This window comes from Ceratotherium simum, chromosome 9, assembly GCF_057802395.1.
Source record: "Ceratotherium simum simum isolate JZ-2026a chromosome 9, ASM5780239v1, whole genome shotgun sequence".
Classification (NCBI taxonomy): domain Eukaryota; kingdom Metazoa; phylum Chordata; class Mammalia; order Perissodactyla; family Rhinocerotidae; genus Ceratotherium; species Ceratotherium simum.
This window is the reverse complement of record NC_141908.1, coordinates 54934359-55078537: the sequence shown is the minus strand read 5'-3', so window position 1 is coordinate 55078537 and position 144179 is coordinate 54934359. Positions and strand designations below refer to the sequence as shown.

Sequence of the window (144179 nt, the reverse complement as noted above, 5' to 3'; positions counted from 1 at the left end):
TGAGCTGAGACTGAATACTGTCTGTATTTCTTTTTGATCTCTCTCTATCACTCCCACTGTCTAGAATACTGAACCTCTTTTGGTCTCTCTAGTGTCAAGAAGAATGCCTGGAACATGATAAATATTTATTGAAGGAATGATAACATTTTGGGGTATCAGGTTATACAATATTTATTTATTTATTTATGCCATATTATCTTTAGTTAAGTACAAAGACTCTTCCAATCATGCCACCTAGAGATCGTTCCACCCACTGCTCTGTTTGGCCGCCAGTCTCTTGTTTCTCTTCAGCAATGGTGAGGTGGATATCTTTTCTTCAGGGAAGAGAAATCCATGTTTTGTTGCATTTTCAAATAACAAAAATGTTGCAGAACCAGGTGGCAAAGCTGTTGCCGTTGGCATCTTTCACGTGAACCACATCAAAAGAACCCAGGTTGTCTCTCTCTGTTGGTGATTACACCCATTCCTCCCAGGTTAGCATCACCGGTCACCATACACAGGTTATCAGTGTCAGACTTGATAGAGCTGGTGATCTTTCCAGTCTCCAAATCAATCTGAATGGTGTTGTTCACCTTGATGAGGGAATCAGGGTAGCAGATGGTGTGAGCGTCTTGGGTCACCAGATGAGGAATTCCTTTTGTGCTCACAAAGATCTTTCTCACTTTGCACAACTTTTACTTGGCCTCCTTAGGTGTAATGCAATGAACAGCAAAGCCACCCTTGGTGTCATAGATCAGACGGAAATTCTCTACAGTCTTGTCAATGCTGAGGACATCCATAAAACCAGCAGCGTAGGTTATATCAGTTGGGACCTTGCCATTACTCCTAATGAACCACTGCGTGTAGACCTTCTTTACTTCATCTCCTGTTAGGGTGTGCTTAAGTCTGTTCGTTAGGAAAATGATGAGGAGGAGACATTCTCTCAGCTCGTGGGGACTGGTAGACGGAAAAGAGCAAACACACTGGGCAGTTTATCAAGCATCCAATGCTTTGGAGCTGCTACGTGCTTCAGATGCTTCTTGGGACCAACAGCCATGGCTGCACTAGGCATGAAAAGAGTACTACTTTCTTTCAATGCACTGATAAAATAGTTAGGTTATACAGTGTTTAGAGCTGGATGAAAACTTTAAAGATTTCTCTGTGCCTCAAGCCTCCATTTCAATGGTTCTCAACCTTGACTTTATATTGGAAAATACTGTGGAGTTTTAAAAAGTCCTGAGGACCGAGGCTTAGCCACAAAGATTCCGATGTAACGGGCCTGGGGTGCAGCCTGGGCATCAAGATTTTAAGTATCATATCTTAGGTTGCTGATTCCAGTGTGCAACTAAAGTATTCCCTTTTTGTGGATGAGGAAACTGACTTCCAGAGAAGGATGCATGGTGGGTGGAAATGAACAAAGAATTCAGGTCGTCTGATATCTGTTATAGCACACTATTCATAGTATATGAGCAGTACTATTCATTTTTGCCTCAAACAGAGACATTCCTCTCCACTGGGGCACCGAGGAGCAGCCCCCAGTTCACAGGCACAGGGAAGCCTGCTCACTTTCCAATTTTAGGACAAAAGAGTAGAAAGCAGCTTTCATAATTCTGCTTCTCAACTATCACCAAATAGTAATATTTTTGTGTGGAAAAATGTATCACTTTCCTCATTGTCATTTTAGTAAGGGGAATAATCTTACTTTTTATGACATTCCATTTCCCCCATGGGACTTAATAAAAATAACTTCATTTTGAATGAAAATAAAATGCAGTCTGTAAACTTCTTAATTTATGACTGAATTGGCCTTTGTCTGGAAAGGATGTTTACCAGCAACCGAGGAGACAATTCTTAAGGCAAATTGTTGTTGCCTCTGCCCTGGGTGAGGGAGACCAGTGTTGTACACCATCCAAATACTTCTCCAAACCTCCTAAAACTGGACTGAGTGGTATTTTTACCAATACCACTCTGCTAGTTCCACCTTAGGAACCATCAGACCAACCCCCTTACAGAATGGAGGAGGAGCGGGTTCTGGTTACCTATTGCTGTATGACAAATTATCCAGAAACCTGGCAGCTTAAAACAGCAACTATTTTATTACGTCTGTGATTTTGAGGAGCAGGGCAGGGCTCAGATGGGTAATTCCTCAGTTCCAAGTGACATTGCTCAAGGTTGCTCAGAGGTAAGCCGCTGGAGGTTAGGCTCTTCTGGAGGGCCTAAGACAGCTTCACCTACCTGTCTGGCTCCTGCGGGGATGGTTGGAAGGTCAGGATTAGCTGGATCTGTCAACCAGAGCACCTATGTGTGGCCTCTCCAGTGATGGTCTCAAGGTATCAGGACTGGGACTCCTTCCCCTCCCCTCCTCCCTCCTCTCCCTCCCTCTCCTCCTCCTCCCCCACTTCCACCTCCTCCTCCTCCTTTTCTTTGTTAATATACGATAGAGTTTGCAATTTTTTTCTTGTGGTAAAATATACATAACATAAAATTTACCATTTTAAAGTTTCAGTTCAGTGGCATTAAGTACATTCACAATGTAGTATAATCACCTGTCTGTTTCCAAAATGTTTTCATTGCCCCAAACAGAAACCCTACACCCATTAAGCAATAGCTCCCCATTCTCCCTTCCCCTCAGCCCCTGATAACCTCAAATCTACTTTCTGCCCCTATGAATTTGCCTATTCTAGATACATCATATAAGTGGAATCATACAATAGCCATCCTTTCGTGTCTGGCTTAGTTCACTTAGCATACTACCTTCAAGGTTCATCCACGTTGTAGCGTGTGTCACAACCTCACTCCTTTTTATGCCTGAATAATATTCCTTTGTATACATCACATTTTGTTTATGTGTTCATCTGTTGATGGACACTTGGGTTGTTTTCACCTTTTGGCTATTATGAATAATGCTGCTACAAACATGAGTGCATAAATATCTGTTCAAGACCCTGCTTTCAATTCCTTTGGATATATACCTAGAAGTGGAATTGCTGGATCCTATAGTAATTCTACATTTGGCTTTTTGAGGAACCACCAAACTGTTTTCCATAGTGGTTGCACCAATTTTACATTCCTACCAGCAATGCATGGGCAATCCAATTTCTACACATCTTCACCAATATATTTTATTTTCTGTTTTCTTGATCAGAATTATTCTAATGGGTATGAAATGATAGCTCATTGTGGTTTGGATATGCATTTTCCTAATGACTAGCGATGCTGAGCATCTTTTGATGTTTTTATTGGCCATTTATATATCTTCTTTGGAGAAATGTTTATTCAAATCCTTTGCCCATTTCTAAATTGAATTATTTTGTTGTTGTTAAGTTGTATATTTGGACTTTTTATAAGATGGTGTTCAGAGAGAGAGTTCCAAGAGACCCAGGTGAAAGTTGCAAGAGTTCTTGTGACTGGGCTTCAGAAGTCCCAGGACCTCACTTCTGCTGTATTTTATAGGTCATGCAGGTCACTGAGGTCAGCCCAGATCCTAGGGGAGGGGTAGCAAAAAATTTGTGGCCACCTTTAATTTATCAGAGTACAATATTAAAATTAACTAAAGCAATTCAATTGTTTGAATAACAGTAATAATAATAATGAATGCTGCTACAACTTTGGATTAATACAGTTTCTTTTCTCCTGAGGTCTTGAAGGGCTTTCAGCCATAAAAGCCTTCACCATGGCATTTTTACACATTTTAGAGATTTTTAATTATGATATAGAGATGAGCACAGTTACTCGAGTTTTAAAATCACTTAGCTAATCTGCTTTATAATGACAGAGTGAGGCAGGAGGCCTGGGTTTCAGTCTGGGCTCTGCCATTAACTGGTTGACTGGCTTCTCTTGGGGGCTGAGCTAGATGTCCTCTAACTTCTCTTCCTACTTGGACACAGGCTTGTTTTAAAAAGGAAGATGAATTGATCAAGAATTAGGATGTAGAAAATGTCTAAGCACAGGATGATTTGCTGCCTAGAGATATTCCCATGTGTCATTTATTCACTGGGACAGAGAAATAAGTTCAGCTTAATGGCAATTATTATAATAGGGTTAAAAAATAGCATCAGTAAACACACACACACACAGTTATGATGAGAGCTGAAGGAGGGCTGAAGAAATGTCTTGCAGCATTGAGGCAGAAGGGCAAGAAGATAAGAAACAGAGCAATTCATAGGTCAGCCAGGTACAAGGAAACAAGGAATATGGTTTTCTGGATCAAAGTCTTAGCCTAAGAGTGGTGTATAGCAACAAGATTTGCAAACAGTGGCCAAATCCATAAAACAAAACATGCAGCAATAGGGTAGTGGTGGGGTGAGGAGAGAGGGCACCGAACATCCACAATGTATGTCTTTCATGTGCCAAGCACAGTGTTCGTTGTTTGCATACTGAGCTCATTTGATTTTCCTAGGCAACCACAAAAGTAAGTATTACTTGCCCCTCCCTCCTGTTTTACAAATGAGGAAAATGATGCTCAGCATTCTGTGCATCGTCCCACAGCTAAAGGCCTAGGAGATACAAAAGCTCATGTTTTTCCTACATCAACCTGCTTTCAACAAGCCAAGAAGCCATATTTACACAACAGTGTTTGGAAAGGATTCTTATTAGACATTAGTCCTCCCAACCTTAGAACATCATCGTCGTCAGTGTTTTGGTCCTCTTTGAAAATGAAGAGAATATATCCTCTCAAGCTTGGTTTGGAGGATCATTCACTAGCTGTTTCTGACTACTTGCAAAATTCTCCACTACTATCTGATTTCTTCATGTAGAGAAAAATGACCCTTAATAGAAGAGATAATTTTAGTAATTTAAGTAAGTTAGTTCTTTAAAAAGTATGCAAGTTCTGGATGGACCTCAAAGACATCTGTACTGAGTCTTGAGCAGGTGAGAGTTTCCTGTTCCTCCCCTACCCACAGAGGACCCCTGTCTTGTATCCCTGCAGGATCCCAGGCCCAATAGGTTTTCATAGCTCTCCCCCAGGGCAAGGGGCTTTTGTTTCTACCCTTTCCCCAGAAGCAGTGGATCTTTGCCTGGGTCCCTGCAGGGGAGGCTTTGCTACCCTCCTCCTGCCCCTTTTCCTCTGTATGAGGGAAGGTTTGGGGAAGTGGGCTGTGTTTCCTACCTCTCGCTCAATGGGAGCGGATCACTACCTGCATGCCTGAACTCCCAAAGGGGACTCTCTCCTATCTCTTGCTCTTCCCCAATCTTGCTTGTGATCACCTGGTGGATGAGAGCTTGGGAATAAGTCCAGGTTCCTTGTAGAAGTCTGGGGTTCCCATTCATTCTAAACTGATACACTGGTCCACATTCAGCCTTTAATAATTTGTTAAAAGTTTAGCTGTTTTTCATGAAATCAACAATACAAAATGTGTTGTTCATTGCAGTGTGTTCATTGCAGCATTATTCACAATAGCCAAGATGTGGAAGCAATTCAAGCGCCCATCAACTGATGAATGGATAAAGATGTGGTATTTACATACAATGGAATACTACTCAGCCATAAAAAAGACAAAATCATGCCATTTGCAACAACATGGATGGACCTTGAGGGTATTATGTTAAGTGAAATAAGCGGGACAGAGAAAGACAAACACCATATGATTTCACTCATATGTAGAAGATAAACAAACACATGGATAAGGAGAACAGATTAGTAGTTACCAGAGGGGAAAAGGGTGGGAGGGAGGGCAAAAAGTGTAAAGGGGCACCTATGTATGGTGGCAGATAAAAACTAAGACTATGGGAGGTGAGCAAGATGCAGTCTATACAGAAACTAATATATAATAATGTGCACCTGAAATTACACAATGTTATAAACAAACATGACCTCAATAAAATAATTTTAAAAAAAAGTTTAGCTGTTTTCTTCTCACCTACCTTAATGGTGGCCATCCCTCTCTTCCATGCTGTGCCAAAGGCAAAAAGTCATATGTTCACTTTTTTCCTTGGAGGGTTTTGTTACTCTTTGGAATTTAGTTGCCTTGTGTATTCAGATCTCTAATGGATTTAAGAAAAATTATGATTTTTGTAGATTATCAGGCTTTTTCTTATTCTTAGGATGGGAGCAACGTTCTCTTGAAGCTTTCTAGATCTTAAGCAGAAGTGGAAGTCTAGCGGATATTTTAAAAACCCTTTGTATTATGGAAATTTTCAAATATTCAAAGACGTTGAGAAAAGAGTAAGTACTCACTATCCAGCTTCTGCGAGAATTTATCATTGACATTCTTCCATATCAGTCCATGCAGATCCACTTTACTCTTTTTAGCAGCAGGAGAGTATTATATAGCATTGAAATACTTCATTTTATATAATCGTTCCTATACTGATGGCTATTTGCATCATCTCCAACCAATAATAATATTGCATCAAAAATTTTTTGTATATATTTCTTTGTATTTTCGTGTGAGTTTTTTTATTTGGGATGGGTTCCTAAAAGTGGATTCAATGGGTCAAAGGTTATGCATATTTTACATTTTGATAGATAATGTCAAATTGGCATTCAAAAAATCTGTACCAATTATATTCCCAGCAAATATTGTATGAGTGACACCAAACATCTTAACCTAACTTAAAAATCTGAGGCTTCTTACTCTAAAGAAAATGATGAAGAAATTATTTCCAGTTTCATTGTATTTCATTGAAATACATTCTCACTGTAAAAGTCTATTTGCCATTTCAAAAAAGCATTTCGTGGAAGGAAGTAATCATTGGTCTTTAGTTCTTTTAGTCTAGTATTTACAGCTGAAGCTATTTGCTATTTAAATACAATTCACTAAAATTTAGTGCTTAACCACATGAATAGCACTTCTGGTTTCTGTTAGTTCCCTATCCTTGTACATCAGTGACTTTAGTAATGGCTCTGATGATTTATGTCATAAGCAAAGAATGTGCTTGACTTTGGCATTAAAAGAAAAGTGGCTAAATGACATTCTATAGCTTCCAGTTTAAAAAAAAAAGAAAAACATCGAACACAGATTTGCTTAAATTCTCATACTTCTGATTATTTTAAATTCTAGCATCTCATGTGTAAATTTTTCTTCATTCAATAAATATTTATATTTAGTTCCTACAATATGTGTATTCTGCTATGTACTGAGAGGATTAGAAAAATTAGACATGATTCCTTTTTCTAAGAATTTCCATACATAAATACATATATATTTAGAGGAATCTGTCCATCTAGTCATCCATCCATCCACTTATTCATTCAATAAACATTTGTCTCTCGTGTCTACTCTGTTGTAGTAATGCAGTGGGAACTCAAAGTTGAATAAAAGATGGTCCCTGTCCTCAAGAAAAAACAATCTAGGAGAAATAACACACGTTCATGTCCTACTGGGGATTAGAGAAAGCTTTCCAAGAGAGGTGGCATGATAGATATTTGAAGTGTATGTAGAATTTCAGTACATGGTGTAAGAGGAAGTTTATTCCAGGTTGAAGAAATATGAAATATACTGGGCAAAGGCACGCAGGTGCAAAAGTGCATTGGAGAACAGGTTGGAGGGGGTAGGTTACAATAGATGCTGAAATTGAAATTGGAAAGAAGTTGGCTAGGATCAGTAAGGAGAAAGGGTATCATTATGGGTAAGAATGGTTAGAGAAGACTCTGTGGAGAAGGAGGAAGTACTTACACAGGACTTCAAAGGATGGGTAGAATTCGATAGGCAGTTTGCAGGTGGAAAAAATACCAGAGGCAGAGAGAACAGTATGAGCATAGCTTTGGAGTAGACCTGGAGCCTAGTGTTCTTAGGGGACCAAGGAATGAACCTATGTTGGAAACAAGAAGTATCTAACATTGTATCACATTCTTTCCTGCTTCAGGATTTTCACATAGGCTATTTCCTTTTCCAAGAATCCTCTTTGCCTGTAACAGAATGCTTTCGGTAGTCGTTAGCAAAACCCCAGTTGGACAGCCCAGGGGCTGGTTTAACTTTCAGTTCATAATACCATCAGGGCTCTGTTTCACTGTGATTATCCAATTATCTTGGTTCTTCCTTCTCCTGTATGTTGGCTTTATTTTCAAGCTGACTTTTCTCCTGGTAGAGAGATGCCTGCTGCTAGCCTCCAGGATACATGTCCGTGTTCACATCCAGGAAGGGAAAACAGCTGTTTCCCTTCTACCTTCAAACAAATGCCCGGACTTTCTTTCTGATTAATCCAACTTGAGTCACATGTGCAGTATGAACCAATTACGTAGACTTGAAGTCTGTCGTGTACTGATTGGCTTATGTCAGACCATCTCTGAACCAATCACTATAACAAGGGGATTTGATTGGACCAATCAGTGGCCCAATCCTTGGGATGAGGGCGGGCTCTATAATAGCCCAAACCTGTGGCTAGTGTGCTGTGTGCGTAAGGGGTGTGCGGGGTGAGGGGTATGGAAGGAAGCGATCACAAGGTCTACTCCATGGCTCCACTAGATTGCTCAGCCAACTCATATGCTTTCTTTAGTTTTCACCTTAATTGTCAGGTTTGCAGAGAAGCTTTCCTTGATCTCCCAAACTGGCGTCTTCCTGTTTTAGCTCGTGGTACCCTATAATTTTTCTTTATAATGCTTATCACCTTTAAATTATACACTTATTTGTGTGATTATTTGTAAAAAATCTGGTTCCTCCACTAGACTCTAAGCTATATGAAAGCAGGGACCATGAATTTTTCTCAGCACAGATCGATAGCTGGCACATAATAAGCACACTATAAAAATGTGTGAAATGAATGAATGAATTAATCTCAGCTCCTATTCAGTAAGGGGAAATCTTATTTTGATCAGCTTCAAAATTGCTATCATACCAGAGGAGGGAGAACATTATAGTGAATATTAAGCTCAGAGCTATGTTACAATGTGACCCAAAACTGATAAGTACCATGTAAAACAGATAAGTTACTCCAGGAATTACATGGATTAAAAGACTCACCGTTATTGTAAATGACACTGTCAAATGCCAGTTTTGTGTAGAAAGTCTTGTCATTTGTAATAATATTCATTCCCACTTTCTTTTACTATCAAGGTTATATCTCATAGCAGAGCAAATTTTAAATGCACTTACACAGACCAGGACTATCTTGCTTTTCTTGTAATAAATTATCTGCATCAGAAATGCACAATCATGGAACCAAGGCTATAAAGAGGTTTTTATAGGGGCTAAAGAAATGATTATAAGCCAGTAGAACTGCTGTCATTCGAAATATACATTTTGACTCCTGGCTGTTTCCAAATTTATTTTCATATTAATTTTGGTACAGTTTTCAATTAGAGGGATTTAGGAAAAATGAAGTTTCAACACTTGGAAATATTCACGTTGTGAAATGTAGGTCTTCTCTATCCCATCAAACCTCAGCATTCTGGTTAAAGATGTTTGGAAAATCCACCAATAGAGCATTAATTATATTTGGTCAAATTATTTGGGCGACCTTAATGTAGTTATTTTCTATGCTTTCTGTGGGAAAAAGTCTCATTGTTGGATTGGTCCTGAATAAACACTGAAGTGTTTTAGTGACTACACTAACTAATTAATTTTATCACTTTTTTGTGTGCGTGGGGAAGATCAGCCCTGAGTTACCATCAGATGTCAATCTTCCTCTTTTTTTGCTTTAGAAGATTGGCCCTGGGCTAACATCTGTGCCCATCTTCCTCTACTTTATATGGGACGCCACCACAGCATGGCTTGACAAGCAGCGCATTGGTGAACACCCAGGATCCGAACCTGCAAACCCGGGCTGCCGAAGCGGAGTGAGTGCACTTAACCGCTACGCCACCAGGCTGGCCCCGATTTTATCACTTTTTGAATTTTAATTTTTTTATTTTTTGGTGAGGAAGACTAGCCCTGAGCTAACATCTGTGCTTACCTTCCTCTGTTTTTGTATATGGGACGTCGCCGCAGAATGGCTTGATGAGCAGCGTGTAGGTCCTCTCCCGGGATCGCAGAAGCAGAGCATGCAAACTTCACCACCACACCACCAGGCTGGCCCCCTTTGATCACTTTTTATAATAAACTTATTTTTGCATTCTTGTGCAGAAACAACCAAAGTATCATATGTTTAGATGTCTATCAGAATATGTGAAGAAATTTATATATAATTTGATTTCATCTTACAGTCTTTTATCCGTTCTTAGGTTATTCTGGATTTACAGAGCCTAAAATTTTCAATTCAGTAGTAGTAATATGGAAATTAAAGATTTAGCTAATATTTGTTCCATAGGGAATCTAAACCCAGCATTTGGTAGGGTGCATGTGGGCTACTCTATTTAGTATAACAACTTTATATTGTTAGGCAGTCTTGGAGTAAGCACTCATTTGAGAAAATAAATCATCCATCCATCCTTTCTCTTCCTGCCCCTGACTCATTGTTTGTCCTTATTGATTATTTCCTATATTATATATACTATGATTAAAATTTATAAGAATCTTATATCAAGAAATAAAGACAATATGTACAATTAAAGAAATAAAAATCCCAGGCCATTACTTGAAAACAAGGTATATTTTTTAGATTGCGCAAGACACAGCTAAAGTAGTGAGATAAATTTTTGTGTAGCTTAAGGATCTGTTGGCATTTTTTTTTGTGGGTCATATTTACATCTCAGTCTTATTTTGCTCTCCTCATGAAAACATTTTAGACATTTTTGAAATCATTACACCCTTCACAAAACCAAAACAAGAAATTGGCTTTTCTTGAAAATGTTTCATTTTTTGGGAAGCTCCTGGCTGTTTCCCAAATCTCAGTTAGGTTTTGAATATCCCATTAAGAAAATCAGCTTAGCCTGGTGAGATGAAAATCGACATTAGGACATCTGCGTCCCAGTCCTATTTCTGTGGTAATTGTGGATAACTTCCCAAGATTTCTGTGCCTCAGTTTCTCCATCCATTAAATGCTTTGCAGTAGATGCTCAGTGTTTGTTGAATGAATGAATGAAATAATAACCAACACTTACTGAGTGCTCACCATGTGCTAGGCACTTCATGCGTTATCACATTGAAGCCCTGTGAAGTAGATGCTGTTATTTACTCTATCTTATAGGGCAGAAAGTTAAGCTTAATTAACTTGCCCAAAGACATACAGCTAGCAAGTGTGAAATTTGAACCCAGGCCATCTAAATCCAGTGCCTGTGTTTTTAAACACGCTATGTCTGTCTTTCCCCTGGCTCCAGAAGGAGAAAGTCAGCTAAAGGCAACTAACAACACTCCAGCTCTCCTTTGCCTGGTGAACTCGTGTCTGTACTTTGTCGTGTTACACCATGTGAAGAAACACTTTGGCGGGGCTGGAATCTCTCACTATGTGGTGTCAGTAATTTTGGGTGCAGGAAAACTTCTTTCCTTTCTGTGCCTTGCAGATCGCATAACTAAGGTCCTTCTAAACCAGAGAGACAAAGTAATTGACCTCAAAATGTGTACTGCCCTTTGACTCCTTTGGGGGTAAGTGAGGGGTATAGAGCTAAGTATTACTGCCATCTCTTTTAGAAATCTAAATATAACACTCTCAAAAAGAAATTTGAATCCTGGTAGAACAAATGGCCAATGGATGCTTCAAACCCAGATGGCAGTGGTTAGAGGCTTGGAGGAGGAGGCCCCACTATGGTTTATCAAAGCCACAGAGTATCCTAATTAATATTTAGAAAGTGTATACATGGATGTTGAGGTTGAGTTTATATGACTCTGAAAACCTTCATTTCATTGTGAAAACAGTCAGTGCCACATAGTGACCTGGCTATGTGGAGTCTGAGATGAGATTCTGTGTTCTTCTTTATGGTTTAGAAACACATCCCATATTTTGGAATCATATTGAAATCTGATTTATGTAGTGAACACATTCTGGGGCTTACACGGAATATTTTATAAAGCTGAAGTTAAGCGAGAGTGACTCCAGTTACATCGTGGTGTCAAGGGTGTGCTGAGGCACAGCTAACCCTGTGTGTCTTGAACAAAATTGGAGCCGCAGCTGCATGTGTGAAAGATCAAGGGGAGCTCACAACCTATTAGGACAGGCGTGAGAAACAGATATCACAACTGAACAAGTTTATATCTTCCCTAATCTGTTTCTAAAATATCTTTTAAAAAATACAGTTTGGCTGAGCGAAAGAACAGAGAAGATACCTCAAAGAACAAGGAGGAGAAGATAGGCACAGAGTGGAGGAGAGAGGGTTTTCTCAACCAGAATCACGTATCTAAAAGAGATTAATGCTTCATAAACTCTCAAAAGTACTTATCACAACACAGAAGATATTTTTAGTACCCCCCTCTGAAAAAAAAAAGCCAAACTATTAAGACTGTGATACAAGCCAGTAGGCAGCAAAATACTCTGTTAATTTTGGAAGGCTACCATATGTCATCGTAACACGGCAGAATGCTGTTTTAATGGCTCTCTTAACACACCCTGCGGCGTTTGAGTGTTGGATGACACAGTATCTTTCTGGTTTAATTGTGCATTTCCTTGCTTCCTTTGGTTTCTGTCTGTCAAAACAGAAATATTCTAATGTTGATGCATACAAATAAAAAAATTAATAGTTAATGAAACAATTTAGTGGGCTTGAAACATTTTTAAAATTCGAAGCAAAGCATACATAAAATTAATTTTTAAAATTTTTTATAGGAACCTCTAAAAACAGTTTTCTGTGTTAATAATTTGCACTCCAATTTATATTCAGGGAGAGAGATTTTAAGGTGGTTATTCAAACGATGTACAATGCATGATATTAAAATAGATGTAAAAAACAGAGGTAACTAGGTCTGAAGAAATTAGTTAAATTATGTAAAAAAACCAGTACATGGTATTAAATTAACTTATAAAACTGAGTACCATAAATGTTCAATGTACATTTATGATATCTCAGCACAATTACTTGTATTTACTAAAAATATTTTTCCTTGCACAAAATATCTGAATAGCTGCACTTCAATCATTTGAAATACATTTATAAGATTGTGTATATAGAATCAAAATCTATCAAGAAAAAATCTGAATGTTTGATTATATGTATTAGGAAAAACCCCCCAAAATGATGAAATTGCTTAGATACTTTAAGGCGGTATTAATATTAACCACTCAAGAATGAGGACGAACAGAGGTCGTACTCACAATGCCGTATTGACAAGGATCGTCCTTCCTTCTTTTCTCTCCACAGGTTTCTCTCTTATTTCCCCGCTACACTTAGGGGAAACTCATCTTTTTAAAGAGTTTAATGATAATGAAATATTATAATTAACTTAATATTCTGGGTGACAAAAATTGCTACACATATGAAACTTTTAGTTCTGGGTCATACATTTTAAGGAAATAGACTATAATAAGATGACTTCAACATCAAGACTAAGGCAAACATAATTGTACAACTTTGTGCTTCAGAAGGCGCTTGCATCTTGCAGAGTCACAGGACTGTCTATAGGAACGTAAATTATTCCTGTCTGTGACTACAAAGAATTCTGGTTATTTGGGTCTGGCTAGATACGAGCTTATGGTATTTGCTTTAACTCTCCTTTTGACTTCATATAAATAGCGAGTTCGGTGAAATTGTTTTCAGAACTTTTCTTAAGGGTCTTTTTTATGGTATAATAGTCTCTTCTTAGGCTAGATACTTTCTTCAAACCTAAAAATCACAAAAGACTTGCAGTAATTTATGTCCTATTTGTTCATTTACTTCTGATTTAATATACTACATTATTAACAAATATTATAATATTAAATATAAAAATACATACTACATATATTAAGTCAGAAGTAAAAGTTTATCTATCTGTTATCTATCCATCTATCTATCTATATCTATCTATTTATGTTGGTATCAGGGAAATCAATGTAAAGTTACATTTATCATGTCCATGACTGAATAGTGCCTCCAATTTAATAACTGAGCTTTTAATTGGGAAATCAGTGAGAGGAGCATATCCTTTTAAACTTTTCAATTTTTGAAACTGTGTACATGTATTATTGTTTCCAAAAAAATGAAAACAAAGAAATTGACATTTTATTAGGCTAGAATGGGGGCAAGAACATTCTGTTTGCCACAGGCAAAATGGCTTATTTTAAAAAGTATCTTGCAAAGTCAGAATTATAATTTTACTCAATTCTCTCTCATTGCTTTTTTCTGCTAATACTATTTGACTTTCAGCTACTATAGTATGACTTTGTCTAAAAAAAAATTAAAGTAATAAAAATCATCTCTCTTACAAGAATATTATGACTAGGATTAGAGAGTCCCGAAAAGGTTCTTTAATGTTTTGGAAAAACATGTACTATGTTTAAAAAAAGCGTTATTATGTTGAGTTTAGGAAAATGCCATTAGAGATCAGTTCACAGTGGATCTTTTGAGGGAGGTGGCTTTTCCCATATTGGACTATGGAGAAAACAGGTGCAGGGCTGCAGGGGAGTTTATTTTCCCAGCTGACCTAATAAAACCACATATATCCACTTATCTTTTATTCATGGGAAGACACAGGACATGTGTGTTATTGTTGATTTTAACCCAGGATAGTTTAGGACAAAATGGAGAACCCAATAATTTGGTGTTTCAGTGGAATTATGGAGGCAAAATAATATTAAATACCTGATTTTTGTGCCAGAAGTTGAAATTTGGAAACTGGTGACATGTCATCAATTTTTTGAATTGGCCACCGTGCAGCCTAAGTATTGGCAGTCACATAATTCTTTGGTTATGTCTCCAAATTTATTAGTGGTTTTTAATAAAAATATTTTATTGATTTCACCAGTGAGATGACTTTGTAAGATAACTTCCCTTATCCTCCTAGAGAGTCTTGCTTGCTTCCAAACATTTAGCTGAGTATATATCACAGCAATAGCTCATTTTTATTGAGTGCTTACCATGTGCAAAACATTTTACATGAGTTATCCCATTTAATCCTTACAAAAATCCTTATAGGGTAAGCATTATTATTATTTGTACTTTACCAATAATGAAACTGAAACTCAGAGAAGTTAAAAAAGTTGTCCAAGAACTTGTTTGTAAACGTCAGAAGTGGGATTAATTCAAGTCTATCTGACTCGAAAACCTGAGCTCCTTCTCCTATGCCATCATCAGACTCTAGGCCTTAAGTTCATAACCAATTAGTTAGACAATATTTCATTTAAAACACATACATTTATTAAATATTAAACATCTTTACATGTTTTGACAAATTTTCCTTAATTCATTGCATTAACTAAAGGGCCATCTATTTCTTCTGAGGGTTAGTTTTGTTCCTGTACATTATTAATCCAGTGTTATTATTGATAGTTCTCTTAATATTTTTACAGATTGGATTCTCTTCTGCACAGTGATGTTCCAGATCTTTAAAATGACTTACATAATAAAGTATTTCACATTTCCAGTTTCTTGCTGATTTTTCTGGAAGTCACTGTCTTTACATCATCACAGAAGATTCTCAATTTTATTCGTATACCTTTCTGTGGCAAAAACTGAATGCGAAGAAATGCTTCTGTCTGTAAGATACCACTCATTTAAAAGGAATTAAAATCTGAGTTTGTGTGCACAATAAAATGACCAGAAACACACAGAAATTGCTTCTGATGAAGGAAGTAAATAAAGACAATAAAACACCAGCTAAGGTTTATGGCCATCATAATTGACTCTGTTTTACCTGCCCTGGGCACTTCCCCTCATAATTTCTACTGTATTACTTTTTACTTATTCAGTTGTTGCTTTGTCACTGTTCTACAGGTTCATGCATTCCTCTTTTGTCATCTCAACTACTTTATAATTTCACCGGAACAGGACCCCATCTTCTAGGTTTTTGATCCTGAAGATCAAAAGAGGATCTTGAAGATCTCAGTATTATCAGTAAATCAGCGCTCAATAAATACGTACTGAAAAAATACTGAAATAATCATTTCTGTGTGAAGGGAAGAATTCACACCATTAACTAAGAAATATGCTTTATTTTTGAGTCAAAGTAACAAGATGGAATTAAATTCCTTTTTCTAATTCTAAAATCAGTGTACATTAAAATGTGTGCTTCCTCAAGAGCTAACACCAAAGGTTAAGCTATCAACAAACTCAGTTTTTCATGGAAAAATCATGAGGAAGAAAAATGTTTATTAAATTTTATAAAGGCTAAGTCTTAGGCTGTGAGTGGTGAATATCTTACTGGTCTCAGTTGTAAGTTTTTAAAAATGGAAATGGAAAGAGCATAGAAATCTTATTGTCTTTTGGCACAAGAGCATCACGCTCTTCCTGAGAAGCTGCTAGAGTTTTGGTTTGTGGGCATGTTACTCAGGCTACTAGTCCTTCATTAGCAACCCAAGAATATTGGTTTTATTATGTAGTTTGTCTTTCTGTACTAGATTTGTGATTATTTGCCAACTATTATAGACTCACATTATTTGGGTCTAGACAATGTGGATTAAACCTTTTTCCATGAGAGGAAACTAAGGCATAGAAAGAGTGAGTGGCTTGCCCAGAGTGTTTTCTACTTAACTCTGATCTTTTCCCTTCTTGAGTCTGGTTGTGGGGTACAAGAAAAACACCAGGTGCAGCTAGCAATAAAACTTACCTCTGAAGACTCCAGGAAAGATGCACGGGTTCCATTGGTACATGTTTGATTTATAATTTAGACATATGTTTTTTTGTTTTGTTTTGGACAATGTTTGAAGGAAGGTCTTCTGAAAAGGGCTTAGGATATTCTTGACTCCTATAGTTGCTCACTTCCCACACCACCAAAGTACTTGCTGAATTTCCTGAAGCTGGGACAGCAATTAGACCCATAAAAATGAAGTTCATTAATGAAAACTAATTGAAAATTAATTCACCACGACTCCAGGGAAGAGCTTGCATTTAAAATGTTGTGTTGTTAGCGAGCAAGTCTCTAATCATCAGAGCATGGCAAAATACTTCAGAGTGACACATAGGTTAATGAGGTGGTGAAGCATTGGAAGAAGGAAATCTTGTAAGATTAAAATAGCCTCCACACTTAAAACGGCTGCCTTGCCCCTCCCTTCTGACTCCCTTTCTGCCTCATCCCACCTTCTTGTTTCATTGTCAGTAGACAGAGCAGACACCAAGGTGTTATCCCTTCCCCCAACAAATCTTTCCTAGAGAAGAAATTCCACAATAATCTCCAAGTTTTGATTACTAAATGTAAATTTTGCAAATGCCAATCTACCTACTCTAAACCTTAAGGAATCCACTTTTTCATTTTTTAAATGTGTTATGGAAATTTTCGAACATATGCAAAAGAGAGAATGCTGTAATAAAATCTCCCCACCTGAGTTACACAGTCATCTACCAGGAACCTATTTTAAACCATATTTTAGTAAATTTGAAAGAGAAAATATTTAGACTTATAGTATTTTCTTTCTCACAAAATAGATATTATGTCATAACAGGCTTGCTTTTCTTTTCTCTTGCTCATTCATCTAAAAAATATTTATTAAAGGTATTGTACATACAAGATGGAACTAAGAGCAATGGGACATTTATTCTTCTAAAATTCCACCTAGGTGTCTTCTGAGAGATCATCTAGGATCTCCTTGAAGCATCTTTACATGCAGATAGTTTCTCATTTTATGTTTATTTTTCTTTTTCTCTGTTAGGTCTCAGCTATCATTAACATTTTACGGCATCTTTTGGTGATTCCAGCTGGGATTGTTCTCCATGAAAACATCCATTTTCATTTTGTTCTTAACACAATTCATAGTTGTTCTGGTATTGAAAACATTGGTAAACTGGTATGTGAAAGAATCTGATGAATCACTGCTTTTCCTCTTTATAGTATTATTTTATTACTTTTGAAAATTAGAAGTTAAGGGTAGAATTTTGAAGATAAATTCTTTTTCTCCATTTAGTTGTTACCAGAGTCAATTTGTATTTCCATTATTGTCAGTCCTTTTAGCAAATCTCATCTCTCAACTTGACCAAAATTTATTATTCAAATATTCTAGCTTCAATCTCAATCCAAGGAAGAGAATAAATACAGTCTCTTTGTTATATCTTTTAGAAAGTTTTTAAGAAAGCTACTCAAAACTATCAAACTGTTCTGGAAATCTTTAGTACAGTCTTTCAAGGTATAGAGCTTAGACACACTTTCACGATAGAGCAAGGCTCTCTTAAAATCCCTTCTTTCTTCACATACTCCTGTGTATATGAGTTTAATTCTCCCAACCAGTCATTTCAGAACAATTCTGCTTTAGTATCTTCTTCTCAAAATTTCTTTTTTTAAAAAAGATATTTCCTCCCATATCACATTATTCTGACTTTTTCAACTAAATTGCTTAGACAAATATATATTTATGGTATTGCTGTACTGTTATAATATTTTGAAGAAATTTTAAAACAGAAAAAAAAAAAACCTGACAGAGTAAAGCGTTTAACAGCCTATGAGAACGCCTTGCACTGCTCCAGGTGGAGTAAGAGATGGATGTTGAGTTCTGACTGTGATTTTGTTTCTTATTTATTTAATTGCTAAGAAAAATTCTATGTAATTCAATTTTTAACAGAAGATTTGATGTAATACTAGCCACAACCTTATTAGTACTAGAGCCAATTTCAAAGGGAAAATGGAGACATGAAAAAGAAACATAAATTATCTCAATTTTGAATATATCTATTAAATTTATCTGATATGCTTGGTCAGATATTTTCCTCCTTTGAATGAATTTCTTCTGCATTTACGGTTATTAATTTGCATTTACAGCTATTGATTATGTAGTCTATTTTGGGTTCCTTCTTTGCCCTGCTCAGGGATGTACAAGTATACTATGCTTAGAAGAAACACAACGTGATGAGTTAACAGGGATCAAGGAACAAGAAAGAAAATAGAATGTTTAACTGAAGAGATCCATTACGAGAGAGGAGCCTAAGATTGGATGCAAGGAGCAGCACATAAAGTTGTCTTCCCCTTCACAGAAGTACGAGCTTATATGCAGCACGTGTACCAAATAAAATACATGTACACAACATTTCTTGAATTTCTGCACGAGTCTCTTTATTTTCTGAGAGTCTTACCCATTTTTTGTGCAGCAAGTTCCTTGGCAACTGTCAATGAGGGGAATTTTAGGACATGAGCAAAGTGTTTGAATGACAGTATCAAAGAAAATGTGGCTGTTTTCCTTTATTATTCACAGCCAGTCAATTAAATATCCCTAATTTTCCTTAGATAACTTACAATGGAACTTATAGTTGAGACTCGATCTTGTAAAAATTTTTTTAACTGTAAAAAAAAAACCAACAACAAGAAAAAGAATCCTTGGCTTAATTTGACTTTGAGCATTTCAAAGCTGGTATTTGCAAACTCAGAAAAAAGAGCTTTTCATTAATCTATGATTTTGGAAACAGCTACTCTAACCCACAACCGCCTACAAATACAAAAATCCTAATGGGACTATTTTCTTACTAAGCCTGTAACAGTTTACATTCACCTAATGGCCTGGGGTTATGAGCAAACTACTCAATTAGAGAATTTAGGCTGGCTGCCCACATATTTTAGAGCAAATTATCCCTTCACAAATGCAGAACCCCCTATATAAAACGCCTAACCAGTATTTCCTGTAAAAAAATACTATTCCCTAAATTCCCACCTTGAACCTACTAAGAATTTCTCTTTTTGCTAGGGCAAAGATTTTATGGAAATATTTGTTTTTATATCACATACCTTACTGTTGGTCTTCCTGTAGGCTTGTGTTTTGACCTTAAAGCAGCTAAGAAATTATAATCAAAACACTTCTAAATAGGACATTTCTTTTGTAAGTACTTTTGTTAAGTACTTAAGCTAAGAACCTTTAGTTGGAAGGTGTAGAGTCCTGCCAATTCTTTGATAACAGATCTTCTGCTTGGGGGGTTAAATGAATTTCATGGTTATCCTTAACACTTACTATTTCTTCTTAGGCCTCTTTCATTTAGAAGGGGGTCGGTGCTTCCAATCTATAAACACCCATTAAAAGTTCTCCACCCTTTTATACTTGGCTGCTGGTCTTAATTGTCTGCAGATGGGTGGATCACTGCATTTTTTATTTCAAAGGTAGAGATTTGCAAAATGTAAACGAGCCTAGTAAAAGTTCTAAATCAAGACTCTCAACCTCCATTAAAGGGATCCATGTGTAAATAGAGATAGAACTCAATCTGAAAGTGTCTTTTTGTAACAAACGTTTTCACCCATGTCTAAGTAAAAGTGTATATCATCACCAATGCGTTACACGTGTTCAACACAAACAGTGCATTGCCAGAGGGGTATTTAAAAATTTCATGCAGAAATTGAAACTAAGGAAAATATACGTTTGCAAAACATTATTTTTGCTTTTATAATAGTTGATAGATAAGAGATGCCACATATCCTACATTGTAAGTTTTCACCAGGTTGAAAAGAAACAAAAGCATCTTTTATATTTGACACAACAAAACAAAAAATTCAATACAATATCGACCTATAGTACTAACAAAGGTATTTTATTGCATTGAAAAATAAAATCTTAAAATGTGATAATTTTCAGTTCACCTACTAAATTATTATTTTCTTTCCTGGTAAAATTCCTTTTTAAAAAATGAACCTCAATACATAGTATTGCTGTGAACTGAAACCCGAGCTAGTTGTTCTTAGCACTGCGGTGTTCTGGCTTATCTTGCCTAAGGGACTGACAGTTTATCTCAGATTCTACAGTTTCTGCCATCCTTCTTTCACTAGCATTTCCCTTTAGTCTTGCTTTTCATTAGCCCACCCTGATGGCGGACCACTTCTAATCCATAAATTAAACAGAAAGAAAACACAAAAGTGTGCTTCTTTTATCTCTGGAAATCAAACCCTTCACAAACTCAATTTAGTTTGATTTCTCTAGGTCCAACATAAAATATTCCAAGTAGCACAAAACATTGCTAGAATCCTTGCACTTAAAAACCAGCCTTAGATACTCACTTTGCAATGACAGATGCAATGGACTATTTCATTCACTTTAGCTTTGAGCTCCATAATCTGTACCCAGTAGTTGAATCAAGGTTTGAACATCTGACAATTATATCTCCTTCATCCTTTCTCTAAATGCCATGCACAATTTTTTTAATTTTAGGGGAATAGTATTTTCCCCAAACTCCAGTTTTAATATACAGATTATAGTGACAGTATTTAAAAGATACTCCCGTCTTACAGGTTGCATTTTCTTCTTTTACTTAATTTTTCTGTGTGACAAAAAGGGAAGCAGAAGTTGGGTATCTAAATAGAAACAAAAAAACAATTTAAGTTATTCTCCTTTAGCTTCCAAAAATACATTTATAAGCTCCCAACCAAATTTTACTTTTAAAAGCCATTTTAATATTTGTTATCTTTTTCTGAGTAAAATAAGCTGATGCTTTTACATGTGGATCTTATTATGTGAAAAGCTGTCTAAGCCTGCTATTGAACATAATCATATGAATTACGAACTGTGACTTTATTTCTTTTATAATCTTTGTAGTTCTTGCCATTACTTTTACATGTCTATGTCTGGCATTATGTAGCTTTGAAACTATGCCAAAAATATTTATTGTCGTATATCTGGCATTCTTATACTACGTGGCTGAATTTGGTTTCCAAGCTGGGCAAAACTTATTAGCAGATACAGTTCTTGGCATTTGTTTGAAAAAAATCATATGTAATTTTAGTACCCCTCTGAAATACAACCTTTTGCTCTCTTTGAAACATGTATGGAGTTGAAATTCCAATGCTTGAGCTATCTCTTTTTCCAATTTTGAGTAATTCTTCAGTTATAAAGTACCTAAAAATGGAACAAAATAATAACAACAAAAGAAAACAAAAAATAAAAGAATAAATTTAACTGCAAATCGGCACATTTTGAAATATTCGTATGGATGGTCTGTGTAAAATATTTCCCCAGAATGCAAATCCCAGGAAGCTGGGACAGGGTCCCAATGCTACAGTGAGGTGCTACATGAACTAATAATAATGATAAAAAGCAAAATATGTATGAATAACTCTTTTACGAATCTCTTTGCAGCTTGACTAGTAAAATTCTTTCAAGATGTGTTATGAAGATATTCGGTTCCTGCACTTGCTGTTTATTTTTCTCAGGCATGGCATAATGCTCTCCATGTAGTGCATTCTCAATATATTTTTGTGTACGCAGATAATCTATTAGCATTCTTTAAGATGTTTTTAAGGTATTGTTAAGGTGTTAAGGGATATTTTCTAAAAGAAGGTAAAATCATGGCTCATACCAACATAAAATGAACACATATCAAATATTTTATTGAATGCATTAATTCATGAGGGAACCAGTAGAATGTTATAGACAATTTAAAAGAGAATTCAAAGAACCACATACATGTGGGGATTATGGATAGCTGACATACATTTGCAAATAGATGCAAAACTGATCTATGCATAGAGCAATAATCAGTTGCGTTCTACTGGATATAATTTATTTACATTTTTATGGACAAGAATCATTTGTATTATCCATTTTCTATAATTAAAAGAGTAATAAATAATAATACTTGCACCATGTACTTTAGATGGTAAAGATTCTTTTACTTGAAATTCAATATATATTATGCTATATTTGTATATTGATGAATTTGTTTTGGTCAACAATTTCTTTTGAGCACCTATTACATGTCAGGCACTGTATTTGATGCTGGGCATATAATGGTGATCAAAAGCAGCCCTCACAGATCTATGGTTTAGTGTGGAAGACAGACATTAATAAAATAATCAAATAAACACAAAAATGAATGTACACTTGTAACTGATCAGAGCCATAAAGGTCTCTGAGAGAAGTCTGCAGGGCTCTGAGATGGTAAAATTAGTAGAATGAGAATTTTAATGTAAGTTAATTTTACTTTCAGTAGCATCTATGTTTCCTGATTTTTGTATTTATCAAAGGTAATCCTTTAAATTAGAAACTTATTTTTAAAAAATTCTATCTTACTGAGTCAATTACTCATACAAAACCTAGTAATTCTGCAAGACACAAATGAGTCTAATATTTACATACTTCAATATTATTGTAAAAAATACTGCATAACATAAACTTGTGTTAGTTTATTATTTAGGATTATAGAAGAGAATCATAGATGGTTACAATTAGTAAAGTCAAAATTAAATCAGCTAATCTTTTGCCAGTTGCTCCTTCTGGAGTCTTCCCTCTGCTCCCCACCCCCACACTGCTTTCCTCAAGGTTCAGCAGCCAGTATCTTTGTTCAGAACAATTACATGCGATATATTTGGTCCACAGAAAGATGTCACTCTTCAGTGTTTTAGTTACTTTGGAATCCGTGATGTCCCGTATTCTGAAATGCTCTAACCCGCTTTGGGTTACTCAGTGCTGAGTATCGCTGAGCACTTTTGTTGCCTATTCCCTCCATTCACTTAACTGTATTCCCTTTATCTCCAAAGATCCAATTAGAAGATTATTTTTACGAAGTTTAATGTGATAATATAGAATAAGATACAGATACATTCACTTTTTGAACAGGTTGTAGATATCCACTTCACATAAGCTAAATTTATATACGGTATGTGAATGTGACCCTAGGAAAACAACAAAAATACACATTTTTGTTTGTTTTTTCCATAGTAGTGGTGATAGCTGTGAGCAGTCATTCATACTTGTCCAAATACTGCTTTTGATCTTATGTGTGAGGCCACTAAAAATGATCCAGCACCTTTAACCCTTTACCTTGTGTCTTAGATTAGGTCTCCTAGAAGTGGACCATCAGATGAAGGATTCATATTCAAGTGATTTATTAAGAAAGTACTCCTGGGGGAAACTAGTAAGGGGATGTGGAAAGCAGGACAGGGAAGCAAAGACAGCCAAGCCAGGATGAATCTCAGGCCATCTCCCATAGAGGGCAGCTTCAGCCTGTGCCTGCATGGGAACTCGGGAGTGTAAGTTATGTCTCAGAATTGTCCTGACCAGAGGGTAAGGGAGCTGGTCTTTCACACTTCTGTACCCATCAGTCCCCTTTGGAGGAGGTGGGGTTGGGGGAGGTAAATTCCTAGGCACTTTCCAGTGTTGGCAAAGTGAGATCCAGTGTCACTAGGGCATCTTCTGAAAACCAGTCCAGTGTTTGCTGTTGGAAGCAGAAACAAAGAGGCAAAAAGGCATCTGAAGAAATTGAGGAGAAACAATGAGAGTGTTTGCAACAGCCTACCTGGTCCCCAAAATCTGTTCTCCTCTTCCTCCTGGGCACACGTTTAGACTATGTTTCCCAGCCTCGCTTGTTGAGTCTGAGTGTAACTGTGTTCTCTTCAGTGGTACCTAGTGGAAGGGTTGTGTGCCACTTCTGGGCCTGCGATAGCTTCATCCATACTGTCTTCCACCTCCCTGCTGCCTGGAACTCAGGGTGACCCAACTTATACTATAAAGATAATGACAATGACCTAAGGTATGATGATGCAACATGATAGAAGGACGGGGGTCCCTGAATGACTTCATGGAGCAGAACTTCTTGATGATCCAGAGCAGTCACGTTGGACTGTTAGGTAAGAAACAAAACTTTTCCTCAAAACACTGAATTATTGTTGGGTCTCTATCACAGCAGCCTAGCTTTTTCCTAATTAATACAAGCTTCTTTATTCTTATCATAACATTATATTATATTATAGATCCATTTTTCATTGTTTATTCTTTATTTTTTCTATTAGAACATATACTATGTGAGAGCAGGAGATTTGCCTATCTTTTTCTTGCTGGCACAAAATACTCAATAAGTACTTATTTATTGAGTAAATAAAAGTGTAGTTACCTTGCCCTACAATAATTTAAATTTAAAAAATCACATTACAATGAAGAAACTTACTATAACGCTAAGTTAGGAGTGATATAGAACAAATGGAAAAAGTTTAATGAAAAGTAATGCAAATGATTAATGAGATAAAATATTGATACATTAAAAAGGGATAGAAGATAAATTACATAATCTTAAAAAAATAAGGCTGAAGGGCACCTTGGTAACTGTCTTCGTGTATTAGAAAGGCGATTATAAAGAGGTTGCTGACCAACTGTTTTCCACGTCTGCAGAGGAAAAACTAGCAGGAAAGAGCTTAAACTGACCTGACAGTAATAGTGATTAAACATTAGAAAAGGTTGCAGAGTAATATTGTAGAATCTCTGTCCCTGGTGAATTTTAAGGACAAACCATCTGTCTTAGACATTTCAGGCAAAGCCTTGCAGGAAGAGAGAGGTCTGGATTAAATGTCTCCTTGAGCTGGCTCCCTTTCAATTCCAGGAGTCTGTGCCACTGCACAGGGTATCAGGGGATCTGGCAGTGACATCTCTTACTCCAGTGACTAGCCGGACTGATTAATTGGCATCTCTTATCTGCAACTTGAGAGAGTTATTTCTCTGGGTGAGGCTGATGGGGTGGGGTGGGAAGTAGGGAGTAGAAAGACTGATTTCCCAAATTAATGATAGTAAAGAGTATATTTTGTACCTAGAACTCTAAGATACTGAGTAATTTCCATATGATCAATACAAACTAATGGAAAAGTCTTAAGATTTTTGATACATTTCAAGTGCTACGTTTTATTTAGTAGGATTAACTTCTGTAGCAACGATGGAAAGATGTCAACAATGTCAACAGTGAAATGACACAGAAGAGAGAAAAACATTACTGTTGATATTCATTTACAATATTTACTTACTTTGGTGGTGTAACACTAGCAACAATGTAAAAATGCTATTTATAGATACTGCATTAAAATTTATACTACATATTACCCATCAATAATTGTGTTAGAAGTTTCCTAGAGACAAGCTTTCATTAGAAGAGAGATTTTCTGTCTTAGAAGTTTGCTTTTTCATTACCGAATAATATTGCAGCTATTATTTTGAAGGAAAACGTTTTTATTATCGGTATATTTATATTGTTCGCATTTTGGCATGGAATGGTGAAAAACAATTAAAATCAAGGATTTATATATTGTGGGGATTTCCAGGTTGATTAATACATAATTTTAGTGAAACTTTTACGTGTTTGTCACAAGGCCAAAGATGAACTTTTGAATTCTTCCAGAAAAGGTGGAAAAACTCTGCTTTCATATTCTGAGATGTTGTAGTGTTTATTTATTTTAATAGTAGATGCTATATAGTTACAACTCAGTAGAGATTTTTTTTCATTGAGAGGGGAAAAAACCTAGTCAAATTTAGATGGAAATATTGACTGCTCTTTATGTAATGAATCTTGAAAGTAAATGTTGTTCTTAAATACATGAAGTAATGTTCAACCTCTCTTACAATTAGAAAAATACAAAACTACAATGAGATATCACTTTTTAAAACCTCTCATATTGTCAAAAATAAAAAAATGTGATCATACACTGTGTGGTCCAGGGTGAGGAGAGAGGCACCGTTCTGGTGGAGCTGTAATTTAGTACAGCCTCTGTGGTGGGTAACTTGGCAACATCTATCGAAATTATAGCTGCACATGTCCTTTAATGCAGCAATTCCACTTCTAGAAATTCTTTCTTACAGATGTATATTGACACACAAAGAAATGGCACATGTGCAAGGTTGTAGACTGCCGCGTTGTCATTGTAAAAGATCAGAAACAACCTAAATGTCCATTAATTGAAGATGAGTTGAAGAATGCTACATCCTTTCAATTGAATATAATGCAGCCACTAAAAAGACTGAGAAGTAATTCTTAAGATATATGCAGAATAGTGTATAGAATAAACTATTCCTTGTGGAAAAAAAGAGAGAGAGAGAGAAATATATCCATATTCACAAAATATATCTGAAAAGCTACCCAAGAACTGGCAACAGCGGCTGCTTCTAGGGAGGGAAACCATGAGTCCTGAGGAGAGAGTGGGAGAGAGACTTCATTTTCGCTGCATGCACTTTTGCAGCTTTTGAATTGTGTATCATATGCATGCATTACCCATTCAAAAAATAAACAAAATAATGAAAAAAGATAAATATTGTGAATAGTGGAACAACTCATTTATTCTTAGCTTTAAGATTTATTTACGTTTAATATAAAATTATCTTTAATTTCAAAATGTAGAATTAAGGCAATTCCAAAATTTTTTAGACTCTCCTCACACTTTCTATGTGGGTTATAATTAATATTTAAAATATGAAAACACAACTCAAAACAATTTTAAAATATTGCCCCATGTAAAGACCACCAATTATCATTCTTTTCTCCTTCACTCTGAGAGTATGAGGTCCTTGAAGCCAGGGACCCTGTACTCTTTCACTCAGAAGGGTAGAATGGGAAAAAACTACTTTTTTAAAAAAATTATTATTTAAATTATAAAAGTAATATGTGTCATGTATGTTTCAAATTTGGCAGTTATTTTCAAGTTGGCCTTAAGCAAGTACCAATTTATACTTCTACCAACAGTGTATGAGAATAACATTACAGAGCACATCTCAAGAAGAGTATTTGAAATGTTTTACCCCATCATCTCAGAGAAATAGTCATAAGTAAATTTGGCTAAATAATTTAGATGGAAAATAAGAACAACTTGCTGATATTTAGGTAGAATTTCTGAAGGAAGCATGAAGTCTCTGAAGTACTTTGAAATGAGCCATTTTGTAAAAAGTTGAGAGTGAAATTTAAATACCTTTGGTATAGGAAAAAATGGAGTAGATCATTCTAGAGCAAAGTTATCTCTGATAGAAATTATTGAAAGATTTCCAAAACAATCAGCTACTTTTCAAAGCACAAACAACATTTCTAAGATAAAGATAATTTGCTCATATTCATCTGTTGTGGAGAGTCAAACTTTAATGCTAAAGTTAAAATATTGGAGGTATTGAAAAATGGCATCTGTAAAAACAACTGAATATAAAGAGAATAATTTGAAGTTGCTATGATAATAATAAAGACAAATAATATTCCAAATTCTTCCATTAAGTTTTTTTTTTGCTTTCCTTTTTTTTTTTTTTGTGAGGAAGATCAGCCCTGAGCTAACATCCATGCTAATCCTCCTCTTTTTGCTGAGGAAGACCGGCTCTGAGCTAACATCTATTGCCAATCCTCCTCCTTCTTTCCCCAAAGCCCCAGTAGATAGTTGTATGTCATAGTTGCACATCCTTCTAGTTGCTGTATGTGGCACGGGCCTCAGCATGGCTGGAGAAGCAGTGCGTCGGTGCACGCCCAGGATCTGAACCCGGGCCGCCAGTAGCAGAGCTTGTGCACTTAACTGCCAAGCCATGGAGCTGGCCCCTTCCATCAAGTTTTGATCACCAGTACCAATGTGAGCCATATTGGAGGTTAAGGCAAAAGGAAAAATCAGTAACACTGATCCTGTCTTTATTTAAAATTTTGGTATTTTGTTCATCATAGATTTTTTTGCATTGACTTTTAAAAATATCGAATTAAAATATTATTTATATGTACTGAGTTTTTGACACTCCTCTATATTTTGGACCTGAGGCAAATGCCTGACTCACTTCATCCTAGTTCCAGTCCTGTTGATCACCCAAATAACAAAATTATTTTAGACAAAGAGAAATAAATAATTTAAAGCCTCTCTCAAGCACCATTTTCTCAATTTCCCAATATTCTATGGAGAGATATTAAGATGAGAAAAAACAGAATTGATGAAATGCTAAATTTTAAAAAATTCTCACAAGTCAGCAAGGCATATATTTTTATCCATATTTTATAGATGAAGAAATTGAGACTCAAAGAAGTTAATAACTTGCTTGTGACACGCAAACAGCATGTGACCCAGCCAAGACTGAAACTTAAATATGTCTTTTACCAAATCCCAAATTCTTTGTAGTACACTAGGTTCTTTCTCAGGAAATTATTGACATTTGAATAAAGCCCTGAAAGAAAAGTAGAGATTTGCCAGGAGCAGAGAAAGGGATAAGACATTTCCGGCAGTGGGGGAGATTGTGGATAAAGCCTGGGAGTCATGTCCAGAGACAGAGTTACCGTGAAGCTAAGGAAGTGGATGTATCCCGATTCCTTGGAAGAAACTGTTACAAAGCTTCTTGACAGAGACTCCAACCATGTGTCCACAAGATCATATATTTTTGAAAAAGTAAGATATTTTAACTCCAATCAGTGAAGATTGCTGGGTGTTTCCCCTCTGGCTTTCCCTCCACCACATTTCCTCTTGGGTTAGAGGGCTTTGCAATTGTTCAGGCATTTTGGGATCTAGCTTAGGGGTAGTTATTTGGAGATAATAATATTTTGGCTTTAGTGGGATATGTTTACACGGTTACAGCCACTCCTGTGGTTATTGCTAGCCTTCTCAGGATGAGAATAACTTCTAGGCATACTCCAATTTCCCATTCTGCAGACTCAACTTGGCATGGTGGTGTGAAAGTGCAAGGTTAGAGACTATCACAAAATGAGTGGTACCTGGGTATGGGAATAGGTTGTTAGTGGAGCAGAAACAAGGTTTGCAATGTATGGAGCCAGAAGCTAGTCTGTGGAAAATTCTTTCAATCATCAGACGAGTAAAATGTAAGTGGAGGATTGAGTTCTCATTAGCATCTAGTGAAATTAAAAGTTCTTTCTTATCAGAAATGTACTTGATAATGCAGCATATGCAATTATATGTGATTCACATGTTTTTTCTTTTGTGATGGGAATTGTGCAAAATAGAGTTTACCAGAATTCCTGTGTTTGTAGGGCACATACCTGTAGCAACACTAAAACAATGAGCATTCTGTGCATTTTCTGCATCCCAACATATCGCAAGGTATCTTAGACTAACTGTTGCATCTTCTCCTGACAAAGTCTGGTGGTTCAGGGGACTAGGCATGCAAAGTTGCCACTAACCCAGTGATACAGTCAAAGCAGACAAGTGTTCCAGTGACCAAACTCCTGCACATATTCATCAATAAACCAATGTATGTAATATGAGCAATTCGGTTACTCAATTTCCCAGCTCACCACAATATAGCAGCAACTTAAAAAATGCATTTGAACTGCTCCTTTGTATGTTTTAATTTCAGGTTTAAAAAAAAAACATTTTCAGAATTATTGATCATTCTAACATTCAAATATACCTGGAAGAAAGTATTCTTTTGGAAGCCAAAAATTTAAACTGAAGAATCACAAAAGCTTCAAAATATCAATAACTATCTTATTATATTGGAATGTACACTAAAACTGTCAAAATCATGAAGAAGGCATTTATGAGAGCCAAGGAAATATACACGATTAAAATGGCAAAAGAAGAGATAAAGATTATGAGAATTAGACCTTCCCAAAGAGGAAATGAAAAAGCAGAAGAAATAGAAAATAGTAAAGCAAAACACAATTCGTACAGTCAACAAAGGTTGGCAGCTTCATGTGGATGACCTCACTGACTTGAATAAGGACTGCGGTCTTTCAATATGGCTTGTTACAAAAAGTAACAATGTCATTCAATACTTTAATTAAAGACTTTTTTCCTTTAAAATTGTGATTCCAATAATATTTACAGAGAATCAAAAAGAATATAAAATGGGCAAAAGAGATGTTTCTCAAAAAAAATACTTTAGTCATACTCTTATGAGATTCCAGCTAGAATATTCCAAGGCAAAAATGGTCATAGATATTGTTTTGTTTGTAAATTATTTTCAACAAGACAGACATTACTTATACTGGATGGGTTTTCAGACTTAATGAATATATTGAAAGCCCTCAAAAGCTGTGACTATTCTATGGAGCACAAGACAACTATCTTTTCTTAGATTACACATAAATCCAAAAACAGCCAAGAAAGAACATTCCATTTTATTCCAAAGTGCTAAAAAGAGTAGTTGAGGTTACTGAATTTGTAAGGGAAACTTCAGAGGTCATGACGAAAATAATAATCATGATTCAAATAACAGAAATTTAATGGGAATCCTAGTAGTACTTGCTAAATTTAACTAATTTTTACATGAGAACTTGGAAAAATGCCCAAAATGAAAAAAAGTAACAATTTATGAAGAATGAATAGAAATAATGGGAAAATATATACATAATGGAAGGATTAACAAATAAACTGGACACCAAATACTGCTCCATTATTGTAGATTCTAAGCCAGATGTGTCTGACACTGATTAGTTGGTCATTATTGTGTTCTTCTGCTGTGATTGAAAACTCTATGTATAGTTTTAACATTTTTCACCAACTGAAAACCAGCCTGTGGCTTTACTCAACAATGTGAAAGAACTTTTGGACAATAGTAACTTGTGGTTGAAAACATTCTTGGAGTGTTGTCCAACAATGTGGCTGCTATGTGAGGAAAAGGGCTCCTGGCACTCTTTAAAGATATAAATCAGTGTGCAGGATGTACACCATGTGCAGCTCATGCCTTTCATCTGGTAAGAGAAAAAGCTGCCTCCACAGTTGTTAACCACGTTGGCATTTTATGACAGCTATTTTCCTTTCAGATTCCTCTCATAAATGGAGTATTTTACATATACCTATCAACTTGGATTTTTTTTTTTTAAGTCTAAGTGTAACATAATGGGTTATCCATTATAAAGCTGTGCAGGCCTTGCAACATGAATCAAGACATTTTATGAATTCTAAAATATATTTTTCAAAGATCTGGAAGAAAATCCCCAACACAAAAAAAGTATTTAAATGCCTATTCAAAAAGTTTGATAAAAATCAAATACACCATTTTAACTGCAATTCAGAAAGACACTTTGAAACATTTCTTTAAGACATTTAAGAAATTGTAATCATCTTATTTGAAGGGGATCATCTTTTGTCATCTTTAAATCTATTTATAAAGAATTGACAAAAAAAATTCAGATAAAAAACTTAATGGAATATGAAACAAAAGTGGAAAAAGATCAGCAATTAGATCTATAGAAATTATTCTGACATCAAGAAGCATTTGTAACAAAAAAGATTTCAAATAATAATCAAAAGCAGGAATTCACTCTTAGGAAGAGCTATATTTCAAATAAAAGTAATGAATAAGTTCTTGGAGGGCTTGATAATCCAATTAATGAGAGAAGAGAATCATATGAACACATTTGAAAAGGATTTAAGTTCTTGTTGATTTGACATAAAATGGTTGTTTGGAAAAAGTAATATAAAACTCATAATATGTCATTACAAGGACATCAAGGAAGACTAATAACTGTCATTGATTCAAAGAATATTTCAGATTAATTACTGCACAAGGAAACTTGAAAAGCCCTGACATCTCACAATTCAAATATGAAAAAAACTAACAACCTGATAGCACTTTTTCCATATTTGACAGCCATTCTAAAAATTTACATGATATTAACACAAAACTGAAATATTTTCCTAAATTGTCAAAAACGCAAAAAATTTTTAATCAACTAAAAGACTGAATTATCTTTATACTCTTTATAGAAAATGATATTACAAAATCATTGTCACATGAAGAGGCAATTAGAAAGTATGCAGGTTGGGGCTGGCCTGGTGGCGTAGTGGTTAAATTTGCGTGCTCTGCTTCGGCGGCCCAGGCTTTGTAGGTTCGGATCCCAGGTGCAGACCTACACACTGCTTATCAAGCCATGCTGTGGCAGGCGCCCCACACATAAAGTAGAGGAAGATAGGCGCAGATGTTAGCCCAAGGCCAATCTTCCTCAGCAAAAAGAGGAGCATTGGCAACAGATGTTGGCTCAGGGCTAATCTTCCTCACACAAAAAAAGTATCCAGGTTGAACTTCTGATGTGGCCCAGATGGAGTAAGCCCACTAAAGTGAATTTCTCTACTGATTACAACTAAAAACTCTAGACAAAACGAAAAAAACAACTATCTGAGGCCTTTGAAAAGTAAAGAAAAGCAGGCAGATTGGGGAAGGGAGTCAAAACCTGGAGAAACGAGCTGTATGGGGGTGAGTTTCCTATTTTTTTCCTCTTTTTGCTTATGGTCTTAAGCCAAGGGTGGGCCCCTCGCAGAACTGGGGCATCCAGACTGCAGATAGCTAAAACTCAGGGAAATTCTATCTTTCTGTCTTGAAGACCAGGAAAGGGGATCCTGTGGGCCAGGGAGTGTGGAGGTAATACTTTTTTCTTTTGCATCACTTTTTGTTCATCTGTGACTTACAGAGGACTGGTCTATAGTGGAGCTGAATCACTGAGTTTCCTGTGTTGCTTTCCAGAGGAGTTAAGAAAAGGGACCTGAGGGCCAGACAGGGTAGGAAGAATTCCTGTTTTCTTAATCTTTCTTTTTTTCCTCTCTGCCTTGCCCCACTGGTGGCCCCAATAGAGGGAACTGGGCAGCAGCGTGGGCATCTAGGAATCCAAGAGGAATCCCATCTTTCTGGCCAGAAGATCAGGAAAAAGGACTTTGTGGGCTGGAGAGTGTGGGGGACATCCTGGAAGGAGAGACTTGGAGAAGATAACCCCAAAATTCTGTAATAAACCAGCATAATGCCAGACTCACCACTGAGTTGCACATGTGTGGGTCATCTGTTTTTACTTACAACACTTCTGACACCAAATGCGTGGGATTTTCCTCACACCAACAAATTTTCCAACTCTCTGGACATCAACTGGGTGTCCTACAATTCAATTCAATTCTGACTCTCACTACCTGGAGTTAGTGTCAGACTCCACAGATTTAAGGGCTCACTCCCACAAGACTGCCCTCACTTCAGATGCCAGTCACAAGTATTAGGGCCCCAGGTTACCCACTGTTCTGTGTGACTTAGCTAAAAATCAAGGGTTCCCATAACCCCCTCTCCTTCAGGTTGAATAATTTGCTCAAACAGCTCATAGAACTAAGGAAAACAGTTTACTTACAATTACTAGTTTGTTATAAAGGATATAACTCAGGAGCAGCCAAATGGGAGAGATACATAGGGCAAGCTATGAGGGAGAGGGGGTGGGCCGGAGCTTCCATGCTCTCTTTAGGCACACTACCCTCTCAGTACCTGCTCACCAATTTGGAAGCTCTCCAAATCCTATAGTTTAGGGTTTTTTATGGAGGTTTCATTAGGTAGGCATGATTGATCAAATCACTGGCCATTGGGGATTAACTCAATCTCCAGCCTGTCTTCCCTCCCTGGAGGTTGGGGGATGGGGATTAAAGTTCTAAGCTTCTAATCAAGGTTTTCTTTCTGGTGACGAGCTCCCCTCCTGACACTTTCTAGGAGCCCCTTGGCCAAGAGTCATCTCATTAGCATGCCAAAGGCACTCTTAACATATAGGAGATTCCAAGAGTTTTAGGAGTTCTGTGCCAGGAGCAAAGGACAAAGACCAAATATATATTTTTTATTTTACCACAGTGGGACAGACCCAAAGTTACATAGCCAGGGCTTTGAGAATGGAACTACAAATCTCAAATCTCAGACTAACATTTAAGTGGTACATGAGACAAATACAAAACAGCTTAGCACATACATAAAGAAAGTCAATCAAAACAAAAAAACTCTGAACTAACATTGGAACCATCACCTACAGAAAGAGAGATGAAACTTGTGTTCTGAATCTAAATAGACTGATTGCATTCTACCTAGAGTTAGCCAAACTGTGAAATTTGAAAGTACATTTCTCCAGACTGCCAAGTCCACCTAAGACTTCTGACACCAACTGCAAGTTTAGGGGGGTTCTCAAAACCACAGTCAGGTTTGATAATTCACCAGGAGGACTCACAGAACTCACTGAGAGCTATTATACTCATGGTTACAGTTTATTACAGGAATCAAGATTTGAAAATCAATATCATTCAACACATCAACTCACTAAAGAAGGAAAAAACATATGATCATCTCAATTGATACAGAAAAAGCATTTGACAAAATTCAACATCCATTCATGATACATACTGCAAATTAAGAAGGGACTTCCTTAACCTGATAAAGAGATATATAAAATACTTACACCTAATATTATACTAAAAGTGAAAGATCGAATGTTTTCCCCTAAGATTGGGAACAAGGCAAGGATGTCTGCTTTCATTACTCCAGTACAGTATTGTACTGGAGGTACTAGATAATGCAAGAAGGCAAGAGGAACAAGTGAAAAAAAAAACCAATACAGATTGGAAAGGAAGAAATAAAACTCTCTCTGTTTAGACTATGTGATTTTCTACATAGAACATCCCAAGGAATTTATAAAAAGCTCCTAGCAGTAATAAATCATTTTAGAAAAGTCACAAGATAAAAGGTCAAAATATAAAAATAAGTTTTATTTCTACATATTACCAACAAATATTTGGAAATCAAATTTTAAAACACAGTATCATTTATAATAGTACCCAAAACATAAAATACTTAGATATAAATCTAACAAAAATATGCAGGATCTGTATGCTGAAAACTATAAAATAATGATGAAAGAAATCAAAGGTCTAAACAGATGGAGAGAAATACTGCATCCATGGATTGGAAGACTCAATATTGTTAATATACCAATTTTCCTCAAACTGATCTATATATTCAAAACAATCCCAATAAAAATCCCAGCAAGATTTTTTCTAGAAATTGACGTTTATTAAAAATTTCATATAGAACTAGGATAACCAAAACAATTTTTAAAAAGAACAAAATTGGAGGACTCACATCACCTCATTTACTTACTATAAAAGGTATGGTAGTCAAGATGGTGTGACAAACGGCAAAAATATAGAACATGGATCAATGGAAAAGAATAGTGAGCCCCACAAATAGACCCACAAATATACAATGAATTGATTCTTGACAAAAGCGCAAAGGCAATTCAATGGGAAAAGGATAATCTTTTCAACAGTTGGTGCTGAAACACTGTAACATCTACATGCAAAGAAAATTAAGAAAATGAACCTCAACTCATACCTCACAACTTATACACAATTAACTCACAGTGGATCATGGACCTAAAAGCAAAATCTTAAAGCATAAAACTTGTAAATGAAAATAATAGGAGAAAGTCTTTATGATCTTGGGTTAGATCACATCAAAGGCACAACCCATAAAAGGAAAAAAATGATAAATTCCCTTCATCAAAATTCAGAACTTTTGCCTTTGAAAGACAGATAAGAGAACGAGTAGAGAAGTCACAGACTGGGAGGAATATTGGAAAATCACGTATCTGAAAAGGAAATAACAACCAGAATTATTTATAAAGAATGCTCAAAACTCATCAATAAAAAGACAAACTGGCCGGCCCTGTGGCTTGGTGGTTAAGTGCGTGCGCTGCGATGCTGGCGGCCCGGGTTCGGATCCCGGGTGCGCATTGAGGCACCACTTCTCTGTCCAGCCTGAGGCCGAGTCCCACATGCAGCAACTAGAAGGGTGTGCAGCTGTGACATACAACTATCTACTGGGGCTTTGGGGGCAAAAAATCAATAAAAAATCTTTAAAAAAAAAAAAAAAAGACAAACAACACCATTTGAAAATAGGCAAATTTTTTGAACAGATAATTCCTTGAGTATGACCTATTTGTGGGGAGTAAAGAGAAATCTGTACAGCTGCTGTGTCCACAAAGGTAGCACTTGGAGATGGTTTGGGCCCTGAAAACACTACACAGAAAGTTGGTCTTCATCTTGTACGGAAATATTGAGTCTGATTTCAGTATTGCTATAGCATTGGGACTTTTCTAGAATACATGTATATATAAAGAAAACTAGTGCTTTTCCATATGTCTTCTAAAGCAAAGTTCCTTTTACACTATAGCTCAAAAATATCCTTAAACTTTTTAAGTGGTTCACAATTCAGCTGCATACAGATCTGTGTGGAGTTTTATTTATATATACATATGTTATAGATGGAATAATATGGCTTGAACAAGAGGTTTGGTTTAGTTTCTACTGTTTGGAAAAACTAGCTCTTAAGTTTTATAAGAAATGAGTTGTATAGTTAGGATTTCCAGTTGTCTAATTTCAGAGGTTTGTCAATTAAATCAATCCTACATTCTTTCTCATGTATGGGCTTATGTCTCACAGCAGCAAGTCTTTTCCTCTCTCTTTATCTTCAGTTTTCCCTCTTTCCTCATTTTTAGCACTTTCTTTGTCTTTCATTTCTCTCATCTCTTTTTCATTCTTCCTTCAAGCTCTTGCAATCTCTCTTTTTCAAATCCTTGGCATTTTCCAGTTCTCTCCCTCTCTCTTTTTTTTTGGTGAGGAAGATGCGCCCCGAGCCAACATCTGTGCCAATTTTCCTCTATTTTGTTTGTGGGTCACCACCTCAGCATGGCTGATGCGTGGTGTAGGTCCGAGCCTGGGATCCGAACCCATGAACCCGGGCTGCTGAAGTGGAGAATGCTGAACTTAACCACTATGCCACAGGGCTGGCCTCTCCAATTCTGTCTTTTTACATGACGTCTTTTTTATAGTCAGTTTTCCATTGGTGATCACTTTGTAAATCACCATGACTAAATGTTTTTCCCATTAGCCACTGCCTACACATGTTTTACTAACCTCCTCAGGGCAGAAAATTTATCTTCCATATTTTATGCTTTTTAAAACACCATGTACTCTCATGACTCCTATTAACAATAAATCTCAGTATGAATTAGCTAAAGCTACATCTTCCTTGTTTTATGTGTAAGCTTCACATGCATACGAGAGAAGACTCAAGTTTCACTAACTACCTGATTTGTAATGCCTATCGTTATTTTTTAGGTAGCATTAGAATGCCACCTTTTGGAATTACTGGGCACCAAGACAAGAATTTATTTTAACCTGCTTCTTTTACATATATATTTAACAGAACAAGCAAAGTTTTGTTTTTCTTTTCATTGTAAGAAGGAAATGTTCCTCACTTTTTCAATAACTAGACTGAGCTCACATGGAATTATCTACATGCCAGGATACCTAATTTTAAATCATGCCTTTCAGACACAAATGATCTCTGGAATTATGCATTATTTATGATAATAGGAATCTTTAATGTTAGCCTTGATGAATGTCAATATCAAAATACACTGATATTTTCAGAGTTATTGCCTCAGTTTTTGTTGGAACATGGGACCCGCACTTAGCGCACATTTGCTTCAGGAGAGTGTGACGGATGAGTCTAAATCTGAAGCGAGTAAACAGGTTGAGGAGTTGCACTCCTCCTTCTTCTGCACCCTGAGCTCTTGGTGTGGTGCTGTGCTTTCCCCAATTTGTTGCCCTCTCCTCCCAAGTACTGTCTATCTTGTCTACCAAACCCACCTCCAGGAGGGAGCTGAGAGTAGGTTCAAGTGCCATCTCCCTTAGACATACGTGCATTTTCAGTTTGGATTCTAAAAGGTAAAACAAGCTCAGCCACAGGATTTGAGTAGTGCCACCAGGTGTCATTTTACTTAGAGTAAAGGCTTACTTGATGAGCCACCAAAAATATTTTTGCTTAATAAGGAAGGTATTAGTTTTCTTTTGCTGCCATAACACGTTATCATAACTTAAGCATCTTGTGTGTGTGTGTGTGTGTGTGAGAGGAAGACTAGTCTTGAGCTAACATCTGTCGCCAGTCCTCCTCTTTTTGCTGAGGAAGACCGGCCCTGGGCTAACATCTGTGCCCATCTTCCTCTACTTTACATGGGACACCACCACAGCACGGCTTGACAAGCGGTGCGTTGGTGCGCTCCCGGTTTCAGAACCTAGGGCTGCTGCAGCGGAGCGCGCGCACTTAGCCACTGTGGCACCGGGCCAGCCCCATAACTTTAGCATCTTAAAACAACACTCATTTATTATCTCCCAGATAATCCAGGCACACTGTGGCTCAGCTGGTTCTCTGCTCTGGGTTTAACAGTGCTGAAATCAAGGCATCACCAGCCTGTGTACCTTTCTAGAGACTCCAAGGGAGAATCTGTTTCTAGATTCCTTCAGGTGTTGACAAAATTCAGTTCCGCGCAGTTGTAGGAGTGAGTTCTCCATTTGCTAGCTAGCTGTCAGCTAGGAGGCATTCTCAGTTTGTAGAGCCTGCCTACATTCCTTGGCTCATGGTTGCTTTTCTCCATTTTCAAAGTCAGCCACAATGGGTTGAGTCCTTCTTATGCTTTGAATCTCTCTGACCTCTTCCGCCTCACCTTCCCCCAGCTTCCCTCTTCTACCACATCTCTCTGACTGACTCCAGCTAGAGAAATTTCTCTTTGCAAGGGCTCATGTGGTTAGATTGAGCCCACCTAGATTATCCAGGATAATCTATGACTTTAATTATATCTGTAAATGTCCTTTACAGCAGCACCTGGACGAGTGTTTTACTGACTAACCAGGAGATGGGAATCTTGGAGGTATATAGTTAGAATTCTGCCTATTATAAGGTATAAGACCTATATGATGAAAATAATAAAATTTTTGGAGAACATATGAGGACACTTGAACAAATGTAGAGTCATACCATATTCCAGAAAGGGAAGGCTCATGTGGAAGGACATTATTCTCCCTGAAATTAATATATACAATTAAAGAAATTGTAATAAAAATCTAAATGAGTTTTTGGGGAGGTTTTTGGCAATTTTATTCCAAAGACAAGAATAATAAATGGGTAAAAATAACGACATTAGAGTAGGAAAAGGAAAATATATTCTCCAACTCATTTTATGACGCTAGCTAGTATAACTTTGATGCCAAACCCAAAGAAGGACATTACCAGAAAGAAAAATTACAGGTCAGTCTCATTCATGAGGTCCGCTAGATCCTAAATAAAATATCAGCACATTGAATCCAGAAATATATAAAAAGGAAAATAGGAACAAAATAGCAAGTTCCGAAACAAATCCACACCTATACGACTACTTGATTTATGACCAAGATAGCCCTGCAAGGTAAGGGTGGAGAGGATCACCTGTCAATATATGGTACTGGTTTAATTTTCTACATTGGGGGATGGAGGGATGTGAGGACTACAGATGCCTGCCTCCTTGTCTTCATACATAAAAAAGTTAATTTCAGGTCTGTTTAGAATTAAATTTGAAAAGCAAAACAATAACATTTTAGAAGACAATGTAAGAGACTATCTTAATCATTTTAGGATAGGAGAAGATCTCTTAAACAGGATACAGATACCACTAATCACAAAGGAAAAGAGTAATAAATTTGACTCCATTAAGAGTTCCTGGGGCTGGCCCGGTGGCGCAAGCAGTTAAGCGCGCGCATTCCGCTGCCTCGGCCCGGAGTTCGCCGGTTCGGATCCCGGGCGTGCACCGACGCACTGCTTGGCAAGCCATGCTGTGGCGGTGTCCCATATAAAGTGGAGGAAGATGGACACGGATGTTAGCCCAGCGCCAGTCTTCCTAAGCAAAAAAGAGGAGGATTGGCATGGATGTTAGCTCAGGGCTGGTCCTCCTCACACACACAAAAAATTCCTTTTCATCAAAAGAGATTATTAAGAGAGTGAAAAGGCAAGCCACGGAGAGTAAAAAATATTTGTAGCACATATAATCAACTGAAGACTTGTTTCCACATTATATAATCAATTAATACAAATCAATAAGAAAAAGACAAATGACCCAATATAAAAATGGGAAAACACCTAAACAATGAGATAATGAAACATATGAAAAGATGCTATTCTTCATTAAGAATCAGGGAAATGCAAACTAGTGCCACAATAAGTTGGCATTGCACATCCATTAGATTGGCAAAAATTAAAATGTGAGACAATTCAAGTGTTGGTGAGCATGTGGAGCAACAGGAACTTTTATGTGTTATTGTTGGTTATATATATTGGTACTATCGTTTTGAAAAATTTTGACATGATCTTGTAAATCTGAAGATAAACATGCCCTATGAACCAGAAATTCCATACCAAGGTAAAGACTCCATAGAAATCTATGTTTATGTGCTCCAAGATACACATGCACGCGCGCGCACACACACACACATGCATACATTCACAACAGCATAGTTTGTAATAGCCCAAAGAAAATAGCCTATATGTCCATCAATACTAGAATAGATAAGTAAATTCTGGTATATCCATGCAATATAGTAACCTACAGCAATGAAAATGAATAAACTACGGCCACATCCACATGAGTGAATCTTAAAGACATAACGTTGATCAAAAAAATTCAAGATGTGAGAAAACTTACTCTATGATTCCATTTATGCAGAGTTCAAAAACAAGCATAAGCTATATTGCTTAAGAACGAGTAATTAGGCAGCAAAACTATAAAGAAAAGCAAGAGAGTGAATATGTTAATAATCATGATAGTGGTTATCTCTAGGCACTTGGGGGTTATAAGGGAAGGAGCATATTGGGGCTTTTTGGAGTGTTGGTAATGTTCTACTTTTTGACCCAGTGAGGTTACATGAGTGTTTGATTTATAGTCTCTAAGTAGTACCCTTCTGTTTTATGAACTTTTCTGTGTGTTTATTTCCCATCACAAAAAAATAATTCTAATCTTCTCTTTTTCCCTCTTACTTTCGATTCTTCCTCTACTTAAAAGCATCTACAGTACCTCAGAGATACTTAGAGTTGTTACAACAAGACAACGAAAAGAACAAACAATTCAGTCTTTAAAAACAAAAACACTTCCAAAGTGGTTTTGAGAATAAAAAAAGCTTTGATGAGAGTGAAACATAGCATTTGACCCTATTTCCCTCCCAGCCCTGGCCAGATCAGCTAAAAACCTCTGAATTAGGAGGAATATACAGAGCAGAACACTGAAGAAGATTGAGGGGCCAGGGATGGAAGAATGAGTTTTGATGGGAGTGGTGGAAACAGAGCATCAGAGGGTGGACAGGGCAGGAGGCCTGGGCTAGGAGCCAGGAAAGCTGTGATCATAGCAGCCTGTGAGGGCTGCCTGCTGCCTACATAGGCATCATTCAGCCAAGGACACCAGCTTTCCTCTGACCTGCTTGGTGGAAAGCCTAGGACACCTCTGTCAAAAATAAAGGGTGAAGTCTTGGACCACCTGGTACTGTACCATCTTCCTCTCTTCATTCCTCCCATCCCTTTTTCCCCTAGAAATTTTAGTCTGTTGGGCCCAAGAGCCTATATTTTAATAAGCACCTTGGGTAACTCTCATGCAGGTGGCCTCTGGTGCTGGAGTACCATTGCCCAGGGAAACTCCCCGATAAGAAGAATCACCAGTGGCACTTGTTAAAAATTCAAATTTCTGGGCCCCATACCAGACATGTGGAATCAGAATCCCCAGGGAAGGGGCCTGAGGATTTGGTTTTTTAACAAAGGCCTGAAGTGACTCACAGGGAAGTCTGGGAAACTGCTCTAGAGACTTCCACTTGTTGTTTTCTGTTTTTCTGCTATGTATTTTTTTTTTTTTGAGGAAGACTAGCCCTGAGCTAACATTTATGCCCATCTTCCTCTACTTTATATAGGACGCTGCCACAGCATGGCTTGATAAGCAGTGTGTAGGTCTGCACCTGGGATCCTAACCTGCGAACCTTGGGTCGCAGAAGCAGAGTGCACGAACTTAACCGCTAAGCCACCAGCCCTCAATGTATTTTATTTTATTTTATTTTATTTTATTTATTTTTTGAGGAAGATCGGCCCTGAGCTAACATCTGCCAATCCTCCTCTTTTTTTGCTGAGGAAGACGGGCCGTGGGCTAACATCCATGCCTATCTTCCTCTACTTTATACGGGATGCTTCCACAGCATGGCTTGCCAAGCGGTGCGTCGGTGCGCGCCCGGGATCCGAACCGGCGAACCCCGTGCCGCTGCAGCAGAGCGTGCACACTTAACCACTTCCACCACCAGGCCGGCCCCTACCCCCTCAACGTATTTTAAAACAAAACATTTATTTATAATAAGATATTTGCACTTTGAAAAAAAATAAGTACCTTGTGGAAAAGAACAGATTACAAACTGTAACATATTTTTTTTTCTTCAGCCCAGACTTCTCAGTGCTGCAGATCCATAGATCTGTTCATGTGACATTTCTCCTTGAAGTCACAAAAACATCTTAAACACCATTTTCAAATTGAAAACACCATCTTCCTCCAAACCTGACTCTTTCACTGTTCTCCACTTCTCAGTGATAGCATTCCTATCCACGCATGGGGCCCACCAGAAATCCTATCACCTCTGACTCCTCCCTCTCCTTCAATCCCGGTTCTACCCCAACATATCTAAATTCATCACCAAGATCTCCCATTTTACTTCCCAAAATGTTCCATTTTCCCCACTTGTCTCCATCTCCTTCTTCTCAGCCCAATCCACTTGAACTACTACCAACACACATCACCATCCATAGATCCTAATTGGTCCAATGCTGACCCTGTTCATGCCCCACACTGCAGCTGGAATAATCTTCAAAACGCAGATCTGATTAGGTCAAATCCCCTCCCCACTTTGCTCTCAAGTAAAAGACGAAGGTTCTCCGTATGGCCAATGAGATCTCGCTTCATCTGGTCTCCAGCTTCATACTGTAGCACTCTCTCCCAGCATTCTGTGCTCTAGCCACAATGGCCTCCTTTCAGTCTCTCAGGCTTGCAATGTTCACTCCTGACAAATGGCCTTTACACATGATGTTCCCTCTGTTTCCTTTTCTCCTTTCTTCAGCTTCTTATCCTCAGATCTCCATTCCAGTGTGACTTCAAGGAAGCCTTTCTGATTCTTCTGACCAGATTAATGAATGACTATATACTGTAAGCTCTCATAGCAGCTATCTCTTTCAACTTTCATTGATTTCTCTAAATAAATGTGGCTCACTTATTTGTTGAGTTAGATCTGTTAGAATTCCTTGACTAGTTTGTTTCCTTTCTCATCTTCTCCGGTGTTCTTCCAATTTCACTTCCTTAGAATCTATCCCAGAACAATTTTAGGATTAGTAGGGAATAATTTTAATATGTGGACTTAGCTAAAGTACCACCTTCATTAGCTTTCCCACGTCCCCTCTGCCTGCTCTTGTCTTATCATTTTTCCAATCTCTTGAACATTTGCCTCTATCACAGCAGTTATTTACCCTATATTGTATTTTTTGTTTGTTTTCTTGAAAGTTTCTCTCACTAGTGTCAGTTGCCTTAGGGCAGCTGTTTTATTTATCTCTATATCTTCAGCACTTAACACAGGGTCTTGTCCTCAATAAATATTTGGAATGACCCCTGTGGCCTGTAGTCCAGCCGTATAGTACATATGTTGATTTCTTCGCTCGTTATGTCTTCCCTCACTGTGCCAGACAAACTCTTACCACTTGATGTAAAGGAGGTAGTGGTATAGTGTTACCTTCCACAAAACACATACTCTTTCTGCCTTCAGTTTCTTCTTTTGAAAAATGATACTTATCTTAAAAGGTTGTTGGGAGGATTAAAAGAGTCAATGATTCACCACTTCTCTCCCTCCCCTTGCCAGGCCAAATCTCTCCCCTTCTAGAGCAATTACGTAGGGAATTTTCTCTCAGGATTAGGTTTTTGGAATCTCTTGCACTTAGCTAGCTCTTCTCTGTCTCCGGGTTCCTGTTTTTTTCCCCCTATACAATAGACCTTGATGGCTTAATTAAAACTAGAGAACAAGTCATTAGCAAGTGGAATACACTTCTTCCCTGTTCTCTTAGGAGAAGAGATCTTCCTGAGGTGAAGAGATGTATTTGCATAACTGCACAGGCCTTTTTTTTTTTTTTTTAACTTTGAAATAGCAAAAGATGAAAAACAAAATGCTTAAATTTCCATATCAAAATAGGTGAAATCTCTCTTTTCATTTTCTTCTAGATTTATAAGGTGCCTGACCCAGAGTACACAAGAAATAATAAACTTTGGTTCCCTTTTCTTCATCCTTTCAAGTTTACAAAGCTGTAACTAAAGATATTAGCTGTTAGGACAAGCAACTCCACAGTGAATTATCTGGTAGCTTCCAGTATAGTAAATTGTTCTAACCAAGTAGATACTACTCAGTTTCTCTTCTTACTTTATCTGTTTGCATTGTCAAAGTTTAAATGCAGCATATTAAAAGGATTATACTCTTTAAAAATCATGCAAACTTTTTATTATTTAAAATGTGTATGTAACTAAAAAAAATTTTTAAATTCCATAAAAAATGTTTGCACACAAGGCTAAAACACGTCACAGGGGTAAAACATGACAAAAGCTTTTGCTGAAATTTCTCTTCTTTTCTCCAAGTTACCTCGTGGGGTTCAAGAATCATTTGTTATTTAGACTTGTCAGTCCCAGGTGACTAGAAAACGATCTTTAGCCAATATTTCGAATCTGAGGCAAATATAGTCTGAGTGGTTTATTCGTGGGCCCACGTATCAGGACCTGTGAAGGGGGTGTTTTTGAGGTGAGAGTTTTAAGGTAGAAAACTCAGCTTATGTTGTTATCCACAGGTTTGAAATCAACATCAACTTCAAACATTTGAAGTTTACCACACGCCGGCGAGGTAAGCGTCCAGGCATCCAATGACCCTTTTTGACGTCAGGAGTGATGAAAGCCTCAAGCACTCCTGGCTGGAGTCTACCCTGAATTTTCTCCACTGGCTTGTTTGGGAACTGGGTCTCTTCTAAGCTATGTCGTATTAACTTGCTCTGCTGCCGGGTGGATGACAGCTGCTCGGGGACTCTTCAGGACGGACTCCTTTCCAGACGCACCCACCTTCACCCTCAACCCCACTCTCCTCTCGCGGCAGTCTAGGACCACCAGGACCAATTTTGGGGTTTTCTTTCTCCAGCGAGACTTGGTACTGCAGGCTTGACAAGAAAAGATGGAGGGAGAGGAAGAGGAAGAAGTAACTGCATTGGTAAGAGTCATAATAAACGGCAGTACATCTCCAAGACGCGGCGACCAGCACCGTATTTGGCTGCGGAGGCCATACGGACGGGCGCCCTCGGGCCGACCTCCCCACTCCCCCGCCCCAACCGCGCGCCCGAGTCATAGTCACGTGACGGGGGAGCGGCGCGCGCCGGCCGCGGCGCGGATTGGCCGGCGGCGGGAGCGCGGGGTTTGATGGGAAGGAGTTGGCCCGGCCCGGAGCTCTGTCAGTGGCGGCGGCTGCCTGCTCCGGAGGCGGGCTGCGCGGTGGCCGCCCAAGCTGGCTGGGGTGGACGCCAGCGCCGGGCTTTGCCCGCTTCTTGAAGGTAGAGCGCTCACCAGGAGGGCAGTTGGGAGGGCTCGGCAGAGGGGAGGTGCGCTGAGCTTTGCCGTGGGAGATACGCTCCCGGTTCCCCCCGCTTGCCTCTCCCGGGCGCCCCGCCCCATGCCGAGTGGCCTAGGAGCTCCGCGGCGCCGGCTGGTCAGACCCCTGCCCGGCAGCGCGTTGCGCCAGTGTCGCCGCCTGGTCCCCTTGATTATCCTGCACCGTGGCAGGGGTGGCTCTGGAGTGCTGGAGACTCCTTTCTGCCCCCGCCCCGCCACGGGGAGGTGGTTCTCCAGCTCGGTTCACGAAGATGCCGGGGGGCGGGGAGGGTGGTGACTGGATGGATCTGAGCATCGGCTCTTTGGCCCGCCTATGCCTAGGCGAAGGGTCAGAAGGTCCTATGCTAAGCTATCGCTTTGAGTGTTCTACCCGTCTCTTCTTTCTCTGAGTTTGTGCGGAGGCGCCATGAGTTGGAAAGATCTGGAGGGACCGAAAACTGTCAGTGTCATGCTGCTCGGCCCAGGCGTGTGGGCGTGGATTTTGTGCTGCTTTACAGAAGCCTCTCGACAACCGTGGTCCTTGTTTGAGGGACGGTGGGCGGCCTAAGGGGGATGGGGGGAGAGGGAATGGTGAGGGCATAGGTGGCATAAACATGGCAGAAGGAGAAGAGCAAATCTAAACTACATCAATAGTTTTAATTCTTTAATATTGTGTATGGGGATTGAGAGAGAGTTGCGATTGGTGGACTAGTTTTGCTGATGGTGCCCTCACTGTGCTAAGTAAAACCCATGACTCACTGAGTTTTGCATGTTCCCGTTTTCCCAGTTGGCTTCTGCTCTGTGGTCCCTTAGTGTCAACTGTGTTTTCTCCTTTCTCTGTGGCTTGGGTGTCACCGTTGACAAAATTGACCGTATTCAACGGCGGTTTTTGTGGATGTGAGTAAGTTTGGTTTCAGGCATATGTTCACACTGGCAGGGAATGCTAATCTCTTGTCCTCAGCAGTCCCCATAGATCCATTTTAGGAGAAGCAAGTTGATTTTGAACACATTTTTTTAAAACAAGAGTGGTGCATTTAAAATTAGAATTTTAAGTTTCTCTGTCATCTACTGAGATCAACCCAATGCTATTAATAAACTTATATAGTGTTTCTATGTTATTAACTTGAAAGAGAATATAAGAAAAGGAAGAAGTTATATAGCTATCAAATAGGTATGGTTTCATATCGAAATCTTTCTAATCAAATAGTCATTTTTTTGGAAGTATTTAGTTCAGAATGAACATAGACTCACCATGAAGACCAGAACTTAACCATCATATAATAGAAGTGCTTTTAGAGGTGCTTCTTTATTGCTTTTTTTCAATAATTTTATTTTTGAGTAGTATGTGGTGGTTTGGGATATTTCAGAATTGCCTTTTCATTTAGGATATTTGAAAGTTAGAGTTCTACAACAGATCACTTTTAATCTTAAATTGAATGAGACAATATGTTAGAGAGGTACTGTTGATAGTGACTGAATAGTTTCTAGTTAAGTTTAGAACTTGAGAAACGTAAAACTGAACTTCCTTTGCTGTTAAAGGCCTACAAGATTATTTTAATGGAAGAATCTGCAAAGTATTTTGCTTTATTTTTTATACTAGGGAAAATGAGAGCAATACAATTTCAGTTAAATACAAACTAATTTTATTTTCCAATTTTAAAATTATGAAACAGGTCCTTTCTTCATAAGAAATTAGAAAGAAATGTGGTCCATATGAGAAGTATTGTCTGTACTACATGTGTTTTCTGATAATAGTAATAATAATGGCTACAATTTATTATGCACTTACTATTTGTTGGAAAATATACGAAGGGATATATAATTCCATTTAATTCATACAACAATTCTGTGAAGTGTAGATATTTTCACCACTTTACATATGTGGAAACTGAGGCTTAAAGAGTTTAATTTACCCAAGATCACATAGCTAGTATGTGGTTGAGCCATATTTTGGATCCAGACCTTTTTTACTTCATTATTTTAATATGCCATGAAGTGGGTGAAAATTTAAGAATGACATGCCCCATGATTTTAAATTCTGACACCCAGACCTGACAGTGAATAGCAGTTAATAGAAAACATTCAAATAATGTGGTGGGCATTGTTATTGAAAAACACATTAGATGCACCCAGCTCTTAAAGTCATGTGAGGTCCCACTGTGATATCAGAGTAGAAAGAGACTGTCTGTACATGTTCATGGAACAGTTCTTGGGGACAAGCCACTTGAGATTGAGCCATCTGTCCACTCAAGGGCAAGCAAATTGATTTACGCTTCAGAAAGAAATGGTAGGTATTTGGTTTCCATGTATCTTCCGTGTGTTGAAAGGAAGCAGAGATGAACTAGAAAATCGGCCACAGCAGTAAAAACAACAATTTGTATTGAGAAATTAGTATGTGTCAGGCACTATTGTAAATACTTCAGAATGTATTATGTCATTTAAGCCTTTCAACATTCAAGAGGTTCCTTAACTATCCCTCTTTTGCAGATGAAGATATTGAGTAACTGAGAAGTTAAGTAACTTATTTGCCCAAGGTTTCTTAGTAAGTAATGGGCCACAGCAATTGGAGTTAAGATGTTTAAGTCGCAAAGAGGGAAAAAGTGTTTGAAAATAGAAGACGTATGAAAATAAAGCTATAAAGAAATAGTTGATTTCTTTAATTTTGTTATGCTTTTATATTTGTTGGAAAGTACTGCCATTATATGTGTATTATGGTAAATCAGCTTCTTTAACAAATACCAGAATTTGAAAGGAAAATTGCTGGAACAATGAGGATTTTCTGGTTCTTTGATTATGATCCTGAGAGCATGGATATAGCATTTAATGACTATTACCCTAATGTTGTTTTGGAGGACAAATTTAAAAGCACAATCCTCTGCTTCAGGGATCTTAAAGGCTGAGCTGTAGTTTGTTTCGTTAACACCAAAACAATTCTCCAAGCAAATAATTGATGTCAAAGTTGGTATTAATTGCAGTATTATGCATATATTTCATATTACAATTATTTTAAAAGTGATGGGCAGTAAACCAGTAAAGGCACTGCTTGGAGACTTCTAGTATCAGTTCTGCTCCTAGCTGGAGCTACATGATTTTGGTAAATCATTTAGCTTCTCTTCCATGCAGGTTTAAGCATTCAAATTTAATCAGATGAAGGAAGTGGGCTATGTGATACTCTGTACTAACACTGTCTCTTGTGTTTATAACTCACTTTCCACCTCAGTAGCTGCATTTACCAGCCATTTGAGAATGTCGGGGTGCTTTCCTATATTTTATGTATAAATATTCCAATCTAATCTCTGTAAAGGAGACTTTATTTCTGATTTTGTGTTATTGGAAATAGGTGGTTGCTTTTTAAAAAATCAAAACGAAAATACTGTCTGGCTTTGCTGCTTACTATCGTTGAGACTTTAGCATATTACTTCACTTCCCTAGCCTCAGTTTCCTCATTTGTAAAATGGAGCGATAGTAGCATCTAAATGATAAAATTCATGTAAAGCATTTGTTTCAGGCCTGCTAGAGATTAAGTGCTTAGCAAGTGTTTACCTGATGTTATCATTATTTTCAAATATTAAAAATTCTGATTTGTGATGGCTACAAACTTAACTTGAAGGCATATAACTCTGTTACAACACAAAATGTGTAGGTCAATTGTGTATAAAACACTGTGCTAGACACCTTATATTAGTTCCAAAATAGTGGGATGATGTATATTTAGAAAATACCAAGTTAAGTGCTTCATCTGAATCTCCTTTCCCTGGTTACCTTTCTTGGTGATTATTTTTAGCATCTTAAGGAGGTTTTAAGATCCATTTAATGTCCTAATTCAGAAATTTGTACTTTGATTCAGTAGAGTTCCAAGATTTCTTACAACCGAATTTTAGAAATTTGAATACTGAGTTAATATTGAAGGATTAATATTTAGGTTGCATTTTAAATGTGGCTTATAACATTCATTATATTTATAAAGTTCAGAATTTTTCAGGACAGAATATAGGTATATCTGTCCCTAAAAGTTACTTTGTAAATGAAAGTATTTCATAATTAGGCTCTTTGTCACTTCTTTAACCAAGAAAGTCCAAGGTAGGTATGCCTTATACTAATTTCAACCTGTAAATAGAGCTGCAGAGTGAATGTACTTATGTGGCACTGGCATTATTTTGTGATTACATTTATGGTTTTAAAAATCGTAAGAATTATGGCCTAACTTTTTTTAGTGGAAATGAAGTAATTTTATACATTGGCAGTATATAACTATAACCTGGTAAAAATATATAACTTTGAAAGTGTAGTTTCACTATTTCAACTTAGAAGAATAAAAATTTATTTAATTATTGACTGGTAAATTGATTTAGAATATAATACTGCAGACATTTTCATACATACAGTAATATTACAATACATTTGAGAGTCATAGAAAAACAATAAAAGAAGGGACTATACAGCCAGCTCACATGAAGGTCAACTAACGTGAGGGACTTAGACACAATTTCAGAGCGAAATGTTTATTTGGGTGTTGAACAGTAGTGAATAGATCAGAAGTCTGAAAATAGAGCAGCTTTGGGCCATGTTTCTTCTGAGCTATTGGGCTAATCACTAAACATCTTTTCACTTAATTTTCTTATCTGTAAAATGGTAATAATGAAGGCTCACCTGTGGAAAGTGGTAGTATTAACTCTAATTTACAGAAAAGAAAATTAAGGCTCAGAAACATTAAATGATTTGCTCAAGGTCACAGGTAGCCTTGTAACCCTTATTTTCTTATTCAAAATCCAGTTGGCTTTCTATTATTACTTTTAATGTGATGTTATTCTGTACATTGTAAAACATTTCTTATTCCAAGTAACTAATTTAGCTGAATGATAGAAATGGTAGTATTTAAAAGCATGTAGAATGAAAGTAGTATAGTAAAACTTTGCTTAGAAGAACAACATAGGGGACCTACTTTAAAGAACAGAAAGCGCAAAGTGGTATGAATATACACTTCTAAATTGCCTTCCCAGTGAAAAAGCTTTTTCAGCTTTATTTTCACTTTTAAATATGTCCTGGCTTAGAAGAAAGGATTTTGTAAAAGGTGGATTCTATCCTAAGACTGTCTGAATTAAAATTCCACATAAAGGGAGTCTAAAAAAATTAATACTTTACAGTATTTTTAGGCAGTATTGCAACATCTAAATTTTATAGTGAGTTTGCTGTATGTTTAACGTACATTTTTTAAATACTCGCTTTATTTCTAGCTGTGAATTCCTTTGGACAATTGATGATATTTATCATTGTGCCCAATTTCTACAAATAAAAGATGGGTGGATTATTTTCTCGATGGAGGGTAAGTTACTTTTCTTTACAGCCAGTAATTAGTCTAATATAAAATTGTCACATTAAGCTATTTGTAAAAGTCTCCTTTGTGGTGTAGACTTGAGTTGTAATTTGATATTATCTCTGACTCTGTATATATATATTTTTCTTTCTTCTCTTATGAATTATTTGGACTTGAATAGCTTTACTTGCTATATAGATGTCTAATGTCTCTGTTTAACAGAATTATTTCTCTTTGACTTATGAAGTATTTTTATTTCTCTATGTATTTCTGTACAAATGATTATTTTTTTCTTGTTTTCTTCTCATACTGCCTAAATTTCAATATTATTTGAAAGATAGTTGAAATTAAGTATTCTATACAATACTTACATTTTTACAGGCTGTTATCTTTTTGCTTAAAGCTTGTCACAAATATTTACTGAAGTCACACTAAATATACTTTTAGGAATTGTAGGTTAAATAAAATTAAAAATGCAGTTTGATTTTATTGGTTAAGCCCTTAGAGGAAGTATCTCAAATTTAGAGCTAGAAAATATAAAATATGTTGATAAATGCCCTTCTCTAATGTAAGAGGAGATAATGTAGTTTAGGACAAACTACTTTGCTTATTTTTTGACTCCTTTTTACCATAATAATGGAGTCTAGCAATACTTCGTGCACAATTTAGTTTTTGGACTATTGCTGGAACTGCTGTGTTTTGGATTGGCATTACATTGACCCCTCCTCTTTATAACCTTATTACAATTCTGCTTAAGGATCAAATTTATCTATTCTTCTTTTGTCTTCAGTGTTAGGTTGAACCATATGAAATTGCCAGTATTCAACAGCTTTGACTTACATAAACAGCAATTTCATATGGTTCAACCTTACGTTAACAACTCGTGTGGGAACTACAATGAATTGATATTCATTACCTTCTTAGATTATTAAGTATATGATTGGTAAATATTTTCTCAAGTATGAGCCATTTGGCTTGTTTTTATTCTAGGTGGTATAAAAAATATCTTTGACAAACAATAATGAAGTATTCTAAGATGCCCTTTTAAAATCTGATCTTCAGAAAAGTATTTTAGGAATTCAGAAGGGAGGTAATCTATTGATTTTGACCTCCAGAGTTCTAAGTGAACTTTTAGCAGTAGCAAATCAGACCATCTTTAGTCTTGAATTTTTTAATATGTGAATTCTTTTGAGTAATACTATCTAAGAAAACTTTTCTTGAAGAAAAAATTTGTTTCTCTCTATAAAAGTATGTTCTGTTGGGGTTAAGAATGGTAAACCCGTTTATGATTACATAAATCAAAGTGTTTCTAAGTTTGCAGTAACAAGTTTTAATGTTCTCTCTGATTTCTCTTTCTATAACAGACGAAACCTTCCACTGTAGAAGTTCTGGAAAATATAGATAAGGTATGTTCCTTGGCTCTGGGGTGTTTTAATTTGTTTTAGGTGTTATGTAAATATTATCTTAGTATATATTATTGTATATATTATTTTGGAGTCCAGATTGCGTGTGGGAATTTAGAGATGATAAAGAGTAAACCTGAGAACTTTAATGTTACATCACCTTGAAAAAATCCAAAGTCTGTCAGTGACTTAAGAAGTCTGTGTCAAGTAACAGAGCCTGTTAGAATGAAATTAGATCTACAGCGTGGTGTAAATCAATGCTACGGATAGGATAAAGTAGATTATAAAGTAGTCTATGACAGTTTTTGTCAGTTTACAAACTTCACAGCTTTTTATACTTTCTATCATTATCAAAAGTGGTTATTCCTTGGGAATATTGAGAGTGATGAATAGATTGAAACAAACTAGTATGAGTCACTTTGAATTTTTATTAATTCTTTCTTTTTATAGCCAGATTTTTTTTAGGCCTTATACAGGAAGAATTATTACTTGTTTGATTTAACAAATACTATTTATTGATGCCAATTTTATGCGTCTGATGTTTGCTAATTTGACAGGTTAAAAATAGTATTTTAATTTTGCTTTTAAACAAGTGATTTGTCAGAATAGGCATTTTCATGTATTTATCTTCATTTTTTGTTTTCTTTTTCATATTCTGTTTTAAAATATTAAGATATTATATTTCATTGAATTTTATGAGTTTTTTCTATATAACCTTTCTATCATGTTAAATTTTTGTTAAGATTTCAATTTCCTTATGAAATTTGAGATAATCTAGAATAATTTTCTCTTAACAGGAAATTCAAGCTTTGGAAGAATTTAGGGAAAAAAATCAGAGATTACAAAAATTATGGGTTGGAAGATTAATTCTCTACTCCTCAATTCTCTATCTGTTTACATGTTTAATTGTATACTTGTGGTATCTTCCTGATGAACTTACAGCAAGACTTGCCATGACACTCCCATTTTTTGCTTTCCCTTTAATGTAAGTAAATTATTCTTTTTGTTGACCTTTCCTCTTTCTGACCAGATAGTTTTAATATATTCAGTCTCTTTTTTATTATGAAATAGTAATGTCTCAGACTGAATAAATTTGCATATTTTTTGCAGTTTGAAAAATATTTCTTTAAAAAAGTAGAACAGTTGTTTTAGACCTTTATTTGCAGTCCAAAATACCTGAGGAATATGGCCCAGTGATATTGGTAATAATGGCTCTATATGGCAATCTTTTGTGATTCTCTAATATATGGTCATGCTCCCTTAAGGGTATTGGGCATGGAGTGGGCATGTCAGATTGTGGGTAGTGGAAAGTGAGGGATGGTTTGTAAAACAAAGAGAGCAACTGCCCCAATGATTCTGAATATATTCCATTCATCCCACTTTACTTCCCCTCTTTTTAGTCACTGCTATAAAGCAATTGACCCTTATTATAGAAATCTTTTATAATATAGCATTTTACAGAAGGTGTGTTGTGATTGAGAATTTTGAGAGACAATTGAATGAAAAATGTGGTCGTTCAATCAACAAACATTTATAGGTAGCAGTTGTGTAGACGTTGGATTATAATGGTGTATGGTACACAAAAATACAAAATCTCTGACTGTAGATTTTAGACTGCATACATTAAATTAAATAATAAGTATGTGAATATTAAGAGAAGTGCCAAATGCTATGGCCGCATTTAACAGGGGCCCTAACACAGTCTGGGTGGAGGTGGGGATCAGGGAAGGGCCTTTGTATTCATTTTCTATTGCTACCACAAATTTAGTGGCTTAAAGCAACACCTATTTATTATATCACAGTTGTATAGGTCAGAAATTCAAGTGGCTTGACTGGGGTCTCTGCTTAGGGTCTTACAGGCTACAATCAAGGTTATCACCTGGCCTGGGGTCTTATCTGGAGTCTTTCGGAGGAGGGGTCATGCTTCCAGGCCAACTTCTGCTGCATCTCTCTAACTTTCTATTCTGCCCTCTGCCGGGGTAAAAGCTCTGCTTTTAAGGGCTTAACTGATTATATGAGACTCACCAAGATAATCCAGGATAATCACCCTATCTTCAAATCAACTCAGTAATACTTAATTATATCTGACAAGTCCCTTCACAGCAGTACTTAGATTACTGTTTAACTGCGTAACCAGAAGATGGAAATCTTGGGGAGAGAGAGGGATATCTTTAGAATTCTGCTTACCATAGCCTTCCTGAGGAAGTGATGTTTGAGTTTGAGACCTGAAGGATGAGTATGTATATCAAGAGTGGTGTGACATGGTGGGTACTGTTTTAGACAGAAGGTACAGCATATTTGAAGGCCCTGAGGGAGGATAGAGCATGGTAGGTTTAAAGAAATGAAAGAAGGCCAAAGGTTGGATTATAGAGAAAAGTCTGGATAATTAGGCAAGGGATATTTCTTGGAGGCCTTATAGTCCATGATAAGATTTTTAGGCTTTAAGGGTAGTGGGAAGCCATTGAAGATTTTTAAGAAGGAATATGACATGATCATATTGTTATTTTGAAAATACCACTGAGGTTACAGCATGGAAAATAAATTAGAGAGGAATAAGAATGGATCTGGAGCCTCTAGTTAGAAGGTTATTATAGTTGTCGAGGGGAGAAATGATTGATGGTGATTTGCACTTGAGTAGTGGTAGCAGGGTTGAAGACAAGCAGATGGGCTGAATGAAGTGGACGGATTGAAGAGATTTAGGAGGTAGAATTGAGGTAATATAGAAAGGCTCTTGGTGATTGGTTAGATATGGGGTGAAAGAGAAGAATTACATCAAGGATAAAATTCAGGTTTAAGGCTTGGGAAATTTGGTTGGTGGTAGTGTCATTCATCTAAATAGGGAACAACATGAGGAGGAGCAGGTTTGGTGACCCACTGGGACTAAAATACCTATGTTCTATCCAAATAGAGCTGCCCAGTAGAATGCTTAAATATGAGTATGAAGCTCTGGAGAGAAATTTGAATGGGAGATAGAAATTTAGGATTTGGCAACCTATAAATACTAATCAAAGCCATCATCTGTTCATTCAGTAAACATTGAGCACCTGCGATATGTGAGGTATTGGGCTAGACCCTAGTGATTGAGAAAGTCGTGGCAAGATCTCTGCCCTCGGGGCCGGCCCCGTGGCTTAGCGGTTAAGTGCGTGCACTCCGCTACTGGCGGCCTGGGTTCGGAGATTCGGATCCTGGGCGCGCACCGATGCACTGCTTGTCCGGCCATGCTGAGGCGGTGTCCCACATACAGCAACTAGCAGGATGTGCAACTATGACAACTATCTACTGGGGCTTTGGGGAGAAAAAGGGAAAAAAAGGAGGAGGACTGGCAATAGATGTTAGGTCAGGGCCAGTCCTCCTTAGCAAAAAGAGGAGGATTGGCATGAATGTTAGCTCAGGGCTGATCTTCCTCACACACACACACACAAAAAGAGATCTCTGCCCTCATGGAGCTTACGTTCTATTGGGGTTGGAGATAAAAAGTGAGAGACGAGTAAACAAGCATAGTTAATTTAGAGAGAGATAAGTGCTATGAAGAAAATGAATGGGGTGATGAAAGGAAAAGGCTACTTTAGGATGGTCCTGGAAGGCCTCTTTTGAGGGGGTATTGGAGTGGAGAACTAAAGTATGAGAAAGAACCAGCGTGGAAAGAGTTGGAATTTCTGGAAAACTAGTTATATATACAGTATATAATAGCACATATATCCATAGAGAGATGCAGAAAAGGATTATTAATGGTAATTCTCTCTAGGTGGTAGTTGTTTCTTTCTGTTTGCTTTTTGGTATTTGAATTTTTTACGACAACGTGTTCTTCAAATCCTAAAAACAAAAAAATCTAAGAGTTGAGAGAAGATTTTTCCAAGAAGAAAGAACAGAAAATGCAAAGCCTGTAAAGTAGGAGAGAGCATAACTTGAGGGTCAAAAAGATAGATATACCTGGAATGTGTGATGGAGAAGAAGAGTGATATGAGGTGAGCTTGCAGAATCAGGCAGGATCTAGATCATGGAAGGTCATGGTGAGGAGTTTGAATTTCATTTTGGATGAAATAGGAAGCTTGTAAAGGTTTTAGTGGAAGAATGGTGTGATGAGATTTAACTTAAGAGAATCGTACGTGCTGCCTTTTGGAGGCTAAGAAGACAAGAGTAGAAACAGAGAGATCAGCTAGGAGGCTGTTATAGAAGTTTAATCTAAAAATGCAGATGCATTGGACTGCCCAGTGGCAGTGGAGATGAATAGATGACTTGGAAATATTTCAAGACAGCTTGATGGGAGGAAATGGGAGGTAGAGGAAAAGGAAGAATCAGAGTGATACTTAGGTTTTTTGGTTTGACATTTGGGGAAAGTGTAGGATCTTCTTCTTTGGAACTACTATGGTAAAATTTTTTTGTTTAGTCTTTAGGGCAGGGCATATTTTCAGAATGGAACTCCTGGAGCTTGTACAGTTTTAACTCTGTGTGTAGATAAAACAGCCAAAACTCGAGTGCACGTGTATTACAAAATAATTGTCTGCCATTTTCTTTATTTTCCTTTTCTTTTGAAATCTTTTGGAATGCTTCTTATCCCAGGTGTAGTAGTGGATTTTATAATGCAGAGCCCCCCTTTCCCTTGTTTCCCTTCTATGTTTTGTAAAAAAGAAGGGAGAAAAGAAATTTTGAAAGGGAATAAGTATGAGATGTTAAGTTGATTTAAGCTACTTTAAAGACTTTTAAAAAACCCACTTGACATCCATTTCCATATAAAAATTCGTTTTGTGATTATCAAAGATTTGTATCTAGTTGCAGAAGAATGTCAGACAGGAAACTCTGCTGTGCTAATTCTAATGGTTTATCCACAAATTGTGATCTAGTGGATCTGCTATTATGACTCAGAAGACTTTTTTTTTGTGCAAATAAATCATATACTAATTGTTTTTAAAAGTAGAAAAACTCCATTTAAAAAATGTTTGCTATTTTTTCAGTTTGATCTTTCTACTATTTTGAATATGAAGCTTTATTATCCTTACTGTGTCCTTCTGCTTGTTCTGCATCACCTGTGTCTAGTATTTCTTGGCTTGTTAAGCTTCAGAGCCATTTCTCACTTTGTCTCATTCACGCTTGTGACCTGGGTCTCAACTGCTGCAGCTTCTGTTTCAGTGAGCTCTTCACTTTTCGAAGGATAGACCAGTTATCGAACAAAGGATGGAATTGTCCTTCTGATTGATGACAATCAAAAAAGCATGAAATAAAATACAACAATGAGAAAGTGGGTGTTGTGGTAAATAGAATGAAGGCTTACCACAGGATGTTTTCTTTTGTCTGTAATGTGAGCTATTGCCCAAGCTTATCCCTGGACTTTTTTTCCTTTGGAAACAAAAGTTTTGAGGTCTGGACCAGGATTTATTTTAAAGAAATGGAGGCAGGGCCGGCCCTGTGGCTTGGTGGTTAAGTGCGCGCACTGCAATGCTGGCGGCCCGGGTTCGGATCCCGGGTGCGCATCGAGGCACCACTTCTCCGTCCATCCTGAGGCCGAGTCCCACATACAGCAACTAGAAGGATGTGCAGCTATGACATACAACTATCTACTGGGGCTTTGGGGGGAAAAAATAAAATAAATAAAATCTTTAAAAAAAAAAAAAATAAAAAATAAAGAAATGGAGGCAGAAGGAGCAATAAAATGTATTGCTTTACTCATCACTGTCTACCTTGATTATAAAGCTTAGAAATCTACCTGATAACTGCAAAAAATGACTGCTGTCCCTGCATTCCAAGTTTCCCAAATGCTTTTACTGGACAGAGAGGTCATGGATTCAGGACTGATGGTATATTACATAATCATAATGATTCCAAAGTTATCTTTTATGGTAGAAAATCAGTACTCTAAGATGCTTTGAGATTTTATTATATCTTCTTTTTAGGATGTAATATGCAGGAACTTGGTGTGATTTCAACCTATTGTTTTTCTGCCTTTCAGATTCAATAATATATTTATATCTCTCTGATCTTTTCAACTATTACTGAAACTGAAACTGTAATCTAAATGCTGGACTTATTTTGTAGGACTCATTAAAGCTATGCTCCATAGTGAGGGAAGGTTTGAGTTACAGTTAAAATCTTATATTTCTGCATTATGCTGGCAGTTATGCATTACCTCAGGAGTTGGTTCATTTTCTAAGAGTGAACCACCATTAACTAACCACCATTAACCACCCTTAACTAACTCTGTAAGCAGTCTTATAGACTTTTACTCCTGGATACCTTATTCTTACAAATTATAACTTTCTAGAAAATGCCATTCTCTAAATGATTATTTCAGAGATCTACTAGCATAAGAGGTTGACTTTCCCAGAGGAGTTAGCCATATTTTCCCTGTGTGTGTGTGTGTGTGTGTGTGTTTTGCTTCTTAAAATGGGGTTATGAGGGAAAAATTTTAAGCAAAAGAAATGAAGAAGGTGGTCCTGTCCCTGTTTCTTATGTTTTCTTATTTTTCTACTTAGATTGAAAGCCATTTGAGGATAGAGCTTTGATCTTATATAATTTCTATGCCTCCTTCCCACTCCCCATCCTTGCAACTAGTTTGTAATAGATATTTCCTCAATCCAGCTAGAAGGTTGACAAACATAATTTGTAGCCTTTTGAGGAAAGTTAAACATTTGTTTCATGGCAATCTAATAAAAATATAAAGTATCTTTCATCAACCATAGTTGGCTCTTAAAGGAGAAGGTATCTGTGAACATCTCTTGATATTGACTCAAGGAGAATATTTACTCTTAGGTTTGGTAGATAAGAAAATCATTTTGCAAGCATCCCTTTTGCAATATTGATAGATATTTGAATATTGATAGTTACTTGATAGAATTTTTTACTTAAAGAATTATGAACTGAGACATAATTAAGAGACCTGTTCTTGGATGGGAAGCCTCAGTATTATAGTGAGATCAGTTCTCCCTAACTTAATCTAAAAATGTATGATCACAATAAAATATCAATAATACTTTAAAAATCTTGGCACACTTATTTCATAATTTTTAATGGAAAAATAAGCAGATAAGAATAGTCTTGAATATTCTAAAAAAGGAGAGGAATGAGAAGCAGAGGTCTACCAGGCATCAAAAGACTTCATAATAATTTTAAAAAATATTATTATAAATAATAATAAAACAATAATGATAACTTGCTTTATAAAACTTCATTAATTAAAAGTTTGGTGCAGTATATAAATAGAGCCATAGAACAAAGAAAGAGACATGAGAATCCAGAAAAAAATCCCAAAAGGAATTTTTGTATATGGTTTTTATGTATAATAAAGATGACATTTCAAATCATTGGGGGAAAATAGTATTGAGTTATATCCAAAAATAAAAAATAAAAAAAATAAAGCTTGATTCTTGCCTTATTCCTTATAGCAAAATAAATCATTATTATTACTTTGTCTGAATGTGAAGGTAATTCTTGCTAAAGCCTTTGATGGTTAAATAAACTGACAAAATAGTCAACATAGCTATAAATATTGAGACCTGTATATCTTTTCATTTTTAGCTTTATATATTGCTAAATCTCATCTAAAAACATTTCGATAAATTGAATATAGGGCTTATGTGGTTGTTGGAAAGAGAACACTGAAGTTTGGCAGAAAAGACAAAATAGGTGAAAAGTGCTTTATATATATGAAAGCTGGTGAAAAACTATCAGAGGTTTATGGAATGTTAGTCCTTTAGTAAAAGTGAGAAAAGTTTGATTATATTGATTGAGTTTTAGGTATTCTGCTATATTTTAGCTTTTAGCATGTTTAATTTTAGTATAGTAAAACACTGAATATTAAGGATTTAAAATGTTTACCATATCTGAAGTGTGATTCTCTTATAGTGAGGCTCCAAGTATTTCCTGTTAGAACACCTTTATAATTTAATAGTACAAGTCACTAGATAATATTTAACAGAAATTCATGCTGTACTAATATTTCAAATAGCATCAGTTTCATTCAGAAAAGAAAAACTGGAATGATTTGATGAATGTGAATTAAGAAAGAGTTTTTAAGGGGCGGGCCCGGTGGCATAGTGCTTAAGTATGTGTGCTCCACTGCGGTGGCCTGGGGTTCGTGGGTTCAGATCCCAGGCACGCACCGACCCACTACTTGTCAGGCCATGCTATGGTGGCATCCCATATAAAGTAGAGGAAGATGGGCACGGATGTTAGTCCAGGGCCAATCTTCCTCAGCAAAAAAAGGAGGATTGGCATCAGATGTTAGCTCAGGGCTAATCTTCCTCACACCCCTGACCCCCCAAAAAGGAAAGAGTTTTTAATATGTCTTGGAATTGATTGTATATATGAACTTACTGATTTTCTGTACTAATTTTATATTCAACCACAGTAATTGTCTTGTTTCTAGTAAGTTTTTCAGTTGATTCTTTTGAGAATTTCCAAGTATGCATTGATATCATTTGTAAATAGCAATAAATTTAACACCTTCTTTCAGATTTTTTGTCTGATATTTTTCTTCTTGGCTAATTGTGTTGGCTAATACCTTCAGGACAATGTTAAGTTATAGAGAAAATAGTGGACATCCTTGACTTTTTCCTTGGGAGTACTTCTGTTTCCCATTGGGCATTATTCTGACTTTTGGATTGAGACAGATATATTTTATCATGTTAAGGAATTTTCTAACCATTCATATTTCATTTAGTTTTCTTTTAAGTCAAGAAAGATTATTGAATTTTGTTAAGTACTGTTCTGTCATCCATGGATATAGCTGTATGATTTTTCATCTTATGTCTCTTGATGTGATGAATTCTATTAAATATTGAATTTCAATATTGAAATCTTGAATTCCAGGAAAATTTCTACTTTCACACTTGTAATCATTTTATAAAAACATCTGAAAACTTTTCTTTATTTTTCAATGCTCTGGAACAGTTTAAATAGTACTGGCATTATCTGTCCTTTACAGGTTTGGTAGTATTCCTTTCGAAAGCTTTTGGACTTGGTGCTCTTTATAGAGGGTAGCTCTTAACAACTTTTAAAATTCAATAGTAGTTAATCTGTTAGGTTTTCTGTCTCTTCCAAGGTAGTTTTATTAAAAATTAAATATATATATATAAATTACCTATTCTACACTTTAAAAATAGTGTATTTGCATAGCGTTGTAATAGTAGTAGTCATTGTCTCATTGATTTTTAAAATTTTCTTTGTATCTATGATCATTGCTTCCTTATTTTTATTTTGTATCTTTGTACATTCTTTTTTGATTGTTTTTATTAGCTGTTTACATACCCTTTGAACCAGCTTTTAAAAAATTACTTATTTTTATTAATTCTTTTTTTCTTTTCTTAGGCTTCTTTTATTCTTGTAACTTAAATTGGTTGCTTAATACATTTGTTTTCATTCTTACTTATTAACACAATACATTGTATGTGTATTTGAGGCCGTGATATTTTCTGACCACAGCTTTAGTTTTATCTCACAGATCTTGATATGTAGTGATTTACTTTGGTTGTTTTATAGATATCATAAATTTTTGTTTGTTTTGTTTTTGTAATCTAAAAGTTATTTCCAGATGGCAAATGTGTGTTTGTATGTTTGTTTTTCGGCTTAGTTGCTATTTCTAGTTCTATTGTATTGCTTTCAGAGAATACTGTTTAATAATATTTCTACTTCTTTGAATTTACTGAGGCTTTTTTTGGTGGCATGCTATTTGTTCAGTTATTGTGTTTCATGAAGACTTGAACATGTATTTTTTTTTTTTTTCAGGTACACAGAGTTTAATATTATCAATGAGAACTACCTCATTATGTTATATAGGTCTTCTGTATCCTAATAATGATATATTTCTACTTCTTCCTATATTTTCTTTGGTTTTACTTTATGAATGTTGATGCTTTGGTGTTTGATGAATAGATATTCCTAACTATTATATCTCCATTGTAAACACATTCCTTAAATAAAACACTTTTTTATTTTGAAATAATTATAGATTCATAGGAAGTAAACAGGCCCCGTGCACCCTTCACCCAGCCTTCCCCAATGGTAATATCTTGCGTGACTATAGTAAAATATCACAGCCAGGAAATTTTTTTTTTTTTTTTTAATTTTTTGTTTATTGCAGTAACATTGGTTTATAACATTGTAAAAATTTCAGGTGTACATCATTGTACTTCTATTTCTGCATGGACCACATCATGTTCACCACCAAAATACTAATTACAACCCATCACCACACACATGCACCGAATTATCCCTTTCACCCTCCTCCCTCCCCCCCCCCTCTGGCAACCACCAATCCAATCTCTGTCCCTATGTATCCGTCCATTGTTGTCACTATCTACTACTTAATGAAGGAAATCATACAGTATTTGACCTTCTCCCTCTGACTTATTTCACTTTGCATTATACCCTCAATGTCCATCCATGTTGTCACAAATGGCTGGATTTCGTCGTTTCTTATGGCTGAGTAGTATTCCATTGTGTATATATACCACAGCTTCTTTATCCATTCGTCCCTTGATGGGCACTTAGGTTGCTTCCAAGTCTTGGCTATCGTGAATAAGGCTGCAATGAACACAGGGGTGCATGTACCTTTGCAAATTGGTGTTTTCAAGTTCTTTGGATAAATACCCAACAGTGGAATAGCTGGATCATATGGTAGTTCTATCATTGATTTTTGAGGAATCTCCATACTGTTTTCCATAGTGGCTGCACCAGTTTGCACTCCCACCAGCAGTGTATGAGAGTTCCCTTCTCTCCACATCCTCTCCAACACATGTTGTTTCCTGTCTTGTTAATTATAGCCATTCTGACGGGCGTGAGGTGATATCTCATTGTAGTTTTGATTTGCATTTCCCTGATAATTAGTGATTTTGAACATCTTTTCATGTGTCTGTTGGCCATCTGTATATCTTCTTTGGAGAAATGTCTGTTCAGGTCTTTTGCCCATTTTTTAATTGGGTTGGTAGTTTTTGTTGTTGAGATGCATGAGTTCTTTATATATTTTGGAGATTAAGCCCTTATCAGATGTATGGTTTGCAAATATCTTCTCCCAATTGTTAGGTTGTCTTTTCGTTTTGTTGATGGTTTCCTTTGCTGTGCAGAAGCTTTTTAGTTTGATGTAGTCCCATTTGTTTATTTTTTCTATTGTTTCTCTTGCCCGGTCATATGTGGTGTTTGAAAAGATGTTGCTAAGACCGATGTCGAAGAGCGTACTGCCTATGTTTTCTTCTAGAACTTTCACAGTTTCAGGTCTTACATTCAAGTCTTTAATCCATTTGGAGTTAATTTTTGTGTATGGTGTAAGGTAAGGATCTACTTTCATTTTTTTGCATATGGCTATCCAGTTTTCCCAACACCATTTGTTGAAGAGACTTTCTTTTCCCCATTGTATGTTCTTGGCTCCTTTGTCAAAGATTAGCTGTCCATAGATGTGTGGGTTTATTTCTGGGCTTTCGATTCTATTCCACTGATATGTGTGTCTGTTTTTGTGCCAGTACCATGCTGTTTTGGTTACTATAGCTTTGTAGTATATTTTGAAATCAGGGAGTGTGATACCTCCAGCTTTGTTCTTTTTTCTCAGGATTCCTTTAGCTATTCAGGGTCTTTTGTTGTTCCATATAAATTTTAGGATTCTTTGTTCTATTTCTGTGAAAAATGTTGTTGGAACTTTGATAGGGATTGCATTGAATCTATAGATGGCTTTAGGAAGTATGGACATCTTAACTATGTTAATTCTTCAAATCCAAGAGCATGGAATATCTTTCCATTTCTTTGTGTCTTCTTCAATTTCTTTCAGCAATGTTTTATAGTTTTCGGTGTACAGATCTTTCACCTCTTTGGTTAAGTTTATTCCTAGGTATTTAATTCTTTTTGTTGCAATTGTAAATGGGATGGTATTCTTAATTTCTCTTTCTGCTACTTCGTTGTTAGTGTACAGAAATGCAACTGATTTTTGTATGTTGATTTTGTATCCTGCAACTTTACCATATTCGTTTATTACTTCTAAAAGTTTTCTGGTGGATTCTTTAGGGTTTTCTATATATAAAATCATGTCATCTGCAAATAGTGACAGTTTCACTTCTTCCTTTCCAATTTGGATCCCTTTTATTTCTTTCTCTTGCCTGATTGCTCTGGCTAGGACTTCCAATACTATGTTAAATAGGAGTGGTGACAGTGGGCATCCTTGTCTGGTTCCTGTTCTTAGAGGGATAGCTTTCAGTTTTTCACCATTGAGGATAATATTAGCTGTGGGTTTCTCATATATGGTCTTTATTATGTTGGGGTACTTTCGTTCTATACCCATTTTCTTCTGAGTTTTTTTCATAAATGGATGCTGGATCTTGTCAAATGCTTTCTCTGCATCTATTGAGATGATCATGTGATTTTTGTTCTTCATTTTATTAATGTGGTGTATTACGTTGATTGATTTGCGAATGTTAAACCATCCCTGCATACCTGGAATAAATCCCACTTGATCATGGTGTATAATCTTTTAACGTATTGTTGTATGCGATTTGCTAGTATTTTGTTGAGGATTTTCGCATTGATGTTCATCAGTGATATTGGCCTGTAATTTTCTTTTTGTGTTGTCCTTGTCTGGTTTTGGTATCAGGGTAATGTCAGGTTCGTAGAATGAGTTAGGGAGCTTCCCCCCTCCTCAATTTTTTGGAAGAGTTTGAGAAGGATAGGTATTAAGTCTTCTTTGAATGTTTGGTAGAATTCACCAGGGAAGCCGTCTGGTCCTGGACTTTTATTTTTGGGGAGGTTTTTGATTACTGTTTCGATCTCCTTACTGGTGATTGGTCTATTCAAATTCTCTACGTCTTCTTGATCCAGTTTTGGAAGGTTGTATGATTCTAAGAATTTATCCATTTCTTCCAGATTGTCGAATTGGTTGGCATATAGTTTTTCATAGTATTCTCTTATAATCTTTTGTATTTCTTTTTTTTTTTTTTTAAGATTTTTTATTTTATTTTATTTTTTGCCCCCAAAGCCCCAGCAGATAGTTGTATGTCATAGTTGCACACCCTTCCAGCCGCTGTATGTGGGACTCGGCCCCAGGATGGACAGAGAAGCGGCGCTCCGATGCGCACCAGGGATCCGAACCCAGGCCGCCAGCATCGCAGCGCGCGCACTCAACCACCAAGCCACAGGGCCGGCCCAGTCTTTTGTATTTCTGAGGTGTCTGTTGTAACCTCTCCTCTTTCATTTCTGATTTTACTTATTTGTGCCTTCTCTCTTTTTTTCTTGGTGAGTCTAGCTAAAGGTTTGTCCATTTTGTTGATCTTTTCAAAGAACCAGCTCTTGGTTTTATTAATTTTTTCTATTGTTTTTTTGGTCTCCATTTCATTTATTTCTGCTCTGATTTTTATTATTTCCTTTCTTCTACTGATTTTGGGCTTTGTTTGTTCTTCTTTTTCCAGTTCCTTTAGGTGCATTGTTAGATTGTTTATTTGAGATTTACAGCCAGGAAATTGACATTGGTTCAATTCACAGAACCTATTCCGATTTTACCAGTTTTACATACACTCATTTGTATGTGTGTTTTATATTTCTATGCAATTTTATCCCATGTGTAGCTTCATGTAACTACCCCACAATTCAGATCTAGAACTGTTCCAAAACCATAAGGCTCCTTTTTGCTACCCTTTTGTAGTCATACCAACCCTTGTCCAACTGCTCCATTTCTAATCCCTGCCCCGCACTAATCTGTTTTCCACCTCTATAATTTTGTTATTTCAAGAATGTTATAAAATGGGATCACATGGTATATAACCTTTTGAAGTTGGCACTTTTCGCTCAGCATATTCTTGAGATCCATCCAAGATCTTAAGTGTATCACTAGTTCCTTTTTATTGCTGAGTAGTATTCCATGGTATTAATATCCCAAGTTTGTTTAACCATACACGTATTGAAGGACATTTAAATAGTTTCCAGTTTTTGGCTATTACAAATAAGGCTGCTCTGAACATTTATGTACAGGTTTTTGTCTGAACATTAGTTTTAATTTCTCCAGGGTATATGCCCAAGAGTGTAATTTCTGGGTAAGTACATGTTTAGTTTTATAAGAAACTGCTAAACTTTTTTTCAGAGTAGATGTACTATTTTACATTTCTATTAGTTATGTGTGAGTGATCTAGTTTCTTTGCATTCTAGTCAGCATTTGGTATTATCACTGTTTTCTATTTTGATCATTCTGATAGGTGTGTAGTGATATCTCATTGTGGTTTTAATTTACACTTCCCTAATGGCTAATGATGTTGAACATCTTTTCATGTGTTTATTTGCCATCTATATCTCCTCTTCAGTGAAATGTCTGTTCATATCTTCTAATTTTCTAATTGGATTATTAATCTTTTTTCTGTTGGATTTGAGAGTTCTTTATATATTGTAGATACAAGTCCTTTGTTGGATATATGGTTTGCAAATATTTTTTCCCAGTTTACAATTTGTCTTTTCATCCTCTTAATAACGTCTTTCGTAGAGCAACGTTTATTAATTTTTCCTTTTCTGGGTTGTGCTTTTGTTGTCAAGAACGCCTCCCTAGCTATAAGTCCTGAAGATTTTCTTCTTTGCTTTTTTTAATGCTTTTTTTCTTCTAATATTTTACATTTAAGTTCATAATCCATTTTGAGTTAATCTTTATATAAGGTGTGAGGTTCGTGTTGAGATTCTGGGTTTTTTTTGCCCATTGATGCCTAATTACTCCAGCACTGTGTGTTGGAAAGGAACCACATCCTTCTTAACATTATAAAATGACCTTCTTTTTTTAAAAAAGCGTTTTTAGAGGGGTCTTGAGTTCAACCTTGTGGAGTGTTAAGATCAGAACCCTTGTTTTGTCTGTATTTGCTTAGTATACTTTTGCCCATTGTTTTATTTTCAACCTTCAAAACCACTTGGATGTCAGTTTACATTATAGAGTTGGGGTTTCTTTTATGATCCAGTCTGAAAGTCTTTTTCTTTTGCTCTGGTGGATTTAGCTCACTTATGTTTATTGAGATGAAAGACATTGGTCTAAGTTTTGAAACATACTTTTGTATTTTGCTTTTATAACCAAAAAAATCTCTATGTGGTATGTTTACTTTACTTTGGCCCAGTTATTTGTAGGAAGTTTGTGAGAGTATGGAGGCTTGTCTTCCTACATTCCAGGCTGTCTAAAATTTTCCTTATGATCCAGGATTTAGTGTATTAGTTTGTTCAGCTTTTATCTTTCCCCAGCCAATAGGGTGTATTAGGCTAAAGTATTTTTTCATAATAGAAAACTTCTTTTCTCTCCTGCTGCCATAGAAGTAGAATGTTCTTTGTAAATAAGGCATTTCTGAATTATTTCTCTTTGAACTCTGCCTTCCCTGTTTCGTTGTTGGAACCAAACTGAGGAGTTTCTGCCTGTAGCATGTGTGTCTTATTCTCATTATTATAAATATGGGTTTTAGACTTTATACTTTGAGAAGTTTATCTTGCTACCTCTTTGTGAGATAAGCGGTTTTCCTTCTCTGCTTCCACTCTTTTGAGCCCCTGCATGATCTTCATTGCTTTTGGGAGCCCTTCCACATATTTTGAGTGTTGTGTTTTTTAGCTCTATCTTAATTTTATCAGAAAAGAAATTTATGTTTTTGTTTTTGTTCTCTTTTTTGTTTGGATGATTTCTAAGATGAGGAGGAGGAAATGGAGATTATGCCACTATTCTCAAAGTAGGAGTCAGTGATAGTATCTTGAATATCTCCCCCAAACAAGTTGCTGTATTTTCATAAATTATATTTAATTATTGGGAGAGCAAAACTTTTGTTGGGATAACTAGAATGTAGATTCCTGAAGTACTTTAATTCTTTTTCTAAATTTTATTTTAAAACTACAAAAGAATTGTATTTAATTTAGCCTTAAAGAATAACTAATTCTATATGTTCTACCTTTTTTTTTAATAATTTTATTTATTTATTTTTCCTCCAAAGCCCCAGTAGATAGTTGTATGTCATAGTTGCACATCCTTCTAGTTGCTGCATGTGGGACGCGGCCTCAGCATGGCCGGAGAAGCGGTGCGTTGGTGCGCGCCCGGGACCTGAGCCCGGGCTGCCGGCAGCAGAGCGCTCGCACTTAACCGCTAAGCCACGGGGCCGGCCCTATGTTCTACCTTTTAAAGTCTTGAAGACTTGACACATGGAAATGTGTATTGTTTGATAGCTCATTTTCTCCAGCAGTAGTTCTGATAAAAACAAAGAGGAGAATTCATTGTTCACAAAGGGGAATTAGTGAGTTTTATTTTGAAGAAAGGGAGTATATTTCAATTATTGTAGTTTTTACCCTTTGAAAATTATATACACTTTTAAAAAAAGTATCTACTCACTTAAGAAAATTTACTGATGTCCTACAGAATTCTAGTCACAATCTCTGCAATTCTTTCTCTTGTGTTCTCAGTTTTCCTCCCCTGTACTGTTTTGCTAAATCATCTCTCTCGGCTTGCCACTGTTTTGGTGGTTTTGCAGTGGAGAAATAGTATGGGACTTTTCTACCGTTGTAGGATCCTTGAGGGTTATGAGCAGAATGTTTGACTTCTTCTCTCATCTCCCTTCCCTTGATAAGGACAACGCGCAGTGTTTTTTTAGTGCTTAGGTAGTTGTCCAAGTACCATATAGCAATCTGGTGCTGGTTATTGGGTGTTTTCATATGCTAAAAATAAATCATCACAATATAAGAAGCATGTATTAGTTATCTCTTGCTGTATAACAAAATGCCCCAGAACTTAGTAGCTTAAAACAATAAATGTTTATTATCTTTCACAGTTCCCGAGGGGCAGGAATGTAGGAGCAGCTTAGTTGGGTGGTTCTGGCTCAGGGTCTTTTATTCATATGTAAATTGCAGTTAAGCTATTGGCTGAGGCTACAGTCATCTCGAGGCTTAACTAAGGCTGGAGTATTACATCTAAGCTCACACATGTAGTTGCTGGCAGGCCTCAGCTCCTCACTGGCTGTTTGCCAGAGACCTCTTTTCCTCACCACATGGGCCTTTCTGTAGAATTCCCTGAATGTCCTCATGTCATTGTAGCTGGCTTCTCTCAGACCGAGTAATCCAAGAGAGAGAAAGATAGCAAGTGGAAGAGGAGGCCCAAGATGGAAGCTGCAGTCTTTTATAACCTAATCTTGAAGCGACATACTATCACTTCTGCCACATGCTATTGGTCACACAGACCGACACTGGTGAGAGAGGACCATACAAAGGTGTGAATACTGGGAGACAGGGTTCACTGGTGATTACCTTACAGGCTGACTCCCAAGAATAGAAATGATATATTTCAGTGAAGAACTAATTTTCATACTTATTATCTGAATTTATATTCAAATATAATGTATTTCTTTTATAAGATGAATAATGTTTTGATACTTATTGTGCTATGTTCTCTGGAGAAAGAGATATTTGCTATGTGATTAGCTTGGGATTAGGATCATTCTTTGATTTTCTTTACATCTTTTAATATCGTTTGATATCTTACTATTGCAAAGCCTGAAGAATTATCCTCATAAAATCTTTGGAAGGAAGTGTTTAGCTAAGTTTACTTATCAAGTATTTATTTGAAGGTAAGGTTTTTTTTCTTTTCCTCCAGATAGCTTATTCTATTTAGTGGAGAGAGAGCTCTCCAATGTTAAATAATAGGGAAGCAACGTACATTTGTATAATGCTTTGGATTTGTAAAACCTCCTTTTCCTTTAATGCATGGGAATAGACAAATTTTTGGAGTTGATACTTACTTAGTAAGAAGGGATTCTATAATTTGTTCTTAATCTTTGAAGGGTTCAGAGACCCCTTTGACATTGATGAAAGCAATGCTGTGTGCAAAGAAATGCAATTATGCCTACAAAGGCGATTTTGCGATTCAGAGGGACCCTCAGAAAGTCCATGGATTTTAGAGTGAGAACTCCTCCTTTGAAAGCACAGGTAGACTTCTGAGGGTCTCTGAAAGGAGTACTTTTTGATTTTCAAAATATAAATGGAAACAATGTACCTAACTCTAATTGGAAATGTGTATTTGTTTTCGTTTTATATGCCTTCTTATTCACTTATCCTAATGATGGTTTTTGTTTCTGAATTTTGCTTCCTCTGTAGCATCTGGAGCATAAGAACAGTGCTTATTTTCTTCTTTTCCAAGAGAACAGAAAGAAATAGTAAGTTTAATTTCTAAGTTTTTATAAACACATTTAAAAAACCCATCTTATAGTGCATTGGTTTGTAATTGAATGGCAGATTGTGAAATGCTATATTGAAATGACATCATGGTAAATATTGAAGAGTTGTTTACTGTAAAGCATAAGAAGGGTTATGAATGATCAAGATGATTCTATTTTTCATTTGTTATTTCTGTCTTATTCATTTAGAATTTTTTTTACACAAAACAATTCATTTCTTTAAATCAAGAGAAATATTTTTTAAATTAATCTTTATAAAAAACTTATGTTATTATGGAATAAAATGTAGTTACACATCTTTTGATTTGTTCTATTAATTGCACCATTCTCTTTAACCTCACAGCCCCTAGGCTTTTGTTTTTATTGAAATGTGCAAATTATGATGTAATCTCCTTCTGTATTTGTTCTGTATATGTGCAGATTTTAAAGATTTTCAGATCTTAAAATTATGAGTTATAATTAAAGATATGCAAATTTCATTTAAAATGAACTTTATATGTGACTTCTTATTTTAACTTGTCATTTTAGAAAATTTTAAACATATACAGAAGTAGACTGAATAGTGTGATGAATCCTCATATGCCTATCACACAACCTAAATAATCATCAATTCATGGTCAATCTTGTTTCATTTTTACCCCTACTCACTTCTCCACCTCCTGTATTATTTTGAAGTATATCCCAGCTATATCTTTCCATAACAGACTTTAAAAAATATATGAACATAATATATTATCATACCTAAAAAAGAATTATTAATACTGTAAAATACTAAATATAAAAATACTGAATTTCCAATTATCTCATAAATGTCATTTGCTTTAAAAAATATTTTGTTTGTTTGACTCAAGATCCAAATAAGGTTCATACAGATATATGACTTTCAAACTGCCATCGCTGCTTATGACTTGTCTTCTACCCAGTTTAGGTTCTATGGTCTGGCCCGAAGACCATCTCTTGCAGACACCATTGACTCCTTTGTCCCTCTTTACTATCCTACTTGTCTTGCAAACTGTACCTTGTTTAAATATAATTAAATGCTTAATCTTTGACTGGCAAAACCTTATCCTGGTTAAAAACATTTTTATGCTTAATCTATGCCTGCATCAGAAAAGCTAAATTTGTTAGAAGATTATATAGCATGCTGACCAGACTTATTTACTAACCAGACTTATTTAAGTCTATGATTGCAAATATCAGATGTGTACTCAACATTGCTACACAGTTCTGTTTTATAGTTCCCTAGTAAATTCACTTTTTTCTCTTTGAGAGCATTGTTTGAAATTGTGTTTCTCCTCAGATCACTAATACCTGCCTCCCTACCAAAAACCAAACCAAAATAAAAGCAACCAACCAAAAAAAATTCAAAAGCCACAAACAAACAAAACCCCACAAAATCTACCTGGCCACTCTCACCTGTTTGTCTCACTTTCTGGAGAAAATAGATGTAAACAGGTGAGCACGACCTCCAGCACCAAATACATCAAATTAACTCCATGTGTTACTCAGTATGTTGTCATCCTTCATGGTATTCTGAAAGACTGGCCTGGATCCTATCTGTGGCTAAGCCCTCCGTTTATGCTCTGGATTCTAGATACTCTGGCCATCTCAAGAACTTTGCTTTTGCAGTTATCCCTTCCTGCAGTTATCTTCTCTTTTGCATCATCTGTTTCTATTGGATTGTCCTTTAGATAATCCTGCCTCAATACAATCATCTGGGGCAAAAAACTCTGTCCTGACTCCACACTCCCTTTAATCTACCATGCATATCTCTCTCTCCTTCAAAGTCCTAATCATCTTTACCTCACAAATTATCTTGAATCTGACCACTTCTAACTTTCTTTACTACTATTACAATTCTAATTCAGGTCACCGTCATCTCTTGCTTGCACTACTGCAGTGGCTTCCTAACTAGACTGTTTTTAAGGTATAAATCAGATCTTATGTCTCTTATGCTTAAAATTCCCTATTGGCTTTCCATTGCAATCAGAGTAAAATCTGGTTTTTTACCTCAGCGTTCTGACTTATGCTCATTTTCCTAACTTTATCTCCTTTCACTCTCCTTTTTTTGTCTTTTGCTCCAGCCACGCTGGCCATCTTTTTGTCCTACTAACAAATTTAAATTCTCTGAACCTCAGTTTCCTAATTTATAAAATGGAAACAGAAATATTTTGTTTTGGCAGGGCTATTACACATATTAAATGAAACTATTTGTAAAAGCATATAAAAATTGCAATGGGTTATACACATATGGGCTGATGGTACTGATTGTTCTTTTCCAATCATTATTCTTTTTTATTTTTCTTGCCTTAAAAATTTTTCTTGCCTTATTTAGTGGATTAGGACCCAGTATAATATTGAATTGAAATGGAAAGAGCAAATATACTTGTCTAGTTACTGATTTCAGTGGAAAAGCTTTTAATTTTTACCATAAAGTATGATGTTTGCTGTGGTTTTAAAAAATACTGGTACTCTTTGTCAGATTAAGGAAATTGAGCTTATGGTATTGTTTCCAGTGATATTTAGTAATTTAGTAGATACTGGGAGTACAGGAAGAAATTTAAAAAAAATATGCTCTCTGACTTTGTGGAACTAACAAAATAGTGAAAAATATGAGAAATCTTATTTTAAGAGTACTTGGTAAACTTCTCTGAGGAAATCAAATGCGTGAATATTTTAACTTACAAGTAGGTACGTCAGGACATGGCTATTACATGGGATTTTTGCTTTAAAAATTTATTTCAGGGATCCTTTCACTTAAAAAAATTTTACTAATTTATTTGAATTGTATGTACACCTAAAATAGACTTCATAAAAGATTGTCTTGTAGTCTTACACATTTTTTTTTTAGCATAAAGTCAGGTACTATATATGTGTGTGTGTGTGTGTGTGTGTATGTGTGTGTATATATAGATGTATATATATATTTAAGCCTGAAGCTATTTGTCCTTACTTTTTGTTTTCTATTAGTTTTATTTCCTTTGTTTTACAAGTTGGACCTAGTATAGATTAAAGTAAGGGTTGGCAAACTACAGCTTGTGAGCCGAGTCCTTCCAAACACCTTGTACAGCTCGTGATCTAAGAATAGCTCTTACATTTTTAAATCATTGAAAAAATTCAAAAGAATAATATTTTGTGACATATTAAATTTGTATAAAATTCAAATTTCTGTTTTTATTGAAACATAGCCAGGCCCATTTATTTACACGTTGTCTATAGCTGCTTTCATTCTGTAATGGCAGAGTTGAGTAGCTGAGACAGAGTGTATGTGGTGCTCTCAACACTTCAGACTTGCAAGATGCACAACAAATCACAGTGACACATTTATGACTTGACAGCATTTCAGGTGCCACGTGTGTTGCTGTATTGAGACAATTTTATTTATTTTTTATTACCAGTGCATATTCATCATGTAAAAACAAGAAAAGAAGAGAAAATTGGACTTTGAATGTTGCACTTTTAGGGTGCAATGGAGTGTGGACTACTCTTATCAAAATGCAAAATATTTTGTTTATTATGCAATGACATTATAGCTGTGCTAAAAGAATACAACTATACATTGACATTACCATACTAAGCACTCAACATGATATTCCTAACTCACAAAAAAAGCAATGCTCAGAAAAATTAGAACATTTAAAATGGAATATCTCATTATAGCAGAATTTCTTCGTACAAAAATAAAAAAGTGGAAATGGAGCTTCAACCAGAGTAAGTTTCTCAGTGGCTTATTTGTCAAGCAAAGAAAGCCATTTACCAATGGTGAGTTAATTGCATTTAACTGCAGCAGCTGAAGTTTTTGTTCAGAGAAAATATACTTGCTTGAGTAGTAGCCTTTTGGCAAGAACAATGGCTTAAAAAATTGAGAACATTGGAAGCAACATAGTCAATTTAAAAACAAGGCAAATGATTTCAAGGGATCTTCCTTGGCTCTTGATGAGTTGACAGATGTTACTGATACCACTCAATTTATTTAGTTTATTTGAGGAGTCAGTACTGAGCTTGAAGTGGCTGAAGAATTAGCCTCTATAAATATAATGTGTAGAACAACTCCAGGAGAGAATATTTTCAAAGAAGTTGAAAAAACCCTAATTCAATACAACCTGAAGTGAAATCTGCTAAGATGTGTTACAACTATTGGTGGTAAAAATAGATGTGAAGCAGAAAAAGGCTTAGTTGGATTAATTTTCGAAGTTCATGAGACTGTAAGGTGTTTAAATCCAACAGTTATTCACCGTGTTATTCAACAGCAGGTACTTTGCAGAGCGTATTGAACCTATCGTGTGCTTGAACTAGTAGTGTTAACGGGGAACTTCATTTGCTCTCATGGACTTAACCATCATCAGTTATGTGAACTTTTATCAGAAACAGAAGTTGAATATCTTGACCTGCCTTGCCACACAGAAGTGTGATGGCTTAGCAGTGATCAAGTTTTATTGTGACATTTTGAGCTCAGAGCTCAGACTAAAATTATTCTGAGTGAGAAGAACCACCTTCAACCACTGTGATTGAATACTGACTGGCTTTGGAAATTAGCTTTTGTTGCAGACTTGAGGATGGTTCTTAATGAATTCAGCCTAGGATTGCAAGACAAAACAATGGGAAACCTATACTGCCGTCAAGTTATTTAGAAAACAAACAACATTGTAATGACAAAAATGAATTTTTTAAAAAGTGCTATGAAAAGTTAAAACAAGAAGCAAGATCTCCATTCCCACACAATGTAGCAGATATGTTATCTGAGCTCAAACTACAGTTCCAGCAGTGTTTTCCAAACCTCACACAAGTGCAAAGGAAATTTCCATATTTCAAAATCCACTTAACTGTACAATTGAAGAGCTTCTACTAATCTTCAGTTGGAAGTGATTAATTTGCAATGTAATGACATGATAAAAGGCAAATATCAAGAATCTAAGGAATTCTATAAATGTCTTCCAAACAGTGAACATGCTTAATTAAAATCATGTGCTTGTGGATTGATTTCGATCTTTCACACAGCAGTACCTGTCTGTGTGAAAAAAAAATTTCAAAAATCAAATGCATAAAATCTCATTACAGATCAACATTAATAGATTAACAGTTGCAATCAATTTTGATGATAGGGAACCCTAACTTTGAACCTCAATTAAGTGAAATATTTTCTCCCCACCCAAAAGGAAATAATTTCATTCTTTTCATTGGTAGACCTATATCACAAAAAATTGAACTCAATTATTATTACATAATTTGAATTTTGTCAATAAAAAGTTTGTGGGAGTTTGTTTTCTCTTTTGCTTTAAAATTACCAACTTGATTTTACCTTTTGGCCCATAAAGCCCGAAATATTTACTGTCTGGCCCTTTACAGAAAAAGTTTGCTGACCTCTGGATTAAAGGATAGATATTTGGCTTGGTCTTATCTAACTAAAAATGATTGTTCTTTTTAAAGATGTCAGCAGATTTTTTTCCTCTTTAGTAATAAGTCTGCTAGCACATTCAAGACTACTTAATATATTTTGAAAAAAAGTTTTATAGTAAAATTATCTTTTTATAAGTTTGTATTTCTTTGGACTTTTACATAAATAATATACTTTGAATTGAGTATTCAGATGTTTGCTACCCCAAAACTTCAATGAAGAGATAATTTTATTTATAAATTTAATTAAAAATTAAGAACAGTTATTTAAATTCTATTTGATAAATTGTTTAAATCAAATTACGACTTTCTTCTTTCCAGCTGGAATTGCATTCCCAATTGTACACTTAAATATTTCTAGAGAAAAACTAGAAACCTAAAATAAATTTATAAAACAGACATTGACATTCACAAATGATACCCTTTGAAATGATTCTTCCTGTTCCACCATGCCAACCTAAGTAAGCAGGGCACACTTTAGAACAGTTTAATTTTGAAAAGTAATTAGTAAAAAAAAAACAAAAAAAAAAACAAAAACAAACAAACAAAAAAAAATTAAAAAAAAAAAAAAAAAGGGCCGGCCCGGTGGCTTAGTGGTTAAGTGCGCGTGCTCCACTGCTGGCGGCCGGGGTTCAGATCCCGGGCGCGCACCGACACACTGCTTCTCCCGCCATGCTGGGGTCGCGTCCCACGTGCAGCAACTAGAAGGATGTGCAACTATGACATGCAGCTATCTACTGGGGCTTTGGGGGGGGGGGGGGGAAGAAAAGTAATTAGTATCCCCTTCCTTACCAAGTCCCTCCTCAGGTATAATACTATAGGTTTTCAAAAGGTTTTCTTTATTAGTGCTCAATATCTTAAAGGTTGAATATTTTAATAAAATATATTATGTACTTCTTTCTTTATAAACAAAGAGAGAACATTTTTATTACCACAGTATAAAAAGAGATTTGGGTATTAATTTTGAGGTTAATGTGGGTGAGATGTTGAAAGGAAGGAGATGTTGAAAGGAAGGAGAAATAATAGAAAGTAATGTTTCTGAAAACATTTAAAAATATATATCTTTTTAAATTTGGAAGTGTTTTATTCTATGTAAAGTCCGTTTTCCCACTACTTAGCTTGTATTATATAAAATAGGCAAAAATATGAAATATATATGGGTAAAGATTGAGGTAATTTTTGTCTATACATCTCAGTGAGAAATCCTAAAATGAGAACGTTTTCCTGTGGTTGCTTAACGTATATCATTTGGCATGATTTTTTTCTTGTATCTAAGTATCTTAATATCTGATTTAGCTTTGATTTAAATCTTGTTTTCTAGATGAAGCACTGGATGATTTAAAATCCCAGAAGAAAAAAATAGTAAGTTAACTTTTATTTAAAGTTAATTTATATGAAACTAATAGATTAAGAACTGAATAATTAATGTTTATATGTTGTAAGTAATAACTCTCTAAGGAACAAGTATGCTTTTAGATAGCATTTTAATGATGAAGCTACATTATGAATATTTTTGCTAGTTAATGATTGACAGGAAAAAGTAGTTATATGGACTTGTGAGATTCTGAGAATCTGTCATTTGGAAGCTGAAGAGTAAGTAAATGAATCATATTGGAAGACTAAATGAGAGTGTGGGTAAATAGGTGGGTGTCCAGATTGATTATTAGCTCCAAAAAAGGACCAAACATCTACATATGTCAGTTCTCAGGTTTTCTTGACACAATAAGGCTGGGAGAGAGAGAATCAAGAAGATTGGTTGTAAAAGAGAAATTTAACTTGATAAGGCTGAAGAAAGGGGGGGAGAGAGAGAGAATTTTTTTCTTTGGTTTCTTCCATTTTCTGTCAGCAGCTCTGATCACATGGGTATCTATTGTGGGGCCATCCTTCCGATGTGTTGGAAAGAGAGCCAAGAGTAAGAGAGGAAGGACCCTAGATATTTAGAGGCTGATATATAATGGTCTCTAATAAGTGAATTGAACTTGATGTTTAACTTGAATTTGCATATGCTTTTTTCATATAATTATTTTTGAAGTATGAAAATGATAATTGATAGCAATATCATGTTATATGGAAACTTATTTAATGCAATTTAATAAGATGCAAATGATCAATGTATTTTAGTCTAATATGTAATAAGTAACAATTATGTATGAAACTAGTAAAAATTATGAAGGTTAAGATTAATGTTAAAAATTGTTCTGCGGAGGCTGGCCCGGTGGTGTAGTAGTTAAGCTCGCATGCTCTGCTTTGGCGGCCCAGAGTTTGCAGGTTCGGATCCCAGGCGCAGACCTACACACTGCTCATCAAACCATGCTGTGGCAGCATCCCACGTACAAAAAGTAGAGGAAGATTGGCACGGATGTTAGCTCAGGGACAATCTTCCTCAAGCAAAAAAAAGAGGAAGATTGGCAACAGATGTTAGCTCAGGGACAATCTTCCTCATCAAAAAAAAAAAAAATTATTCTGTGAATTGGTAATAAAAGACACTGGTCTTGAGGGTTTCAAGTACATGAAAAATAAAGGCACTTTAATTCTGAAAGGATTTCTTATCTGTTTGATGCTTCTTCAGTGTTCTGTGAAGTATTTATCAAAATTACATTGACATTTTTGATGGTCCTAATTTGAAACATAGAAATATTCCCATTATATCTTATTATATTTCTGGCATTCTGTACATTATGGAACAGCCAGAAATTCAAAGTGAGGAAATACTGATGGTTCTCAGTGATATAGAAGTTGTGATATTATTGGTTAGTTTGCTGATATAAGAAGAAGAGCTGGTAGTGGTGATCAGAGCCAAGCCCTATTGTACCAAAATGGAAAAATACTGATTAAAGTAGAAAAGACAAGGAGGAAGAGAAAAGAAAAGAAAAAAAAAAAACCCAAAAGAAAATAAAAACTTCTAGTCATGAGAAGCTGACCCCATGTCAGTGGCATCACACGACCAGAAAACAGAATCTTGGAAAACATATGATTGGAGAAAAACTCTCAATAGAGTAACAGAGCAGACTTGGAAAATTCTGTGCAAGGGCAAGTCAGGCTGTTTACTTCTTTAATAGCCCTTGAAGGAATGACAGCATAAAAGATGCTCCGTCTAGGACTCACAGTTGGGAAATTCAGTTCAGGGTTCAGTAGTTGTGTATATCTAAATGGTTCATGAGGCATCAATATTACAGAATAGTTCAGTATGGCATTTCTCTTGCAGTATGATTAAAGAAAAATAAGTTGGCTCCTCTAACTCATTTTATTAATTAGGGAACACAATTTGCATTGACTTGACTGTTGTTGGTTATAAGACTGTTGCTACTGGGAACTAGTTCCTGGCCTTTATTGCTTAAGCCCATAATAGAACTGCTTTGTTTGAGTAGCTTTACACTTTGTTTAGAACAATAGGTGTTAAGGGTGAATTAGGAAGGAGCACAGTGCTAGCTAATGAGTGTGCTGGTAATGAGAAGAAAAAGAAAGGACATTACTTTTGAGCAAAAGCTAAATGTAGTCAAAACTGATCTTGTTTATTGATGTTTACGTTTAAACTCTACATTTATAGCTTTAAAAATACTTTTATTGTTGAAATACCTGCAGGAAAAATAACTTTATCAGTCTAAAATTATCCAATTCCTAACCCTGTCCTTTCATTCACAAAATTAATACAAGTTATATTTACTACTTGACATTTTATTAAAGGTGGTTTCCTTAGGGATGCATCTCTTTAATCTGAATAGATTTGTAATGTAATTTGTAAAAGTGTAATTTGTAACAATAAACATGAATTATCAGTTGATTAAAAAGTCAAATCACTTAGGAAAATGAGTAACAACAATGTTTTGAATCTAAGAACTTAATGTAAGTATTTACTTCTTTATAATAAGCTAGAAATGAAACTTCAGTTATCTAAAAAACTCCCAAGTCTGGATGTATACATTTTGCCACTCACATATTTTGTGGTCTTTTAAAAAAACTTTTAGTTTTTTTAAAAAAGTCACTGTTCAATAGATAATCCCTCTGCATCCATAAGCATCCCATCTAAACAGTTCAAAATCAAGATCCATCAAAACACATGAGTCAAAATGATCTCTTTAAGTGGCTTCATGAAAATACCGTGCTTTTTCCAGAATAGTATTTCTATATGGTAATTCCTTTCTGGCATTTCTCAGGAAATTTGTTTTTTCAAATCTTGAGAAAAGTCAGTTGAGAAATTGGGAGCATGGGAAGAAGTGTTATAATTCTCTGAAAATTAAAGCTTAACAATCAACTACAAATGTTACTCGTTCAAAGGAATCCACTCAAGTCAGTTGAAAGCAAGAGCAAGAAATGCTGCCATGCTGAGCTATAGGTTAATGTGGACATTTCCGGGAAGAGCACAGGAGCGTGTAGAAGAGAAGTGGCACAATCTAATTAATCAGTCAGTCTTACCTTTGTGGCCATTTTATAAGTATATTTTATGGGCCCTGTTTCTTATTAATAGAGAGTTATTCTTACAAATAAGTATTAATAAGTTTATGCACTTTTTACAAAATCCTGTGAATGATATTCCAAGAAATAAATTTTGGAAGCAAAAGAAGTCAAACTGACAATTTCAGCATGTGATTCTGTGTAGGGCTATTAACCTCACCAGAAGTTTCAAATGTTACATTTTTATATTACCCAATAATGTTTGCTGGCATTTCCAGTGGTTGAATATTCACTGTAGGCTACAGATCTTTGTAAATACTTTAAAAGAAGAAATGCAGAGAGAAAAGATGTGACTTATAATTGTGGAATACTCCTAATATGAAATCAGAAAATAACATAAAATCTGAGTGAGTAAAAACAATAGTGATTTCAGCAGCAAAACCAAAATCAGGGTAAGCAGACAGTATTTTCACTGTTGTAAAAAGATGATATAACATGTACCCTAATGCTCTGAACTGATGCTTTTGGGCACACTCGTAATAATTGGACCAATTATAAGATCTAGAATATTGGATAGGGCAATTAATGCTTTGTGTGTTTTAAAATTTTATTTCAACAGTGATAATTTAAATATTAAATATTTATAGAATTATCTTAGAAAATCAAAAAAATTTTTTCTTTATTTTGTGTTAGTGTTCCCTTCTTTTAAGTGTTCTCTATGATGCAATATCTATGTCAGATAGAAATAATTTTTACATATTATCAAAATATATAATCTTGTCAAAATAATGTTGATTCATAATGAATAAACAATCATGTGTTTATTCTCTTTTTTTTGATAAGAAAATTCTGAAACTTTTAGTATAACCATATCACAGAAAAACAATTCACTCTGCTATTCATTATTATTTAAAATGTAGAAAACATTATGAAAAATACAGAGTAACTTATAATTTAGGGAATTCTGAGAATCCAGTTTCTCATTCTCTAGTCCTGGGATTAATATGTTGAGTATTTGGCTAGGGCCAGCCCCATGGCCGAGTGGTTAAATTTCTGCGTGTTCTGCTTCAGCGGCCTGGGTTTGCTGGTCCGGATCACAGGCGTGGACCTACTCCACTCATCAGCCGTGCTGTGGAGGCATCCCACATACAAAGTAGAGGAAGACTGGCATGGGTGTTAGCTCAGGGGAATTTTCCTCACCAAAAAGAAAAAATTAAATATATAGTGTATTTGGAAACGCTATTTGTTTCAGACCCATTCTGAATAATTGAGGTATCTTTGAAGATTGTATGCTGTTATTGTGTTAGGTACTGTTGTAGACTCTTTCTTCTACAATATTATATTTAAATTGCACAATAGTGCTATGAAGAAAATCGTAAAGTATCTGCTTTACAAAAGGAGAAACTGAAGCTAACAGACTTGCTCAAAGTCTTTTTAGCTAATTAAGAATAGAGATGTGCTTTGAACCCAGATCTTTTCTGACTTCAGAGTTTCAAGTTCGTGTTCTTTCCACTGATCAGAATGTCTCTCTTAAAACAAGTTATTCACTTAAAATGTTGTATGGATAAGTGTGTTAATTAAGATATTATGTGAAAAATTTTTGTTAGAAGTAAATACAAAAGAAAAGGAGAATGGATTTGTATCCATTAAATGGTTTTTAAAATGATTTTCTGTAAGATAACATGTACATAGACATAAACACAAATACTAGCTGAATTATGTACCGGGAATTGCAATCATTTGAGAAGTGGCATTTTGGTTTTGAGTTTTGTGTATTGTTTTAAAGCTTATAGTTGTATCTAATCTTCTGATTAAACCTTGCACTAGTCTTAGTCTAGAAGTGTGCTGTCCAAATCAGTAGCCACTAGCCTCATGTAGCTTTTTAAATGAACATTATTTAAAATGGAATAAAACTATAATTCAGTTCCTCAGTTGCACAAGCAACATTTTAAGTGCTCATTTATTTATCACGTATGGCTTAGTGGCTACTGTATTGTGCAGATATAAACCATTTTCATAATTAATTAGATAAAGTCAATTGCCACAATACTGGTCTAAAACATAAATTAATTTGTAGAGATTGGGGATTCAGTTCTTTGATAGTCCATGTAGCTTATGTTGGTTTGGGGATATAGTCTATCATGCCCTCTCTCCATTCCCAATTTTTCCCCAACTCTAAAGTGATGTTACAAACATTTCTTTTACATCAGAAAATTAAACTTGCTTGTTTAAGATTTCATCATAATTTTTTTTTTTTTTTTTTTTGTGAGGAGATCATACTGGTGCTAACATCTGCCAATCCTCCTCTTTTTGCTGAGGAAGACTGGCCCTGGGCTAACATCCGTGCCCATCTTCCTCCACTTTATATGGGACACCACCACAGCATGGCTTGCCAAGCAGTGCATTGGTGCTCGCCCGGGATCCGAACCAGCAAACCCCGGGCCACCCCAGCGGAGCGCACGCACTCAACCGCTTGTGCCACCAGGCTGGCCCCAATTTATCATAATTTTAAAATAATTAGGAAATGTTTTAGTTTCACTAAACCAAGGTTAATAAATCATTCATCTAAGCACTTAGCTTCTTAAATGTTGAATTGAGGTTTTAATGAGGAATCTATTAACTACTATTGTGGCAGTGTATTTTTAACTTGGTCATTGTGCTCTGTGTTGCATTTTAAAATAAATTTCCTTTGGAATAAATATGACATTTAATGAATCTAAGGGGCTATCAGTGGTCACTGAGAAGAAAAAGGTCCCATTCCAATTTTTGTAAAAGCATTTTATTCTACACATTAGCTATTTGTCTTCTACTGTCTGACTTGACTGTCTTGTACTCAAGTTAAACTTTTTCTGATGTTGGGCCGTAACTGCTAAAATGATACTTTGCTAGTGATTACTTTTTACATTAAACCCATGTATTAAGCCATAAAGTGACTTGAGTGCCTTGTAAATAAAGTGCTATAATAATGAAGTATTTTAATTATAGTCTCTAGTGTGATCATAGAACTCAGTAAATTTTTTACTTAAATTCATACTATGTTCAGTTTTTTACCTCTAAAGTTGTTTGAAACTAAGTAAAAAAGGGTGAGCTTCAGCTTTTAAAGTCATTTGAGCAAATTCCATGGCTGTTCTCCCAGTTAGTTTTCACTGCATTTGCAGCAAGCTAATTGCTTCTGCTAATAAATAATCTAAAATCGATGCTGACAGCAGTTAATTGGCACAGAGATTTTATTTTGTGAAGCTCTTGGCTAACGACCTTCTTTAAATTAATAGCATTAAGTGCTATGAGGAAATAAATCTGAGGAATTGCCTGTCATTTGCTTGTCATGTCTAATAACTTCCAATAATGATGGCTGATAGATTTTTGCACATTCCATTATTGAAGTTGGTGCATGTAATTATTCTCCTCATTATATGTAAACAATTAGCAATATTTGGTATTTCCTTGCAGTAAAGCTGTTAAATACAAGTAACGTATTAGAGGTTAGAAGCCATTTTAAAATCTGGATTTTAATTATTTGAGTGTAGGAAATCTTTCATGCTATCTGGACATATGATGTGCTGTTTCTTTTAAGCCTTGCACTTGAAACTTTTTAAATAGAACTTATAAAAATAAATAGTATGTGTGTTTTAAAATGTGACAATTTATGGAAATTTTTGTTCACAGCTTGAGGAAGTCATGGAAAAAGAAACTTATAAAACGGCTAAATTAATTCTTGAAAGGTTTGATCCAGACTCAAAGAAAGCAAAGGTAAGGCTGTGATATCACTACTATTTTATGATAAATTGCACATTGTAATAGGTCACTGTAATAACATTATTGTAATTGACAGGAGTTTGAGCCGCCATCTGCTGGAGCAGCTGTAACTGCAAGACCTGGACAAGGTAAATAACTTTGTAGAAACTGCTGCTGCTGTTGGAAAGATCCATATTTACCCAAGTGAGTTCAAAAGTGTGGTAGAGGTGTGTGAAAACTTATATAGAATGCTTTTATATTAATTTATATTTGCTAATTTAGGATATGACTTGAAGTATATGGCAATAAGTTTATTTCATTTTGCTTTTACAGGTATATCTTGATAAATAAAGATGTTATCTGTTGAGATTAAATGTATAATTGGTTTTAATCTTTTGAAATTTAAGTAATTTCACAAACATTTTGTAAGATTTTTTTCCCCCCTTCAAATAAGAATCTCTTGCAATAGCTGTTATTATGAAAATTCTTACATTTATATGATTTATTTTTGAGGAATTTAATGAAGATTTTTGTCAAATATGAAGTTTGTTCTTAAATAATATTTTTATTTAGGAAGAGACTAAAATAATTTAGAAATGAGAAAAAAATTGAATTACCATTTAATAAAGTCAACTCTTTTATTTTTTAGGTTATATTGCTGGGTTATTAGTGAAACCATCACTATTATATCATTAAATATTATGTAAAATTTAAAAAGTCTATATTTTAAGTGGTTTCATAAAGTATTCTCAAGACTGGCATATGAAAACATATTTTGGAGTTTGTGTTGGCTTCCCTTTTTGTTTGCTTCTCTAGAATATAATAATATAGTTTGTAAGGCTTTTGTTGCAATATAGAATATACTATTTTTAAAAATTTAACTTCTATTGTTATAAATCATCAAAATTGTAGCCTGGCTTATAAAGTTAGGATGACATTTAGAACTTTGAGAACTCAATTCTTTTATAAATAAAATAAAGACCTTGGGTGCGAAATAAGCCATAATAGTTTTAGATTTTCTAATTGGCAGAGCTGTGTGGGAAGAATCGTACCCTCTCCCATCTTCTGTAAGTAGGATTTTGGTTTATAGAAATATTGGCTTGCTCTTTTGATAAATGTAAAAGTTTACATATGATTAAAATAAATTAGGCATAGATACTTGCAATCAAACTCTTATTTCATAATCAATTTAAGTTTCTCTACAATTTATACTTTTTTCTAGTAATTATAAAGTTTTTTGCCCTATAGGCCAAATTTCTATAATTTTTATAGTATTTCGTATAACTGGTAGTAACTTTTCAAAAATACTTATTAAATAACCGAGTGAATATATTTTTAAAATGTGATATTTTGCAGAAAGCTGTTGCTGTTATTTTTTAAAAATATGTTCTGTTCTCTCTTATTAAAAAAGAACAGTTGTATGATCCCCTTTATTGACATTTTATTAATATTTAGGCAACATAAGTTCCTTCAAGAATCTAAACTTATCTTTCCTTAGAAACTTTTGATGCCCAAATAAATTTTTTCCTTCTGATGTCATGTCGTAATTATAGAAAAGCCGTTGCTGGTCTCTCTGCTTTGGATTCCTGTGGCACTGCTTTTGGATACTCTTTTAGGGGAGAATTAACATTTAGCTATAATATAAATGAATTATTCATTTAAAAGGATGTATTAAATAACTCTTGTGTACAGACACTATGGGGAATAAAGAGATGAATATAATATGGTTTTTAACCTTAAGAAACTTGTAACCTTTTTTTTTTCTTTTAAAAATATTCTTCTGGAGTATACTATTGTATTCCTAGCTCTTCCAGGTCTGTAGTAATTAATTGCTGTTAGGAATTCTTTCCTTATTTTAAAAAAATTCTAAACTATATCTCAACTTTATTTTATTTTTTGAGAATTATAATTTAGTTTTATTGTTTAATCTTGTCAAATCTCTTTTAGGTTCCTATCATATTTATAGGTGACTTAGTCATACATTTTATTTATATTTAAGTTCTGTGTTTCTCTGAGTTTAAAGTCAGGTCTTTATTTTTTTGCTTGAACCATTGTTAGTTCCTTCCTTTCTTTCTTCTCTCCTTCTGTCCTTTCCTTCTTCCTCTCTTCCTCTCTCTCTCCCCCTTTCCCTCCCTTCTCCCTCTTTTCACCTGTTTCTGAACTTAGAAAAGGGAAAAAATACTAAAGGGTGTACATATGTGGTGCTTGAATAGATCTGCTCTCCAAATTGAATCTAATTGTGATGTCCTTATTTTACTAGCTCTCTTGCATGATTGCTGAACCAGAACTTTGATTCATATGTAGTAGATATCTTTCTTTTATTTTTTATTACTTAGTTGTTAATGATATATATTATACTGGTATTGATTATAAAATTTGAGACCAATATTCTTGATTTGCTTAGGTTTGGCACTAAAAGGAGTATAATATTTACTGGACATGATACTAAGCTGACTGTCTCCCCCTTTTTTCCCCTTTTAATCCTATAGGACATTTTTAGATTTATAGAAAAATTGTGAGGCTAGTGCAAAGAGTTCCCATATACCTTTGAACCAAGTTCCCCCTGTTATTAACATCTTACATTAACATAGTACATTTGTTAAAATTAATGAACTAATATTGATTCACTGTTATTAACTTAAAGTCCATAATTTATCCATATTTATTTAGTTTTTACCTAATGTCCTTTTTATGTTCCAAGATTCCATCTAGGATACCACATTAGATTTAGTTGTCATGTTTTCTTAGGCTTCATTCTCAGACATTCCTTGTTTTTGATAACCTTGACAGTTTAGTCCTGACCCCTTTTTATAAGGAATTTTTATCAGTGGGTGTGTAATCTTAGAGTGTGTCATCATTTGATAAGGAATAAATGAACATAAGAAGTAGATATATGTGTATATGTATATGTATATATACATATATATTAAATAGAATGATACAGTGCTTAGATGCTTAGCATTTATTCTAGTTCTATAGAAATCATGACTGGGAGTTGGAAAGACTTTATGTCCTTAATAGAATAAAAAGTAATAAAGTTTGGATTTAATGAAAAATGGAATTTGCCATGGTGTAAATTCCTGAATTGCTTCTATAGGATAAAGAAATATAGGTATTCAGCGATGGTGAAAAATTAAATTTCTTTTCAAGGTTTTAATTGGTATATAAGAATAAATCTGGCTTCTATGTACTAATTTCTGATTTATTCATTTGTTTTTTTTTCAATAAATGTTTACTGAGTGTGTGCTATCTGCCAGGCATTCTTTTAGGCCCTGGGGACTAAATATATGTTCGATGGAGGAAAATAAAGAAAGGATGGTGAATGGGGACTGCCTTGAGTGAGGATGGGTTGAAGTTTTAAATAGGGTTGTCAGGGAAGAACACATTGATAAGATGACGTTTGGTCAAAGACATGAAAGTAGTGAGGGAATGAGCCATGCAGATATCTGAAGGAAGAACATTCCAGACAGAGAAATCAGTAAGTGCAAAGACTGGGTAGAGACCATACCCAGATTGCTCTAGAAATAGCAAGGAGGCCAGTATGGCTGGACTGGATTGACCAAGCGGGAGAGTAGTAGGAGAGGCAGTAAGAGGTATCAAAGTTTCGTATGTAGGGCCTTGTAGAAGGTAGACCATTGTAAGAACTTCAGTTTTCAAATTTTGTTTTAAACTTTATTTTGTTTTTTGTTTTGAGCAGAGGATTGACATGATCTAAATTATGTTTTAAAAGAAAGGCTACTGTGGTGAGGCTACAAAGGGAGCAAAGGTGGAAGCAGGGAGACTACGTAGGAAGCTATTGCAGTAATCTAGGAAAGCATTGATGGTGGCTTGGACCTTGGTTTAGTAACATTGGAGGTGGTTTAAGAAGTAGTCAGATTCTGCATATATTTTAAAGGTGGAACCCAAAAGATTTCCTGATGGATTGGATATGGGGTCAGAGAAGGAGGAGTCAAGAGATGACCTCCAGGATTTTGGCCTGAGTAACTGGGAAGATAGAGTTGCCATTTACTGAGATGGTAGAAATTGCAAGAGGAGCGCTTTTTGGAGGGGGGTTGAGGTGAGGTGGTGAAGAACAGGGTTTGATTTTGGACATGTATGTTTGAGATGCCTATTAGACAGACATCCGAGTATAAATTTTAAGGAAGCAGTTGAATATGAGTCTGGCAAACAGGAATTATCTGGGCTGGAGATATAAATTTGGGTGTCATCAGTATGTGGATGGTATTAAAACCATGAGACTGGATGGGATTATCAATGATATAAATGCAGAGAAAGAAGAGAAAAAGACCAGGGCTGCTCTAGGGCACTCTAACATTAAGATGTTGGGAATAGTGAAGAAGAACCAGAAAAAGAAACTGAGAAGAAGTAGTCAGTGAGATAGGAAACCCAGGAGAGTGTGGAGTCCTGGGTGATAATTGGAGTGTTTCAAGGTAGTGATCTTCTGTGACAAATACTACTGCCAAGTAAGTTGAGGGTCCAGAATTGACCATTGATTTTAGCAATGTCAACGTCCTTGGTGACCTTGAAAAGAGCAGTTTTGGTAGAGGAATTGGGGCAAAAGCCTGATTAGAGCAAGTTTAAGAAAGTATGGGAGTAGAGAAATTGGAGACAATGAGAAGAGACAATCCTTTTGAGTAACAGTAGAAAATGGGTAGCTGGAGGGGAAGCATTTTGTGTGTGTGGAGGAACATGCTGTATGAAAGAAATGATAGCATGTTTGTATGCTACTCAGAATGGCCTAGAAGACACTGAATAATTGATGATGGAGAGAGTAGGGACTGATGTGAAGTGTCCATGAGGAGGCAGGAAGGGATGGGATTTAGTGTACAAGTGGAGGAGGTGGCTTTTGATAGGAGTGTGCACAGTTTGTCTATAGTAAGGAGACAGAGAACATGGGCAGATATAGGTAGGTGGTGGGAATTGTCTTCTGATTGTATCTGTTTTCTCTGAGAATGAGAATGGGGAAGATGTTGTTGGGGGCCTGAAGAGGAGGTATAAAATAATTGTCTGGGAGAGTGAGAGAGTAAATGGATTAGGAAAATGTAGGAATGCCAGGAAACACTAACATCCACTTAAAGTTAATGGTCATGAATTTAAAGCATGGTTGTGTGTTTTCCAGTTGTTTTTAGCTGTATGGGTACAGGCGTGGAGTAAGCAGAGAGTTGGTTTTAACCAGGGTTGAGGTTTTGCCTGATGGATTAGATAAAGTGATGAAGAGGTAGGGAGGTGAAATTGTATGCAAGGGGGTGATTATGACAATATATTATGGCATCGAAGATGATCACAAGGGAAATAATGACATGAGAGGGGGATGATGGACAGTCAAAAATTTGTGTTGGTAGTTGAGAGATCTGCGAACTACAGCCTGCCAATCTGGGCCAAGATCAACATGTTTGTTATGGCTCTTGAGCTTGGAATTGGTTTTACTTTTTTAAAGTGTTCTAAAAAAGAACAAAGAAGAATAAGAATATACAACAGAAGCCATATGTGGTCCACAAAGCCTAAAATATTTACTATCTGACCTTTTACAAAAAAAGTTTGCTGATTCCTTTAATAGTTAATAATTAATGGATTGTAGATCCTCTTGGAGTTGGCAGAATAATAGAGGAAGTAAGCTGGAAAGGTAAATGTGGTTTGAGAGTGGGATGCTTGAACTTGAGAGGGGTGCAGTTATTTTTAATGGCAAGGTTCTAGGACTAGGTATAACCATAGGAGTGAATGACTGAAGCAGGGAGGCTGATAAGATTGTTGGAGAATGCTATCTGATAGTTAGAAATAGATCCTTAACAGACCTTCCTATATTTATTGTAAAAGGAAGCTGCCTACCTATACATTTTCTTTTACTTTTGTGCATAACCCTGCATCTCTACTAGTGAAATTAACAACAAAAAAAGGTCAGTTGTATCCTGCCACAGCTAAATTTGAAATCAATAAGTATTGCAGAACAAATTAATGGCTCTAGCAAATGGATTACAACCTCTTATTTAAGTAGGTTTTTAGAGTTTCCTCACTTATGTTCCATGGCATATATGGAAGATTAAAGTAGAAGTCGTTAATCTTTTTTGATCTTGATAACAGATGGAAATATACTTCGTATTTTGCTATTTTGGGGATGAACATTTGATTAAGAAGATCTGGAAAATACCTTATAAGATGGTATATTCACTTTTTTGGGTGTTCTTTACTTAAGTGTCATCTCTATACTGTTACACTTATCTATTGTGTAACAAACCTCTCCAAAACTTAGTGGCTTTAAATAACATTCGTTTTGCTCATGAATTTGCGATTTTGTCCAAGTTTGGGAGAGGCAGCTCATCTCTGCCTCACATCAGTTGGAGCTACCTGATTGGGCTGGAGGATCTACTGCCTGCCGAGTTGGTGCTGGTTCTTGGTTCCTCTCCACATGGACCTCTCTAACGGGGTCACTTGGGCTTACCCCTACCGTGGCAGCTGGGTTCTAAGAGCAAGCAGCCCAAGGGACAGAAAGCAGCCCTGAAAACTGACACACCTATAGTCTCTTGGTCAAACAGTAACAGAACACAGATTCAAGGGAGGGGACATAGACATCTCCCCTCGTTCATTTGATGGGAGGTGAATCAAAGAATTTTAGACTCTTATTTAAAAACTACCACGTGTACCTCAATATAGGTAACAAAGATATTTCTATCCCTGTCCATTTTTCAGTGTCCATCTTAAATGCCATCATTACCATAAACCCTTTCTTCATCCCATCACTGAGTTTAATTTCGCTCTTCTTGAACCCTCCTTGTACTTTGTTGGTTCCTTTTTAATGGCACTTACCTTGCATTAGTGTATTTCATAATTTTGTGTTATCTTTTCTTGCTACCTCTATATGCAACTCTGAATCTCATTCAGTAGTGCCTTACTTATAGTGGTTGCTTAATAAATGTGTTGAGTTGAAGGAAATAAAAGGAAACTTTTTTTATACTCACTTCATTATTTTTAGTTTTATTGTGGTAACACTGTTTTATAACATTCTATAAATTTTGGGTGTATATCATTATATTTCGATTTCTGTGTACATTACATCTTGTTCACCACCCAAAGACTAATTACAATCCATCTCCATACACATGTGCCTAATCACCCCTTTCACCCTTTTCCCTCCCCGTTTCCCCTCTGGTAACCACCAATCCAATCCCTGTCTCTATGTGTTTGTTTGTTGTTGTTATCTTCTACTTATGAGTGAGATCATATGGTATTTGACTTTCTCCCTCTTACTTATTTCACTTAGCATAATACCCTCAAGGTCCATCCATGTTGTCACAAATGGCCAGATTTCAGCCTTTTTTATGGCTGAGTAATATTCCATTGTGTATATATACCACATCTTCTTTATCCATTCATCCCTCGATGGGCACCTAGGTTTCTTCCAAGTCTTGGCTATTGTGAATAACGCTGCAATGAACATAGGGGTGCATATATCTTTACGCATTTGTGTTTCCAGGTTCTTTGGATAAATACCCAGCAGTGGAATAGCTGGATGGTATGGTAGTTCTATTCTTAATCTTTTGAGGAATCGCCATACTGTTTTCCATAGTGGCTGCACCAGTTTGCACTTCCACCAGCAGTGTATGAGAGTTCCCTTTTCTCCATGTCCTCTCCAACACTTTTTTCCTGTCTTGTTAATTATAGCCATTCTGATGGGCGTGAGGTGATATCTCCTTGTAGTTTTCATTTGCATTTCGCTGATAATTAGTGATGTTAAACATCTTTTCACGTGCCTGTTGGCCGTCTGTATATTTTCTTTGGTGAAATATCTGTTCAGATCTTTTGCCCATTTTTTAATTGGGTTGTTAGTTTCTTTGTTGTTGAGATGTATCAGTTCTTTATATATTTTGCATAGTATCCCCTTATCAGATATATGGTTTGCAAATATCTTCTCCCAGTTAGGTTGTCTTTTCATTTTGTTGATGGTTGCCTTTGCTGTGCAGAAGCTTTTTAGTTTGATGTAGTCCCATTTGTGTATTTCTTCTATTGTTTCCCTTGCCCGGTCAGACATGGTACTTGAAAATATGAAGAGCATACTGCCTATGTTTTCTTCTAGAAGTTTCATGTTTTCAGGTCTTACATTCAAGTCTTTAATCCATTTTGAGTTAATTTTTGTGTGTGGTATAAGATAATGGTCTACTTTCATTCATTTGCATGTGGCTGTCCAGTTTTCCCAGCACCATTTATTGAAGAGACTTTCCTTTCTCCATTGTATATTCTTGGCTCCCTTGTCGAAAATTAGCTGTCCATAGATGTGTGGGTTTATTTCTGGGCTCTCAGTTCAGTTCCATTGATCTGTGTGTCTGTTTTTGTGCCAGTACCATGCTGTTTTGATTACTATAACTTTGTAGTATATTTTGAAGTCAGGGAGTGTGATACCTCCAGTTTTGTTCTTTTTCTCAGGATTCCTTTTGCTATTCAGGGTCTTTTGTTGTTCATAAATTTTAGGATTCTTTATTCTATTTCTGACAAAAATGTCGTTGGAGCTTTGATAGGGATTGCGTTGAATCTGTAGATTGCTTTAGGAAGTATGGACATTTTTAACTATGTTAATTCTTCCAATCCAAGAGCACAGAATATCTTTCCACTTCTTTGTGTGTTCTTATATTTCTTTCAACAGTGTTTTATAGTTTTCAGTGTACAGGTCTTTCACCTCTTTGGTTAAGTTTATTCCTAGGTATTTTATTCTTTTTGTTGCAGTTGTAACTGGGATTGTATTCTGAATTTCTCTTTCTACTACTTTGTTGTTAATGTATAGAAATGCAACTGATTTTTGTATGTTGATTTTGTTTCCTGCAACTTTACTGTATTCATTTATTATTTCTAAAAGTTTTTGGCGGTTTCTTTGGAGTTTTCTATATATAAAATCATGGCATCTGCAAATAGTGACAATTTCACTTCTTCCTTTCCACTTTGGATCCCTTTTATTTCTTTTTCTTGCCTGATTGCTCTGGCTAGGACTTCCAATACTATGTTAAATAAGAGTGGTAAAAGTGGGCGTCCTGGTCTGGTTCCTGGTCTTAGAGGGATAGCTTTCAGTTGTTCTCCATTGAGAATTATATTAGCTGTGGGTTTGTCATATATGGCCTTTATTATGTTGAGGTACTTTTTTTCTATACCTATTTTATTCAGAGTTTTTATCATAAATGGATGCTGTATCTTGTCAAAGATCTATTGAGATGATCATGTGATTTGTATTCTTCATTTTGTTAGTGTGGTGTATCATGTTGATTATTTGCGGATGTTGAACCATCCCTGCATCCCTGGAATAAATCCCACTTGATCATGGTGTATAATCTTTTTAATGTATTGTTGTATTCGATTTGCTAGTATTTTGTTGAGGATTTTTGCATCCATGTTCATTGGTAATATTGGCCTGTAATTTTCTTTTTTTGTCTTGTCCTTGTCTGGTTTTGGTATCAGGGTAATACTGGCTTCGTAGAATGAGTTAGGAAGCTTCCCCTCCTCTTCAATTTGTTGGAAGTTTGAGATGGAGTGGTATTAAGTCTTCTTTGACTGTTTGGTAGAATTCGCCAAGGAAGCCATCTGGTCCTGGACTTTTATTTTTTGGAAGGTTTTGATTACTGTTTTGATCTCCTTACTGGTGTTGGTCTATTCATATTGTCTATTTCTTCTTGATTCAGTTTTGGAAGGTCATATAATTCTAAGAAATGATCCATTTCTTCTAGATTATCCGATTTGTTGGCATATAGCTTTTTGTAGTATTCTCTTATAATCTTTTGTATTTCTGAGGTGTCCGTTGTAATTTATCCTCTTTCATTTCTGGTTTTACTTATTTGAGCCTTCTCTATTTTTTTTCTTGGTGAGTCTAGCTAGAGGCTTGTCAACTTTGTTTATCTTTTCAAAGAACCAGCTCTTAGTTTCATTGATTTTTTTCTATTTTTTTTTTTTTAGTCTCTATTTCATTTATTTCTGCTGTGATTTTTATTATTTCCTTCCTTCCACTAATTTTGAGCTTTGTTTGTTCTTATTTTTCCAGTTCCGTTAGGTGCACTCTTAGATTGTTTGAGATTTTTCTTGTTTGTTGAGATAGGCCTTTATTGCTATCAACTTCCCTCTTTGAACCGCTTTTGCTGTATCCCATAAATTTTGGCATGTTGTATTTTCACTTTTATTTGTCTCCAGGTATTTTTTGGTTTCTCCTTTGATTTCTTCATTGACCCAATCGTTTGTTCCATAGCATTTTGTTTAATCTCTGAATATTTGTGGCTTTTCTGATTTTCTTCCAGTAGTTGATTTCTAGTTTTATACTGTTGTGGTCAGAAAAGATGCTTGGTATTATTTCAGTCTTCTTAATTATATTGAGACTTGTTTTGTGGCCTAATATGTGATTTATCGTGGAGAATGTTCCATGTGCATTTGAAAAGAGTGTGTATTGTGCAGTTTTGGGATGGAATGTTTTATATGTCTACTAAGTCCAGCTGGTCTAGTGTGTCGTTTAAGGCCAGTGTTTCCTTATTGATCTTCTGTTTGGATGATCTATCCATTGATGTAAGAGGAGTGTTAAAGTCCCTTACTATTATTGTATTGCTGTCTGTTTCTCCTTTTATGTCTGTTAATGATTGCTTTATATATTTAGGCTCTCCTATGTTGGGTGCATAGATATTTACAAGAGTTATATCCTCTTGTTGGATTGTTCCCTTTATCTTTATGTAGTATCCTTCTTTGTCTCTTGTTACAGTTTTTGTTGTAAAGACTATTTTGTCTGAGATAAGTATTGCTACTCCAGCTTTCTTTTCATTTCCATTTGCATGGAATATCTTTTTCCATCTCTTCACTTTCAGTTTGTGAGTGTCTTTAGGTCTGAAGTGTGTCTCTTGTATGCAGCATATATATGGGTCTTGATTTTTTATCCAATCAGCCACGCTATGCCTTTGGATTGGAGCATTTAGTCCATTGACATTTAAAGTAGCTATTGATAAGAATGTGCTTATTGCCATTTCATTACTTTTTTTCTTGGTGTTTTAGTAGTTCTTCTGTGTTCCTTTCTTCTTTTCTTACTCTCTTTCCTTTTGGTGTGATGTCTTTGTTTAATATTATGTTTGGGTTCCTTTCTCTTAATTTTTTATATATTTATTGTAGATTTCTGGTTTGTGATTACCATGAGGTTCATATATAATAACCTATGTATATAACAATCTGTATTAAGTTGATGGTCTCCTTGCTAAAAGCTCTACTCTTGTACTCCCCTCCTCCCACATTTTATGTTTTTGATATCATATCTAACCTCTTTTTTTGTTCGTGTGTATCCATTACCCTCTTATCATGGAAATAGATAATTTTAGTACTTTGTCTTTTGACCTTCATATTAGCTTCATAGGTGGTTGATCTGCTACCTTTGTTGTATTTTAACCTTCACCAGTGATTTTATTGCTTTTTTTTTTTTTAAAGGTTTTATTTATTTTTTCCCCCCAAAGCCCCAGTAGATAGTTGTATGTCATAGCTGCACATCCTTCTATTTGCTGTATGTGGGACGCGGCCTCAGCGCGGCCGGAGAAGCAGTGTGTCGGTGCACGCCTGGGATCCGAACCCAGGCCGCCAGCAACGGAGCGCGTGCACTTAACCACTAAGCCACGGGGCCCGCCCTGCTTTTTTTTTTTTGATAATTTTCTTATTCCTATTTGTGATCTTCTCTTTTCCACTTAAATAAGTCCCTTTAGCATTTTTTGTAAAGCTGGTTTCTTGGTGATAAACTCCTTTAGTTTTTGCTTGTCTGGGAAACTCTTTATCTCTCCTTCCATTCTGAATGATAACCTTGCTGGGTAGAGTATTCTTGGCTGTAAGTTTTTTCCTTTCAGCACTTTAAATATATTGTGCCAGTCCCTTCTAACCTGTAAGGTTTCTGCTGAGAAGTCAGCTGATAGCCTTAAGGGGTTTCCTTTGTATGTAACTTGTTGCCTTTCTCTTGTGGCTTTTAGAATTCTCGCTTTATCTCTAATTGTTGACATTTTAATTATAATGTGTCTTGGTGTGGGCCTCTTTGGATTTATCTTGTTTGGTGCTCTCTGTGCTTCCTATATCTGGATGTCTGTTTCCTTTCTTAGGTTAGAAAAGCTTTCAGCTATTATTTCTTCAAATAGATTCTCTGCCCCTTTGTCTCTCTCTTTTCCTTCTGGAACACCTGTAACACAGATGTTAGTGCACTTGATGTTGTCCCAGAGGTCCCTTAGACTGTCCTCATTCTTTTTAATTCTTTTTTCTTTTATCTGTTCAGCTTGGGTGATTTCCTCTAGTCTTTCGTCCAGCTCACTGATCCGTTCTTCTGTATCATCTACTCCCCTATTGAACGCTCTACTGAATTTTTCATTTCCAGTATTATATTCTTCATTTTTTTTTTTTTTTGTGAGGAAGACCAGCCCTGAGCTAACATCCAATGCCAGTCCTCCTCTTTTTTGCTGAGGAAGACTGGCCCTGAGCTAACATCCATGCCCATCTTCCTCTACTTTATGTGGGACGCCGCCACAGCATGGCTTGCCAAGCGGTGCATCAGTCCGTGCCTGGGATCCAAACCGGCAAACTCCGGGCTGCTGGAGCAGAGTGCGCGCGCTTAACCTCTTGCGCCACTGGGCTGACCCCCTGTATTCTTCATTTCTGATTGATTCTTTTTTATATTTTCCAATTCTTTGTTGAAGTTCTCACTGAGTTCATCCACTCTTCTTCCAAGATCAGTGAGCATCCTATGACTCTTTGTTTGAATTCTTTGTCAGGTAGATTGTTTATTTCTGTTTCGTTTAGTTCTTTTTCTGGAGTTTTGTCCTCTTCCCTTACTTGGAACATATTCCTTTGTCTCCTCGTTTTGCCTCTTTCTCTGTGCTTATATGTATTAGGTAGGTCAGCTAAGTCTCCCAATCTTGGAGAGGTAGCCTCATGTAAGAGATGCCTTATGAGGCCCAGCAGTGTGCTTCCCTCTCGTCGCCAGTTCAGAATGTTCCAGGAGTTTCCCCTGTGTGGGCTATGTGTGTCCCTCTGTTATGGCAGGGTTGTTCTTGCTGCGGGTGTCTGGGGAGGCTAGGGTACCCCTGGCCGGGTTGTAATACTCAACTGTGTGTGGCTGCTATGGTCCTTTCAGTCACTTTATCGGGAATGGGGAGCTCCAGCACAGTTGGCTGCAAGGTCTAACAGCACATTCCTGTTGCAGTTTTTCTGTTAAGTGGGTAGGCCCCAGTGTGGCTGGTTGCTAGGTTCAGGGGCTTACAATTGCTGCGGGCCTCTGGCCTGCAAGGCTGTTGTCAGGTCTCTCAGGGTGGCAGCTGAGTGGGCCCAGCCCCAGGCATGGGAGCACCCAGTTGTTTCAGGCTTTGGAAGGTGGGGCCAGTCCCCTTTGTGGCTGTTTGAGAAGCACAAGTCTCCTGCAGCTGACAGGCCCCACTGCCCGCAAGGCCACACACCTCGTCAACACAGTCCTGCCCTGTGCGCATGCCCTGACCCACTGAAGTGGACTCAGTTGCCCCACTGCAGAGGCCCCACACACTCCACCAACGCAGGCCTGCCCCTCACGCATGCCCTGCCCTGCAGAGGCGGACCCACTTGCCTGGTTGCAGATGTTCCAGGCACCTCACCTGTGTGGGCCCACAAGTTGCCTGAGGGCTTTCTGTTGGGTAGGACCAGTCTCTAGGGCAGGCTACCTGCCCTGGCTGAGCTGAATTAAACTGGTGCTCTAGTGGGTCGGGCAGGCCACTGTCCTAACAGGCCAGGCGAAGAACTCCAATGGCGTCTGCCAGCGTCCGTGTCAGCATGCCTATACTAGATCACAATAATGGATGGCGCCAATGTCTCCATCCCTGGAGAGGTCTCATCCCTCACCAAGATGCTCCCAGAGTTTATCAGGTGAGTCTTTTTTCACCAAAGGACTGTGCACCTTTCTTTCTGGTGATTTTACTTTGCTTTCTGAAACAGGTGAATTTGTGCATGGGCTCTTTAAGAGCAGGCTCTTTTTTTCCCCCTATGTCCAATAGCTTTTCTGGGGGCATTCCCCATTGTATTTAATAGCCAGCAAAGCCAGGTATTATGACACTCCTCTTGGTTATGCTGAGACCGAAAGATGCTTATTGTGATAACGCTCCCCTGCTTAGATCCCCCACTCCCCCAGAGGAGGCTTCGTACCTTAAGGTTGCTCCCGGCCAGCTGTGAAGTGTCACAGCTAGAAGGTAGCTTTTTTCTCTCCAGAAAGGAATTTCTGCCTCTTCCACCTCAGTCAGCACTGTCCCTTGTTGTGGGGGTTCTTTTTATACATTTTTCAGTTCTCTCTTAGGGGTAATTGTTCCAAGAGTAGTTGTAAATTTGTTGTGTCTGTAGGAGGAGGTGAGTTCAGAGTCTGCCTATGCTGCCATCTTGACACCATCTGGAAACTTTTTTTAGAATTCATGAGTTTTGTTTAAGTGTTGTAAAATAGTAATTTACCCAGTGAGACCTTGGTGAACTGCAAGGTGCAGGTTGTTTGAAGTTGAGAAAGGTAGGAGACAAACTAGAGTAGAAATAAATCATCAAGGTGATGAAAAACGTAGATGTAGAGGTAAAGAAGTATAAAGCAAAATATAGGCTTAATTTAAAAAGCAGAACAGTACGGGCCAGCCCGGTGGTATAGTAGTTAAGTTCACACGCTCTGCTTTGGCAGCCCGGAGTTTGTGGGTTCGGATCCTGGGTGCAGATGAGTGGGTGCACCACTCATCAAGCCATGCTGTGGCGGCATCCCACATACAAAATAGAGGAGGATTGGCACAGATGTTAGCTCAGGGACAGTCTTCCTCAAGCAAAGAGAGGAAGATTGGCAACAGATGTTAGCTCAGGGCCAATTTTCCTTACCAAAAAAAAAGCAGAACAACACAGTAAACTCAACTAAAGGCTAGCAAGTGGTAGGTGTTATTAGCAAATTTTCTGTTTGGAGCTAGCTTTTTTGCATGGTCTCCTGAAGTTAGGCTAAAATTCTTTTTTTTTTTCCCCCAAAGCCCCAGTAGATAGTTGTATGTCATAGCTGCACATCCTTCTAGTTGCTGTATGTGGGGTGCGGCCTCAGCATGGCCGGACAAGCGGTGCGTCGGTGTGCGCCCGGGATCCGAACCCGGGTCGCCAGCAGCGGAGCGCGCACACTTAACCGCTAAGCCACGGGGCTGGCCCTAGGCTGAAATTCTTGATTGCAGCAGGCAGCATAAATTCAGCTGATTAACAATCTTAATTCCATCTGGAATTAAGATGGAAAGTTCCATTTGGAACTTTATCCCCTTGCATGTCATATAATATATTTACTTACTGATGAGGATGTGGATATGTTTGGGAGGCCATTATTCTGCCTACTACACCATGTAAGTTGGGTAATAGGCAGTTGGAAATTTGATATTGATATGCAGGAGTAAAGTAAATTCATTTCATAGATCTTTATTAAGCTCATACTCTGTGCCAGTTACCTTGCCACATCCTGGGGCTACAAAGATGTAGTTCCTGCCTGTTCGCTCTTGGTTAAAAAGGGTATGCACATGTAAATAACAACCCACTGAGGACCACAATGAAGGTAGGCACAAATCACAATGCATTATAAATTTTAATAACAATTTGCTTTGAGAGCATGTTGGGAAAGGACTCTTCAGATTCATTCCATGTTCAAAGATAAGAAGAGAGAAACAACTTGGTACCTTGAGGGACTGCAAATAGAGCCATATGCCCAAACAAAAAGGTTTATATGAAGGAGGGATAATTATGAAGGATTTTGTATGCAACGTTATGGAGTTTGGGACTTTATCTTGTATGGAACATGGAAAGCCACTGGAGGCTTTGCGTTTTAGATCAAGTTTGCATTTTAGAAAGAATACTTTTTTTTTTTTTTTTTTGGTAACATGCAGAATGGATTGGAGAGAGAAAGGGTGAAGACGTAGAAATCAATTAGGTTATCATCTAATATAGGTAAGAAATAAAGGCCTGCACTAGATAAAGTTGTGGCAAAGGAGTTGAAAAAGGGAGAGATTTAAGAGATAATTCAGATTTGAGTAGATTGATAGGACTTGATGGCATTTAGATTTGGCAAATGGAGAGTGGAAGGAGGAGTCAAGATATCACCTAGGTTTTTGGCTTGGGTAACTATTTTAGATGTTAGTGTTTTAAGTAAGATAAGAAACATAAGAATTGGAGTAGGTTTGTGTAGAAGATAATGAATTTGCTTTTGGATCTGTTGAGTGGGAGTTACAACCTTGTGGTGCAGTTTATAGGTAGTTAATTATTTCATATGGAGCTCAGGAAAAATGTTGAGGTTCTAGATACAGATTAGCAATCATTAGGAAGTTTAGGTGATAGTTACTGAAACCATGGGATTGAGTAAAACCGGGGAAAGAGAATAGAATAAGAGGACCTATGGCAGAACCCCAGGGAACATTAACATTTAAGGGTAGATGGAGAAAGAGAAGCCCAGCAAAAAGACAGAAAGAATGATCAGAGTTAAAAGCAGGACTAATCTGGCATCTAGAAAGTTGAGGTGTAGTAGGGATGGTATCCACTGTCATAGTCTGCAGAGGGTCAAGTAAGTAGAAGACAAATGAGGCCATTGAATCAGGCAGGTTGTACAACAGAGTGAGGGCATTGTTATAAAAACCGGGATTTGAATCCTGGCTCCATCTCTAATTTTACTGCGAGACTTTTGGCAAGTTACATAGCTTCTGAGCTTTGGTTTCTTCTTTTGAAAACTGAGGATAGGAGTTATGTCCAAGAGTTTGCCTAAACATTAGATGAAATTAGTAAACTCACATAAAGCACCTAGTGTGGTTCCTAGCAGATAACAGGGATTTGATAAAGAGTAGCTTATGATAATAACAGTAATGGTGATATTATAAGTTTGTTGGTAACCAAAGCAATGGTAGTTTCAGTGGTGGGTGATACTGTGGTAGCTACAAAGGAGGACAAAAAACCAGATTGCGTTAGGTTGAGGAGTGAAATGTTGGGAAAGGTTTTTTTTTTTTTTTCAAAAAGCTTTGCCTCTATGGGAAAGAAGAGGTTATGGAGTCATTTTTCTTAATAAAAAGCCATCAACCTATTGAGAAAACAATTTTAGTAGAGAATTAGTGCAGAAGCAGAATTTAAAGGAGTTTAGTGTGAGTAGGATGTGAAGAAGATGATACAGTGAATGTAGACCTCAGAAAATTTTGAAAGTAAAGAGAAGAGATGTCAGATGCATGGTCTTGATTATTTTGATTATTTAAAGGAATCATATTTATATAAATTTAGACAACAGAGATCTGAATTTATATAAATTCAAAAATAGAAACTCTCCGGAAGATATATTCCCATGCTCCATCTAACTACATCTCATAATCACACTTACAAAGAGCCAAATTCACTCTGAATTTAAGAGTCTTCACATCTGCATATGTGCATCATTCATAGGCTTAAAGATTTTTTTTTCTTCTCATTACTAGAATCATAGTTATTGAAATTTTTTCTCATGAGGCTTAGAACCGGACACAATAGTTCAGAAAGTCTTTGACCAAGGAAAATAAGAGGATTGTCTTTGTTGTTCTTCCAATACTCTTTAAAGAAATTCGAGACCCAGAGTGGATACAAGACTTTTTAGTTCACATATGGAACTAGTGGTATTGGCTAGGATGAAAATCCAGGCCTCCTAACTGTTGTATGGTGTTTTTCCTCTACAGCTTAATACCAAAACAAAGACAAAACCTACCAGTATGTAAAGAACCAGTACTTAAAAATCTGATAAATTAAGAGATAATTATTTGTATTATAGAATGTGCATCTCAAGAATTATTTAATAGCAATCTAGAGATAGATTTAAGTTTTTACGTAAATTGTGAATTTACACATTTAGACAAGTTCATAACTTTAGGAAAATATTAATAAGTTAATAAGTATCTATATTTATTTTAATAATTGCTTTTGAAATTCTAGATTGCTTGTTTTTGATTTATTATAATCTCTGGAACCTTTAAATGTATACTACTTCAAATAGTTATTGCTTATTAAGTACTTTTCCTGTGCTTGCTCTGGCTGAGCTCTGTGCATTGGTTATCTCATTTACTCTTCATAACAACCATAAGAGGTAAGTATTCTCATTATGAAGAAGCTGAACTGAGAGATGTCATCAACTTAGAAAAGGCTCCATGCCCATCTAATAAACAGGGTGGCGCTAAAATTTAAATCAAGATGGTTTGATCCCAGAGTCTATGCTTTTAACTATCCTGTTTTAATCATTATTTTAAACTTTGTTTTCTTCCTTATGTTTATTGTAATATAGTAGTTTTTAATCTCATTTTGATTCTATCTGCTTCATTTCAAATTTAAAAATATAGACATGTCCTCATACTCAGTGAGTATGATTTTTATTGAATCATTGATTGATCACTGATGAGGAAGTTAAAACATCTTCCAATCAAGCATTGACCTTATGGAACACTCCTTATAATACTTTTCCAGACTGATGTGGAATGCTTGGTAAATCTTTTTGGTGGATGGCATTTTGCATTTAAATGCAGGAAATTTTGAATATAACCATTATGACTACTTTGTTGAGTACTAGAAACTTTTTAGAATAATTATAATACAAAGCATTTGTGAATGGCAAGTGGCTAAAAGTAGACAAATCTTGGATATTTTAAATTGAGACTACCAGAATATTTCATAACACTTTACCAAATATAGATTTGGTATTGCCAGCTATTTTCAGTAATTGATACTGTAACTCTTTGTTACCTGCTTTTCCTTTGAAATCGATGAAACTGTTTTCTTCCTTTCCTGACTCTTCTACATCATTTTTCTCCTTTTTCTGCCTAAATTTAGATTTAGGAATTACTAGGCCAAATCTCTTTTATGGAATGCTAGACGTGGTGGTCTTTGTTAACTAGTTATAGACCTCACCTTTGAGTAGCACATGAGTGACGTTAAAAGAGTACTTTAATTTTCACAGGGTAAGTGCACATTCAGAGGAAGTCTTTGTTCAAGAAGTGAAAGGGTAATAGCTAATTTTAATATAGTCTAATAAATGTTAAACTTTATCTGGAAGAAAAATGTCATTTTTTGAATTATGTTTTATCTGAAAATCAGCTGAAAAGTGATTTATAGTATTTGATGCCTTATTTTTACAAAATAATTTAAATGACCAAATCTTAATATGATTTCATTGATCTCAGTACCTTTTGCAGCAATTTAATGGCTTTCCTAATATGTAACCACCTTTTAAAATGTTCCTTGTGAGTAAAAGATAATTGACTAGCTAATTTGAAGGATATATTAGGTTACAATTTGTCCAGGTAAAATCTGAAATTTTCTATATAAACTGCATGGAAAATAGGCAAATATAAAGACAATTCCATTTTTATAATGATGACATGCTTGTAATTTATTATTGCAGTGGCTAGGTTAGAGACTAAATTAAGAACCAATGGAGGGCTGGCACCGTGGCTTAGCGGTTAAGTGCGCATGCTCTGCTACTGGTGGCCCAGGTTTGGATCCCGGGCGCGCACCGCCGCACCGCTTCTCCAGCCATGCTGAGGCCGTGTCCTACATACAGCAACTGGAAGGATGTGCAACTATGACATACAACTATCTACTGGGGCTTTGGGGGAAAAAAAGGAGGAGGATTGGCAATAGATGTTAGCTCAGAGCCAGTCTTCCTCAGCAAAAAGAGGAGGATTAGCATGGATGTTAGCTCAGGGCTCATCTCCCTCACAAAAAAAAAAAAAAAGAACCAATGGATATTAGTTGGTCCCAGTAATTACCATTAAATGCTCCTTTGAAAATACTTAGTTGTGTGAAAATAGTCATCTGAAATAATATTTATTCAAGAAATGTGAGCTATTAGTTTACAAACATTATCTTATTTAATCCTCATAACAATTCTATGAGTTGAGAATATTATTATCTTAATTTTACAGTGAAATTAACCCATCTGAGGTCATGTAGCTACAGCCAGATTGTAACCAAACCTTTCTGACCACAGAGCCCAGGTTCTTAACTAGTAGTAGACTAGGTTGTAGTAAACTGAAATCTGATGTTAGAGCTGTACTTTTGATTGCAGTGAACTTTCCATGTCAAATAGAGTCCAAATCTAAGTATTTTGCTTTGAGAAGTATATACTTTTACCAATTATGCCAATTAAAATTTAACTTCTTTAGTTTCAGCCTATTTCAGGATTTGTGATAATTTAATGTGGTATGTGGAATTAAAAAGCTATGAGTACCTTTTTACTTGAGATCTTACCATGAACATTCAAGTAAGATATTGATGGGAATGGGGAATGATAGAATTGAATTTTATGTTATCGAGTAGGGGATCATGAAACTTTCTGTAAAGGACCAGATAGTAAATATAGTAAATGGCTTTGAGAGCCATATTGTCTCTGTTGCAACAATGCAACTCTTCTAAAGCAGCCATGGACAATATGTAAACAGAAGAGTGTTATTGTATTTCAATAAAACTACAAAAAGAGGCAGCAGCCTGGATTTGGCATATTTGCCATAAATTACAAAATCTTGTAATTTCTGCAACTAAATGATAAGATTTATTTATAATGATACATTGTTTATGCAGAGTTGAAGGTTTTTTTAATTGAATGTACTGGCAAAAAACGTTTACCAAAAAGATAGTAATAGTATAAAGGAGAATGAGAATGGTTCCTAATATAAAGAACACTTTTTCAGCATTTCTGTGACTAATACTTAGATTAATTACTTCATAAATTTTTTGATAATTCCGGAATATACTTATTCACTCATTTCCTGGAGTTACCATTTTTTGTCTTGAAAAATAAATCTCCAGTTTTCACTAATTCTGATAAACTTTCTTTCCTTTATCATAAATTAGGAAAGATTATTGTAAAAAGACGACACATAATTGGGTGATTTTATTTTATTTGAACTTATTTTGAAAAGTAATATCAGTAGGTAGAGTTAGACTAAGGCTTGTTGTGTAAATATATGCAGTTGAATTGTAGGTTCAGAAATGGAGTACTCTGTTATAGTCAGTTTTCAATGTTACATTTTATAGATTTCTTATTATTAGCAGTTTTGACCTTACAGATGCCTTTTGGTGCCACAAAACTTTATTAAATGTAAGTGATTTGTTGTATTGGCAATGTGGTATTTGGATATTTAGTCTAGTATATACTTTTTATTCTTATTCTCAGAGATTCGTCAGCGCACTGCAGCTCAAAGAAACCTTTCTCCAACACCAACAAGCTCTAGCCAGGGCCCTCCGCCACAAGTTCCAGTATCTCCTGGACCACCAAAGGACACTTCAGCCCCTGGTGGACCCCCAGAAAGAACTGTTACTCCAGTCCTATCATCAAATGTGTTACCAAGACGTCTTGGATCCCCTGCTACTTCAGTGCCTGGAATGGGTAAACAGAGCACTTAATGTTATTTACAGTTTATATTGTTTTCTCTGGTTACCAATAAAACGGGCCATTTTCAGACAGTATGGAAATGGCATTTCATTTGGAAATAGCAGAGCAGTTATCTGATTAAGCAGGCGTTCCATATTCAATTAGCCATAACTCTTTACAGCTGGCACGTTGTGATACTGAAACCTATTTCTTGAGCTCATTTAACTGTTATGGCTTCTTTGTTTAAATGGCAATAAAACTTTGTGGATTCTGTAGTAACAGTATAGCATATCTTTTTATATTCAGCTTTAGAATGGCTCCAGATTTAGATAAAATAGGGATAGAAGAGAAGACTTTGGGAATATATTCATGCTTTTTGCTAAACCCTTCACGTATATTTTTAAACATGACGATTACTTGACATATTTCAGGAAGAATATTCCTGCATTGTAGTATTTAATACTACTATTGTTAATATGGGCTGGTAGATTTTTCTTTTTCTAAGACATAGAACTTTAGTATTTTCTGACAGATACTTTAGCATAAAATCCTATTAAATTAACATATTGCCTTTATTACTATTTCATTTCTTTGGATTCTCTTTTTTCAGCGTATAGATCTCTAGGGGAAGAGGCCACTTTTGGAGCGTAATAGATTATATTCCCCTGCAACTTTGGAGTGTGACTGGGATATGGAAGTCTGTTGCTTCAGCAGATCACATTATTTTATGTAGATTTCCATGTCAGATTCTTGAATATGATAGTAAACTATTTATCTTATTTTAGGATATTCTAATTTAGATTACTTTGGTATTTCATGACTAATTACTAACATAATTTATAATGATTTTGAGGCTGGTCAGTAGTTGATATCAGGTATTCAGGGCACTTGTGTAATAAAATCAATAAGTAATCCAAATGTTACTATTACAGTAGATTTTTTTTCCTGCTTTTCCTTGAAAAAAAGATGCATAAGATTTTAGAAAACTATTAATTTATAAAAAAATTAAGGAAGCTGTCTACAAATGAAATGTATACAAATCATAACTTTAAAGTAGTTATTGAAAAAATACTTTTAAACTTGACATATAATGATGTCACTTAAGGCAGCTGTATATTTTGTGAAATTGAGAAAAATTAAATTGAAAATTATTCATCTTTCAGTTGTTATCTGGTTGATTTGAGATACCCATGATTTGTAAAGTAACATTCTTAGTTTAATAAAAGACCTTTTTTTGTGAGAATGCGTGAATTATATATATTTGTATATCTAACTAGTTTTAAAGAAATAAAAGTTTTAACAATTTATGTAAAAGTAATAAAAACTGTATTGCACATGTAAGAATAGGGTTACAGAAGGAACATGGCCTTAATTTTGTGATCATGTAAATATAACATTTTACTGAAGTTTTTAATTAGTTTCTGTGTAAAAGACTGTTTGTGTTTAAGTTGTACATTGCCAAAAATATGAATCAGTTAAGTGATTTCTTATAGAGAAGATTAATAATTCATTTCTTCATTATGCCATATTTGTAGAAGAGAATCAATTTAATGTGTATTACCACAGGGCTCCCATATGTTTGAAAATTAATAACCAGCAGGTACTTGATAATTTGCCAAGCTGTGTAAAAATGACCAGTATTCCTACAATGATTGCTCTTGATGTTTGTATTAATTACTGTTATCCATAACAGCATGAATACAAAGATGCAGTATTTTAAAAGTTCTTAGAATACAAGGGGTTTAAGATATTTTTATGAAATATGTTGTTTTATGTATCTAGATTCCTTTATGGATATTTTCATTTTAAACATGTAGAAATAAAATAATCCAGCAAAAGTTAAGTTGGCTTAAATGCTTTCAAAATCTAATTAGGCATGCTAATTCAAGTTGAAAATTTAATAATGAGGGATGACATTTAATGTCTGCATTCAAGTTTATTTAATTTAATTTTATTTTTTGTGAGTAAGATTAGCCCTGAGCTAACATCTGTTGCCAATCCTCCTCTTTTTGCTGAGGGAGATTGGCCCTGAACTAACATCTGTGCCCATCTTCCTCTATTTTATATGTGGGACGCCTGCCATAGCATGGCTTGATAAGCGGTGCGCGGGTGCGCGCCTGCGATCCAAACCTGTGAACCCTGGGGCGCTGAAGCGGAGCACGTGAGCTTAACGGAGCACGTGAGCTTAACCACTCTGCCACCGGGCCAGCCCCTCAAGTTTATTTTTTGATGATAAAGATTGAAAGTTGTTAGTATAAGTAAACCAGTAACTTATCTGATGAAATCTGAAAAATGTACTTGATTTGTAATACTAAGAACTTAGTCTAGAACCTAGATTTATTTACTAATAGCTATAATTTTGACATTTGCCCGTTTTTAGATGGTAACAGCTTTTAGATTTGTGAATATTTACAAAGGAAATCTCTTTTTCTTATCCTTTAAAATATTAATATGGTATTGCCACCCTAAAGCCATTCTTGAATGCTTTAAAGTTTTTGTTTAAATGACTGTGACTTGTTTCACAGTCATCTTGAAAACTTTGTATCCTGGGCCGGCCCTGTGGCTTGGTGGTTAAGTGCGCGCGCTGTGATGCTGGCGGCCTGGGTTCGGATCCCGGGTGCGCATCAAGGCACCACTTCTCTGTCCATCCTGGGGCCGAGTCCCACATACAGCAACTAGAGGGGTGTGCAGCTATGGCATGCAACTATCTACTGGGGCTTTGGGGGCAAAAAATAAAATAAATAAAATCTTTAAAAAAAAAAAGAAAACTTTGTATCCTAATATTGCAAGGCTTGTTCCAGCAAGGCCTCATTTTGTTTCAAAGTCTTCTGTGAGGTCTCCATGTAAACCTCCATTGCTGCCCATCTTACTCTTAGGTTCATCCTGCCTTGTTTTGCAAAGGGAAACATCATATCACATCTTATTTTATTCTCTCACTTTCTTCTCAGTTCCCTCTTCCGTGTTGTCTCTCAGTTCAGAATATCTTCTGCAAACAGTTCTCTTTCAGTTTTCAGAGACTGTTGAGTTACAATTCATAAAGTTTGTGTAACTCTCTATTTTTGTTACTACTGTTTTTATATGATGTAAATCATTAACTAAATTCTGGGTTATTCTTCCACTTCCCACTCTCCATTTGTCTCTTCTAATATTGACTAATTTATTACATGAACACAGCATGTTTCTCCATTTATTTAAATCTTTAGTGTCTGTCAGCAGTGTTTTATAGTGTTCAGTGTTTGGTTTTGCACATTTTTTTGTAAAATGTACATCTAATGATTTCATATTTTTGATCGTATTGTAAATGGTATTGTTTTGTTAACTATTTGCAATTATTCATTGCTAATATATATAGAAATACAAATGATTTTTGTATATTGATCTTTTATCTTGCTAAACTCACTTATTAGTTCTAATAGCTTTTTTATAGATTCCATAGTATTTTCTACATAGAATATCACATTGTCTGTGAATAAAGACAGTTCTACTTCTTCCTTTTTAATCTGGATTCCTTTTATTTCTTTTTCTTGCTTTATTACACTGGCTAGAACCTTTATTACAATGTTGAATGAAAGTGGTGAGAGCAGATGTCCTTGCCCTATTGCTGATCTTAGGAGGAAAGCAATTACTTTTTCACCTTTCAATGTGTGATGGTAGCTGTAGGGTTGTTTTTTTGTTTTTTGTTTTTTTTAAATAGAGAACCTTTATTAGGCTGAGGAAGTACCCCTCTATTCCTAATTAGCTGAAGGTTTTTATCGTATATGGTGATGGATTTTGGCAAATGCTTTTTCTGCATTTATTGAGATGCTCATATGGGGTTTTAGTTTATGTTTTTTAACACCTGTTCGTATAGTGAAATACATTGATTTTTAAATGTTAGACCACCTCACTTTCCTGGGATAAATCTCACTTGGTCATGATGTTTTGTTTTGTATATATATTGTTGGGTTCAGTTTGCTAAAATTTTGGTAAAAATATTTACATCATTTTTCCTTAGGCATATTGGTCTGTAGTTTTTTTTTCTTTTTCCTTGTAATGTCTTTGTCTGGTTTTGGTATCAGAGTCATGCCAGCCTCACAGTATGAGAAAGTTTTCCCTCATCTTCAGTTCTATAGACAAGTTTGTGTAGAATTGATATTATTTCTTCCTTAAATGTTTGGCAGAATTTACAGTTTGGAGTCTCTGGGTCTGGTGTTTTCTTTGTGGAAAAGTTTTTTTTTTTTTAAACTAAAAACTCAGTTTTTTTAGAAGAAAGACTACAGATTAATATCCTTCATGAACATAGTTGGAAAAATTCTTAAAATTTTAGCAAATTGAGTAGTTGTCTATTTCTTGTTGAGTGAGCTGTGGTAGTCTGGTAGTCTTTCAAAACATTTGTCTATTTCATCTAACTTATAGAATGTATTAAAGATATTCATAATATACCCTTATTATCCTTTTTACTTTTTCTTTTTTTTGGTGAGGAAGATCAGCCCTGAGCTAACATCCATGCCAATCCTCCTCTTTTTGCTCAGGAAGACTGGCCCTGAGCTAACATCTATTGCCAATCCTCCTCCTTTTTTTCCCTTTTTCTCCCCAAAGCCCTGGCAGATAGTTTTATGTCATAGTTGCACTATCCTTTTAATGTTTTTACAATTTGGGTTTATGCCATTTCTCTCATTCCTGATATTTGTATTTTCCCTCTTTTTTTTCCTGATTAGTTTGGCTAGAAGTTTATCAATTTTATTGATCTTCTCAAAGAACCAGCTTTTCTCTATTATTTTTGTATTTTCTATTTTATTAATTTCCTCTCTGATCCTTATTATTTATTTTATTCTGTCTACCTTGAGTTCATTTGCTCTTCTCTGTTAGTTTCTTAAGGTGGAAGCTGAATTCATGGATTTTAGACCTATCTTCTTTTGCAGGTGTTTAGTATTAAAGGTGTTTAGAGTTATAAATTTTCCTCTAAGTACTGCTTTAGCTGCATATCATAAATTTGATGTTGTTTTTTCATTTTCATTCAGTTAAAAATACTCTCTAATTTCTCTTTTGATTTTTTCTTTGAACCCTGATTATTTATGTGTATGTTATTTAGTCTCCAAGTATTTGGACATTTTCCTGATCTCTTTCTGTTGCTGATGTCTGATTTAAATTCTATTGTGGTCAGAAAACATACTTTGTATTATTTGAATCTTCTTAAATATATTGAGACTTGTTTTATGTTTCAGAATATCATCTGTCTTGGTAAATGTTTTGTATTCACTTGAAAAGAATATAAATTCTGTTCATTTTGGGTAGAGGGGCTCTCAATGTCAGTTAGGTCAAGTTGATAGTAGATAGTGTTGTTCAAGTCTTCTCTGTCATTACTGATTTTCTGTTTGTTTATTCTGTCAGTTACTGGGGGAAGGCTGTTGAAATCTCCAACTATAATTGTGTATTTGTGTATTTCTTTTTGTTGTTCTATTAGTTTTTGCTTCATGTGTTTTGAAGCTCTGTTATGATGCACATATATGTTTAGGATTGTTATGTCCTGAATTGTTATGTTATTGAATTGACTCCTTTGTCATTATGAAATTATGAAATTACCCTTTTTATCTGTGATAACATTCTTTGCTCTAAAATCTACTCTGATATTAATATAGCTACTCCAGATTTCTTTTGATTAGTGTTAGTATATTTATATATTTTTTCTATCATTTACTTTTAACCTACTTGTTTTTGTATTTAAAATGGGTATTTTGTAAGAAGCATATATTGGGTCTTGCTTTTTTATCCATTCTGACAATGTTTGCCTCCTAATGATGATATTCAGGCCACATACATTTAATGTAATGATTGGTGTGTTTGGGTTTGAGTTTAAATTTTTCTGTTATGCTATTTTTTTTCTGTTAGTTTCATCTATTCTGTTACCTTTCTCCTTGTTTTCTGCCTTCTTCTGGATTGAGCATCTTTTATGATTCCGTTTAATCTTTTGTTGTTGTTGTTGCCTTTTTAGCTATATTGCTTTTTTGTGTTATTTTAGTGGGTGCTTTGGGGTTGACAGTATATATCTTCAGTTCATCACAGTTCACTTTCAAGTGGTATGATACCAGTTCACATACAGTTTAAGAATCTAACAATAGTATAATTACCTTTCTCCTCGCCTGACCTTTGTACTATTGTTGTCATACATTTTACTTCTACATATATTATAAACCTCACAACAAATTGTTAATTTTTCCTTTAAGCCATCAATTATGTTTTAAAGAGGTTTAAATAATGAAAGTTTTGTATATTTACCCACATGATAACCATTTCAGGTACTCCTCTTTCCTTTGTGTAGATTCTGCTTTCTGTCTGGTGTCATTTTCCTTCTGCCTGAAGGACTTCTTTTCACATTTCTTTTTAACTAGTAGTGCAGTTCTGCTAGAGATGAAGTCTTTCAGTTTTGTATGTCTGAAAAAGTCTTCATTTTTAAAAGATGTTTTCACTAATACAGAATTCTAATTTGGTAGTTTTTCTTTCGGAACTTTAAAGATATTGTTTCATTGTCTTCTGGCTTTCTTATTTTCTGATGAGAAATCTGCTGTCCTTATCTCTTTCTCTGTACATAATGTATCTTTTTATGACTGCTTTTAAGATTTTCTCTTTATCACTGGTTTTAAGCAATTTGATTATGGTGTGCTTTGGTGCAACAATATGTTTCTTGTGCTTAGGGTTTGTTGATATAATTGGATCTGTGGGTTTATAGCTTTCATCAAATTTGGAAAAATTTTGTGCATTATTTCTTCAAATATTTTTTCTTTTCCTTCTCTCTCCTCTTGTTCTGGACTCCAGTTACATGTATATTTGGCTGCTTGAGGTAGTTCTCTACAGCTTGCTGTTGATTTGGTCATTTAAAAAATTTTTTAGTTTTTTCTCTGTGTTGCATTTTGTATGGTTTCTATTTCTATATCTTCAAGTTTGCTAATATTTTTTTCTGTAATGTCCCAAACTGCTGTTCATCCCATCTGTGGATTTTTTCATCTTAGACATTGTAGTTTTCATCTGTAGAAGTTCAATTTGGGTGTTTTAAATTTTTCCGTGTCTCTACTTAACATATTGAATCTTTCCTCTAGATTCTCAAGCATATGGAATATAGTCATAATAAGTGTTAATATATTTGTCTACTAATTCTATCATCTCTGTCATTTCCTGGTCACTTTTGATTGATTTTTCTCACTATGGGTTGTATTTTCCTGCTTATTTGCATGTCTAATAATTTTTGATTCGAAGCAAGACATTGTGAATTTTACCTTACTAGATGCTGGATATTTTTGTATCCCTATACAAAACTCCTCCAGATACTTACTCAATGACCTGTGTGAAGTTTTCCATTGGGAACAGGGGAACATGGGAACTCTGGTGGGAACATGCAATATTTTTGGCCCCATGTGAGTACTGTTACCTTTAATATTTTGGGGCAGTTTTTTTTCTGTCTTCAGGTAGTTTCCTCACATGCATGCACCAGTCAGTACTGTGCTGAATAGTCGTGGGGATCCTCTGCAGATCTTTGGTGTTCTTGCTCTGTGCATTCTCTCCTCTCTGATACTCTTTCCTGTGAACTCAGGCTGCCTTGGCCTCCCCAGAGTTCCAGCTTTATCTCCTCAACTCAGGGAGACTGATGCACTTCACCTGGGTTTACTCTCCCTGAGCTGCTGGCTGGAAACTCTCTCTAGGCAACAAGCTGGGGCAATTATAGGGCTCATCTTATTTGCCTTTTGTCTCTCAGTGATCTTTATCCTACATTGCCTGATATCCAGTGTCTTTAAAACTGTTGCATCATATATTTTGCGCAGTATTTTAGTTGTTTTAGGTCGGAAGGTAAATCTGACCCTTATTACTCTATTATGGCCCAAAGTGGAAATCTCCTAATTTATTATTACGTAAGCTTTTTATTTTTTATTTTTTTAAAGATTTTATTTATTTATTTATTTTCCCCCCAAAGCCCCAGTAGATAGTTGTATGTCATAGCTGCACATCCTTCTAGTTGATGTATGTGGGACACAGCCTCAGCATGGCTGGAGAAGCGGTGCGTCAGTGCGTGCCCGGGATCCGAACCTGGGCCGCCAGCAGCGGAGCGCACGCACTTAACCACTAAGCCATGGGGCCGGCCCTACATAAGCTTTTTAGAGTTTGGGCATTTTTAAAATTAGTTTGTACAGAACCCAACATAGTTTCATTTCTTAATAGATTATGTTGGTGGTTCTGATATAGCACATATTTAAACATATTTTTTTGTAGTATAGTATTTTTCATGAAAATTTGGATGCTCTACAGAGATTTATAAGAATATTAGTTTTGTTTTTTTAAAATCTTTTAAAAGTTCTGAGAAGCATAGGTAGTTCTTGGTAACTGAATTAAAATTTACATGTGTTTTATACATGTAAATTTTATATGTATTTATTTATTTACTAGGTCTTCATCCTCCAGGTCCACCTTTAGCAAGACCCATTCTCCCCCGAGAACGAGGTGCTCTGGATAGAATTGTTGAATATTTAGTTGGTGATGGTCCACAGAACAGGTAATGTTTACTAGGGTGGTAGATAAATAAAAATGAAGAAAAAGTTTGTTGGTCAGGCGGGTGTGTGTGTGCAGATGCACTAGATGTTTTACAGTTTTGTGGCTCCTGTTTCTTGATTTTAGAACATGATGGAGTGTTTTATAGCCCTGCAAAAGAGTATATAGTGAATTGTTTTTCAGTAGGAGTTTGGATAAAGTATCTAGATAAAATGTAGAAAATGCATACATATATATATATGTAAAAGCAGAAAAAATATTATGACCTTACTATATTATAACCTACTATAAAATTATTTTTAGAGAAATTGAATCATTTCATTGAAACTTTTAAACTTGAAGAAAACACAAGTAGTGAAAACTTAGTAGGTTGTAAGAAAATGTCAGTACTAGACTTGGTGATGGTGATAATTTTAACAATGAGGACAATTTACATGTATTTGGCACTTATACAGTTTTCAAAATGCTTTTCCATTATTATCTTATTTGATCCTTAAAATAACTCTAGGAAGATAGGTATGATGTGAGCAGAGCAATTGTCATAGTATAGACTTTTGAAAAATTCCTAGGGTAGTAGAGTAGATATTTGATAAGGTTATTGGTTAATATTATCATTTTAATAAAGGGACTAGAATTTAATGTTAATATAATAATAGTATGTTATTCAAACGGGTAGAATGTTGTTTGATAGGGCCAAGTATTTGTTAAGTACATACACAGAGAACAGAGAGAGTATATAAATAGAAAATGAGGAAGATGTTTAAGCATAACTGGGATAGATACAGGAATCATGATGTACAGAAAGTAACTTTTGGACTGGACTAAACAAAATTAAATTCATTTCTTTACTGCAAGACTTCTCAGAGGTTTTAATAACATCCATTATGAATCTATAAGAGGTTCCATCTTTTCCAATCCTATCTGACCACAGATTTGGAGTCTGTCATCCCCAGGAATGTGTGGTAGGGAATACTGAAATTTAAGTGTTCTGTTATCAAATATGTTTCTGCTAACTTAGTAAGGATATATTCATTTGCTTAGTTTATTTTTAATTTGATATATAAATTATATTTTGAAATGATTGAATTTATGGCTGTTATGTTTAAAGAGTATTGTTTATTGTTTACTAAGTAATGTCTAATCTGTTATGACATACTTAGCTATGTTAAAATATAAATAGCTGTGATGGCTAAAGTAGCCTTTCCCATGGGCTTTGTTTGCATTTCTAACTGGTCTGTTCATATTTTCTTTTGGTGTAGGTATGCCCTTATATGTCAGCAGTGTTTTTCTCATAATGGCATGGCCTTGAAAGAAGAATTTGAATACATTGGTAAGAATTATTGGGCCGTTAGATTTAAATATTTTACTCTTAAATATTTTATTCTATGCCAATTCCTATGTAATATCGTTTTATTTTAGGGACTGTCTCTGTATATATTGTTCTGGCATATTGTCCTTATTTTAGAACACAGAGCAAAGCAGGAAAGACAACTCAGGTTTTTCCCTCATACAATGTACAACCTCTAGGCTAGTTATTCTCAGACTTCATTGTGCATCAGAATCACCCAAAGAGCTTTTAAAAATTATGATATCCAGGACCCATCTACAAAGAGTCTGCTTTAATTGATCTGGAATGGGGTCTAAGCATCAGCATTTTTTTTTAAAGCTCCTCAAATGATTCTCATATGCAGCCACTATTAAAAAATATACTTAACTAATTATGCTTCTCAAATATGACACACTACATTTTCTTGGGCAAATGAGCAAAGTTCTGGATTTTAAAATACCTAATGATTCTGGTGACTAGAAATATAATTTGTATAATACATTTCGATCATTATTAATATTGTTTTGCTATTAGTTAACCTGCTATGTAACTTATCTTTTCTGCTTTAAAATTAGTATTCTAATTCTAATAATAATTAGAAAGTATGCTTTAAAATTAGCTTTGGTTAGAACACTTGCCATGATATTATTAAAACCACATGTCAGTTCACAAAGGATAAATAACTTTTGAAGGGTTCTTTGACTATTTGCAAAAGTAATCTTGAAAGTTATCTGATTAATCCTTGAATTTTCTTTGGTTTGTGGTTTTGTTTATTTATTTTTTTAATTCTCTGCAGCTTTTCGATGTGCCTACTGTTTTTTCTTGAATCCTGCAAGAAAAACCAGACCCCAGGCTCCAAGACTTCCAGAGTTTAGTTTTGAGAAGAGGCAGGCAGTGGAAGACTCAAGTTCGGTGGGTCACTTGCCTTCAGGAAGTGCTGTTTCATCAGAGAACCAGATCAGTGAAGGTATGAATATGTTAATTGAAAACTTTTGTCTGTTAATAGTGTTTGCTATTTGACGATAAAAGCATAATGCTTTTAGGTAGAAATAGATTAATTTATCAGATTTTGCAGCATGCATATGTCAGCTATTGCTCTGATAGTATAGCCTCCTGTGTGATTGGTATGATGTGTTTCAGTTTTAAAATTCAGGTTATGTTGTGTTAAGCAACATCTAGCAACAGCTAGGTAACCATTGTTTATGGAGTGATTTCTATTAACTTGGGAGATTTGACTAGTCATGTTTTCATGGAATCATTTTTTCAATTTGTTTAAATGTAGCAGATTATGAGAATTATGAAACAATTACTTATAAGGGTAAAATTCATTGATAAAATAGGTTTGTGCCTACCACTTGAATGGTAGAAAGTACCAGAAAGGAGGAAACTTTGGAATTGGGAAGTCATTGCATTCTTTAGCTGACTATGTTGATAGAACTGGTGTGCCTTTGAAACAATTTATTGAGGTCCACAAGATTAACATTGTTGATGCATGCCTTTGATGTAAAACAACATTATTTTAGAGAAACAGAATTTATCAGAATTTATTCGGTTTTAGAACTCACCTTGCAATTCTGTTTTAGGAATTCTTGAGAAAGTTTCATGAAAAAAATGGAAAAGATGAGATGGAAGATCTGACTATTAATTGCCAACTATTTCTTGCTGTTAATATTAGGTGAGGAGCTGTTTTTTAAGCAGCTCTGAATTATGAAGATTGCTAAAATTATGACATAGGCCGTGATATTTTATATGCCTGGTATCGAAAAAAATGCATATTGGAAATTTTGTTCACATAGTTTATTTAGCAGTCAGTATTCATCCTTTTAATTTCTAGGAATTATCATTTATGTATATTTGATTTCTTCTTTATAGAAGCGTTGAGTAGTGAAAAAATTGCTTTAACTGAGAATAATATGAGGCAGTGAATTTTCAGATATTGGAAGTTTAGGCTGAAAATTTGAGTATCTTTTTCTTTTTTAACCTTGAAGAGTGAAAATATGTGTGTTGACTTGGGCTTGGCTTTTGGCTTACTAACAGACATCAAAATGAATTCAAGTACAGATAGCCATGACAAGAGGTCTGTATACTTCCAACACTCAATCAATGCATTCGTCTTCTCCAAGTCTGCAACATCAACTCCAAACACAATATCAGACTTTTTCTTTTGCTTAACTCATGCTCTGAGCTGCATGCTGTCACATGCAAATCGTCTGCCTTGCCACTGCAGCCTCTTGGAACTGAAAATTAAAGAATTTCATACTGAAGATGCCTAGAGGAAAAATTGAAGTTCTTTCCATGAGTAACCTTGCTTAAGAAGGCTAAAGTGAATATTTGAAAGCCAGTAGTTGGGACAAAAAAAAGAAAAAACAGCCAACAAAATAAAAATCTCGATAGTGAGTCCCATGCTTTATATCTTCTGCTAAGGTCGAGATGGATAGTTAGCAAACAACACCCAGCCATACCTTTCCTTCTCATCTAATCTAGGAGGAGCAATACCCCAGATGTCCCATTTTCTGTCTGAAATCTCTGGAATGACGTCTAACTGGCTCAAACTCAACCCTAATAAGGTAATGTTAATAGGTGAAGACAAAACTTGAGGCAGGGTCTAGTAACTCCGTAGTGCTAGAAACTGAAGCAACAATTCCATTTGGTTAAGATAGTTTCTAGAGTAGTAACTTTTTCATACTTCTCTTTGGATTCATCAAAATGGCTATGAGCACCTTTTACTTTGGCATTCCAGAAGACTGAAACTTTTCTCCAAGACTCCTATCTCAACACTGTGATACACAGTTATCAAATCCAAGCCGGATTCCTTAGTAAATGATTGGAAGTATTTCTGATGAACAGATGAAGCTGATGTAGAAACTTGAGATCTGAAAAGAAAACTTTACTGCTTAAATTTTTATATTTTTTAAAGTATTGAAATAGCTCCTTGATAGCAGCAGAAACTGCAGAGATTAGGTTATTGAACCGAAAGGTAACTTTCTTCCATCTGAATTTTTCTTTCAATGAATATTCTATAACAATTTATATGAATAATCAAGCATTAATAGAAGAGATCTTTTTTTCAATCTATGATGCACGACTTTGAACTTAAGTTTTGTCTTGATTCTGCTACTGGAAGATTTTGCATTTAGGATGAGGCACAAGACTTTGGAAATTTTTGGACCGCTTTTTAGAACAACATATGAAATCTTGGAAAGTTTTCATCAAAGAAGGAGACCTAGAAGAATTTTCTCCCATTAATTCTTCGTTTGAATTCCTAAAATTTTTTCTAGAACTGTATATCCAGATGCTTTAGTAGTAGAGTATTAGAGAAACACAAGAAATTAGGACTATGGTCTGTCTTTTCATCTAAGAGCATACTAGATATGGTGTGCCAAAGTAATGGACTGCTTTTAGGTTCCTCGGTTTCTTTTGTGGTTAAATGAGTAGTACAGGAATATTGAATCTCTGCTAAGCCACATTAAAGCGGTTTATCAGTTTTGCTTTTTTTTAATGTGCTTTCCAAAATACCTGATATATAGCATTCTTTTTGTTAGATACGGTAATAGAGTACAAGGTTCTGTGTTATTAGTATATTAGTACAGTGATTTTGGGCTAGCATGTTTGAAAAATATTAATATTGTTTTCATTGCTCAGTTGTATTTGTTCAGATCTTATGTAATTATTTTAGTAGAAGATAGCTTTTATTCAACTGGAAATAACTTGATAATAATAAAACTTATGGCATCTAATCAATACTATCAAAAATAGCAAGTAAAATTTATATAAGGTGAAATTTACCTTGGTAATCTGATTTCTGCTCTTCCCTTCCTTTCTTTTAAGCAATATACTGTTACTACTAAGTTATGTTGAATTAAGGAAAGTTTTGTTTTTAGTACTGTTTGTTATGATGCTCTAGGAAATTGAACTATTTGATAATGTAAATTTTGTTGAATTCTGTGTATTTACCAGATCCAAAAAGCTTATACCTTTATTCTATTCAATTATGTACAGCTTACTCAAGATGTAAACTTGCCTGTAGTATGTTTTTGCATGTTTGTTTTAGACATAGAGATCTTTTGGCCTTCTGATTCCTTTTTCTAAAACATCTTCACCTAATAGTTTTGCATCATTGCTTAATAATGACATTCTTACTCATCTAATGGACCTGTTCACCAATGGTAAATAATTAATCAGTATTATGTTGAATATGAGCTATTTTCTCATAGGTGGTTATTATTTAATTGAATTTTATTCATTGTGCCACTAAGTTGAGTTTTGGGATGAAATTCATGTCTTTGTTCCTTAAATATAAGTTGACCATTTTCCTTAAGGCAGAAAAATCTTGTAAAAACCGGTTTGTTTAAAACTTGTGAGTTCAAAGACAAATTGTCCATTTTAATTTAATGAATCTCCTAGAATAAGTTTTACATTCTACACGTGTAGTGGGTACTGATGTGTTAGCAAGGCAAAATTTTGATGTGTTAGCAAGGCATAATTTTTTTTGTTACTGTAAAAAGAAATAAAAAAAAGAATCTAAATGAATTCACCAAATTATGAGAGGTTTTCAAAGGCATGATCTAAATAGAATCATGTATTTTTCTGTGGCAATTATATATTTCCTTTGGAACATATATGAAATTGTTTGCTAGACTATTCTTTAATTTTTTTAGAAAATTATTTTTTCAAGAGTTAGAATAAAAACCTAAATGTAAGGTGATGTTCTTACTTCTTACGTGTTTTTGTATGTGTGTGTTTTATTGGTGAGGCAGGGATATTCGTTATATAGTTAGACTCAGTTTTATGAGTTTGAGTTGTCTAGTGGAGTTGAGGCTTTGTCCAAACAACTGGAAGCCAATTGTTATAATTTGGTAGAAAAAGCTTCTCTCTCAAGAATATTGGGGTAGGAGTGGGGCAGGGGGCAGGAGTGGGGAAAGAAACAGACTCTATGGGTCATTTTTTGTTTCATCACATTGCAGTATATCGTTTTCATGGTATTACAGGTGGCCAAGTTGATTTTTAAAGTTTTCTTACAGATGGAACTGGGTCATCCAGGTAACTTTGTTTCAATTTTAGTCTTAAACTGGTACTGCACAGAAGAGAGTAGGTCTATTTAATTAGTATGAACACAAAGGCTGGTTTCTCTTTTAGTATTTTATGCCCAAATGTTGACATCCTCTGTTATGTATTTTGTACCAAAAAGCTATTTTAAACTATAACGTCACAGAAAAAATTTACTGTTTTTATTAGAATAGGCAGATGATACTCTCCCACAGAAATAAAGTAAGTACTTTTGGAATACATCTAATAATCTTATTATAAAGCTCTGTGGTTCAGTTATTAAACTGATATGTAATTCTCTGTTAATCTTGCACACCTAGTTCACTTAAATCTTGTTTGGATGACTTCTTACAAAATGGCATTGGCATCCAAACAGTAAATGTCTATGTCATTTAGACTAGCTGATGGCTGTTGTAGGCATCATGACACATCCAGCTTTTTGTAGTGTTACTGCTGTTAAAATTACTTTTATGCAAATTAACCTAGGGGAAGAAAATTAGTCATTAATAGGCTTTTTGATTGTTTTCAAGCCCTACTCATCATTTCACCAATTTTTAGTCTTCCGTGTATTATATTCTCTGAAATTCAATACATTATTGACCAGCAAGCTTTGTGTATGATGTTATCTAATTGTGACAGCACATGGTATTTCTTAGAGTTCACCTTTGTAGACATTTAAAAATTTAAGTATTGTAGTTTTCCTCTTAGTATTAACTGCATCTTTAAGACCCCAGAATTTTTAACTTAAATTGGATTTGACTAGTGATGTGTCTGTTTCTGAAAATAGTTATATCACAAAGCTTTAATGTGATAAACCATGAACTTAATACTTCTTCTGTTGAAGTTCAGTACTGAGGCAATCTGTCAGACAGAATATGACAAACTGTGTGGGCCTGTGTTCACTTAAACGTGTTTATTGGTGAGTTGAGTCTTGGATTCTGAGCTTTTTGTTTTTTCATTTTGTGTGGCTTTATTGGTTTGTTTTAGAGGGCTTACTAAATTATAACAAATTGTAAAGTGTTTGACAAGTAAGTATTGCTCTATGGCCAGAGAGTTGTGGAAAACCATGACTCTTAAAATTCTGCCTGGATAAAGTCTGTGAGGATAGAATTACAAATGGTTGGCCACTCCTGAAGTGTTCCACTGAAGAACTAGCTCTTGTAGCAGAAATGATCTGTACACATCCATAGACTTTCATTTGTACTTTCTGCTTTTCCTTTGTGCACTGGAACATTCAAATAACAAGATTTTCTACCTTGGATTTTCGTAAAATTCCAAGCGGTGCAGCAATACCATTTTAAATTTCTTTTAAGATAAAAATAGCATTTTTGTGACATTTGGCACAAATATGATTTGTGAACATTCCTTACTACTTTTTGTGATCATGTGAAATTTTCATACAGTAAAATCTCGTTAACTTGGATGTCCCTAACTGTGGAATTTCGGCCTTTCATTCTATACATAAAAAGAGGGAAAGAGATTGTAATTAATTCTGTAAACTAGAGTCTAAGATATCTGTTTAAAGAAATAATTCTTTTCAAATATTTTTAAAGTCTAGGCATAGAGTGTGAGATATAGAAAATTTGTATTTATTAAAACTGATAATGGTAAAACGATGAATTTGTAAGACTTCCACATTAACCTGTGTGCATATAGCACATAATTTATTTGCAACACTATTACTTAATTTTATTTATTTAGTAAAGCTCTGGCCTGTACTGTATAAGGAACTAAACTAGAGCTCTTTACTAATGTAGACTGGCCTTTCCTCCAGATTTTTTGAATCAGTGACATTTGTAGTATATCATAAGGGATCTTCTATGAAGGTAGGAAAATCTGCTTATTTGTTTAGGTGATGTGGTTTAACCATATTTTTCCTAGCAAGGATGTTTGTTGCTATTTATTACAAAAACAAAACAAACAACTCAAAGCTAGATTTTTATCTTTGACTTGGAAATTGGGTGGCCCAAATCTTTCTGCTCCTGTCATTCCCTCCCCCATCCCACTCTTTAAAGAATTAAAGGAACTTTATTTCATAAAATTGTTATTATTATTAAGGGACTTGAATTTAATGAAACTCAAAAGAGAGTTTAAAGGGAGTAAATTTTCAGATAGGAACTAAGACCCTTACTTAACTTCTGCTATGGAGCCAGGGACAAAAGACCCTTTCTCCCTAGCATTCTAGGTATGTAGCATATTCTGACCCAAAGGTCTAAATCATGAGGACTTGACTTACAGTGAGGGGAGACTTGTCATGCCTTTGGAAGAGGTGGATCCAGACCTCCCCAGGCCTTAGATAATAGGGATGTAAATCAGTGTGGGAAATAGCACCACCTACACACACACCCGTACACACACACACAAAGGTACACATGGCTCACAGGGTTGCCTGGGCGCAAGGGAGACAGTTCCTTCAGGAAACATAATCTGGGAGTTAATACGTTTGCTTTGCTGGGCTGTTGTCTTCTAACACCCAGTTCTGTTGGGACTTTGATGTATTTGGACATTCAACTTTCAAATGCATCTTTAAGGAAGTTCCTAAATATTATGAAAGTTCCTAAATTTTATGAGAATATGGGGTTTTAGATAAAACTGTGTTTATGGGTTTGTTTCCCCCAAATTGTTTTTTTTTCCTTCATTCATACCAACTCATATATGATATGCTGTAGGGAGGTAAGTACATATTTTAAAAGATTTTAAAGATATTGTTAGACCATTCTACTGTTTCTTAGTCCATGTATGTGTGTGCTTATCTTTTGCTTACCTTATTTAGCAGTTTTAACATTTGGGTATTCCTAAAGTCTTGACTGTTCATCTTTTCAGAATCTTTAGAAGAACAAGATGTTCTTGATAACAGTACAGAGCAGAAAGATGACAAAATATCAGATACAGAGCAGACAAACCAAGTGATTGAAAAAGCATCTGGCACAGAGGAACCAGAGGAGAAGCAAGAAGAGACTGAGAATGAGGAAACCTTGGTGAAAGAAGCCAAATCAACAGTTCCCAGAGCTGATTCTATTCCTGATTCTGAACTAAGTGGAGAATCTTTGATGACAGTGTAGTAAATGCTTCCACGTGCCTTCAACTGGATATTTGTAGTCTTTTTTGATGTCAGTTTTTGCTTTTTAGGTGGTATTCCCCCCGCTTTGAGGATATGCTTGATATCATTTGAATTCAGATTGCCTGGCTATTTCAATATGTCAAAGTTATATCTACTGGGTATTAAAATTAAAAGCAAGCGATATTAGTAAAGGACCTTTTGAGTGTGCAAAGACCCACACTATTTAGACAGCTTTTAGATATTTTTTTTTCCATTCTACAAGTAAACAGACATGATAGCATTCTTGTTTTCTATATGTGTGACCTGTAAATAATATCCATTTTGACATAGGAAGAACTTTGGTTAGGAATAAGTTATAATAGTGTTTGTTTTAAGGACTCAAACTCAATTAAGATTTTTAATACTTCATCATTAAAAATGGATAGAATTTTAACTCTTGAGATATTTGCCAGGGGGAAAAATGTCTATTTAGGCATTTACATTAAGCAGTATGAAAATTGTACCTGTAACTATATAGGTATTGGTAGGAATTCTCAGTAAGAATGCAATTGAACAGTCAGGTGCAGTGTTTCTTTTTGATGTCTCTTATTTTGCAGCTAGGCCAAAGGTGTATGATGTATATAATTAGCTTATGTTTACATATTAACATATAGGAAATATCTCTGCACTTGACTGTACTTGAATTCTGAGCATTATTTATACTTGTAAAATATTGATGATATTATAAGTGAATTTGTGCTCTTGTGTGTATTTTGTTAAGGAAAATAAAGGTGATCTGGCAGCAGTTTCTTTTTCTTAAATATCTAGACTTCTTCAGATAGTATCTTGGTGGATGACTTGGCTACCTGAAAAGTCTTAGTAGGAAGAGCTCACAATATAATAGACCTATAGATTTTGCTGAGAACAAATTATGATGCTTTTATTCAGGCTTATTGCCTTTCAAATTCAGAAAAATAGTGACATTTAGAGGTTCTAATTGGAAATTAGGTTTTTCTGATTCAGGAAAACCTTAGACCATTTGTAATTTTTAATTTTGAGAGACAAGTTTTATGAGAATAGGCAGTTACTGGTAGTTCATTGGATTTAATATGTGTATTAAGGATTAACTGGGAAAAATTTTTGACCCAGAATGGCAGTTCTTGAACCTTAAATACAATGTGGTTATTTTTCTATCTTTCTTTTATCCCTCTTCTCCATTATTAATAAAAAATTGAAATCAAGTCATTATGCCAAAAGGAGGAATATATAGGAATTGTGTATATGGCAAATACTTCTAACTTGTACACAATTTATTAAAAATTTAATAAAATAACATTTGTTATCATTTAAAAATTCATCTTTATGATTTACAATCTTATATGTGATAGGTATTTTTAAAGAACTCAACCTGTTAATAGTCTGAGGCATCTTGGTATATTGATGAGAGTTGGTTTTTGTGTGTGTGTGTGTGAGGAAGATTGGCCATGAGCTAACATCTGTTGCCAATCTTCCTCTTTTTGCTGAGGAAGATTGGCCCTGAGCTAACATCTGTGCCCATCTCCCTCTATTTTGTACATGGGACACCGCCACAGCGTGGCTTGATGAGTGGTGCATAGGTCCGCACCCGGGATCCAAACCTATGAACCCCGGGCCGCCGAAGTGGAGTATGCAAACTTAACTACTATGCCACCAGGCTGGCCCCTTGACCAGTTTTTGAGATTACAGAACTGTGCTTAAATACCAGCTCTGCAGTCTTGGGCAAGTCACTGGGCCTCTCTGAGACTGTTTTTTCATCTGTAAGATGGGAAGAATAATACCTACTTTTTGGGGGTTTGAGGATGATTAAAAATAATTTATGTAATGTGCCTAGCTCACTGCCTGATAATAGATATTAAATAAATGGTAGCATTTTATATTATTGATATCCTTATGAAAGGGCCATAAATTCTTCTTCTTGCAGATAAGGAGATGAAAAAAATAATATGAACATATGATTAATCTGCTCAGAATCAAGCCAAACGTTTCTGCCTCAACTTTTCTCTATCATATACATGTATATAAATACATAGATTAAGGAAATAGGAACCTGAAACTATGGAATATAATTTTTTTGATGAATTCTATCAGGTTTTTGTGCATTATTGGCCCATAAACATTTTAGTAACACCTTGCTGAGTTTTCTTGTTATAAAATATTCAAATACTGATGTACATTGCTTGAAAATGAGGCGTACCTCAGAGAAATATAATTTAATCAAATCAAGGAGATATTATGAGAAATATCTTTGAAAGAAATATGGAAGAAGGTTAAAAAGGGGGATTAGCAAAATTAATGCAACGGGTAACATGCTGTAATCATATAGTACCCTTTAAAACAGAAAAGTTTATTCTGATATTATTGTAATAATCAGTTAATGGTTGAAAGAATGGTAAAATGTCCTGTTTCTGATTATTAAGACTAGTATAAATGAGGAAAAGCAAGCTACTAAGTGCTGTTAGCTAGAGTGATCTTAACTTCCTGACTTACTAATGCTTAGCAGGTCATTGAAACTTTTTTCACTGTGCCTTCCTCATGATCTACAAACACAGTCTGGCTCTCTCCATCCCTCCTCCACCGTTATGCTGTATCCTCGAGGGCCTGTTTCAATCCTCCGACTGTGCTTTGCCCGACCACGCTTTGCCCATTCTTGCCTTAGGTCTCATCTTAAAGTTCCCTCCCCAGAGAGATGCCCTCCCAAACTCCCTATCTAAAGGGGCCTCTGCCTTTTACTCTCTATCGTGTCACTTTATCTCTAGTAAGGGTCCTTATCACAATTTGTAAGTATTTTATTTGTTTACTAGTTTACTGTCTATCTTTACAACCTAAAGTCTGTGTGTGCAAGGCTCTTATTTGTCTTATTTACCTCTGTATTTCCAGTGCCTAGCACAATGCTTGACACGTTTATTATGTGAATGAATAACTTTGTTGCTAAATCCAATGAAAACTCTCAGTACTTGCTTCACTGCTTGGCAGTATTGACATTGTTGAGCACTCCCTTTTGTTTGAAACACATTTTCTTTGGGCTTTGAAGTTCTCACACTGTTGTTCTCTTACTTCTCTGCACCCTTTCTCTGTGTCCTTTGCAGGCTTCTCTTCCCCTGCCCATCCTTTAAATGTTGGTGTTCCATGGCTTCCGCCTAGTGCCAGCATTTCTTCACTCTACATATTCTCTCTCTGCAGGCTCTCATCAACCCCCATGGATTTAGTCACCATCTGTCTCTCTGATTCTCAAATCTTCAGCCTTGATCTGTTTCCTTTACTTCAGAGCCATATATTCACCTGCCTGCTGGAATGTATCTCACAATCAATATATTAAAAAACGAACACTATTTTCTCCTTCAAACCTTTAAAACTTTCCAACCTTCTGTGTTTCTCATCTCCTCAAATAGCACCACTATTCAAGCCAGAAACTAGTCTGTCCACTCATCCCTTTCTCCCTTTTCCTGCATCTTAACTGTCACTTTCTGTCTCCTAAACATCTGCCAGTTACATGCTCAGTTCTCCATCCCATTGACATTACATTAATAATGATAAACATTTGCATTCTTACTCCGTGTCAGGCAACATGCTAATTATTGTATGTGTATTATTTTATTTGTTCTTTGGCAACAACCCTGTGAGGATTTTTATCTCTGGATTACAGAAGAGAAAACTGAGGTATAGAGAGAATAAGCAACTTGGTAAGTGGAAAATCTGGGATTTGAATGCAGGCAAATGACTTTAGAAGTCTTGCTCTTAAATACTGTTGTACTGCCTTCTGATTCAGGCCTCCATCATCTCAAAACTAGCTCTTAACTGTTTCCCTGTCTCTAGTTTGCCCACTATCTAGCTATTCTGTGCACTGTAGCCTGAATGAGTTTTCAAAATTGGAAAATGCATCAGGCCACACCATTGCTTAAACCCTTTAATGGTTCCTCATTGCTCTTGGGATGAGGTCCACACTTAGTGATATTGCCTACAAACCCTGTGTAATTTTTTTTTTAGTTCTAACTTTATTATTTTTTTATTGAAGTATAGTTGACATACAATATTGTATTTCAGGTGTATAACATAGTGATTCAACATTTATATACATTACATAATGATCACCCTGATAAGACTAATAATCATCTCTCACCATACAAAGTTATTACAGTATTGTTGACTATATTCCCTATGCTGTACATTACATCCCCATGACTTATTTATTTTATGACAGGAAGTTTGTACCTCTTAATCCCCTTCACCTATTTTGCCCCCACCCGGCCCCTCCCCCCCCAGCAACCAAGCAGTTTGTTCTTTATATCTGTGTGTCTGTTTCTGTTTTGTTTGTTCATTTGTTTTGCTTTTTCAGCTTGTACGTATAAATGAAATCATACGGTATTATTCTTTCTCCATCTGGCCTATTTTACTTAGCATAATACCCTCTAGATCCATTCCTGTTGTTGCAAATGGCAGGATTTCATTTTATTAATGACAGTAATATTTCATTGTGTGTGTCTATATATATAATAAATAATATATAAATATATAATATAAATATATATATGTATCACATCTTCTTTATCCATTCATCTACCAATGGACACTTAGGTTGTTTCTATATCTTGGCTATCGTAAATAATGCTGCATTGAACATAGGGGTGCATATATCTTTTCAAATTAATGTTTTTGTTTTCGTCAGATAAATACCCAAAAGTGGTATTGGTGGATCATTTGGTAGTTCTATTTTTAATTTTTCATGGAACCTCCATACTGGTTTCCATTGTGGTTGCACCAATTTACATTTCCACCAACAGTGCACGAGGGTTCCCTTTCTTTCACATCCTTGCCAACACTTGTTATTTGTTTTCTTTTTGATAATAGCCATTCTGACAGGTGTGAAGTGATATATCACTGTGGTTTTGATTTGCCTTTCCCTGATGATTAGTGATGCTGAGCACCTTTTCATGTACCTGTTGGCCATCTGTATGTCTTCTTTGGAAAAATGTCTATTCAGGTCCTCTGCCTATTTTTTAATCAGATTTTTTGCTTTTTCGATACTGAGTTTTATGAGTTCTTTATACATTTTGGATATTAACCCCTTATCAGATATATCATTTGCAGATATATTCTCCCATTCAGTAGGTTGCCTTTCTGTTTTGTTGATGGTTTTCTTCTCTGTAGAAAAGCTGTTTAGTTTGATGTAGTCCCATTTGTTTATTTTTGCTTTTGTTGCCCTTGTCTGAGGAGACATATCCAAAAAAAATTGCTAAGGCTGATGTCAAAGAGTTTATTGCCTATGTTTTCTTCTAGGAGCTTTATGGTTTCAGGTCTTACATTTATGTCTTTAATCCATTTTGAGTTTATTTTTGTATATGGTGTAAGAAAGTGGTCCAGGTTCATTCTTTTGTGTGTATCTGTCCAGTTTCCCCAACACCATTACTGAAGAGACTTTTCCCCATTGTATATTCTTGCCTCCTTTGTCATAGATTAATTGATCATATAGGTGTGGGTTTATTTCTGTTCCATTGATCTATGTGTCTGTTTTCATGCCAGTACAATACTGTTTTGATTACTATAGCTTTGTAGTATAGTTTGAAATCAAGGGTATGATACCTCCAGCTTTGTTCTTCTTAAGATTTCTTTGGCTATTTGGGGTCTTTTGTGGTTCCATACAAATTTTAGGATTATTTGTTCTAATTCTGTGAAAAATACCATTGATATTTTAACAGGGATTGCATTGAATCTGTAGATTGCTTTGGGTAGTATGGACATTTTAACAATATTAATTCTTCCAGTCCATGAGCACGGTATATCTTTCCATTTATTTGTGTCATCTTCAATTCCTTTCATCAGTGTCTTATAATTTTCAGTGTATAGGTCTTTCACCTCCTTGGTTACATTTATTCCTAGGTATTTTATTCTTTTTGATGTAATTGGAAATGAGATTGTTTTCTTAATTTCTCTTTCTGATAGTTTGGTGTTAGCGTGTAGAAATGCAACTGATTTCTGTAAATTTATTTTGTATTCTGCAACTTTACTGAATTCATTTATTAGTTCTAATAGTTTTCTGGTGGAGTCTTTAGGGTTTTCTGTGTATAGTATCGTGTTGTCTGCAAACAGTGACAGTTTTACTTCTTCCATCCCAATTAGGATGGCTTTTACTTCTTTTTCTTGTCTGATTGCTATAGCTAGGACTTCTAACACCATATTGAATAAGAGTGGTGAGAGTGGGCATCTTTGTCTTGTTCCTGATCTTAGAGGGAAAGCTTTCAGCTTTTCATCATTGCCTAAAGCCTATGTAATTTTGCCCCTAGTTATCTCTGGCATTTCTTACCACCACTACTGCCACCATTCCCCCCGTGCCTCACCACCCCCACTTTTAATGTAGCTATACTAGTATTTTCTGTGGTTTGCATATGCAAAGTTTTTTCTAACCACCCCCCTTGCCTCCTCATGCTCTTCTTCCCCCTGGGACCTCCCACTCATATAGACATAGGGACACTCAATAAATAGTTGTTGAATTGAATTGAAATAGTTCCAGCTAGAACCCAAGTTTGGAAATTTTGCTAGTTATTGTTAAGCTATGCGTTTTATTCTTGAAATTGATCTTTTCTCATTTTATGCATTAGACGTACAATCACTATTGTTATGGAGAACGTAATTGAATCAGGACAGCTAAAGCTTCATGTGTCTGGGGGGGGAGGATATTCTAATTATATAATGATTTTCATTGAATATTGTGTGCTGTGTCAGAAAAGCTAAATGACTTATACAAGGTCATAGGGATAGGTAGCATCTGAGCCAAGCTGGAATTCAGGTCTCAACTCTTAATGCAGGATGCTTTATACTGAACCATCAATTTTACACTGCCAATCAATATTGATGTTAGAGTTTAAGATTACTTTAAAAACGTAGCATGTTCTTCTATTTCCAGCTGACAGTGACTATCTATCTTAAAACTTTTTTCTTATAGTATTACTTTACAATATTACTCTACAATATTACTTGGTGGATTGTGTGCATATCAGTTAGTTGAAGGGTCAAAGAATGGGGAAAATTTATGAAATTATGGATAGCTATTTTGAAACAATTATGGAGAACAGAGCTGCTTTAGAAATTTGGAAGCAAATAATGTAGTAAGTTATTATCTAGTATAACTTCAATTCATTATAAAAATTATAGAAGAGATTTAGATACAGTTTATGAACTACCAAAGAGCTATTAACAATAATTCATGTATATGTAAAGGTGAACCAAGATAGAGATGGTTGTGAATCAATATGCTAAATCTTACAGTTTGTAATTTGACTTGTTTCAAAATTATTAAAGATTTAAATATATGGTCTACCCAGTTAATAAGTAAATATATTCAGTCTCCGAATTTAGACATAAATAAATAAATATAGAAAATTACATTTATTTGAATACAAACATAAGAATAAAAATTAAAATAAGAAAAGAATTAAAACCTTATTAAATTGTATCAATCCATAAACTATTAATTTGTCTCAGCCTAATTTCTGTCCTCCTCATAAACTAATCTACATTTTCTATTTTAATACTATTTAAAAATGCCTTCAAGAAATTGTTGAATTTACTGGATAGTGTCTCCCCCCAGTTGCTCTTTATCAGTTTGCCTTTGTGTGAAACTTAAGATTCCATTTAATTTTTCATTCTTTCTGCTCCAGAGGTCCTGTTGTATGTGGTTTAATATGTACTACTCGTGGGCTTTAGCAGAAGAAAACACTATCTATCCACTTACATAATTCTATATTATTTGATGTTTTTTAAAACCTAGATTTTCTGCTTTATGCATTTTTCTCTAGTTGTTTTTTTTTTTTTTAATATTTATACCTTCCTTTTTTCTTTGGCAGCAAAATTGATAGAAGTTGGAAGCACTCTGAGAAGATTAAAAAATGTTCTCAAAAATCTCCCTCATAAATTAGTTTTTTTAAGTTCTTATTCCAGGATTATATGAGAATAGGCCAAACTTTCAGCTGCCAAAGACTTTTACCAGATCCCTGGCACTTGATTTAGGAAAACTGGGAAAAATCATTTATTTTTGTGAAAATAAATATTTCTCTCTTAGTTCGATTTTGGAAGGTGAAGAAAGTGGGGAATTGAATGAACATTTTTTAATACCTACTCTTGGTCAGGCACTGTGCTCTAGGTACTTTCATAAAGATGCTCTTAGAGTTCTCACAACTGTGTGAGCAGATGGAATCCTATCAAGAGGGATTAAATTAAGTCCCCAAGACCACTTAGTTTATGGATGTTGTAAATGGAATTGGAACCTAGGATCTTTAAGTCCATGTCCTTTTCGCTACTTATGAGCCTCTCCTTTGGTAGCTGAAAGAAATAGGCTAATGCTCTTGGGCTTCTCATATTTTTGTGATAACTCAAGTGTTACTTCTTCAGGGCAGTCTTCTCTTAGCCTAACGCTTGTCAGACTCTCCACTCACACACCTTTCCCTTGAAATTCTTTCATAATATTGTCTCCCGCACCAGACTATGAGCTCCTTGAAGGCTGGGCCATATGTGTTTTTGCTTATCATTATATTCCTAATGTCTGGAACAGAGAACACACAATAAATTATCTGTTGAATAGGTAGTATGTGCACACGTGCACACAGACACCCAGAATGGGAAATACTGCTCTAGTCTTAGTGCAGATTTCATAGTGTGGGGAATTTTGCAAATCTCAAAATTATTTGAATCATTGAGTAGGGAAAGGGCCAGATAACTTGTTACTCACAATTTAGGCAAATTCCATTAACTCCTTTGTCTTTTTAAAATTTGTTTGATCCATCATCCACATTTCTGTTGGAGCTTTCTTTTTTTTTTTTAAAGATTTTATTTATTTATTTTCCCCCCAAAGCCCCAGTAGATAGTTGTGTGTCATAGCTGCACATCCCTCCAGTTGCTGTACGTGGGACGCGGCCTCAGCATGGCCGGAGAAGCAGTGCGTCTGTGCGGTCCCGGGATCCGAACCCCGGGCCGCCAGCAGCGGAGCGCGCGCACTTAACCGCCAAGCCACGGGGCCGGCCCTGTTGGAGCTTTCTAAATCACAAATTTTAAAAAATATTCTAAGGCTCATTTGTGTATAGCCGACTGCTTAGGTGGCTTGTAAGGATGCCCTTCAGAATGGAAATCACTTTTCCAGTCTTCTCTCCCACCACTCTCCCTTATGCTCTGACCACAGATGAGCATTTCGTACTTCTGAGAGATGCCCTGCACTGATGTTATATGATGCTGTTCTTGTAAACTCTCATTTCCTTAAGACCCAGCTGTATCTGCAATCTTCTGAGTGGCATCTTCCTCAGCTTTCCTATGCAGTTACTTGTTTCTCGTTCCCATTGTACTTACACTATACGTAACTTGTAGTCTCTGGACCTTGGTTATTGTCTGCCTCCCTCATTTGACTGTAAACACTGAAGATAGGCCATGTTTGTCAATTTTTATTTGCTCACTCTTGCTGTCTTCAAACAAAACAACACAAATAAAAACAAAACTAAAACCTGGCATATTGTCTGCCACATGCATGTTTAGAGAGTGTATTCATATAAATAAGGGCTAGACCTGACTTGGGCAGCACTAGTGGTTGGTGTGCTACTTCTACTGAAACTCCTACAGATGCAGTAATTGGGCCCAGAAAGTGAGGACTAGCTCAAGATGTGAGAATATGGAAACCCACTGTGAGCACATGGAGGGTGGGGAGGATTCATTCATTCTTGTATTCTTAGTGCCGGACATGGATATTCAACAACTGAATGAACTGACCTAAGAGCCAAAGCGCTAGGGTGGGATTACAGTGTAGGAGCTCTTCCTAATTCACACAAGGCCATCATTTGGGTAAGGTTTCTAAATTGTGTGTAAAATAATTTGAGTTTGTTTGACCAACTCCCATTCTTGAAGATCCCTACACACCCCCATCCCCTGATCCCATATTTTACTTACCTATGGAATGGGGTGTTTAAAAATATCTTTTGTTTTGTATGTTTCATTTCTGACTCATTTAATGTTATAACTGACATTAAGTTAGGAATTTTCTGGATTAAGTTGCTGCTTTTTTGACACCATCTGGTGGAGCCTGGATAACACACACACGCACACACACACACACATGCAATATAATTTAAGAATATTTCCTCTTTCAGTATATAGGCCATAGGCATTCAGACCTTAAAGTTGAGTACTTACCTCAAAAAAACCATTAAAAAGCAATGTATACTGTACATGCAAGTATAATTAAAACTCGCACTAGTGTGGTATGTTTTATGAATTACAGTCAGCTAAGTTATCCATCATTTTTTTATAAAAATGAAACAGGCTGCTTGTGCCTTTCTGTCTATAGCAAGAATTCTAAAGGCTTTGCCAACCTGCCAAGAGTTGACACATTTTATTAAATTTTAGTGGTTTGCTTTTTAAAAAATCTTTTTCCTAGAAACAAAAAGGAGTTGAATTTTGGAATGAACTTGTATGCTCAATTATGAGTGTTCACACAGCCAAAGAATACATACATTTTCAGAATAGGATGCGGTGAATTAAAAAAAATAAACTGAGCACAGGCTGAAATAAAATTGATATAGTTGAAACATGTTTTGGGTGGATGTTGTGGATTCTTTTCAGCACATTTTTTTCTTTTGGTTTTTGAAGACCTGGATTCTTTTCATGTGTTTGTATGATCTTTCTTCTTCTCAACAAGGCAATCTCCTGTGGTTGGGCTTGATGAAATTAAATGGTATTATATTTATTTGAAGACAACCACAATCATCACTAAGAGTGGGGATTTTCTCTTTCCTGCTGTCCTCCCCCCACCCCTACCACCCACCCCCACCCCCCTCAACCTCCAAAGGAGAGAGCAGCAGCTGTTCAGGTTTGAGTTGATTCTGATAAAACCAATTTATCCACACAGTGAACGATTGTAAGCAATGGTTTGAAGCCGGCGTGAATGTCCAGCACTCCTTTTAGGTTAGGATGACACAAGACTACTAAATTGTGTGTGGGACAGTCGTGCTGTGCATTTGGAGGCGGAAGAGGAGAGATGGGAAGCAGATGACCTGCCTTCTAATAGGCTAAATTCGGGGCTGCTGTGTTCCAGATGAGTAACAAGAGGTGTGGTGCCGACACTTCTGTTTTTAACAGTGCCTCCAATAGACGTGCAAACAATTCAATTTGTGCATTATAGGTTTTATTGTCTCTAAAGAGTGATTTATGTCCTGATTTCTGCATTATTGTCCACAAGGTACTGCCCTCTGTCAGAGGGCCTGTGCTATCTAATTTTTTAGACCTTCGTCTTCATTAGTACAGCAATTTTAGCTTGTGATCATTGTACTGGACCTCATTGAGAAGCTAAGACAGTATGAGATTCACAGTGCTGACATCTAACCTTGCCACTGGCTTCTTGACCCTTTTGCTTCCGAAACATCGGTTCATTTTTTTTAAACCCTAGGTAAAACTCCATCTATTTTTCGCACACATTGTGGGCACTTTAAAGGTTGGTCAAAATCAAATATTGTGCTTTCAAATTTGATAATGTATGAATACAGAAGGATGACCTTTGATACACAGTCATACATCAACATGACATGAGCAGTAAATGCAGCAATTACCTTTACTACACGGAAATGGTGCTTTACTTTTCATCTTCAGAACAATTATTGCAAAAACAAAAAATGCATTTACGTTCTTACTATGAAATTTGTAAACTTAAGTATCTTTAGAAATAGTCCTAATTTCTGCACTTATTTTCAACATGATTTTGATTTTCTAAGATACAGTAGTTCACTACTAAAAGATGTTAATTGTTGACCTGATAATATTAGGCAGATTGTTGTACAGGTATTTTGTGTTTTATGAATAGGTCATTTTTCAAAAGGATTAAATGCTGTTTCTGTACAAAGGAGTTTTACCATGTATTTTTAAAAATATATTGAAGTCTGTGCCCAGTGTTCACCTAAAGGAATATTTAGTGACAAGGACCTTTATGTCGTGGCAACACACAGTGGCATATAGCTTCTGCTACTGTCCATGGGATTGTCGTGCCAGTGTGTTAATTTATACATTCCTTTCTCCTTTAATGAGTGCCTTCTAGGTGCCGGGCACCGGAGATATAAAGTGAATGGGACATGGGCGCTACTCTCCGAAAGTTCACAGTCTAGTAAATGTGGTTAGTTTAATAGTTCAGCTCTATCTTGAGAAGTCCCAAGATGAAAACGCAGTAAGTTGACGTAGTGAGTGCTATGTGAAATAAACATTGGACTTAAAAAGTCAGGAGACCAGGTTTGCATTTTGACTCGGCCACTTTCCAGCAGTTGACCTTGTGGGGGAGTTACATAACCTCTCTGGACCTTAGTTTCCTTGACTATAGAAAAATAGTAATATGTAGTACACAGAGCTGCTGTGAAAAGTAAAGAATAGGGAAAGTCTAGGCCAAAGGGAAACTTCCTTTTCTACTTTCTGTCCTTCCTTTATCTCCCTCTATGCCTCGGAGTCAGCTAGTTTACTATTTTTCTATAAATTCCTCTTTTTCTGGTATAAAGGTTGTTAATGAGGATTCAGGGAGTCCAAGGGCCTCTGGAAATTTTCTGCAGAATTTTCTATGTGTGCATGCACATTTTTCCAGGAAGAGAATACATAGCTCTCAGCTAATTTTCAAAGGAGACCATGAGTCAATAGAGCTGGAATGCTGTAGCTCTCTTCTAGGAGAACAGCTAACTACCAAAGACATTACGTAACATTGCTGTAATATTTGGAATAATGATGTAAAAAAATCAGTTGAATCTCAAGTACCTTTGCTTTGGGCATTAAAGAATCCTTCAAATTATCCCCATGGCCAGAAGCTATATGCCAGGGACAAAGCAGCAATGCCATGCCTATGGGAAAATTAGTATAAAAATGAAACTATAGTTAAGTGTGTGGATCTTGCATGTTTTTAGACTGCTGATAGCTTTGTCAATGATCACTTTTAGTCATGAGAATTGCTTAAAACTTGTCAGGTTAGTGAAGCTGAATTTTGAAAATAAAACGAGGGTGTTATAAGGAATTACAATTACTGGATTTTGATATTATAAATATTATAGTTCCACCACCACGCCCAGCTTGCTCTTTAATTGTCCCTGCCCCATCCCCTGTTACCACCCTCCCAACCCCAGGAACCTCCTGCTCATGCAATGATGTCATAAAATTAGGTTTTTCACCAATACTTGCCTATTTTTCTCTCTCAGTTTTTAATATAAGAAATCGAAAGCACAATGATAAGAGAAAAATTTAAAAAGCTATTTCATTGCATTCTATTGTTGTAACGCATTAATTGTTTTCTCTTCCTTAGGTTTCCTTTTAGTCTTTAGTCCTTTTAGCTTAAATGCTTTATAAATTGACATGTACACAGTTGTAGCCTTAAACCAAGCTGTGTCTGAGCGAGGTGCTCTGTGTGGGTCCCACTTGCCTCCTGCAGCTTCTCTCACATGAACTGTCGTTGTCAAACTTGTGAATCAATTACTCATCACTCCGTAGCGCAAGAAGCCATGGACATCTGGTCACTGGGAAGAGGTTTGAACCCTTAACTTTTTACAGACCATGGAGCAGCTGTCGAGTGGTAATGAGTTTTTCCCCTCCTACTCACGCAAGTGCGGGCTGAGGGCCTGGATATCTGGTCTCCCTCCTCCCTCGAATATCTCCTCTTCCATTTCTCCTTCAGAATACACCTTGAGTTTGAGTTTGCACATTTGCTTTGTAGGTCTAAACTTGTTGCATTGTAAAATGAGGGTCATCACAGAATTATTTATGATAGTGAAAAAAAATAGAGGACCAAAATGTTCAGGAATGGGAGAGTGTTTAAATAATGTATCTAAATATTTTTGAAGTATTTTTAGTAATGTGAGAAAATGCTCATGATTTAATGTTAAGAGAAAAGTGGATATAAGTTTACAGAGTACTATATAAAGTCTCGTCTCCTATGCAAGGATATAAACACATATGTCTATATATATCTATATATAGGGTTACTTTTTTTCCCGTATTTTCCAAATTGAACATCAAGAATGTGGATTACTTTTGACAATTCTACTTTTTAAAGTAAAAAATTAAAAATCATTCTAGAATAATGATCTACAACAAATCACTATGTTCAGAGAGATTTCTAAATTCAAGTTAATATACAGTTATTCCCAGGGCTGGCCCCATGGCTTAGGGGTTAGGTGCACGCGCTCCGCTTCTGGCGGCCCGGGTTCGGATCCCGGGCGCGCACCGACGCACCGCTTCTCTGGCCATGCTGAGGCCACGTCCCACGTACAGCAACTAGAAGGATGTGCGGCTATGACATACAGCTATCTACTCGGGCTTTGGGGGAAAAATAAATAAATAAAATTATTAAAAAAATAAAAAAATATATACAGTTATTCCCAGATTCAGAGCATTTTTATAGGTGCAAAGGCTAGAGAAAGAGTTGACAAGTTCAACTTGAAAAGAAAGAGAAAAAAACGAGTTTATCTGAGCAGTTAAAATATAGAGACCTCTGTTACCTTGGAATAAAGAAGAAAAATGAATGCTTTATGAAAGATATGGACTTAAAACTTAGGAAGCAATCTGAGAAGCTCAGATAATTTTTTTTCTTAAATACAGCGCTCTCAGCTTGTAGAGTGGTATGAAAGCACCCACACACATTTACATATTTCTCCGCCTCCCTTTATATGCACATATATAGACACACAGCTCATTAATTCCTTTAATTAAGAAGAATATAGCAAAGGTTTTGTCTCCTAATAATTAGCTGCTTTGTTATATGCTGCATGGCACCATAATCTTTGATCTTCCTTTAATATATTTCTTTGGAAATCTCACAACTATGTTCCTATCGAGACTGCTTCTTATGGATGGTCAAATAATTTCCTAAATCTGCGTTCTGATAAACATTTAGAAATAATCACACTACAGTATGTAGTAATGCATTTTAGTGCAGTCTGGTCTATAATTAGCTTTTGATAATCTGATTCAAGTTTCCCAAATTGAGAATTTGTGATTATTTGTGATAGAAATGAGAATGAATTTCATGATTTAGAAGATTAGATAGGTAAATTTATATGATATGTAAGATTTTATAGAAATATTTACTTTATGGGTAGTTATTTTAATGTCTAATTATGTACAGCAGTGTACCTGGCGGCCACTCTGATGTGCTGGTTTCCTACCAGGTAAATTATAATTCGCTGAATGCTTAATATGTACCCAGCCTGCTGTAAGACATCTTACATAGAGAGTGTCATTTGATCCTTAGAAAGATTCTTTGAAATAGATAATTTTCATCTCCATCCTATAGATAAGTAAACTGAAGTTCAAAGAAATTCAGCAACTCATCTAAGGTCACAGAGCTAGTAAGTGGTAAAGGCAGGATTTGAACCTGAGTTGATCCGTAAATGTTTCACTGTATCACACGACCTCCAGTCTTATCCATTTGTTAAACGGATAAGCTCGTTACCAGCAACACTCTCCTTACCTTATATACTTTCAAGTGATTAAAATACCCTGTAAAAATGTTCCATAGTAATATTTTTGTTCAATATTCTGAAGAATATCTTGAAGAATCCCTTTATTAAGATGACCACTCCTTAGGTTGCCCTGATTTTGTGAAACACTATTGGAGATGTTACTATTATTTTAGAGCTGAAAAAGAATGCAGTATCATACTGCTTGCTGGCTCCTTCTGCATGTAGTAAGGAGCAGTGTGCATTCTTTCCGCTTTCTGCATTGGCTATGTCTCTTCTGTGATACCACAGAGTTAGGTTGATTTGTGACAACAGCAGAAAAGATCATTATAAGTTGCTCTGTACATAAATTACATTTCTATTCTTGGTACTAAGTGAATTTCTGAAACCAACATCTAAATTCTTTGATTGTGTGCTATTTAAAAGATTGTCTTTCCAATGAAATTTTCACTGAAAGCACTGAAAAGTATCTAATGTTTCTTGTCTATCAAAATGTTTTCCTGAGCACACTTCAAATGCTGGTTTGGTTTATACAAAGGATGCAGACTTCTTCCTGGACGGCACATTCGCTGAGGGGCTAGTTGTCTCTTATCTACGTTCAACTCTTAGAACAGTTCAGCACTTAGAACAGTGCTTGGCCAAGAGTATGTTCTCCATGCATGCTTGTTGGATTGAATTGTTTCTTAGCAGGACACTGTGCCCCTGATATAGATGTTTATCTTTTCTGAAATTTGGGATTCTTGAATGGAATGACAAAACCTTGATTTTGGATTTCATTGTGCCTCCAGGTCTTCTACTCAAGCCAGGGAGGGGAGGGTATGAACTGCTGTCCAAGCTCCCATCCCCTTGGGCTTTACCTAGAGGTTCAGGCATTGATGACCGGCTGCCTTTCTCCACTTAACCTTTGGTTAGAGGCACTGGCCCCACGAAAGACCCCTTACTAGTCAGCTGCCTTGTCTGGGCCATCTCCCCTTCCTTCCTCTCACATCCTTCCCCTGCAGTCATCGTGTGTTCACCCAGCACCTGCATCCCCACCATTCTGCGTGTCATTCTATTGAATTTGGGGTGGATATCAACATTTCCCTTAGTCCTTTATGGCTTTTCCATGCAGTTTTCATGACTCCTTTTTATTATATGAGATTCATGTATCGTAATGGTTCTATTCACTAAGAGCATGCTTTCTACAAACTTCTACTAACACATTTTGCTGTCAAACATTATTGCTGGATGTTTGGTATGGCAGGTAAGGAAGTAGTTCAGGGCTGTGAGACTCAGGCCCTCCCAGGAGAGTGATGAGGAAGTGGGCTGTCCTATGGCTTCCAGTCACTTCAACAGCCCCCACCTCTCCCGGCACCTCCCAAGAGCCCCCTGCGGCCACCTTCGTCAGTCCTTAACGCAGCAGCCAGGGGAGCTCCAGTTTTCACACTGTGCTCCACAGAACCCCTAGATTCCACAAGGGTTCTCCCATTCCACAAACATATGACTCAATTTTTAGTACGGATGTGTAGTCCCTTTAAAGAATGCATGCACAAATGTATTTTATAACAAATTTTAACCCTGGAGGCCACTAATTTGCTTTCTCACTGATGGATTGATTTCACAACACATAAATATTATGAATTAGAATTTGTAAAATAAACTCATTTGTAACCTAGATGTTGGCTGTCTCTTTGGCAGCCTCTGATCTCACGCCATGCTGTCCGGACATGCGCTCCGCTCTTCTTTCAGATCCGAGGCCCCCTCATGTCTCCTCCTGCTTGTTGTAGCAGGCACTCATCCGCTGTCTGCACAATCCACGCCCAGCAGCAGCCAGAGTGAGCCTGTTCACAGGAGCTCATCACTCCTCTACACGAAAACCTTCCCATCCTTCCCCATAGTTCTTTTTGTTGTTGTTTTTTGTTCTTTGTTTTTTTCTAGCTTTATGGAGATATAACGGACACATAACATTATGTAAGCTGAAGGTGTACAGTGTGTTTATTTGATACATTTATAAACTGTAAAATGATTACCACCGTAGTATTAGCTACCATCTCCATTCTGTCACATAGTTACCATTTCTTTTTTGTGGTAAGAACGTTAAGATCTACTCTTTTAGCAACAGTCAAGTATATGATATAGTATTATTAGCTATAATCACCGTGCTGTATATTAGATCCCCAAACTTGTTAATCTTATAACTACAAGTTTGTACCCTTTGACCCAATATCTCCCCATTTCCCCCAACCCCCAAACCCTGGTAACCACCACTCTATTCTCTGTTTCTCTGAGTTTGTCTTTTTAAGATTCCACATGTAAGTAGGATCATGCAGTATTTGTCTTTCTCTGACTTATTTCACTTAGCATAATGCCCTCAAGGTTCATCCAAGTTGTTGCAAATGGCAGGATTCCTTCTTTCTCATCGCTGAATAATAGTCCATTGTGTATATATATACCACATCTTCTTTATCCACTCATCTGTTGACAGATTCTTAGGTCCATAGTTTAGGTCCACAGTTCCCCATCTTATTTAGAGGAAAAGCCCAAGTCATTGCAATGGCTTACAAATTCCTCCACTATCCACCCTCACCCCATGCTTGATGCTCCTGTTCTCGTGATCCCATCTCTCTTTGGCCTCACTGGCCTCCTTAGCATTCCTCCAACATGTCAGCCATACTCCTGCCTCAGAGCCTTTTCTCTCTCTCGCTTTTTTTTTGCTTGAGGAAGATTTGCCCTGAGCTAACATCTGTGCCAATCTTCCTCTGTTTTGTATGTGGGTCACCACCACAGCATGGACACCAACGAGTGGTGTAGGTCCGTGCCCGGGAACTGTACCCGGGCCGCCAAAGTGGAGCACCCCGAACTTAACCTCTAGGCCTTGGGGCTGGCCCCTCAGAGCCTGTTCTCTTAATGGTCCTTCTGCCTTAAACATATTTGCTTCCTGGACCCCTCAGCCCCAGGGCTTTATTCAAACATCCACTTGCCTTCCCCGACCTGACAATACCCTCCTTAGAGTATATATCCATTTCCCTCTCCTGCTTTCTTCCTCCATTAAACTTGCCTAAAACTTCTCTATTATCACTAATATTCAATAGCAATGTTATCACCATCAACATACCATGTGTTTTGCATCTTTGTTTATTGTACCCATTACCCCAGTAGAAAGTAATCCATGTTGCCAGAAATTTCAGAATGTTTTGTTCCCTGCTATATTCCTAGTATCTAACAGTTGGTAGGTTATCAATAAATATTTGAGTTCTCTGGAAATAATTCATGAGCCCCAGAACATTAGTGAATAGGCTGATTTTCTTGGGACTTTTGTAGGGGAGATGGACAAGATGGTTTATGTCCAAGATGAGATTTTCCTTTCAATTACTTCTTTCCTGAGACTAGAGACCAAATTGTTTTGACTTAAGAGAGCTGCTCTCCCAGTGCCTTGGATACCCCTAGAGAGCTGCTCTCCCAGTGCCTTGGATACCCCTAGAGAGCTGCTCTCCCAGTGCCTTGGATACCCCTATACATAGATCATTTTTAGGTCAGTACAACATTTAATCAAGCAGACTAGGTGATAATGTTCAGGAGAATCTGAGAGTGAGATGTGCCACAATGCAAAAGTCAACTGGATTTTGGAGGAAAAAAGATTTATGAAAATTCTTTTCAATATTACCCTCGAGGGCCGGCCCTGTGGCTTGGCGGTTAAGTGCGTGCGCTGCGATGCTGGCGGCCCGGGTTCGGATCCCGGGTGCGCATCGAGGCACCACTTCTCCGTTCATCCTGAGGCCGAGTCCCACATACAGCAACTAGAAGGATGTGCAGCTACGACACACAACTATCCACTGGGGCTTTGGGGGGAAAAAATAAAATAAATAAAATCTTTAAAAAAAAAAAAAATATTACCCTCGAATGCAATGACGTATATATGCCTAAATAAGTAACTGAAAAAATTTTTCCTATTTTCCCTAAAATCCCATGACCAACCCCCCCCAACCTCCACCACCACCCCATCGATGAAGTAAAGCCAAATTTATTGTCCAAATGTTGGATTATCCAAGCCATTTGTTTTTTCTTCCTCCCTTTTCTGTTTCTAGACTTTCGGCCATTTCTCTGTTTATTATTGTTTCCCATCTGGGATGACAATATAAGAAGATGCAACTAATTATCACTTATGGTAAAAAGTTGAGTGGGTAGAAAAGAACAATTATTGGCTAAAAGGAAATTTGAAGGGTCCATATTATTGTACCTCCATTGTTATTTAATTAGCACAAATAATTTATACCATTACTAATGCATTAAAAATGATATTTGTTACTTCCCAGTTTGCATTATTAGCACACATGTATTTCATTAACACGGATAAGCAAGAGCAATACACATGTAGTAACAAATGAGCTTTCTTTACTAGCCATTTTGGAAAGTTAGCGAGTGGCTATTTTTATGGCTGATCTACTAGTATATGTAAATGTAAAAACCTCTGTACGCTACGGTGACATCTTTAAGTAATTGAAAGCTCAGCATGAAAGTTTTGTCCAGCCTTAAGACCACTCTCAGTTAAAAGGTTAATCCCTTTAATAGTTGAATAGGCTGCCCTCTTAGACATATCTCAGAGAAGAGAATTTATTATATGAGGTACAACCTCATTGGGTATGCAAGGTAAATAACCTCATTAAGAATGGAATGTGAAGGAGATGCAGTACTATTCAAATAGGGCAAAAGGGAGCCAACGAGGTAAAACAAAAAGCAGTTATGGAAGTCAACCACTGCTCTTTGTGTTGCATATTTTTTGCTGAATAAAGCAGATTAAAAGGGCGAGCTGCTTAGCATCAAGAGGTGCCTAAGGAAAGAGGCCTGGATAATTTCTTTTGGTGAAAAGTAATAGAGTAGAACATAGCCTGTTGGCCATTCGTTAATTGAACAATTCCCAAAGGCTGGAAAATCTTGACTACATGAGTATGTCTTCAAAGGACTGTAAGTGAAGAGATCTTTCTTGGATCTAAAAATCCTGATAGACCTCAGGCACTTGTTTCCCAAAGGCATGGGTATCCCCTGATGGGTGACTTGATTAACTGTCCTCCTGTTTGACTGAGCTCCCTTGTTAGGTCAGAATTTAGAAATCACTACCTGTCTATGAAAAATTCCTTTTTTACTTGAGGTACTGAGTGATAGTCTCCCACCAGTTAGTATCTACACTTATTGTCATCTACATCTGTATCATCTACAGTTACTGTCATTTACCTGTCGTTAAAAAAATTAAACTGCTCTGGGGCCGGCCCGGTGGCGCAAGCGGTTGGGTGCGCGCGCTCCGCTGCAGCGGCCCGGGGTTCGCTGGTT

At 36.0% G+C, this 144179-nt stretch overlaps 1 protein-coding gene and 1 pseudogene across 4 annotated transcripts; one reads left to right on the top strand and one right to left on the bottom strand.

The window, feature by feature from the left end:
• Positions 1–234: 234 nt before the first annotated feature.
• LOC101405155 (small ribosomal subunit protein eS4, X isoform-like) lies at positions 235–1036 on the bottom strand (annotated as a pseudogene).
• A 44145-nt stretch (positions 1037–45181) lies between these two features.
• Positions 45182–124195, top strand: LNPK (lunapark, ER junction formation factor). Of its 4 annotated transcripts, XM_014784641.2 has the most exons (14): positions 45587–45714; positions 50986–51074; positions 52430–52471; positions 53266–53453; positions 70517–70575; positions 77312–77352; positions 84049–84132; positions 84215–84266; positions 105266–105478; positions 113876–113981; positions 115237–115307; positions 116101–116271; positions 117789–117871; positions 123174–123325. In XM_014784641.2, exons 2-14 carry the CDS (start codon positions 51048–51050, stop codon positions 123180–123182), a joined length of 1146 nt encoding a protein of 381 aa, XP_014640127.1. In that variant the 5' UTR covers positions 45587–45714; positions 50986–51047; the 3' UTR covers positions 123183–123325. The 4 variants fall into 4 exon arrangements, with proteins under 4 accessions (XP_087291539.1, XP_014640127.1, XP_087291540.1 ...); XM_087435413.1 differs by lacking the exons at positions 45587–45714; positions 117789–117871 and adding an exon at positions 45182–45377 and having other exon boundaries at positions 123174–124195; XM_087435414.1 differs by lacking the exon at positions 117789–117871 and having other exon boundaries at positions 113891–113981; positions 123174–124195.
• Positions 124196–144179: the final 19984 nt, after the last annotated feature.

Bases quoted from the DNA above. Each gene is read 5' to 3' on its own strand.
- LNPK (XM_087435413.1), top strand. From the start codon at position 51,048: ATGGGTGGATTATTTTCTCGATGGAGG. The intron at 70,576-77,311 runs GTAAGTTTAATT...CTTGTTTTCTAG, and splicing joins CAAGAGAACAGAAAGAAATA to ATGAAGCACTGGATGATTTA. The intron at 113,982-115,236 runs GTAATGTTTACT...CTTTTGGTGTAG, and splicing joins GGTGATGGTCCACAGAACAG to GTATGCCCTTATATGTCAGC.